Genomic DNA, 144,179 nt, shown 5'->3' on the forward strand with positions numbered 1-144,179 from the left:
GGCATAGTAGGTCCCCTAAACTACTTGCACATATTCATTGCTTGAAGTGGGATGTAGGATAAGGTTTTAATGTTGTATCCTTTTCTTGAAGTAGGACAAAGGATGCGGTTTTAATGTAGAAGTTTTATAACTTTGCTCATCATGAACAAGGCAAATAGCACCTAAGAAGAAATGCTTACCGTGAGTCAAAGGGATAGAATGAAGACTTGGTTTTTGTGTAGAATCTTGTAGTAATATGCAACTATACTTTCAGTATGAAAGAAGCCCTAGAATTAAGAAATAAATCTTGTCTCTAGAGGGAAATAAAAATATCTCTTTGGTTAACAATAAGGGAGTACAAGTAGTTGTCTCAGTAATGTCTTACATAGTAATGTTGGAAACTCAAGTTAAATTGGAGTGGACTCATCATGGTCGTAGGTTGCTATTTATGGTCCTTCTCTACTCACTTTACTAAAATACAAGGGATAAGTACTTTAAAAGAGAGTTAAATCTTAAATAAAACTATATTTTTTTTTCAATAAAATAGATAAGAATTTGATAAATATCTACATGTTTGACATATGTTAAAAAACTCATCAATAATTTATTGATAAAAAAGTTGTTCAAATTTATAGCTATGCAAATTGTAACATATGATGGTAAGGAGGCAAATTTACATGTGATGGGTGCTAGGTATTTAGTGCCTTCATTTTGTAATTGTATTTTTTCCTTTTCTTTTTTGTACCTTGAAATGCTACACTTCAGTATTTTCAGTTGTCAAAAATATGGGTGTTGTTGTAATGTAGGCTTAGTATGGATCTCTTTTTTGCTCTCTCTCTTTTTGTAATAAAAAGATACTTGAAGGCATGTTTTTGTACTTAAGAGATAGGGACTATGTATGGGACTTATTTGTAATGAATATTTGACTTGTCACAATGGACTATAGTTAAGGTTTTCACACTGTTTTGCTGAAAAACAATGGCACATTTTTTTGGTTACAAAAGTTGAGGATATGCTTATGGGTTAGCGTGGCTTGTGTATTTAATTTTTTTTGTAAGTAGGTTGCATTAATTGATATGTGGGATGTCTTTGGTAGGGAGATTGCAAGATGTACATTTTGATATGGAGTATAGCAATGTAGTATGAAGCACGTTGTTGTGGTGGTGATACGTTGGTGAATTATAGTGAAAGGATGATGCATGTTGGTTGTTATGTTGATGTTTATTCTGTGTTTGAGGACATATTTTGCATTTTTATATATAGGTTGGTGCATTAGTATGGTTTTGTGGTTTTTCTTGTGACTCAAGTTCAATTTAGATCAATTTACGTCATTGATACCAAATGACAGCTCCTTGGGGTGCCCACCTTCAAGTTCTCATAGGCATTTAGGGATTTCAAGGGACTTGGGATACTTTGTGGCTCGAAAATTCTTCCCTCAGAGAAAAATAATATTCTCCTCAATCAAATTTGGCTTCAAGTGTTATCCAAAATCTACTTTTGACAATTTGCATAAACCTTCCTTGGCCCAAATTCATAGGATTTACTCCCAAGAGCATATGAGTGTTTTTCACTATTATTCAAGGTCTCTAAATATCAACTTGAGCTAAAAAATTATAGGTTGAATTTTATGTGGGATGCATGCCTTCGGTGATATGATCCTTATTTATGCCTCTTGTAGGAACTTTAAATCACTATGAGCTTGGATTTAGGCTAGAAAGTAGAGGATTGCAACTCAAGTTTACAATAAGATTCCTTGAGCCAAAAATAGGTGGGTAGTTGATGTGCGTCCGTATGGTTTTGTGGCTTTTCTTGTGACAAGTTCAATTAAGGTCAATTTCGGTCATCGACACCCAACGAGAGCTCCCTAGGGTACCCACCTTCAAGTTCTCATATGAATTTAAGGACTTCAAGGGCCTTGAGTCCTTTGTCACCCTTATTAGAAAAAATGAATATTCTCGTCAATCAAACTAAGCTTCAAGTGGTATCCAAAATCTACTTTTTATCATTTCCACAAACATTCCTTGGCCCAAAATCATTGGATCTACTCCCAAGGGCATATGGATGTTTTTCCCCTATTATTCAAGCACAACTTGAACTAATGTTTATAGTTTGGATACTATATCGGATGCATGACTTTGTGTGTTATGATCCTTATTTATGCCTCTTGTAGGAAGTTTATAGCATTATGAGCTTGTTTGGTGGGATAGATGAAGCTTCAGGCTAGCATATAGAGGATTGCAACTCAAGTTTATTGGTAACACTCTTGATCCCAAAATAGGTGGGTACTTGGTTTTCTTTCTCCACACAATTGAGAGTGCATAACTGCCTAGCCCACATGGGATGCTCTTCCACACACACCATGCATGTGGGAGGATGCATTTATTGGGAGAGACCCCCTCTCTTGGCTATAAAAGGAGGGGGCTATTCCTTGATGGAACACGCTCATTCTTGTAAAGCCACCTAGCTAGTACTTTGATTTCCCCCCCCATCTTTCCAATAAAGCATGACTCTCTTCCCTTGATGTCTCTATCTCTACATTCCACCTCCCATCAGGTACATGCTCCTCTTCCCCCTCTTCCTTCCCCTTGTGCCGTAGTCCCCCTCTTCATTCCCACCCCTCTTAATCTTTTTCCCCACCTATGTTAACGTTTTTTCCCTCACCTTCCCTTTTCCTCTATGGCCCTTGAGCGTCGCCATGCCTAGCGTCTAGCCTCATGCATTGAATTCTTTCCTAGTTAATAACACATACACACACTTCCCATAAATACACACTCTTAAGCCCACACAAATTGCCCAAGGTTCCGGCCCCCCCACACACACACACACTCATACACTTCCATACTTCCCCCTTCTCCAACATATTTTTCTCTTTGATTTAGTCATATATATTTCCCCCCCACACATACACATTTACACACTCCCCCTTCGAGTCCCTTTCTCATGTTTACACACACACCCCGATTCCCTTTTCTCCTCTAGCAATCTTCATAACTAACCCTTACTATGCTGCTTGATGCCCCTTTTTTCATTACCTTATAAACCCCCTTGCCCTAGCCTTCTAACAATTTAGAACTTAACATTGTTTCCCCACAACTCTTAACACTCTCCAGGTGACTTCAACCCCCTCTATTCTTTGACGACGCCTTGCACTCTAGAACTACTTTACCTTGCTTTCTCTCTCACCTTCCTCAAACATTCTGTAGCTTTTTCAGGCTTTCAAAGCTTCTCCCGTGTTGCTTTTATGCTGAGTTCTCCCCTCTTGCCAGTGATTGTCTCCTCTCATAAACCCTGGCTCTCTTTACGTAGATTGGCTCTTGTAGTGCTTGCCTCGGAGCTGTGTTTGTGGCTTTGTTCAACATAAAATGATACTTGTTGGGAAACTAAATTACTTCCCTTGCTGCTACATTGTCGCTCTACTACCATGTGTCCTTCCCTCATCAATGTCTTAGCATTTTATTAGTGCATTTTTTGCTTTTATATTTCATGTATATTTACACAGGTCTTATATTTTATTTCAAATTGGTTCTTTCTTTAGGTTTTTTAAATTAAAAAAACTTTTTCCTTTACTTAAATTACTAATTTTCTATAGGATGTTTGACAATATGTATGCATTTATTTATTACCTTATAATGATGAAAATGTACCTATATTGATATATATCTCTCTATATATAAACAATTATATATAGAAATTCTTTTATATGTTTCTATCTTTTATTTTTTTCAAAAGTCTTGTCTAGATGAAAATCTTTGCTATGTTTCTAACTTTTAATTTGAAAAGTCTTTTGACTAGCATACCGGTTTTGGATTAAAGTATTTTAGTGCTTTTGTTGTATTATAATTTATTTTTTCCTGATCATTTAATTTTTTCTTATTCTAGGTTTCTCTTTTTCTTGCCTTTATTTTAGGTTCTCTCAACCCTTTTTATGCTCTCTTACCCTCTCTTTTTTTAAAACATAGGACTATTTATTGGCTTGATTTTTTATATAAAAGCTTTATCTAACCCTCTTTTTGGTTTCCTTATTACTTCTTCGAAGTTCATTCAAATTTTGATGAGAGTTATGATCAGTTAATTAGTTTCTTTTGTCATGTAAGTTTGGTAATGTATATGTAAATTGACTTTACCTAACACATTTATCCCCCTCACATCCATTGGGTTTTAGACTTAGTCGTTTAGTTCTTTTTCCTCTTTGGTGTATCACCCTATTTTGTTGAGATGGTCTAACCTAAGGGTGTGGATTAACCCCCATTTGATTGTTTTCTTGCATGGTATTTTCAAAAATGTACTTCTGAATCTAGATAGTTGTCTATGTTCCTAGGTAAAGCAATAACACGCTAGGGAATACATGCATTACCTTTCTACAAAATTGAGACTATGATGTTCTAACACCTAGTTTTTCTTGGATGGTGGCCGGTCTGACCTCAGAGCTTGGACTACTGGATGGATTCGACTTTTTTGTACTAATTCTAGTCAACAAACTCATTATAAAGAAAATTTCTTTTGGGAGCTCACCTATTTTCTTTTTTATAAAAGTTTTGTAAATTGTAATATTGTCAAAAGGCACCTCAATTTAGTTGTATTTATTTATATTTTCCAACCAAGGCTTTTTTATCCAAATGATTGAATTAATTATATGGTTCATTTATTGATGGGATTATTAAATCTAAACACACACACTAATCTCCAACTAGGGCTAGTACCATAAAATTAATTCATTTTCATTGGATGATTTTAAGCATGTTAATTCTTCGTCTTTAGAAAAATTATTTTGCCATTCCTCCTTTTTTCCCTTTTTTCAATACAAATTTTGTATTGCAATATTATACTTCAATTTAGTTTTATTTATTTATTTATATTTTTCCAAACCAATGCTTTTTTATCCAATTGGTGGAATTAATTGTATGGCTCAATTATTGATGGGACTATTAAATCTAAACACACACATTGATTTCCCAATTAGCCTTTGGTCGGGCTATTGCCATACAATTAATTCACATTGATTGGATAACTCTTTATTATGTATAATTCGTAGTCATGTTATCATTGGATAATTTTTGGCTTGAGATAAATAATTTTCAAGAGGTAATGTTTTAATTTCATTTAATTTGAGTACTAATTATTACTTTTTATGTGCAAAAACATGGGGTACCACCCTACCGTGGAATTGGGATACACTTATACATGTGACATCACTTTTTGACACTTATCGTATTGATCCATTTTTTCTCTACACAATACTTTGTCTACTACCACATGTCCTTCCCTCGTCATGTCTTAGCATTTTATTAGTGCATTTTTTGCTTTTATATTTCATGTATATTTACAGAGGTCTTATATTTTATTTCAAATTTGTTCTTTCTTTAGGTTTTTTTAATTAAACAAACTTTTTCCTTTACTTAAATCACTAATTTTCTTTAGGATGTTTGACAATATGTATGTATTTATTTATTACCTTATAATGATGAAAATGTGCCTATATTGATATATATCTCTCTATATATAAACAATTATATATAGAAATTATTTTATATGTTTCTAGCTTTTATTTTTTTAAAAGTCTTGTCTAGATGAAAATCTTTGCTATGTTTCTAACTTTTAATTTGAAAAGTCTTTTGACTAGCATACCGGTTTTGGATTAAAGTATTTTAGTGCTTTTGTTGTATTATAATTTATTTTTTCCTGATCGTTTAATTTTTTATTATTTTAGGTTTCTCCTTTATTTTAGGTTCTCTCTAGCCCTTTTTATGCTCTCTTACCCTCTCTTTTTTTAAAACATAGGACCATTTATTGGCTTGATTTTTTAAATAAAAGCTTTATCTAGCCCCTTTTTTGGTTTCCTTATTACTTCTTTGGAGTTCATTCAAATTTTGATGAGATTAATTATCAATTAATTAGTTTCTTTTGTCATGTAAGTTTGGTAATGTATATGTAAAAAGACTTTACCTAGCACATTTATCTCCCTCACATCCATTGGGTTTTAGACTTAGTTGTTTAGTTCTTTTTCCTCTTTGGTTTATCACCCTATTTTGTTGAGATGGTCTAACCTAAGGGTGTGGATTACCCCCCATTTGATTGTTTTCTTGTAATGGTGGGGACTACCCTCCTTATTGTCTCACACACTTTAGTCAACATATGGCATGGTATTTTCAAAAAATTTCTTATGAATCTAGATGGTTGTCTATGTTCTTAGGTAAAGCAATAACACGCCGAGGAATACATGCATTACCTGTCTACCTAATTGAGACTATGATGTTCTAACACCTATTTTTTCTTGGATGGTAGCAGGTAAGTAGACCCTGACCTCGAAGCTTGGACTACCGGGCAGATTCGACTTTTTTTTACTAATTCTAGTCAGCAGACTCATTATAAAGAAAAATTCTTTTGCTAGCTCTCCTATTTTCTTTTTTATAAAAGTTTTGGATTGCAATATTGTCAAAAGGTACTTCAATTTAGTTGTATTTATTTATAGGGCTTTTTTATCCAAATGATTGAATTGATTGTATGGTTCATTTATTGATGGGATTATTAAATCTAAACACACACACTGAGCTCCCAACTAGCCTTTGGTCGGGCTCGTACCATATACTTAATTCATTTTCATTGGATAATTTTAAGCATGTTAGTTCTTCGTCTTTAGAAAAATTATATTGCCATTCCTGCTATTTTCCTTTTTTAAATAAAAGTTTGTATTGCAATATTGTACTTCAATTTAGTTTTATTTATTTTGTTATATTTTTCCAAATCAATGCTTTTTTATCCAATTGGTGGAATTAATTATATGCCTTATTTATTGATGGAACTATTAAATCTAAACACACACACACATTGGTGGACATAACAGACTCTAAAATTACAAAATATTCCATCCCATGTCTCTTGATCTTGAGTAGCTGGTGCAACAAGATGCAACTGTATGTGCCGTTGACATGAATCCACCTATAGAAATAGAAGATCCTAGCATAGAAGTAGTAGCTCCACCTATAGAGGTAGTGATAATGGAAGGAGAAGATGGACAAAGCTTAGTACCACTCACTACAGAGGTAGTGATAGTAGTGACAATGGAAGGAGAAGCTTGTGGCCAAATCTCAACACCAATTACTACAACCCACACTGCTTTAGCTACAAGCACATGGTGCATCATATATGACCACGATGGGAAGTTGGTCGCATCAATCTTATCCTCTAATGCAAGCATGCCAAAAACTTGGATTTTTACCATTCTAACACCAGAGAGATGTAACTACACACAAAGTCTCCTCTCCAATCACTAACCGCAAAATTGATTATATGAAGTGTCCAACAAAACTTCAAATACAAACTACCCAATCTCTAAGGGGATAGAAATTATGAAAATGTAATCTTTGATAATTCAATCATAACCTCGAACTATGCAACCAAAACTTCACTACTGCTATCATAGCAATCATGTTAAATTTGATGCACTCAGAGTAGCTTTAGAGCAAAAATTCAATGTGGAGACATTGTTTATAACAGGGCATAATCCCTAGGATGAGTGGCCAAAGTATGGGATTGCAAGCCACACAATTGCTTCTCTTTTTTTTTTGTTGAGGCTAGGAAACTTCCCTTGTGGAGGGATATGAGCAATTGCCCACAATATGTTGTTTTAAACTATAGATAACAATTACAAATAAGCTTGAAGGAAACAACACTATGGCGAGTGGTAAAAATCTAACACGAGCTATTCCCAAGAGTGGTGACTTGTTTTTAGGACGTGGGGAAGCAATCAAGAAGATACAACTATAGAAAAACCAAGAAAAATACCCCGAATTCAAAACACAATGTTGTAGTAAGACAAATTAATGGCTAGAAGTGCAACCAAACTATCCCATGATTGAAATTGATTTAGTACAACATGGTAAGGGTCGTAGCAGTAGGGCCCTTGTAGAAGGAGATTTGTGAGAGTTTGATGATTTTTTTTTCCTCCAAGAGGTGGACAAAGTCTTTTTCATTAGGGGAGAATTGGGGTCTCCAAAGGGCCCCCAATTAGTGTTTCCTAATTTCAAGAGATTAGTGAGGTATTCGAGGTGTACATTCAAAAGGAGGGGTATTGCAATTCACATTTTGGAAAAAATTTAACAAGATTACAATAACAAGAGGGGTCCAAAACCATCCCTGAAGAGGCAGGGATATTGACCTCTAATCTCATAGTCTCTTCTGACTAAATCTTCTGATGATCACATAGGTGCAGATGCAACCCTCTCGAGGTATGCCCTCGGGCCCCCTTCCGCCCATCTACTCTTGATGCTGCAAGCGCGTGGGTGGGGTTGAGACCAATTGTCAAGGGAGTAGCATTACTTGAGGGTCGCAAGAACCAACTTATGGGATCTCCATAAGCTTTTTGGAGGGACCGCTTCGAGCCACAAATTAACAAGGAGGAGAGTTGGTTGGATACTTAGAGAAGTTGCCAACTTTCTCATAGATGTTGCAGGAGCTCTCAATAACAACTCAGTGAAGGGAGACATTGCAATCAATCTCTTGGTTGATTGTAGTAACTCAATGTAGGGCTGTTCCAAAGAGCGAGCTACCATAAAAGAGGTTTTGACAAAAATGCACGGTTTCAATATAAATGACGAGGTGGAATGCAACCCATTGAGGAAATAAAGACATGTTGTTGATGCATCTTTTTGAGCTTGACCCATATGACCACAATTTTGATTGATAGATTTGTAGTATCTTTGGACTGTACATATAGTTTATTGAAGTTCCTATAAAATGTATCTTCAACTTGATTGTAACAATTTGCAAGAGTTTGTCTTTTCTATTTGCGTCCTTCAACTTGCACAAGCAACTCACTTTGTGCACTCCGCAACCAGCTAACAATTCAAGCTACTAATCTTGTTCAATTTAATCAATCATGCTCAATCCACAATTAAAATAGTTGGATAAATTCTCACATGCTGTAATTTGATAAGTATGTTATGATTAAATGTTTCAACACCATGTCCCTCATCGGTTATTGGCATGGTTATTAGATCTTTACTCGTTCTCGCTCACCATGGTATCCTCAATTGCAACGGTCAATGCAAGCTACATACTAGTCACAAGACCAAAATGTAGCAAGACCCATTAGAGACAGATTGGGTTTGAGTTGAGAGGCCTTAGGTTCTGATGGTTTCACAGATGATCCACAGTAAGCCTTCAGTTCCACATTAATAAGTCCTAGCTGAGTTCAGCATCCCCAGCTCGGCTCGATGCAACATTTCAAGCTATCACGTATCTCTACCACATTAGACACTATGGGTTTTGCACCACAAGGCGACGTAGGCTTCCTTCATTGGCTTTATGCTCCTCCATGGCATTGGCGGCAAAGGGTAATCAGAGGTGTTGGTATGCACGATGGTTTGAGAGCCTAGGGCTCCACATAGTCAGGTTACCCCCTTCCAGTAGAGCATTGAGGTCCCCTCCATCCTGCTCACATATCACGAGGCAAACTAGGTCATCCGAGAGGATCTCTTCCAGTGACACATTCAAGACTTGATTGTGACCTCTGGTAAGCCATGCCCCTAGTTGCACAAATCATCATGAAAACTAGTCCCGTGAAGAAGTGTAGGATTGCATGATCTCCACCAGCTCCCTTAGTGTGTGTAATACTGCTTGTGAGGTGTGTGTGTGTGTGTGTGTGTAAGAGAGAGAGAGAGAGAGAGAGAGAGAGAGAGAGAGGGAGAGAGGGAGGGAGGCGGGGAGGGAGGGAGGGAGATTTTATTAAAAGTCTTAGGAAAACCAAAGGGTCTATGAGACTAAAAGAATCTGATACAATGGACTAAGGGGTGGGGCCTTTAAGTGGGCATCGACATCCATGATGAATACAAAAAAACTCCTTAATCATAATGATGTCAATACATAGAGAGAATTGTTTTGAGCCCATGGAGAGGATGGGGGAGGGGAGGGGCTCGCAGCACTGTGGTGATCATCTAGAAATTGGTGGAGATGTCAAAAGTAAGAGGGGGTTGACGATGTGCGAGGCTACTATGGCGGCCTAAAACGTATGATGGAGCGCTGGTGGCTATCAACGTGTGTGGCCTATTGTGGTCTACTGTCTATGGTCATGCAACAAACTAGGGCCAGTGTCACTCTTGTAGGTCATGTCTTTGGTTTGATAAGCGTGGAGGGAAGGTCCCTTAGTGTGATCTGGGCCTCAGCCCTCTAGCGAATCTGATGTGTCTCTGGCTCGGGTCCTCACAGCTGCCCTTTTTGTGGGTCCTATTGATCGATGCTATCTGATGGGAAAAACTCAATGATCATGCTCTGAGTGGAGTCTAACTATGTATCTTGATCTCGCCGACATGTCTTGAGCAACCACTCTCTGTGTCGGACAACATCATGGATGAAGGCCGGTAAACATCTTTGATTTGGGTCGAACAGGAGATTGGATAGGGGTTCGAAATCATCCCTGAAGAGGCAGTGATAGTGACCTCTGATCTCATAGTACATAGGGCATCTAAAAGCATAGTCCTCCTTTGACTCGATCTCCAAGTGATCACATAGGGTGCATATGCAATCCTCTCTAGGTATACCCTCCACCCAACCACTCTCAATATAGAGTCGCTCTGATGAGGCATGGAACTTTTCAATAGATATCCCTAAGGAGTGGGCGTGTTGGATCCGTGTGTATCCTGGTGGATCAATGAGGCCCTCTGCTGAAATCTTTAGGCAGTGGTCTCTGTATGTTCTAGGAGAGTCCTCTAAATTAAAATTGATATTACATTGGGACTTGGGAGGCTCAAATGGTTAAGTGGGTACTCGTGTTAAGCATAAAAAAGAAGAAGAATAAGAAGAAATAAAAAGAGGAGGGAGAGTTAAAGTTAGATAATGAAAGCCATGGTTAGTAAATGAAAGAGAGAAAAAATCTTTCAGGATTGCCAGAAACTCATCCAAACACCTTTTGATTAGATAAAATTCACCCTGCAATTAGAGCTGTTGGTGTAGGACTATTGCTCGAGGGTTGTACTACTAAGAAACCCTATGTATCACATGCGTTCTCGGCGGGTGCACTATTAAGAAACTGTATATATCACATGCGTTCAAGGGGTATTTAAGAAAATTGGCTATTCCTCATCTTCCTCCCACCATGTAGTATAATCAAAAGATCCCTATTTCTCTTACCATCATTGCTATGTGCCATGGCTGGAAAAAAAATATCTAGGCTACAAATTTATCACAGCAACTAGTATTTGCTATCCTAACCCAAACAAAACCACGGGCTCACCCTCTTGAAGAAGATGGTGATATCCTGACAATGGAACCACTGAAACACGCCTTCGAAAAATCCAAAGGGTAGTGAACAGTTAGGAACCAGCAAGTACCTAGATTCCAACATTTAGAACTTTCCACATCAGAGCAAAATAGCTTAGAACACAACACCCAAGAGCTAGATTGCACTCATCTTGCACCAACACCCAAGAGCTAGATTGCACTCATCTTGCACCAGATTGGACCTAAAATAAGCGTTTGGTATTTCTTTATCTTTTATTCAGAAGGCATCCAAATACAAGAAAAGCACTGTCGTGCATCAACCCAAAAATAGCCAACTGAATAATCCTTTCACAGGCACATCTGTCCTACTAGTGTTCTGCTATGCAGTCACAGAAAGGCATCCCAATCCAGTGCAATATCCCATGGCATCCCTTCTTTTGTTTTGACTGAGGGTTCTAACTTGGCACCTCTGATACCCGTCAAGGGAGTCCTGGCAAGACAGAGGCTAGAAAAACAACCAACCTTGCCTCTTCTCTTGGCAAACAGAAAGGTTAGCTGCAACAAAGCAATAGGATCTGAAGGTTTAGAGGCAGTAGGAAAACTTCCAAGAAGCAATCAACTAGTCTAAAGGCTTAGGAAACCCTGGAATAGCAGCAAGCATGAAAACGAATCTCCCTAGAGCATTATCTGGCACTTTGGCAAGTGAAAGAAAATAAAAGCAACCATGGAAGCCTACTGGAGAAAATTCACCAAGTCAAGGGGCCTTGGATGGCTCATGGCAAGAGTAAATCTGATGGATGTCCTGCTAGAAGACCTCAGAGTAGCCAAAATGTTACAAATCTTAAAATCCACTAGCCAGGTGAGCTCATGGCAGATTCCAAATTAGTAAAACAACCCTGGCAGGGCTGTTTTGCTAATCAATGAATCATCCCCTAGAGTATGCAAACTGCGAATCAGCTAATCAGCCCCTAGAGTGTGTAAATCAGTGTAACAACTAGCCTAGTGCCTAAAGTAGCCCTAAAAAAGTGCGTAGAAGTGAAATGCCTATCCTAGAAGGCTCCCTGGAAAAGTGTAAATCAGCAAAGATAGCTCTTGGGAAAGCTCTGGTAGGTTGCAATTTGATAAAACAACTCTTGGGAAGGGTGCTTTACAAGTTGGGACTTCTCAGGGCTCTGGCTACTGGCAAATTAACAAAACATGATCTTGGAAGGTGTGTGGACAGCTGGGAAGCAGGAAAAATGGTATTTTGAACTAAGATGGAGTTGAAATAGCCCCGGCTTATTAGGCCCCAATCCACTTGAGCCAAGAATAGCTAAAATTTTATTGCCCTACAAGTCACTAGATTTTTACCCCTCTCTAGCCCTCAGATCCTGTACCTTGGCCCATGGAATTAATTGCATTGAAACGTCCTTTGTAATTTTAATAAGTTTGAGGCTAGGTCAGTCATTGTAAATTCCTAAAAATTAGAAATTCATGTCCTATGATAGGCTCAGTTAAGAAATGTCGAATGTTACATAAACCAAGATATTGGTTGTGTTATGCATGTGTGGTCATTGAAACTTGGTCCTCACATAAGCTTGGTGGATTGTAGGGAACGTTTTAAGGTTGCATTTAGAATTTTGTGCTACTCAGTACCACATTCCAGCCATTTTTAAAAATGTGTAAGTAGGTGGTAAGCTTTGAGTCATTTTGTATCTAGGGCTCTTTGGGCATGGTGGTCTTGACCCTTTGTAGGAAAGCTCCTTTATCTAGTTCTTCAAGCTGCTTATTGTTTAATTAGGTAGAGCATGACGTTGGAGTGTAGCGAGCTAATGAATTTTCATTTTATGGCATGAGAGTGTGGCTCCTTGTTTTTTTTCCCTAAAAGAATACTTTGTTTCCTTATTCTAAAACAAGAGACATTACTTTTCAATATCGAATAGCAAACGATTGTAAGATAATACAATTGATTATAAAGTAATCTTTAACCCAAAAGTTATTGCCAAGGATACTTATACACCTACAAAGATCAAGGAATGATCTTTGCTTGAAATTTCATAATAGATAGATTGTGGTTGTTTCATGCTATTATGATGCCATTTGGAGATTATGCAAGGAAAGGGACATAAGAAAACACAAAATATGTCCCTCAAGAAGATATGACCTATTAAAGATGCATGGATAGAAAATAATATGATTATAAGTGGAGGCTAATGTAAGTCTAGAATCTCACAAAAAAACATGGTATCGGAGGACTCTTCACCACACGAATAACCCTTACTGCAAAAATAGTGAGCTTTTGGAGGACTATCACAATGGGCTCTCATAGTACGAGATTTCCCCTTTTATGTATGGTCCGCCTTGTTTTTCCAAATTTTGTAAATGAAAATTTCTAAAAAACTGAAACTTGACCGACCTTGAATGAATGTGGCCTCTAGTTAGGAATTCATTTGCATGTACTTGCATTCATTTTGATGCATTCAATCGTTTAGGCAGTCAGGTTTTGGGCTTGTAGTCCACTTGGCAGACAATATTTACAGTCAATTGTGCAGTTGGCAATATGGTTTAAAAATGCATAAGATGTTTTTGGGCTTTATCCCATGAGGACAAGATAGATGCTAGCAAGTAATCATGGAGTTTTATGCTTTGGGGTTTATCCCATGAGTTCAAGCTAGATGCTGACAAGTTTTCATCATAGAGTTTTATGGTTTGGAATTTGTTGGCTCCAAATATTTGTGGGTATATGTTAATTGGGATGAACCTAATATGGAACCACGGTCCCCATCTTATAGATATTGCACCTATCACTTCAATCAACTATGCTCAACAAGCTGCAAAACTTGTTATTACCAAAATTAAGATTAGAAAATATGGGAGATGCATGTGATGCCCATACCATTTCTTTGATCTCTTTGTTTATCAATTTTTCTATCAATAGGTCAACCATTCCTCACAAGTTTGTCTTTGATCGCTTTGTCTATCAAGAGATCCACCATTCCTCACATCTAGTCATGTAAGACTTCACAATGTGTATGGGATGTTCGTACCAAACAAAGAATGAGGCCAAAGTTGAATACCTCAAGAAGGAACTTGTGAAATTGAAGACTCGTGAAGGTGATATTACGGCCAATCATCTTATAGAGATCTAGAATATTTGAGAAAAGTTTCTTGATATTGATGAGGGTATTCTTGAAAAGGAACTTGTATCATCATAGCTACTTTTAAAATTCTACCTGACTTTCCATGCTTCTATCTGACGAAGGTTGAAGCAATCAAGAATTGGCCACTCCTCTGGAACATTCAGGAAGTATGGAGCTTTCTTGGTATTTTAGGAGGTTATTCGTTATTTTGCTGAGATTGCTTCACCTCTGCACACTTTGCAAAATAAATGAGCATCTTTTTGCTAGACTTCCAAAGAAATTGCAGCTTTTGAAGACCTGAAAGAAAAGTTGTGTTCTGACCATGTCCTACTTGCCAGATTTGAGAAAGCCCTTTGCTATCCAGTGTGATGCATGTGGGAATAGCATTGGAGGAGTTCTTATGCAGGATGGCAAGGTCGTTGCTTTATGAGAGAAGGGTGTTACAACCTATGGGGATGAATTTCAAGATTTATGAAAAGAATGTAATTCATACCCTCTCACAATGGAAGCACTACTTGTTGGGTGCTGATTTTTACATTCAAACAGATCATGCTTCCCTGAGGTATTTTCTCACACAGAGAAAAATATTTGAGAAGCACATGCATTGGGCCAATGTTATGTCTATGTTTCATATTCAGATTGTGCATGTCCCTGGAAACAAGAATGTGGTTGTAGATGCACTCTCCAAAAGGCCTGATGCTGTATCAAAGAAACCACAGGTTTCTGCAGTCTCTATTGTCTATCATGATGAATTTAATGCCATGAAAGAACAATATGCTATATATGATGACTTTGCATGGATATATGATCAGTTGTTTGAGGGACAAAGAAATGATCATTATGCTCTTCGAGATAGTTTTTCGGTTGCTACATGGCCGTTTGTGTGTCACAAAGTAGATGAGGGCCAAGGTGATGGTTGAAAGTCATATTCTGCCTTATGTAGACACAAAGGAATAGACGCAACTATGAAGCATGTTGAGCACTTCTTTTATTGGCCAGCTTTGTGACATGATGTTGAAGCATATGTTAGGATATGCATCACATGTCACAAAGTGAAGTATGATAGGAAAACAGCCCCTCGACTGCTATGGCCATTCCCCATTCCGGATAGACCGTGGCAAAGTATTGCTATGGACTTCATTTTCGATCTTCCTTGTACACTATCAGGTTATGATGGTATCTGGACCATTATTTGCAAGTTTAGTAAATAGGCTAATTTTATTCCAGTGAGGAAGAAAATTAGAGTAGACCAGATAGCAAGGATTTTCATGCTTCATGTTTTCAAATACCATGGAATGCCACAGTCTATCATCAGTGATAGGGACTCGCAGATGACAAGTTTATTCTGGAGAGGTTTGTTTGAAAACAAGGGGACCATGCTGAATTTCTAATCCTCATTTCATCCATCGTTTGATTGGCAGTCCAAGGACGTGAATTGCATTGCCCTCAATCTCTTGAAGTGCTATGTTTCAGAGCACAAGGCAAAATGGGAGCAATTTTTTCCACTAGTTGAGTTTGCCTATAATAACACAAGGCATACTTCTACCGGAAAGGCTCCGTTCGAAATCATAGAAGGATACATGAAGGCTCCACCTATTCTGCACGCCAAAGATAAAATCTTTGAAGCAAATAAATTTGTGGAAAACATGGATAAGGCTTACAAGAAAATCAAGATCACTCTCCAGAGATCTCAGGCCAAGCAAAAGAGAACCACCGACTGTCATCATCGTGAGCTAAAATTCAAAGAAGATGTTTGGGTTCTCTTACGCTTTTAGAAAGCACGGTTTTAGAACACGTTTTGCTGTAGACCAATGTTGCATTGAGGGAGCATCCAGATATTGACCTAGAAAATTGGCAGTAAAAAGAATATCTGGTCGAGTGTTCAACCTGACAAAACTGTAGGCAACCAACAAGATTCGCATAGGGTTGATGTGAAACCTCAACATCATGAGTTGATCGAGTATTCTTTATAATGCTCACAAGACAAGGAGTGGTCATAGAGTGAGCATTCGTCAAGCCAAACTTTTGAGCTGCATCTTGAATGAATTTTGTTTGGCGAAGTAATAGAATTCCCTTGTGACGAAATTGCTGAACTTGAATACCATGACATGAATGAACGTCACCAAGATCAACCATATCAAATGCTGAGGATAAGATTTTCTTGACATGTTGCAGGAAATCGAGATTGTTGGAAACAAGTATGGTGTCATCCACGTAAAGAGCAAGGATGACAAAAAGAGCACCATCAGGTTTGGCATATAAGTTGGGGTAAGAGAAACAAGAGTTGAAACCTTGAGATGTTAAAAACTGATCAATTTTCATGTACCAAGAACGGGAAGCTTGTTTTAGACCATAAAGAGCATGATGAAGGCGATAAACAAGATGGTCTTGATCGAGAAGTATGAACCCTTCTAGTTGGTCCATATAAATCTCCTCTTTAAGATCTCCATTAAGAAAAGCAGTTTTCACATCCATTTGATGAATCTCCAAATCAAGATGACTACAAGTGACATCATCGGTCACATATCTCCCACTCTAGTCTTTTCTACCTCCGATCAAAGAGTGAGATAAGTGATTTATTTTGCGTTATATTTCATACACTTAGTATCTTCCACCATCCATTTCTTACCATACACTTGAATCACACTTTTTCATCCGTTTAATTTCTCATACACTTAGTATCCTTATTTTTCTATGCTCCACTTTATTTGTATTTATTGCATTATCATGGCACATTAGCCACAACCACCCATGCTTCAAGAGCAATTAGATGCACTTCAAGCACAATTGGCCAATGAGCGTGAGCATAGGGAGAGATTGGAAAAGAAAATCAATGGTAAGAAAAGGAAGAGGCATTCATCTGATGATGAGTCATTCAACAATGATTTTGATGATGACCCTATTATCAGGACAGTCAAAGCCACATTGAGAGCACATAATTCAAGAAAGGAGAGTAAGACAAGTAGAAAAGCTTTCTCATTTCAAAATTTTGATGGAAAGAAAGAAGCACGCACTATCTTGTCTTGGATCTCAGTCAGCTAGATAATTATTTTTTAGGGGAGAAATTCTCTGAAAAAGATAAGATTAAATGTGCTGCAAATCATTTAGTGGAGAGTGCTGCACTTTGGTGGAACATCACTAAGCACAATAAAAGATAACCAAAATCTTGGAAGTCATTTCAAAAGCTCATCAAGAGAGATTTCCTTCCCTCACATTTCAAAGCAAATGCCAGACAACAGTGGCATACTTTCAAGCAATTCGATAAGTCAACGATCTCCACATACATTGATAGGTTTTGGCAGATGTTGATCCAGTTACAGTCCTTAGAGAAAGTTAATGAGCAAGATCAACGCAGGAAGTCTGTGGCAAGTCTAAAATCTAAGTTGAGAGCCGAGATTAACATGTTTCATCCCCGCTCACTGAACTCTGTGATTTCTCTTGCAAATGAATTGTAAGAGGAAGAATGGGATCCCAAAGGAAGGGAAAGATTTGGAACAACATGTACCCTTCTATAAGAAAAAGATATTTGATAAAAAGCCCTTCTTTAAATAGTTTTCTTCCACAGAAGATAAATTCTTCTTCGAAGCTAAACGGTGGAAATTTTCCGAAGAAAGAAATAAGGTGTTTTAGGTGCAACAAGGTGGGACACATAGTCACTGAATGTCTCAAAAGAAAGAAGACCTCGACGGCGAAAGTGTACATGATTGACGACGAAGCAGCCAAGCAAGAGGGAGGTAAGTATAATTGTCATGCTCTTCTAAAAATGAAAGGTTTCATTAATGGAAAAGAGGTTGTTATTCTACATGACGATGGTAGTACACATGATTTCATTTCGGAAAGAGCTTTAGCAAAGCTAAACCTAGAGTCTTTCCCATCCAACTATAAGGTCAAAGCTACTTTACCAAGACAAAGTACAATTGCACTAAAGAAGTCAAGAGTCTTGAAATTTCAATCAAACCCTACAAGGATAGATGAAACTTTCTAGTGGCACCCTTACAGGGAGTGGACATCATCTTAGGAATGCCATGGAGGCATCAATATAATCCTAAGATAGATTACGATTCACACCAGATGTGGATTGAGGAGGACAGATAAGAAATATGTTTGAAAAGCTCAATGAAACCTGAGATCAGGTCCTTTACTCAACCACACACAAGCCAGGAGAGCAATTAGGAAACGTGAGAAGACATATCTAATTTTGGTGAATACAGTAATGGCTACTCAGTCAAACACTAAGCCTACCCACCAAAAGTTTCTTTCTCAAATTTTTGATTGTTTCTTAGAGGATTTACCACCTAGACTACTATGTTCTCGACCTAAAGATCATAGGATCGAAATCCTACCGAGCAATACTCCACCTTGCAAAGCTCCGTATAGAGTCAACTAGCTAGAGCAAAAGGAAATTCAAAAGCAAGTGGAGGAGCTGATAGAGAGAGGATTGATAAGACCCAGCAGTTCTCCTTATGGAGCACCTGTCTTATTATTCAAAACGAAAAATGGAACCTATAGAATGTGTATAGACTATCGTGCACTAAATAGAATCATAGTGAAGAACAAATATCCAATCCCTAGGATTGATGATCTTTCGGACAAATTGAAAGGGGCCAAGGTCTTCAGTAAGATAGATCTCAATATTGGCTATCACCAAGTTCGTATGGTAGAAGAGGATATATACAAGACTGCATTTAGAACTCAAACGGGACATTATGAGTTCCTAGTTATGCCTTTTGGGCTAACTAATGCTCTAGCTACTTTTAGTAGAATGATGAACCCAATCTTTCTTAAACACCAAGATTGTATGGTAGTATTTTTTGATGATATTCTGGTGTTTAGCAAAGACAATAAGGAGCATAAGGAACATCCAAAGCTCGTCTCTTCACTCTTGAAAGAAAATCAATTGTACATAAATCTTGAAAAGAGTAGTTTCTTTCAAGATCAGATAGAGTATATGGGTTACATTGTATCCGCCGATGGGATTCGATTGGATCCACAGAAGATTGAATGCATAGTCACATGGCCTAAAACCCGAGATATACACGAATTAAGATCATTCTTGGGATTGTGTGGCTTTTACAGAAAGTTTGTCAAGAATTTCACATACATTGCACATCCATTGACAGACCTTCTTAGAAAAGCTAAGCATTTCTTATGGACCGAGCGTCAAGATAAATCTTTTACAGCTTTGAAAGAAGCTCTCACACAAGCTCCTGTGTTGCAACTACTTGATTTCTCTAGACCATTCTTTGTAGTTGTAATCGCTGCTAGTGGATATGGAATTGGAGCCGTACTTATGCAAGATGGACATCCAATAGCATATGAGAGCCAAAAATTAAAACCAGCGGAATGCAATTATAGCACATATGATAAAGAATTAACCACTGTTGTGCATGCCTTACGAATGTGGAAACATTATTTGATGGGAGCTGAGTTTCTTATCAAAACCGATCAGCAAAGTATCAAGCATTTGTTGACTCAGCCCCACTAATATCCGCCGATAGGCACATCAAGTGGTCATAATTTATACAGAGTTTTCAGCCCATGATTCAATATCAACTTAAAGAAGAAAATGTAGTTGTTGATGCTCTTAGCAGAAAGCCAAGTATTAATCACATCACTGCTGTAGAGACCCAGCCTTTGCAAAGGTATGAAGAATTCTTATCAAGAGGATCCAGACTTTTTCGATATATGGAACAAATTAGAGAATAATAATTGAAATCCTATGTTGGACTATTCATGCAATGATGGATACCTCTTTTATCAAAAGAAATTATGCATCACTCAACCCTTTAGACAAATTGTAATGGAGGAAATGCACCAACCACCATATATGGGACATAGGGGAGTGACTGCCACTTACAAGTGATAGCGAGGGAATTTCATTGGCCTACTATAAGAAAAGATGTGGCTAAGTTTGTAGCCAAATGCATCACTTGCCATAAGATCAAGAGTTACAGAGGAAAGTTTCCTATGCAACCTTGGGAACAAATATCTATGGATTTCATAACAGGTTTTTGTACTATAGTGAATCAAAATGATATGATTTGGACGATAGTAGATCGCTTTAGTAAGAAAGCTTATTTCATCCCATGCAAGAAGACTTTAATAGCTCAGCAACAAGCTGCACATTTATTCATCAAGCATATCTTTGTTCATCATGGCTTGCCAAAGATTATAGTGTCTGATCGAGATTCGAAGTTTTACAGTAATTTTTGGACTGCATTATTTTATAATCTAGGCACTAAGTTAGATTTCTCATCAGCTTTTCATCCAGAATCGAATGGACAAACTGAAGTTACAAATAGTACTATTCTAGATATGATAAGAGCTTATGAAGTCAACCAAAGACTTGGGACAAATATCTTCATCTCTTACAGTTTGCTTATAATAATACTCCTCATTATGCAATTGGAAGAGCACCCTTTGAGATTATCTATGGGAAGGTTTTACCTATTCCTATCACACGATTGACCCATAGAGTCGAGGCAGCATATGCACTTACCCATGACTATCAAAATATTCTCAAAGAGGTTCGAGAAGCCATTGCAATCGCACAAGAGAAGTACACAAAACAAGCTAATAAGAAATGGAAACACATGCTTTTTAAAGAAGGTGATTATGTACTTCTTCGGATTGAGAAAATAAGATTGAAGAGTGTTGAGAAATGGCTAGTAATCAAGATGTCCCCTCGTTTTTATGGACCTTTCAAGGTGATTCAAAAAATCAATGATCTAGCTTATAGCCTGAATTACCTGATAATTGGAAAATACATAATGCTTTTCATATCAGCCTCTTAAAGCCCTTCAAAGGACCTTTACCTATTCATCCTGTTTATGAAGAGGTTCCATTGATTGTTGATGAAGAAGAAATTCTAGAACCTGAACGCATTATTGATCATCAACACACCTCGACCCAAAAAGGAAATGTCTATACTAAAATACTTGCTCAAATTTAAGAATCATCCGAGAGATGATGCTCAGTGGATGCCTAAGTGGTTCTTTCGAACATTTTCAGACCTCATTAGTTCCTATAATCAAACACGCAACTAAGGTCAGTTGCAATCCAAGCAAGAGAGATGTTATGGAAATTATATTTCTGGTATATCTTGCTTTGGACATTATTATTTTAGTCAAGTGTGACTATGGCAAAGTACTCCATACGAGCGCATCGGACGCGGCGGGGGCCTTAGCGTGAGCCACTCATCTAAGGGGGGGGAGATTGTATCCAGTCTGCTGTCGTTTCGTGGTGTGATTGTGCTCTTCTTCTCCAATTGATTAAGTGGTGAATTTGTGCTGACGATAATTACCTTTAAGGTTTCACTTGAGTTTCAAGCACATATCTGAACAGCCACCTGCAATATTGTCAGAGTCTACCAGGTACTTGTAATATTGGCAGAGTCGATCACTCAGTATTTTCATTTTTAAAATTTTTGTACTTGTTTTGAACTAGCAAATGAGGATGTTTGCTATGTTTCAAGAGGGAGGTCTGTCACGCAGACGTGAATTTCTAATTTTTTACAGTGACTAACCTTGCCTCAAACTAATTAAAATTATAAAGGACACTTCACTACAATTAATTCCATGGGCCAAGGCAAAGGATCTGAGGGTTAGAGAGGGATAAAAGCCCATTGACTTGCAAGGCAAGCAAAGGCAGCTATTCTTGGCCCAAGTGGATTGGGGGCTAAGCTAGGGTTGGTTTAATTCCATCTCAGTTCAAAACCTCATTTTGCATGCTCCCCAGCTATCCACACACCTTCCAGGAGTCTGTTTCGTTGCTTTGCCAACTCTGACAAGTCCCAACTTGCAAAAGCACTCTTCCCCAAGAGCTCTTTTATCAAATCGCAATCTAGTAAAGCCTTCCCAGGAGCTGTATGCTGATTCACACTTTTCCAGGAAGCCTTCTAGTTCACTTCTAAGCACTTTTTCAAGGCTGATTCAAGCACCAAGCTAGTCGTTTTATTGATTTGCACACTCCAGAGGCTGATTAGCTGGTTTGTAGTTTGCAAGAGCCTACCAAGAGTGTTTTTCTTATTCACAATCTGCCAAGAGCTCACATGGCCAGTCGCTTTTCAAATTTGCATCCTTATGGACTACTCTAAGGTCTTCCAACATGATGTCCATTAGATTTGCACTTGCCAAGAGCCATCTAGGGCCCCTTGACTTGACGAATTTTCTCCAATAGGCTTCCAAGGTTGCTTTTGTTGTGTTTCACTTGCCAAAGTGGCAAACAACTGCTCCAAGGAGATTCGTTTTCATGCTTACTATTGTTCCAAGGTTTTCTGAGCCTTCAAATGAGTTGATTGCTTACCGAAAGTTTTCCTACTACCTCTGAACCTTTAGATCCTATTGCTTTGTTGCAACTAGCCTTTTTGTTAGCCAGAAACAACCAGTTGGTTGTTTTTCTAGCCTCTGTCTTGCCAAGACTCCCTTGACAAGTAACAAAGATGCCAAGACAAACTTGGTTGATTTCTCTCTTGCCAGGACTCCCTTGATGGTTATCAAAGCTGCCAGGTTAGAACCCTCAATCAAAATTAAAAAATGGAGTGTCGTAGGATATTGCAATGGACTGGGATGCCTTTCTGTGATTACATAGCAAGACGGAAGTCCTTATGAACGGATAATTCACTTGGCTGTTTTTAGGTTGACAAACGATAGTGCTTTCTTGTATTTGGATGCCATCTGAATAAAAGATGAAGAAATACCAAAAGAAGCACTAAATTTAGGGCTAATCTGCTGTTTGGTGCAGGACGAGGGCAACCTAGCTCTTAGGTGTTATGTTCTAAGTTGTTTTGCTCTACTGTGGAAAGTTGTAAATGGATGGAAACTAGGTATTTGCTGGTTATTAACTGTTTACTGTCCTTTGGATTTTTCAAAGGCCGATTTCAAACTCCACATTATATGTGCCAACCTACAACTAATATATTACTTTATGTTAACCTTTGACATTTCTTTTTAAGCCCACATCTTCTCTACCCTACATGTAATCCTTGCTCTAAGAGTTGAACTAGTGCGTGCGTGCGTGCATGCATGTGTGTGTGTGTGTGTGTGTGTGTGTGTGTGTGTGGATTGGAGGCGGAATGCAAGAAAGAAGGGAGCTAGGGAGGCTTAATGGCGAGACAGAGGTGTGTGTGTGTGTGTGTGAGAGAGAGAGAGAGAGAGAGAGATTCATAACCACCTTGCAATAGCCTCAATTGAGGTTGGAATGTAGCAAGAAAGCAACCATACAAGTCCCGCAGTCCTTGCATCATCTCCATGGCCCTTTGCTCAAATTCCTCCTCATTTCGTTCCAAACAGTATATTTGATGTAACAAGGCGTGCCTTACTTGTTCGAGACACCAATCTGGAAAACCTACTCAATGAACCATGACCATGTAGATAGAGAACCAAGACCCACGTGGGGGGAACTATGGAAGATGTCACATATGCCCTAGCATACAAGTTGCGCTATAATATACCTCAATTACCAAGTAAAGGGGCCTCATCAAAGCAAAGACATCTTTTGGAATGTCTTATGAGCTTTATGTTAACACACAAGTAATGCTGATCTTAGGAAAAGGCTTCATTCCCATCTGCACAAGTTGTCAGTTGTCCCAAATATTGCAGCTATTTGAGAAAGGCTTCATTCCCTTAAAAATGTGTTTTTTCTTCCACATACCTCAAATATCTAGTAGAAGGAACCTCATTGGGGTGAGGACTGCCTTTGCAACGCTTTACATTGGTAAATGTACACACAAGTATTGCTAGTTTTTGGAAATGGGTGCAATTTGGGTTCTTAAGCTTATTTCCATTTCCTATGATTGACTTCAAACAGTAGGAATTTTAGAGGACCTACAATTGTGCTAAGGCTAATCTCTCTCTCTCTCTCTCTCTCTCTCTCTCTCTCTCTGTGCTCTCTGTTAATACTGTCACAATATTGTCATGCAATTGATGATTTCCCTTGGTTGATACTGTTCAAGACGAAGATATGGTGAGCATATTTCCTTGAAAAAACTGCAAGAGCACCTGAGTAATGTAAAATCATCTTCCCACCATGTCTTTGCAAAACATTCAATTTTCATGTAATGTATCATCATACATTCTTTGGCTCAGGTGGCTTACGACATTTCTGATAACAAGTGCCAATTCTTTAGGTCTATTTAAATTTATAAAAGCTACATCTTTCAGGATACCTTGTACAAAGCCTCTGATCAGATCTTCATAACCAGTCCCATTGAGATATTGTTCTTTATCTGTGCCAGTGTAACCTTGTTCACATTCAAAATCAGGTAAAGCCCAACCCAACGTACCCACTGTCTCATGTTTCATGTCCCTTACACATTCACTGCTGATTTCTGCCAGAAATTTTACAAATTCGGAGTGTGGATGCAAATCATCCCAACAGTTCATTAGGTATTTCACTTCTCCCATGTCCCTTAGTTTGTATTCTTCACAATTCCCACTTCCTTCTTTGTCTAGAACAATTGAGCTTTGCTTAAACAGATCTGCATATTCCATGTCTTCCACCACAGTGGCCATCGAACCCAGGTTGAAGAGCAACTGCCGAAGCATATTCTTTAAAACAGCTTCCATCTCTGAAGACTCTAAAAAAGATTTGGCTTTCCATAATCCCCAGGGGTCTCTCTTGTCAACACTGTGCCTGAGAAATGAGAAGAAGAAACCTGTCATTCTGGTAATAAAAGCTAAGAAATCATGTAGGTTCATTCCTGCAAGAAGAAAACATATCATTAAAAAAAGCATAACACAGCCTCTCTCTCTCTCTCTCTCTCTCTCTCTCTCTCTCTGTGCGTGTGCGCACGCACGTGTGTGTGTTGAGGAGGGGGGGGCTTCGCATTAACACATACATTTGTTGCACGCACACAATGCACATGCATTACACACACGTTTTTTAAGTGGCATGCATTACAGATCAACTCAGGTCTAGACTCATGAGAGCAACCATGGATCGAGATCACAGATTTCTTCGTTACAGCAGATGATGTGACTGAGAGACAGCCAGAGTGAGACCTTGACTTTCAGGCATGCCAGGTCACCTGGAGACGAGATACAAGCCCTACGAGCACATATCTCATCCGCAGTACCTTCATTGCAGCATCTCAATGGCAGGCTGGCTTGCATCATCCACGAGTATACCCCACAGGAAGAGGAGACAAAGATGCCAGTCACAAATCTCGAACATGTTCCACAGACGTAGGACTCTTGATGGCCCTAGTCAGGTCCACACGAAGCTTCGACTATTCATGAACATGATGAGAGCTCCTCTGACACTCAAAGCTCCATCCTGTCCATGTTGATGCAATCTTGCTTTTTTTTTTAAAAATTATTACAATAACTTAATTTTATCTCATCTCAATAGTAGGTTCCTCAGTGTGTGCTAGACACCTCCCAATTCCCCCCATTTGGAAAGAAGATATTCAGATTTCGTCCCTTGTCTCGAGGCTATAGGTGATTATGGGATCCAGAATGACTCGGAGTAAGCACTGAGTCTACCATCAGAACGTGAAGACAGAGTTCACCACTCTAGATTGATGACATCTTCCAAACAGCCACTTATATTCACACGGTGTTGGCCTTACCTAGATGGAGACTACCGAGGTTGGCACTAGAGTCACCTATACGACTAGCCGAGAGAGGGATTAGCATGGCCCCTTGATCCCTTGGTCCCAAGTGATGAGATCAACTGTATCATACTGTTGGACCTGCTCCTAGACTTCGAGGTGCAAAGGGGGGGGGGGGACACTTCCCCACCAAGATCCAATTCTACCATGGCACTTCTCGAGAGTATCGAGGGATGGAGTGATTTTATCAGACACATGTGTTTGGAGGACAAGCGAGTCTCGCACACCCTGCCATCGGACAGACACAAGTCTTGTATCATCAGTTGAGGATCAAGGCAAGGAGAGCCACAGATACGTCTAGAGAGCAACAGATCTGCATGTTATGCACGTTGGCGATAGCGGAGATAGAGGAGCATTTCCTATGTACTTGCCTAGTTACTATGAGATCCAAGGACAATCTGTCTGCATTGGCCTCTATTTGATGGAGATGCGACCACATAGAGAGCCCTATTGTGTCAAGTCAGACAACAGGAGGGGATAGTGCCACAAAAGGCAGATATAGATCGATCTCATCGACACGTCACAAATTCTATGCATCCGAGTTTGCCACTAGACATAGCAAGTACAGGAGAAGATAGCTGATATGAGGGCAGCATGAGCCAGTGGGAAGAGTTGACGAAGAGCGACGGGGCCAAAAATACAAGGACCACACACGATGCAGTGGGGTAGACAATGGAGGTACAGCCCATCACAGTCCTACACGAAGGGGACCGCACGAGGGTAGAGGCGTCACTCTTAATATGGCTCACCAAATACAGAGATCACAGAGACCGCATCCCCCGCCAATAGCAAGAGACGTCCCGACAGACGCAGATACGAGATATCTTTGCAGCTCACAGGAGAGCTACATGGCTCCTAGCTATGCCTTTTGCCTTTGAGATTGAGTACTAGCTTTTGAGTTTTGAGTTTAGTTTGAGCCCTCTGCTTCAGCCCACAGTGGCTTGTATAAGTTACCCTTGGATTATACTTTTGTCTCATAGGCCCGCAAGGCCTTCCAAAAACGGTAATACATCTCTCTCTCTCTCTCTCTCTCTCTCTCTCTCTCTTTGTTTGGATGTATTGACTCTCAATCTCCGCATATCAAGTTGGTCCTCCATGGACATTGATAAAGCAAATGCAACTACACATTTGAATGCCCAAAGTGCTACTGTGATTTCCTAACTAGACATGATGTAAAAAAGAAAGTACAAAGATGTAGGTATGCAAAAGGTGTGACACAAAGTGACACGCTCAATGGGGCTGATGCCCTCACACCCGATCAAATAATGCCAAATGGGAGACAAGGGAAGGAAAAACATGGTCTTCTAGCCTATGCAACAAGAACGTACAAATGCAAATATACCTTCTTGAGATGATTACGTGTATACAAAGACCAAACGTGCAGAGAGGATTATAAAATCTTAGAGAAGAAAATCTAGAAATAACACTGGACACATATCTGCAAAACTCCTTGGAGTTGTTAGTAAACAGAGTATTTATTAACTCCTTGTTATGGCGAACAAAAGCTTGCTTCTTCCAACTGACCAGGCGTGTCGTCTCTACCTCACTCAAAGGAGATCCTTAGTCTCAATTCTGAGTTAACAGCATAAAGCCTTATACTCATCATCGTACCACCGAGCCAAGGGACGGCAAGTAAGGGGAGCAGGTGGTGTGCGAAAGTGTGCAAGGTGGCTTTATGAAGGGAGCGGGTGCTCAAAGCGGCTCAATCTTCTAGGGGCAGGATGTCCTTGAGATCTGTGAGTACAATGGAAAGGTGTGCGGAGTACTGAAGGTAGAGGCTATGATCAAAGTGGTGTCGTAGTGTGCCTTGTGTGACAGAGAATAGATATACTAAAGAGAAGATAGGTGTTGTCCGCTCCTGGTGGTGATGGCGAGATAGGGAAGTCAGTGATATGTGGGGAGAAAGCAAGGGATGCCATGAGGTAGTCAACTATGCAACAAACACCCCCCCCCCCCCCCAAAAAAAAAAAAAAAAGCATGTGGAAATCCACCCGACAAAGGCCATTGGTTCAGACATTATAAATGACAAGGTCATGTATCCTACCTATGTCCAAGAAAGCATGCCCATGGGATGTGATCAGGGCTCGCCTGTCTGCAGATACTCAGGATACCCCTGCCTCATCTAGATCAATATCTAGCAATAAAATAGAGTCATCTTTATATATCTGTGTCTAGATTATTGTTATGATTGCTTAGAAATCTGAAGAGCTTTCATTTGAATTCCCAACAAATGAAGCATGGGATCAGTTTAAATCAGTAAGGATTCTGTTATAGTGACCGATCAATATCTAGCAATAAAATAGAGTAATCTTTACATGTATCTGTGTCTAGATTATTGTTATGATTGCTTAGAAATCTGAAGAGCTTTCATTTAAATTCCCAACAAATGAAGCATGCGATCAGTTTAAATCAGTAAGGATTCTGTTATAGTGACCTGGGTGGCCTGTATTCCAGGCTATCCCTTACTTATGAAAACACCCATGATCTGCACATTCTGTTCCCTTCCATGAGAGAGCTAAGTTAGACGATCATGCCTACTATGTATCGTAAAGGATGCGGTGCATGTATCATAACTTCTGTCATTTATGTAGGCCAAGGAGAGTTCTTAAAATTCAATTATAGCCAATATAATGGCAGTTATCTACTGGTCATTAGGCCTATAGACTGCCTGCCAAAGCCCCTCAATAGACAGCTCTGATGTAATTAAATTCTGATAAAAAACTGTCACCTTGACCTAGAAAGCAAAGAGGAAGCTTTGTATTCCATTTTATTCAGAGATTCTGAAGCAACACCAAATGCTCACGCTTCTATCTACTACAAACTTCACACATAGAATTAGCAGCAGGCATTCAGTTTCAATTTATCAGTTAAGCTAATCTCTTTGAATGTCTATCACAGTGGAAACTGATACTTATTGCATCCATATGATGCTTGCTGAAGTTGCCTTTGCTTTCTTTGATAGTTCAAAATCACACACACAAACCTGAGTTTGCTGCTAGATTTCTCTCACAAAGTTCTTCAAAGTTGTCGGAAATGGATCGGATATCTTCTATGGATTCCTTAGTTTCTTTGTAGTCATCGAGAAGCAGTTGCCACTGCAAAAGGAATACGATCCACATGAAGGCACGAAAAACATCAGCCCTAAATCCCCTACATAAACGCAGATGCATACACAATTATTTGTTCATCCACACCAAATAAGCACACCACAAAGCAGATGCCTTCTTCTATAGAAAGACCTTGGAGACATTAAAATCGATATTATCATGTGCCTTCAAAGGGTTTGAAAACAAACTGAAACATAGAGGAGCAGGCACAAACCACCCACTGAAGGTTGCAACCATTGAACCAATTATGATTGATAGAGATCGTATCCTCCTGTCAGAGGGAAATTCATTAGAGGTGTCCATGGATCTTCAACCAAGTAAAAGAGCAGAAATGTCCGCAGCTTCTACCATTAAGTTCCATTTCCCATTCCTGACTGGAAAAATAAATTTTGATAAAGACAACCTCGTTGATGTATTTCTCTTATTCACTCAAGGAGCAAAATAGAACTACATGATAGACACCAGAGATAGGTCTTACAAGGTTTGTCACTTGGTGATACCATCCACTCGGTACAAAGAGGATCTGTCCCCTATCTTGTATGCACTCATGCCAGCCTGCCTGAAATTGGCACATTCTGTCATTGAGAACTGTTTTTCACGTGTCTCAAACTGTCAATTTCAAATGCAATCTTATAAGAGATCACATCAATGCAATCGTATACATTTCCAATTTTCCTTGAGTATAAAGCACTCCAAATATTTTTTTTAAATTGAAACACAAAGTGCCAGCAGGAACTGAATACAGCTTAATAACAAAGATTCTCAGTCATTTAGTAGATGGGGAACCTTGTGAAAATTAGGAAATTCTTTCAATGATATCTCTCCATATATATCATACACTGTGCTTCTCCCGTTCCTGTAGATTAATGCAATGACAGTTAAATTAATTAAAGGGTAGTTAGATGTAGAACATGAACCATTATTATAATATCACCTTCAAGGCAATAACAGGAGATAGTAGAGTCAAGCTACTCAGTTGCAGACCAAATTGCAAACATTTAGAAGTCAATACAAATCACTGAATCTGTAAAGAGCAAAGGACAAAAATCTGAACCTGCCTGTCATAGATAAGGCAAGTTTCTGAAGGAGGCAAAAGATGCCAAAGTTTCCTCCCACAAATATTACCCGACCAGCTATATGACCTGAATACGTCTGCATGCAATGGTGTCCATGTTCCTACAATGATATTAACAATTTTATATTTAAGAAGACAATAGTCCCCTACACAAAAGCAAATATTTGTAAACAGCTATTTTATATCTTTTCTTACGATTAATCATCACAAGATGCCAAGTCGTCAACCTCATAGTATTCAGACTATATACCCCACTGGTCAAATTGAATGTGGGACTTGATACATTGCAATCTAAGCTGTGCGTCTGAGTGATTTGACTGTAATAAGAATCTAACGGACCGTAGAGGTCCACCAAGTGAAAAGGGAGGGCATAAGGCCCTATCAAGAACACCAGGGCATGTTACTTCTATGGTACTGCAAAAGCAAATGTAGAATGTTGAAGAAACAGGTAAACATCCTACAATTGTTTTTATTTTATGTTGTACTAGTCCTAGGTACAGATGCCCATTTAGAGGCTCCCCTCATTCAGCTCATTGTATATGGTTTTTCACTCTCACAGACCCTTCAGTCTTTTGAAGACTTCAATGCAGATGCCCGCTTAGAGCTCCACCCATTCAACTCATTGTATGTATGTACACGCACGCACGCGCACTGTAAACTACTCAGTGCTTTCTATCAATTCAAACAACGGATTTTGCAGGACATTTGAATGAAATGATTGCAAGTTGCCAAACACATATACTTGAACTTAAGAGATTGCAATTAAGCTGGAATTAAGACTTATACAGCTTAAACACAAAGTGATATCATTGGAAATTGCAATATGATTGAGGGGCCAAGACGGGGCCCACCCTTATCCAGGCTCACTTTATTCTTGAAAATGGAGATACAAGACCAAGGTGCAATGCACCATCCAAACTGATGAACTCAGTGAAAGCCTAGGATCTAGATACAAGACTCAAGAGCATATGTACAAGGTAGACAATAGAAAGGAGGACTTCCAAGCTCAGGTTTCAACTCTTGGCTTGCCCAATCCACAAGGAAGAAGCCTGCAACAATCACCACTTACATCCAACATTAGAGGCAAGCACTAGTTTCTAGAAAGATAGTAGAAACAACATGAAATAGTGCTGTAAATGAGATAAACTTGACAATACAGACTCCCTTCGTGACTTGACCCTTTTGCAGATGAAGTCCTTGATGCCTCTGAAGCTCCCTTGGGTGAGGAGAGTGTGGAAATGGGACTGGAATGAGAACAGCTCAGAAAAAACAGCCTGTAGGCTAGAGAGAGAGAGCTTTTATGAAGAGATAGCTATAGAGAGAGAGTGCCAATGCTGTCCCCAAGGGAGGGGATGTAAGAGAGGAGCTGCTGCTGTTCCAGAGGTGCAGAGAAAGGCAGATTTATGCAAGGGGAAGGGGCTGGAGCAGTAGAGAGAGAAATTTTGCAGTAGAGAGAGAAAGACTGCAGCAGGAGAGAGAAAGGGGCTGTGGCTGCTCCAAGCTAGGAGAAGGAGAGAGGATGCTGCTGCTGTTCCAAAAGAGCTGAGAGGGGGCAGATTTTTGGAGAGGAGGGGCAGGAGCTGTAGAGAGAGAGTATGCTGCTGTAGAGAGAGAAAGTGCTGTTGAGGTGAGAGAATGGCCTGGGGAGAAGCTGGCTGCACCCAAGGAGCTGGAGAGGTTCTGCTGCATCAACCAAAAAGAGGGAGAAGATTTTCTTCATGTAGGTAATGAAGGGGAGAGGCCTTCTTTTATAGGCTCAGCCCCCCCCCCCCCCCCGCCCCAGAGTGGAAGGTGGACACTCGTCCCAGATTTTTGGTGGGCTGCAGTCCCAAAGAGGACAACCCACAACCTGCCCCAAATCTACCAGATTTGGGGCCAGACACTTGGCCTGCATGCCCTGCCATGCATGCTGCCACATGTGTGGGACAGGTGGACTGACCTGCCAGCTTAGATTCCATGTGGCAGTCTGCCACGTGCCACTCCCAAAAACCCTAAAATTTCAAAGTTGTCAAAATTCAATTTTGATCGCACTCACAGGTTCCTAACAGCTTGGACTATCTACTAACGTACTCTAAGGTCATAATTGAGCCATACTAAGCTCATTTGTTTGTCGTCTTATCTTGTATCTCCATTACTCTTGGCATGCTGCCAAGCCCACACCCAAAGCAAGTGGATACATGTTGTTGAAGAAATATTACCCTCTAGGCCCCCATGGGCTGCCTCCTAGCCCCCGCGTGATCACTCTAGGCCCCCGTGGGCTGCCTGCTAGCCTCCATGTGGGCCCCCTGCTGCTGCGCAGCTGGTAGCAGGCCGGCGGGCCACCAGAAGTTGCTACGCCACACCCACCATCGGCTGCGCCACCCCTGCCACCTGTTGCGCCACCCCTGCCATCTGCTACGCCACCCCCGCCATCTATCGCACCACCCCAATGCAAGCCACAAAGACCCACACATGCCGCACAGGCTACTAGCCCCCCGTACCTAGTGTCCTAGCTCGGGTGGGCTGTGTTGCCATCTCAGGGCTGCTCCAGGCCGGCCAACAGGTCAAGGGGCTGCCACCAATCCCTGCCTAGCCAGAACGAGGGCTCTGACCAGGACAAGGGAGCTGTTCACAGCCCTCATGCCTCAACTCCAGCCCTATACCTCTGCTCCAACCGACTCCTGACCTGCGAAAAAATCAAGAAAGATTTGCTATGGGCAGCCCTTAGGTGGTGGGCAGTCCAACCAAGAAGGGCCTGCAAAAAAGAGCAGAAATTTCAGTAAAATCAGAGGAAAAAAAGAGGCCATGGAAAGCTCACCCGATCAGAAAACCAAAGGGGACAAAGACAGGAAATACAACATAATTTGGACCAAAGGGCAGAAAGTAGAGGATGGGAATGTCAAAGCATGTCTATCCACTATCAAAGAGGTATGTAAGCTACGAGATGCTGAAATTGAATGCTTACAAAAGAAATTGGAAGAATACAAGAAGGATGAGTTTTCAAACATACGTGCTCAAATGAATGACGACATGAAGGGATGGCAAGAAGAAATGCATGCAAAATGGGCAAAACAAATTGGGAAAATGCAGATGGATATGATGCGAGATATGGACGTGAAAAACAGTCTTCTTACATCCAAGATAGAGAGCTTGGAAGCTCATGCGATTAGTCTTCAAGACGAGACTGTAAAATTGAAGGCAAATACACGAGGAGATGAAGGGGAGCTTCAGCCATCCCTACACGAGGAGTTGAACATAATTAGGGAACAAATGAAGCAGCTCAAAGGGGCAAAGGGGACTTCAGAAGAAGGATGCAAGATCATAGATCAACTGAAATCTGAGAATGAAAAACTCAGAAAAGACTTGGGATTCTTGCAAGACACTATGAAGGGTAAACATGCTGAATTCACCCAGAAAATCAAGAAAGGAGAGGCTGCAATCTTGGAATGGAGCGATGTGGTCAAGAAAGGTATTGCTGTCCCCAAGAAAGAGTTCATTTCAGATGCTCTAGAGGAGGATAAAAGGAGAAACAGTAAAGCCCTAAATGTCTTAGCCCGAGGCCTCACAGTAGGAGATACTCCTATCGCAGATGCAAATGCTTTGTTCACCAAGATGGGTGTGAACCTAACATGTGAGACAGCTTGGAGAGTTGGCAAGCCCGATGCACCCACAAGGCCACTTGTGATGAAGCTCCGAAGAGCCATGGATAGGAAGACCCTCATGAGCACAAGGATGACCTTGAAAGGAACCCAGATCTACCTAGACGATGACCTCACCCTCCTACAGCAAGAACACCGGAGGGAAGGTATGGTACACGTCATGGCAGCGAGAGAAGCAGGGAAATGGGATGCATACAGAGATGATAGGGTGATCATCCGAGAGAGACGAGATGAGGATCGGGGGGAGAAGGAAGAAAAGGAAGAGAAAGAAGAGGGTGAATTATGACGGCCAAAGGGACACAAAGTGGACTGAGAATTGCAGTGTGGAATTGCAATGGCACAGTCTGGTCTGATCCAGGTGGTTTCTCGGAGACATACACTGACAGAGACATGGTCTTCTATACTGAGACACATGAGAGCCCCGAGAGAGGACTGCCCACTGTGATAGGATATACATGGGAGTCATCTCATAGGAAGGAGACGAGAAGAGACACTGGTGTGCGAGGTTCGGGGGGAGTGGCTATCCTCTTTAGATCACACATGAGACCTCTCATATCAGTGGCACTAAGAGAGAAGCATGCGCGACACATGTGGATACGAGTCCAGCTACCAGACACACGACCAATTCTCATAGCAGTGTGTTACTCCCCCCCAGATACTTCAGCCTATGCACGTGAGGTCACCACAGAAGGGCACAGCCTGTATGAGTCGATTCAAGATGATATCACTGAATTCTCCAGGTAGGGGGACATCCTCCTTCTTGGTGACTTCAATGCACACACAAGGAATAGGCAGGTGGGCCTACTGGACTTTACATCGGATTCCCTCATAGTACCAGAACTAGATGCAACTAAGCTCGGGATAGTGAGACACTTTGCAGATGCACCACAAGTGAAAGAGTATGGACGAGATCTACTTGAGCTAGGGGCTGTTCATGATTTGATCATTTACATTGGTCTACAGAGACGGCCATCATCCGGTGGTCTTGCAAGTAGTAGGGCTGGAAGTCCCTTCGCCAGGTTGCTCACATAGATGGGGTCCAAGGCACAATCAAAGTGAACTTGTACATGAGTGGGAGACCCTCCTTGTGACTGGCATAGTGGTAGAGATACAAAAGGCTAAGTACGAGTGATCAGCACTGAGTGGGGGAGGGGGCACAATAAAGTCGTATATCCGTGAGGTAAAGGCCAAGGGACCCAATAGGTAGTCCACTGTGCTTGTCCCTCCGCCATGTGGGAAACAAGTGGATGTTGTAGACCTTGCCCACGCCTCAAACACCCTTGCCACAGTAGTCATGGACGCACCCATCAGGTCTTTCCCCACGACTCCATCTGCACGTGCCTCACTAGGAAAGATGCCACAGAATCCTTGGTATGATGATGAGTGCAGAGAGATGAGAGCTCACCTCACACGTGAGCGAGCCCTTGGCCACTTGACATAACCCGAGGCACATCGAATCTCACGCGACGACTAACACATCGTTGTAAGCGGCGGGCCTTCCTCACCCACAGAATGGATGATGTGATCAGTTCATTTCGAGGGGGGGATCGCACCATTGGTAGGGGGCTTCTATCGGAGGGGAAGTCACCTATACCCATCACAGACCCAAGTGTTTGGCACACTTATGCATGCTCTCTCTATGATGTCCCGATGTAGGCACCACCTAATATGTCCACTATGCCCAGGCCCACCACTTGCCACTTGTTCACTGCACAGAATGTGCGGGCTGCACTCAGCCAGCTTCATAACCAGAGAGCACAGAATCATGAGAGGCTACGGACTGAGCATTTCGATCATGGACAGGAGGCTCCGGTACTAGCACAGATGTTCAACCACACCATATGTCACGGCTTCCCACCCTCATGGAGCACCACCACCGTAGTATTGATACACAAGGCAAGTGACCCCATGGATACTGGGAACTATCGCACTCTCATGATTGGCCACACGACGCTAGCCAAGATCTATGGATCAATACTGGAGAGGGAGATCAGCAGCCATACAGAGGCACATGGGAAGCGTGCTCTAGGGCAGGTAGGTTTCCGGAGACAGCACTCCACTCTAGACCACATCTTCACCCTGAGGACTATCATTGAGAAGGCAAGGTCGAGACGCCAGAAAGTCTACGCTTGTTTTGTAGACTTTTGGAAGGCCTTCGACACTGTCCCGCGATCCCACATGATCAGGAGACTACAGGATATGCCGATTCCAGAGGTTCTAATCTGGGGAGTGGTAAGCCTATACGAGTCCGTCAAAGGAGAGTTTGTCCCCCATGAGGCCTATCAGACTGGGTTGAGAGCACAATCAGAGTAAAGCAAGGATGCCCTCTCTCACCGACTCTCTTCGGGCTCTACATTGATGAGATTACATCTTTCATAGACCGTCTAGGAGGCGAGGGAGCACCACTAGTAGACTTGATGATACAGATTCTACTATATGCAGATGACATAGTCCTCCTGTCATCTTCGGCAGAGGGACTACATAGACATCTAGATGCCCTAGAGGTGTTCTACAGAGAGAGAGATCTGATAGTTAACCTTGGGAAGACCAAGGTCATGATCTTCAACACCTCTTACACAGTGCTTCACCGACATAGCTTTACATACCAGAGTCAGCCAGTGGAGATTGTGCAATCCTACACATACTTGGGTGGTTTTCACAGGATGATGACCCATGCCAAAGCGCGAATCACACGAGGGCATGGTGCTTTGGCCCGACTAGAGCGATAGTGCTTCCAGGCGCACTTCCATGATCCACTGACGAAGTGTTGGCTTTTCGACACTCTAGTGAGGCCGATTGCCATGTATGTAGCACCTTTTTGGGGGTGTGATATTTCAGTAGCAAAATGGAGGAGATTTGAGCGGCTACATGTGATTATGGGCTCTAGGATGATTCGGAGTAAGCCCTCAGTCCCCCATCAGATAGTACATGCCATGACCCCTCTCCAAGTTCATGCCATTTTTCAGACAGTGAATTTCCTCCATAGAAATTGGGACCAACCTCATGAGAGACTTCCAAGGCTGGCACTAGAGTCCTCCATACGACTGGCAGAGAGTGGTGTAGGTACAACATGGTTTGCATGCATCACCGCATGGTTTGCCAATCATCATAGCATTCAGATGGATCAGCATTCATGGTTTGCCAGTCACAGCATTCAAATGGACCAGTTGATCCCACGGGATGAGATTAACCGCATCATACGGTTAGATCTCCTCTAGCTCCACACATCTTGCACTTGGGGGGGGAAACAGGAGTTCCCCACCAAGACTCAGCTCTACTATGACCACTTTCTAAGAGTATCGGAGGATGGGCTCATCATTAGACCTCAGTATCGTGAGGACATAGAAGTCTCACGCACTAAGGATTGCCATTGGACAGCAGATGCGGGTCTCATCCCATTAGCTGAGGATCGAGACAAGGAGAGCTACACGCATACCCAGAGAGCAGCGGACTTGCACGTTGTGCACAATGGGGGCGGTCGAGATAGAGGAGCACTTTCTCTGTGTCTGCCCAGCCTACTATGAGATCTGAGGGCGCTACCACTGCCTTTTTCAAGAGGGGTACGGCTTTGGCCCACTCTCACGACTGGTCCACTTCCAGGACCAGGTCTGTATTGGGCTCTACTTGATGGAGATGTGACGACACAGGGAGACACTACTACGACATCAGAGAGCAACAGGATGGGACCACCACACCACAGGGTACTAAGGTAGACCAAGCGCAGAGACAAGTCACGGAATTCTATGCATTTGACTTAACCCCGAGGCACTCTGGGATAGAGGAAGAGGAGCTAGCCAACATAACAGATATATGGATCGGTGGAGAGAACCGACACAACACTGCTAGGCGAGGGACACAGAGACCGTACATGGCACGACAGGCTACTAGAGCACACACGATCGAGATTCAAACTATTTCAGCTCTCCTTAGGGGAGACCGACCCAAGCAAGGCGTCACCCTTGACATAGCCCATCGGATCTAGAAATCGAGGAGACCACGCCCTCCACCACCACAAGAGACATCCCGATAAATGCAGATACGTGAGCTCTTTGCATCTCATCAGAGAGCCACCATGGAGCTTGGATACGTGGAGCCGGTTCATGCACTTGGGACTCTAGCTCTGAGCACTTGATATTTTCATGCCACCCTCATGCTATTTTGCTATTTTGTACTAGTATAGCATTTTAGTACTCAGCAAGGGCCTTAGTGAGCCCTTTGCCCCGGCCCACGGTGGTCTGTATGAGTTACTTGATTCCGTACTTTGTCCCATAGGCCCGCGAGGCCTCCTGCCAGACGTTAATATTTTCTTTTTTCTCTCATAGATGTGAGGAGCTTCCCCACTTATAACAAAGGTAAATATCATCAACAATCAAATTATTTGACACTTTTAAATCAAACGCTCATATTGTATCTAGATTCCAGCTCTACACTATAGATAATGAAAGCCTGCAATTGAGCAGAAAACCCCTCTTTTTGATACCTTTAGGCCCCATGTAAACAAAACGATAGTCTGAGCAGCAACCATCTTTCTCTGCTTCACTTTCATCAGCTAAATGTAGCTTGTAGCACTCCAAATAGAAGTTTAACCAATCATCCCTAAAAAACTCGGGGGTAGTATATGAACAATATTCAGGGTAGTCCTGCAAAATTAAGGCATATTGTATGTTTATCATTATTGAATGTGGCTTCTTGTCTTTTGTCTTTTCTTTGTTGCCTCCTCTTGTCTTTCTTCCCTCTTGGCTTTTTCTTTATCTTCCAACCTTTTTGTTTTGATATACTACCGTATTGCTACTTCTTACATCACCATTTTACTCTCTAAGTGAGCTTTGAATAGTTCAATTGGGGTCTTCTACTAGATTGATGTTACTTACTTAGGTCTTAGAACTATGGGATTCTTCAAAACTTTAGGGCAAAGTCCATTGGCAAACACATTGTACATAGCCAAGCAGCATTGGATATTGATGTCACGTGCATGGACGAGTTTCATTTCCTTTTTAGACATTAATATCAATCATATTTATTAATTTGTAGGTACTATCAATCTAATACCAAATAAGAAGAACAAACTTGACAACCAAAAGATGCATTTGACACTCCACATAAGCACAATATTGCAATATTGCTTTATTTTCATGCAACACTAGATGTGCTCTCCCATGTGCTACACCTCCAACCTTGGTAGTGATCTTTTTCAAAACAAAGGGAAAGGCACATTCCCCTATGATGTGCTCTCCCTTGTGTTACACCTCCAACACTGTCACCCGGTATTCCTTCACACTTTAAACTAATATAAGCTAAACAGTTGTCATCAACAGTCTCAAACAAAGTAACAACAAAAAACGATAAATGCAAGATCTTCATAGGAAAAGCTTGTGCATGTAAAGCATACCATATGCAACATAAGCATATCATAGCCTGTTAATTATCCTAGGCTGCATATCATAGACTATTGACACCTGTTCTGATTTCAAGAAGCTAGCACTGATCATAAATCTCATTGCTTAGGACATACAAACTCTATCAAGAGTCCTTGAAATTGTCAAAGTTAAACTTGTGGAAAACAAAGCTTAGCCTTATACTATATCTAAATTGAGGTTGTGTCATCGACGTTATGGCATAAGAAAAGTGTGTTACTGCATGGAAAAAGGATGCATATTATAAATGGATGGGCAGACTCATGCAATGTCGGTTCCACATTTACATGTACATACTCAAGGTTGGGATCCTTCAAATCCTCCGCCACGTGCTGCCAAGGTTGCCTTGAAAATTCAGATAGAATGCCCTTTTCATGCTCACAGCATGACCCTTGTGGGAGGTGGAGGTTGGAATTGTTACATGGCAATTGGCAAGGTTCAAGGTAAAGGCTATTTTCTCTTGGTTCACTAGCCGTAAAAGGTAGAGATTAACTAGGTCTTGTTATTTGTGAAGAGGGGAATATGTTTACATCAGGTTAGAAATTTGTCTGAAATTCAGCTTTCAAATCCTCTGGGTAATTAGAGCAGGCATGATATGAACGGGTCATGAAAATCAATCCACCAGATGTGGGAATTCTAACTGATAAGCAAGATTTCCAATCCTTCTCACCATTTTGAAGGACCATAATACTTGAGAGCAAGTGAATGTTGTTATTGCACTTGAGTGCAATATATCTAGCCTTGTGTAACCTCAAGTATACCCAAAAACCTTCCTGAGACTCCACTGTCCTTCTCTTTTTATCTGCATATTCTTTCATTCTAGCTTGTGCCTGGGCCATATGATCCTTAGCCAGCTGTAGGATAGCTTCCATTCTTTCCAGTTCGTCCCTCCTAACACTTTGGTTGGCAATAAGCTGATTCCAAAATGTGGAACACAGTCTAACATTCCAGACGTAAACCACCTCAAAATGTAAATGCCAATAGAGGTATGCTTAGTCGAATTGTTGCAAAACTCAGCAATGCACAACCATCTGCTGTCCGAAGTCTTCTGGTTCTTAAAAAAAAAACGTCTGAGACTGTCATGGGCATCCACAGCCAATGGCATGGCTGGCCAGCCACCCAGGCAGCCACACAAGAAGCCCTGTTGACAGATTTGCCATGCAGACAGCAATTACAAGCTGCCACATCAGCACAAGTTAGCCTAAAGGTTGTATGTGAGGCAATTAACTTGTAGTCTGTGCTGTATTCCAAATGTGATGTGCAATTAAACTTAATCAGTTCTGTTCGCATACACCATCTTGATAAGAATTGCTTCAAAAGTCTTATACGTGAGTACAACAACTGCAGCTGCACTATACATCATCGTAAACTTACTAGAATGCAAACACTTTGTTCAAAAAATGAGTGCCTTGGTCACTCACAAACTCGATGGGACATCCAATCAATAAATAATACTATCAAATAACCAGGCCAAGCTCAGAGCTAGGTTGTCTCAGGGTGCCTTCCCTTCGACCCCTTAGTACGATGATCTATTGCTAACAATAATATGTTTGTTTCGAGCTGATTGGGTAACCTTCCTGATTGACCATGACATCGAGTCCACCTCTTTGGAAAGCCTCCAACGTCAACTAGTTGCAACAACATATGATTAAGCAAAAGATATCTACTCTGTGGCAGGCACTGTATTGCTTGCAGTATTTAGGGGCATCTTGGAGCAAACTTATCCATCATAGGCTTTCTTGCATCACTTTCTAAGTTGTCAACTCAGTTCCAAAATGGCTTCTGGCCACACATTGGTGGGCTTCTTTCAAAACCAGGTTCTCTTAGGCCAAATATCCATTCCACAAGATGCCAACAACTCCTTGGTGATATGTTTGATCTGCAATAAAAGCGTAAGCCAAACTCTGAGTGCTCTCTATCTCCACTTGTCTCGGAATATTTTCTCAAGAAAAGGAATCAATTAACTCGTTTGATACTCCTAACTTGATTGTAACATTGGCAGGTAAGATCAGCAACCAGCTCCCCTGACCTAATGATCCACATAGAAGAGAGAAGGATTTTCGAGCAAATAATGCCCTACTTTTTATGCCTTGTACACCATACGAAGTGGGTGCTCCTATAGTTGCACTAGGGTAGCACAAGCTCTAGCAAGCATAGAAAATTGGAAAATCCACCTTCCCTTCCAGTTGGATTAAGGTTGCTCCTATGGCAAATCTACATACATCAACATGAACATGGAAAATCAAATCCCATCTCAACTACCTCAAGATAAGAGACCGTACCACTTATCCTTCAATTCTTAGAAACCTTGGTCTCTATTACATGCACCCCTACACTTGGGTGCAAGGTGACAATTGGATTCATCGACAAAGTGCAAATAATTCCTATTATAGGATATTTTGTCATATGATGTGACCCCATTGTGAGCACTTGTCCAAGGACAGTCAGGCACGAGCTACATAGGTCAATCTCTCAGTGTTAGGTCAAGTCAGAAGTCAAGTCCTTTGTGAAGAACCAGACTTCTCGCGAATGCAAATGTGTGCAATGCATGCAGAATTTGAATGCCAATTGGCCCTCCAATGGGGAACAGCGCCCTCGTGAGAGTACTTGTTTCAGTTTCGACCTACATGCAAGGTGTGTGCAAGATGGCAGATGAATGCAAATGTCCTATTATAGGATATTTTGTTGTATGCTGTGAACCCATTGTGAGCCCTTGTCCAGGGACAGTCAAGCACGAGCTACATAGGTCAGTCTCTCAGTGTTAGGTCAAGTCAGAAGTCAAGTCCTTTGTGAAGAGCTAGACTTCTCGCGAATGCAAATGTGTGCAATGCATGTAGAATTTGAATGCCAATTGGCCCTCCAATGGGGAAGAGCGCCCTCGTGAAAACGATGGAAGAGGATACAATCGTGCAGACGGAAGCCAGGGAGCTGAAGTATACAAGAGACGGAAAAACTCACTGAAAGCAATGGTAATTGATTGATTGTCGATGGGCCTCTTATGTAAGAGGGCTTCAATACATTGCAAGAAGTGCAAGAAGGGCGAGTCTGTTAGGACTCACCCATTTGCTAGCTAAGGGAAGTGGCAGCTAACTAATGGGATCTACGAGGATCTCAATTGATACAACAATCCCTCCCTCAATTGAGAGTCGATGGAGTAGCTGTGAGACCAATGCCAGTACGCAGGAATTCAAAATGTGGTTTGGCGAGTGGTTTGGTAAATAAATCCGCGAGCATGTTCTCTGTGGGGCAGTACTGTAGGTGCAGGGCTCCAAATTGGATGAGGTCGCGTATATAGGTCCACATGCTTGCTGCGTTTGTGGTGGCAGCCGTTCTTGGTGAGGGAGATGCAGCCTTGGTTGTCGTTGTAGAGAATACTAGAACTGAATTGACTACGGAGCTCCTTGGACAGTGTTTGGAGCCAAACATGTTCTTTTGCAACGTGACAAACAGAGATATACTCTGCTTCTGTGGAAGAAAGAGCGATGGATTTCTGTTTAGTGCAAGACCAAGAGATTTGTAAGAAATCCTAGATTTACTATATATAGAAATGTGCTAAGGAACAAAAAGGAGACTGAGATAGCAGAGAACAAGGAATAATTGTATTGCTTGAATGTCTGTAGGGTGGATGTAGTGTGTCATCCATACAATTGGGCCTCTCTTATATAGAGAGTGAAGAGTCACACATGAAAAGGTGTGTACTCCAAAGGGTATGTGCATGAAGAGGTGTGTACCCCTTGTGAAGGGTGTGACCCTTGATGAGAGGGTACATTACAATAGGAATGTCTCTTGTGAAGGGTTGTGCCTTATAGGAAGTGTCCCGTCGAAAGGGCAAGGGTTGTGCCTCTTAGGAAGTGTCCTGTCGAAAGGGCATACCCTTCCACAAGTGTCCATTCATCAAACCATCCATAAGTCTAGAAATAGAGAAAGGAATACGTCACAGATCGTGACATCCCCTCCCTCTCAAAATAAGACCCTGGTGGAGATAATGAACTGATGTAGAAAACATCACGGTAAATTTTGAAAATACTGCTGTAAAATGTCAGGGTACTGCTGTAAGTCTTCATCAGATTGCCAAGTAGCGTCGGAGTCGTCCAGATCTCGAGTGTTCATGACTGGCTGAGTAAAGATATACTTTAAAGAGTGATGATCTGTCTTGACCACAGAGTCGGCTCCCATGAGATAATGTTTCTAAGAGCGATAAGCATGTACAACGGCAAGAAACTCCTTATCATAAACCGGACAAGCGTCGGTCATGACCTCAAACGGAAGGTTTGGGTCAGCAATAGCCATAACTGGTGTGGTAGTGAGTGCTTGCTTGAGTTGTTGGAACTTTTTGAACCAGGTCGGAGATGCTGTCCTGAAGCTGAGATATTTGAAGTTGCAATAGAGATTCACTTTGGGTGTTGCCTTCAGGGGTCTTTTTGGGACTTGATTCTTTAATCTCGGGAGAGGCTTCACGCGAGCGGTGCGACATGTCGGAAATCCCTGTGAGAGAGGCGCGAACTTGCGCTCTAGTTTGTACCATCCCTGAAAGAGGATTCGGGCTGCTCCCTGAGATTGCTCATATTGGAGGGGGCAGGCGAGGCAGGATGGAACCACCCGTGGAAATCTGGTAAGGGAGGTCCTGTCGGAGGTAACACTGGAGATTCTGAAAAAGGTGTTACTGCTCGTGATAAGACAGGGGTAGGTAGCAGAGTCCACGGATCTGAAAAAGGGTAAGGAGCTGCTGTCGGAAGAGGAGGATATCCAGGAGAGGGAGTGCCTTCAGGATGTAAATACTGACTGGGAGTAGGTACACCCTGTAGAGGAGGATATCGGGGAGCTGAAGGAGGTGGAGAGTACCCTAGGGATGCCGAAGGTGAAGGGTAGAACTCTCTCCAAAAATGAACAGCAAACTCCTGAGGAATATCGTGTTCCGGATATCTTCGTGTCTCGTGGAACACAACCTGTACTGTGCTGAGGAAATAATGTAATTGAGGTGCCTCACGCAGAAGGTAGAGGATGTGATCCAAGTCACTCGGAGGGCACGTGACACAGAAGACCCAAGATGCAAAGGCTCCAAAATGGGCTGGCTGTGCAATTTGAACACGATATTGTGTAGTAGCAGGTGCCTGAGGTGTCCTTGAATGGCCGGGTGAATTACTAGGGGTTTCCATGCTTTAATATGGATTCTTTCATTTGCTGTAATTTGTTAAAAGAATCCTGAAAAAGCAAATTGGAAAGATTCCACCTGGCAATACTTTAATCTGCCAAATGATTGCGGAGAAGAAGGCTGCAAATCGTTGTCCGGAGGTCCATGTTGCAGTGTTTTGTGAGGAGTGCTCGAGGCTGGTCTGGTCCGGGCTGTCAACGGGCTTTCTTCATTGCGAGAAAAGGCAACTGGTGCTGAATTGGCAGGGTAAATATGGCGAAACAAGGAGAGGCAGCAGCCTGTCAGGAAATCGGGTAGCCAGGGCTGCAATGGCAAGGCCAGGGCTGCAAATAGCGAGGGGGGGGGCTGTCAGGAAACAGGGACTGGCAGCGCCGGGAACCGGGACTTGGCAGTACAGGCTGATGACAGCGGTGCTGATCGTACGGCTGTACGGTACAGGCTGTACGGAAGTACCGTACAGACTGTACGGTCGAAATGGCGCAGGCTGGTGGCGAGTAAAGGCGCAGGGCTGCGGATGGTACGGCGCAGGGCTGGTGCAGGGGGTGCGCAGGAAGATCCGGACTGTGCAGGGCTGGCTTACGCAGGAAAGTACGGAACGATGGCGCAGGCTGATGCCGAGTGCGTCAGGCTGTACGGACAGCGCATGGATTTACTCGAAATCCGTACGAATTGTACGGAAAGGCGTCGAATGCTTGCGCAGGCTGCGAGAAAATTCGTACGGCCATTGTTTGGTATCCGTATTGGCTGGAAAGGTACGCCCTTTCGTTGGGCTGCCTAAGGGCTATTTGCCCCAAATTAATTTGGGGGTTAAGTTAACCCTAGGGAAGTTAGGGTAACCTAGGGTTAGGGGATGGGTTAAATTTTTATCCCTTTTTACCCCTCTAGGTTCCCTTTTGTAGGTACTTGGGCCTAGGAGGTGTGCCTATTCGAAGGGGTGTGACCCTTGGAATAGGTGCACCTGTTCATGAGGGGATATGTCCCTATTGTCAAAAGGGATGCGACCCTGCATGAATAGGTATGTCCCTTTGCCCACGATGGGGTATGTCCCATGAGTGAGGAGTCGAGACTCGTCACCAAAAGGTGTGTCCCATGGTGGAAAAGGCGCGTCCCTTGGTTTTGGGACAACCCAAGCACCTTAAAGGGCACGATTTTGGTCGTGTCCATTCACATCAACTTGTGATGTGAGGGGGATGGAGAGGCCAGGATGACTTTAGGCGTTTAAAAATTTTACGCTCATCCTCTCCATCTCTTCCATGCACTATGTGCACGGATATCCTTCTAGCGGTAAAAGTGTATCAGATCAGCGCTAGAAGGTGGAGGGCATTTCCTACAGGCAGGAGCGAATTTTGCTCTGATACCACTGTAAGAAATCCTAGATTTACTATATATAGAAATGTGCTAAGGAACAGAAAGGAGACTGAGATAGCAGAGAACAAGGAATAATTGTATTGCTTGAATGTCTGTAGGGTGGATGTAGTGTGTCATCCATACAATTGGGCCTCTCTTATATAGAGAGTGAAGAGTCACACATGAAAAGGTGTGTACTCCAAAGGGTATGTGCATGAAGAGGTGTGTACCCCTTGTGAAGGGTGTGACCCTTGATGAGAGGGTACATTACAATAGGAATGTCTCTTGTGAAGGGTTGTGCCTTATAGGAAGTGTCCCGTCGAAAGGGCAAGGGTTGTGCCTCTTAGGAAGTGTCCTGTCGAAAGGGCATACCCTTCCACAAGTGTCCATTCATCAAACCATCCACAAGTCTAGAAATAGAGAAAGGAATACGTCACAGATCGTGACAAGATTGGACCCCCTGCAAGGAGATATACGAACCCACTAGTTGAGCGTCGATCATCCAAGTCCTCGGCCCAATCAAAGTCCGCATATCCGAAGAGATGTGGAGTTTGGTGCAAGTATGTGATGCCGAAGGATGAAGTTCCTTTGAGGTACCTGAGTACGTGCTTAGCAGCAACCCAATGTTCGAGGCTGGGGTTGATCATGAATTGTGCAAGCTTGGTGACGGCAGTGGAGATGTCAGGTCGTGTACATACCATGGGGTACATTAGGGAGCCGACTAAGCTTCTGTAAGGTGGTGCCCATGTTGTGACGTTCGTCAGCATTGGAAGGAGACAGCGCGGTGGAGAGGTGTACATTAGGATCCATTGGTGTGCTGAGGGGGACGCAATCACTCATGTTGTACTTGCGTAACATCTAATGAATGTACCGTTGCTGATGGAGCCAGGTTTTGCCACATTGTCGATCACGATGAACTTCAATGCCCAAGCAATAATGGAGGTCACCAGAATCCGTCATGGAGAATTCATTTTGCAGATCCTGTTTGAATGTCTCAAGGCGTTGCAGATCACTGCAAAGAACGATGAGGTCATCGACATAGAGTGCAACAGCGAGGAAGAATGCAGAGGCAGTCCAAAAATAAAGGCTGGGATCACTGTAGCAGCACTGGAAGCCCCGTTGAAGGAAATAGGAATCGATTTTGAGTTACCAAGACCGCGATGCTTGCTTGAGGCCATACAGGGCTTTGCGAAGTTTGCAGACTATGCCAGCGGGATGGGCGTAACTAGGGGTGGTTGAAGATAAATGTCTTCATCAAGATCACCATGGAGGAAAGCCGTTTGGACGTCAAGCTGGTGGATGTGGAGGTGATGGATGGTACCCCAAGCAAGGAGAAGTCAGATAGAGGAGATTCGAACAACGGGAGCGAACGTGTCGATGTAATCGATGCCTTGCTATTGAGTAGAGCCACGGGCAACGAGTCGTGCTTTGAAACGGGAGATTGTTCCGTCAGGGTGATATTTGATTTTAAAGACCCATTTGCAACTAATGGGTGTGCGACCGGGCAGTAAGGGGATGTCATGTGCACGGATTGGTATCTGACATGTATTGGGTACACAAGACTAGCTCAAGTAGCCTGGGGAGGCTTAGAGCTAGGCAGGCTTGATTCTCAGGTTGAGTAGCAAGGGTACGAACTAGTTAGAGGTCTTTGCTATTTTTGGCTTTCCAGCCCAAATTTGGATGCAGCTTTCCCCAGCCTATTTCGCGCCCAAGCCAGTCCCTCGAGACTGTCATTTGCTGCGCACCTCCATCCTCACTCCAGCCATCAATACCCACTCCCTACTCTCATCCTGAAGGTTGCCCGCGGCCTGCCATCCCGTCCTTGCTCTCTGCTTTTATTCTGAAACTCGCTCCTACTTCTTTCCTGCAGCAACGCCTACAACTAACGAACTGCTCCCAAGCTCTTCCCCTTACTGACGACCTTTCTCATGGCCTCTCTTCCACTCCACCTTGCTACTTGCGAATTCACCCTTTCTCTCTGTCTTTCCTTCCTTCTTTCCCCATCTAACCGTCACCCTTAACCATGATAAACATGAATTTCGAAATTAGGGCATACCTGAGGAAAAAAATCGTCCAATATTCTTGGAACATAAGTTCCTACCTCAGGAGTTGGCTCTGATACAAACTGACGCGTCTCCAGCACTCCTGAAACCTCTGATCTGCAAGCAAACACAAGAACACACCAACGTGAGGAAACTGAGCAAGCTGCTCACGACCCAACCATGACATCTACAAGATGTGATCCCGAATCAAGAGATGTTCCCTCCGAGCCACGAGCTGAGCTACTGGCACGAACTCCCAACCAGATCCTAACCAGCCTGGTGTCCCATACCACCAGGTGGTGCTGTGAAGCCTGGGATCTACTGTTGGGCCTTGGGCTACGCTTTGATGCAAGCGCGCGTCCGCGACTCAATCCAAGATGACCTAGCACCTGGGAACGAAACTTGCTCCCATCGGCTCCCTGAGAACTGAACCTCTGGGCCCCTTATATAGACTCGGGCCCCCAAGCGCCAAAAATAGCGAAGACCTCTAACTAGTTCGTACCCTTGCCACTCAACCCGAGAATCAAGCCTGCCTAGCTCTAAGCCTCCCCAGGCTACCTAAGCTAGTCTTGTGTACCCAGTACACGTCGGATACCAATCCGTGCACATGACAGGGGACCACATCCCATGTGTGGTTCCGTTGGATGGAAAGGAGTTCTGCGCCCAGAGCAACTTCCCATTGTGCCCAGTGAGTTGAGGCTTGGGCCTCACGGAGGCTGGTTGGTTCAATCGTGTCTGGGGAACCAGCAAGGTAGGCAGTGTCATCGAACCGGATCGGTGGATTGCAGGTGCGTATTGATCGACGAACCAGGGGGGGGCAAGGCATCGAGTGGGGAGGAAGAGCAAAAAAGAGATGCGGGGGGTAAGTCGAGGTAAACGTGTAGGGGGAGATCGGAGGAGACGCTGATTTTGCCAAATGTTGGAGGTGTGGGTAGTGCACGTGGAGGTGACATCGGCATGGGTGCTTTTCCAGGGCATTGGTGGAACTCAAGGTCAGAAGGGGGCGCATCTGTGGGGGTAGGAGGAAGTGTAGAGGAGGTAGGTGTAGAGTCGGGTGTCAGAGAGACAAGTGGCGGAGAGGGGGCAGTAATAGGATAGTGCACATAATTGGGGGTAGAAGATTCAGGGAGGGGATCTGTGGGTGACGCTGTGGAAGGGGGTGTGTCGTGTTCTAAGAATAGAACATTGCGAGAGAATTGAATTTTGTGGTTGGTTGGGTGGTAGATCTTGTAGCTGCGGCCATTAGACGCGTAGCCAACGAAAATGCCTTCTTGGCCACAGGGGTCTAGTTTGCCTCGTTGCTCCTTCGGCACGTGTACAAAGACTTTACACCCGAAGACACGGAGGTGATGTGGCTTGCGACCATGCATCAACTCATAGGGGGTCGTTAAGTCAATGGGAGTGGTCGGGATTCTGTTGATGACGAGGTAGACTGCTGTGGAGGCCGCCTCGGCCCAAAGAAAGAGGGGGACTCGTTCGGGATGGAGCATGGATCGTGTCATGTCAAGGATGATGCGATTCTTGCATTTAGAGAAGGCGGGATTCCGCTCAGGGGTGTGGGTGATGGTGAACTCTCTTTTGATCCCGGCGATGTGGCAAAATTCAGTGAATGCGGTGCTTCGATATTCACCGCCATTGTCTGAGCGTAGTCGTTTGATGCGGTGCCCGGTTTGATTCTCAAGCAGTGATTTAAATTCTTTGAATTTTGCAAGGACTTCACTTTTGTGTGTGAGGAAGAAAACGATGACAAAACGTGTGTAATCATCGATGAACGTTACAAAGTACCTGGACCTACCGAGAGAGTTGAGCTGCATGGGGCCGCATACATCACTGTGGATTAGTTCGAGGATGTCATTGGCACGATGGATGGGATGACGAGGGAATGGTTCCTTGTGTTGCTTCCCATAGATGCACCCTTCACAAAATGTGAGGTCAAGACTGCGTTCGTATTCGAAACCTTCGACCAATTGATGTTTGGCCATGCACTCAAGTTTGGTTGTGTTTGTGTGTTCGAATCTTCTGTGCCAAAGAGAATTGTGTCGCGCTGGGACGACTGCTGCAAGGGCGGTGATGGGAGAAGGATAAGCCATTGTGGCATCGAGTTGGTACAAGCCTCCCCGACAGATCCATTGTGGAAAAACAGCACCATTGTGGAGCAGAAGGCAGTGCCCTCCCTTGAACTGAACTTCCAGCCGTCGGTTGTCAAGGACCCCAACAGAGAGTAGGTTCTTGACGAGTTGGGGAACATGGAGAACGACTATGTGTTCTCCAGTATGGAGGGAGATATGGACCAAGCCATTGCCGATCGCATCAATGGAGCCATTGTCTCCAATCACAACTGTCTTCGCCCGTGGGAGAGTGGTGTACGAGGAGAATGCGTGAATGTCGAAGGAAGCTCATATGGCAGCTAGCACCTGAATCGAGATACCAGTACTGATCAATGGTGTGAGCTTCTTCTGGTATCCTCTTGGATGCCAATGCATACTGTGTTTGAGTTGTCAGATGCCTCGAGTACTTCTGCCTAAAGCAAAACGACGAGGGCTTTGGGTGGATTGAGGTCCATGTGTGAGTCTGGGCCAGATGCGCACGCATCTGGTCTCGCATGAGCATGTCCTCAGTTCTCTTGGGACATTCTTTGGCATAATGCCCGCGATCATCGCAATAAGAGCAGATGGGTTCAGGCTTAGTACCTTTATCGCGGGAGATGCATATGAGATTGTGCATGCTGTTGCCGAACCTACTAGGTTGTTGCAGTTTCTTGTTGATGATCGGAGGGCCCCCGATTAAAGCATGCTCTTCGACTGGATACGCACTTTTCCTTCGTGCTTCTTCTTGAAGCGATCGATTGTTGACATTGGAAATGGTGAGGGAGCCTCCTTTGCCTTCGATAGTCATGATGAGCGAGTCGTAGGAGCTAGGCATACTGCCTAAAATGGTGAATGCCAGTTGATTGACAGGGACTGGCGTTCCAGCCGCTTCTAGTTGCCGACCCAAGCCTTTGATCTTTTCCAGATGGGGGGCGACTGCTTCTCCTTCCTTGAGTTTGAGAGAGCTCAAGGTTCGTTGGAGCGTGAGGATACTTCCTACGTTTCTCACTTCGTAGGTTTCTTTGAGCATCGTCCAAGCATCTTGCGCAGTGTCACATTCTTGGACTTGGCTGACGGGTATGTCTCCCAAAGTCAAGCATATGATCAATTTGACTTGTCGTTCTCTTGCTAGGAAATTTGCTCGATCTTCGACACGAACGGTGTTAATGCGGATGGTCGTTGCTGGAGCAAGTGGAGGAGTCACTACAGGGGTGGATGATCCATTGGCCTCTCAAGTGGGCAGTGGGATGGGCGTCGGAATGTTGGAGTGGCTCCCGATTTCTTCTGGGGAAGGTTCTTTTTCTTCACCTGTGACAATACGCCACAAGTTCTTTTCTTCGAGCACCATGCGGATCTTCCACTTCCATAAACCATAGTTGGTGGAGCCTTCCAAACGTTCGAGTACACGGGAGTTGAGGAGTGCAATCGGGTCAAACGCCATTATGGATGGGTCGGGTGGAGATAGAGGGATCCTAGCGAAGAGAGCTAAGGAGTTGTGCTGAACAGAGAGTCAGGTTGTGTGCGCAGAGGTCTTTAGCAGCAGAGACGAATGTGTGGGCCCATAACCATTGTGGAAACGATGGAAGAGGACATAATCGTGCAGACAGAAGCCAGGGAGCTTAAGTATGCAAGAGACGAAAAAACTCAATGAAAGCAATTGTCACGGGGGCGTGAAATTCTAAGTACTTTAATGTACTACAAGACCGTGACAACTTTGGTTTTAAAAGTCCAAGCGTGCGCTTAATAATGTGTAATTAAACGCGGCATGGTGCCTAGCACATAAGCGTAATTAATCCCTAGGCCCAAAGGCATTCCAAGGAATTAAAAGAGTGGTTGTTGGGAAATGATGATGTGGCATTTTTAATGGGCCCCCTAGAGGGCCATGTACCTTCAGTGGCCCCCCTAGAGTTCCAGGTGGCTCTAGTGCCTTCTACATGCTCCTTTGCCATTCCTGGACCTTCCTGGGCCTTCTAAACTTCACATGTGTGGTTTTCTCTCTCATCTCCTCCCTTTGTTGAGATTTTGGACTGGTTTTTCAGCCTCCTTCAGCTGAATTCCGTTTTTCTTCATAACTCCTCACCCGTTTGGATTCCTCGACTTCCGTTTGGCCCGATGGCTTCCCCTCTGCCTCCCCTTTGTAGTGATATGCTTTTCCCTCCGTGCGTTTGGTAGAACGGGCAAAGCTGAGCACTTCTTTTGCTGGTCGAATTTGCAAAAGTGGCTTTTTCTGGACCTTTTTTCTTCTACCGCCTCCTGGGCCTCTCCTCTTGCAAAGCTACAGCTTTCTGTTGAATTTCGAGTGGTCCGACGTGCTGGTTGACTGGTTTTTCTCAGTTTTGGAGGACTTTCCGGCGATGAAACTTCTCCAAAACCTTCTCAATGCATTCCTCTCTGAAGCACGCTTGCTTGTCATACAAACTTTGCAAGAATCTTGATGATTACACCAAGAGGTTTTGGGATGTTTTGCTGCCATTGAGCTCTTACAGGCATGTTTCTTTGAAAGAGCAAATAGAGAGATACTGTTGTGGATTGCCTAGTGAGCTACGTGATTATTGCATCAAAACCAAGGTGGGTTCTATGACTCAATTAATTGAGAATGCAAGGACAGCATATGCATGGATGCAGGAGAAGAATTTGGGCTTTATGGACAGCAAGAAAGAAGACAACAAACGGGCTGCCAAACACCAGGATAAGGACATCAAATCTGAAAATAAAAATTATGGCAAACGACCATTTCAAAAGGGAGGAAAAGCCCAATTCAAAGCTGGTCAAAGGCGTGGACAGCCTAATAAACAGCCCCGTACCAAGTTATCTGATGAAGAGAAAAAGTCACTCATGGAGCAAAACAAATGTTTTATATGCAAAGGAGAGGGACACCGCTCTTATGATTTCCCATTCAAGAAAAGAGACAGGTCAGATGATGATAAGAATGGTGATAAACAAGCTGATCGGAAGGGCAAAAAGCCGAAACCTTCTGCAGGACTTCTTCCAGATGTGATTGGGAGTTTGCCACATGCACATGATGAAGAGGAAATGACAAAGACTAAGATGTGCAGAGCATGGGGAAAAATCAGAAATCAGAATTGTTTGTTTTTCTTTGATTCTGGGGCAAAGGCAAATTTCATAACTCCTGATATGGCAGGAAGGCTTAGCATCGAGCCTGGGGAAATGGGGCCATCCGGCATGTGTGATATGGCCAACCCTGAACTCAACACACCTGTCACTCCTATCATTGGCAAGTTGAGGATGCATATCCAGGGATATCAGGATGCAGAGGACTTCTACATTATGCCTTTGCCAGAGTGTGATGCTTTGCTTGGGATGCCTTGGATGTACAGGGTGGGGGCTGATGTGCAGATGAGAAACAAGAAGATTTCTTTAACTCATAGAGGCAAAAATCATGTACTTGATGTAAAGTTGAAAGGGGAGTCCATCCCTATAGTTTTAGCTTCTTGTATTTCCAATGTAATAAAGCGTCATATTTCAGCATACTTGATTTTTGTCAAAGAGGACAGCCAACCAGTTCAGGAAGGCTCTACTCTTTCTGCTTTAAATAGAGAAAGGGCTGATTTTATTTCAGATTTTCAGGATTGTTTCTCACATGAACTTCCTCAAGAATTACCTCCCAAGAGGCCCGAGGATCATCAAATTGATATAATTCCAGGAAGCTCACCGCCTAATATACCTCCCTATCGTGTCAATAAGGCACAACAGGAAGAGATAATGTCACAAGTGAAGGAACTCTTGGAAAAGGAATTAATACAGCCAAGTAATTCTCCTTACTGTTCCCCTGTGTTGCTTGTGCAAAAGAAGGATGGCAGTTGGAGAATGTGTATTGATTATAGGGCTTTGAATAAAGTCACAATTAAGAACCGTTTTCCAATTCCACGCATTGATGATATATTGGATCGGTTGGAAGGTTCCTCAACGTTCAATCGTATTGACCTTAAAAGTGGATACCATCAGATAAGATACGGCCTGAAGATGTCTACAAGACTCCCTTCCACATTTCATTTGGCTTATATGAGTTCCTTGTGATGCCTTTTGGTTTGACTAATGCACCTGCCACTTTCAATAAAATGATGGACAGAATTTTTAGAGCACACAGAAAGTTTGTGGGCACTTTCTTCGATGACATCATTGTGTTCTCTAAAAATGAGCAGGAGCACAGGAAACACCTCACTATTGTGTTTCAAGAGTTAAAAAGACACAAGCTATTAATAAACACCAAGAAAAGTGAGTTCTTTATGCATGAGATTCATTTTCTCGGTCATATAGTGTCAAAGGATGGAGTCAAAATGGATCCTGCAAAAGTTGAGGCCATAAGGAGTTGGCCAATTTTGAAAAATCTGCATGAAGTCAGAAGCTTTCTTGGGTTGTGTTCATACTATCGGAGGTTTATAAAGTACTTTGCAGAAATTGCTTCTCCCTTGCATGCTTTACAAAAGAAAGCTGTACTGTTTCGGTGGGGACCAAAGGAAAATGCAGCTTTTGAAGAGCTGAAGCAAAAATTGTGTTCTGAACCCGTTATTATCTTGCCAGATCTTGCAAAACCCTTCACTGTAACTTGTGATGCATGTGGGAACAGCATAGGAGGCACTTTGATGCAGGATGGCAGAGTGGTTGCATATGAGAGTAGAGTTCTCAAAGATGCTGAATTATACTGGCAAACATACGAGAAGGAAATGTTAGCAGTGATACATGCTTTGACCACATGGAAACATTACCTTCTTGGAGCTGATTTTTATGTGCAAACTGATCATCAGTCACTTAGATATTTTCTCACGCAGAGAAAATTATCTAAAAAGCACATGAGATGGGCTAACTTCCTCTCAATGTTTCATTTTCAAATTGTACATGTGCCGGGTAACAAAAATGTCGTGGCTGATGCACTTTCCAAGAAACCACAGCCTGAAGCAGTCTCCAAGAAACCCAGTGTTTCAGCAGTGAGCATTGCTTACAACAATGTGTTAGATGTGATGAAAGATCAATATGTTAATGATGCTGATTTTTCAACTATTTATGAACAGCTTTCTGATGGTCAAAGGCATGATCACTATATGTTCTCTGTGTCACTGATCAGATGCGACAGAAAGTCATAATGGAAAGTCATGCTCCTCCATATGCAGGACATAGGAGTGGAGCAATACTTTTATTGGCCATTTTTTAGGAAAGATGTGGAAGAATATGTGAGAACATGCATGGTTTGTCAGAAAGTAAAGTTTGACAGGCAGAAGGCACCTGGGTTGTTACACCCTTTGCCAATTCCGGATAGACCATGGCAAAGCATAGCTATGGATTTTGTGTTTGATCTTCCACGTACTCCTACTGGACATGATGGATTGTGGACAATAATTTGCAGGTTTAGCAAACAAGCCCACTTTGTGCCAGTAAGCAAGAAAATTACAGCAAATCAAATGGCCAAATTGTTTTTGCAGCATGTCTTCAAGTATCATGGGATGCCTGAATCCATAATCAGTGATAGAGATCTGAGGATGACCAGCCTCTTTTGGAGAGGACTGTTTGAAAATATGGGCACTACCCTGAATTTTTCGTCATCTTTTCACCCTCAGTCTGATGGACAATCGGAGCAGGAAAACTCTACCATCTTGGATATGTTTAAATGCTATGTCTCAGACCACAAAAGCAAATGGGAGCATTATTTGCCTTTGCTGGAATATGCTTACAATAATACGGTGCACACATCCACAGGTAAAGCACCTTTTGAAATAGTGGAAGGTGCTAGGAAGATACCTCCCATTTTGCATCCAAAAGAGAAAATCTTCGAAGCTGATCGTTTTGTGGAAAGCCTTGAAGAGGCTTACAAGAAGATCAAATATGCCTTGCAAAGAAGTCAAGACAAGCAGAAAAGAGCCGCAGATAAGCACCGCAGGGAATTGGTATTCACAGAAGGTGATTGGGTTTTGCTGCGTTTTCAGAAGGCAAAGCTGAAAAATAAGAAAGGCAAGGAAAGGTTGTACACAAAGCTGAACATGCGTTACTATGGTCCTTTCCAGGTTTCTGAAAAGATAAACGAGGTAGCTTACAGGCTGAAGTTGCCTCCGCATTGGAAGATACATAATGCCTTTCATGTGAGCTTATTAAAGCAATATCATGGAGATATTCCCGAGGATGTACCTGATGAGGTGCAGCTTGAAGTGGAAGAACAGGATGAACTTCTAGTCCCAGAGCAGATTCTGGCACACACAGATAGAAAGCTCAAGGGTAAAGTTATCTGTCGCTACTTGGTAAAATTTCAAAATTACCCATCACTTGATGCGAAATGGATGGAGGAAGGTGAACTGGCAGATTCACCTAGGATATTGCAGCTTTACCTTGATGCTTTCCAATTAGAGCCGACTGCAGTCTGGGCTCCTACAGGTAGTTCAACAGAGCGAGCGTCTGGAGCATTACCTGATGTTCGAGAGGGGGGTAGCACCTCCACTCCCTCAGTACAGACGGGCTCACTATGATTTCATGAGGTCGCTTGATGACACTGTATGTTTCATCCGAGATATTGAGCTGACAGTGTTTCTGCTGTGAGACTTCATGATATTGATGCATCTTGACTATTGATCGCCGAGGATCACATAGATTTTGAGCAATATATATGGATGGATGCATGCCTCTCCTAGCCATATTTTCACTGTCTCTGTATACTATAGCTGCGGCTTTCTTGTATACTCTTTTATGCTATATTTCATGCTCGCTCCTGTGTTTTGGGACAGCAAACTGTGGTTTGCTGTTTCAAGAGAGGAGTATGTCACGGGGGCGTGAAATTCTAAGTACTTTAATGTACTACAAGACCGTGACAACTTTGGTTTTAAAAGTCCAAGCGTGCGCTTAATAATGTGTAATTAAATGCAGCATGGTGCCTAGCACATAAGCGTAATTAATCCCTAGGCCCAAATGCATTTCAAGGAATTAAAAGAGTGGTTGTTGGAAAATGATGATGTGGCATTTTTAATGGGCCCCCTAGAGGGCCATGTACCTTCAATGGCCCCCCTAGAGTTCCAGGTGGCTCTAGTGCCTTCTACATGCTCCTTTGCCATTCCTGGACCTTCCTGGGCCTTCTAAACTTCACATGTGTGGTTTTCTCTCTCATCTCCTCCCTTTGTTGAGATTTTGGACTGGTTTTTCAGCCTCCTTCAGCTGAATTCCGTTTTTTTTCATAACTCCTCACCCGTTTGGATTCCTCGACTTCCGTTTGGCCCGATGGCTTCCCCTCTGCCTCCCCTTTGTAGTGATATGCTTTTCCCTCCGTGCGTTTGGTAGAACGGGCAAAGCTGAGCACTTCTTTTGCTGGTCGAATTTGCAAAAGTGGCTTTTTCTGGACCTTTTTTCTTCTACCGCCTCCTAGGCCTCTCCTCTTGCAAAGCTACAGCTTTCTATTGAATTTCGAGTGGTCCGACGCGCTGGTTGACTGGTTTTTCTCAGTTTTGGAGGACTTTCCGGCGATGAAACTTCTCCAAAACCTTCTCAATGCATTCCTCTCTGAAGCACGCTTCTTTTGAGCCCAAGAACTCCCACTTCCTCGCGACAAAAGTGCTTCTTTTCGCATTTTTCAGTGGAATTCTTGCTGGTCGGCTCTTGTAAATGCTCTTTCTTCATGCCTTTGCACTCCTCTTTGGCTGAGCATGCAATTGGGCATTGGCTACTATGTCCTCTTGGCGATTGAGGACTTGGTTCGAGTTTTCAGGGCTTGGTGAGTTGTGATTTTGCTACTGCAATTTCTTTTTGCCATAAGCTATTGGTTGGCCTCGTGTGCCGCCTCTTTCTTGGCTCACAGGTGCCCAGGCAGTGCTACATGAGTCATTCCTTGGTTGGGTACTTTGCTGATTTTATTTTGGAGCTTTGAAAAGCTTTGTGAATGCCATCTGGAAACCACTCAAAGAGAGTGCAGCTGGGGTGCAGTGTGATTGCATCTGGACAGCCAATGGAATTGCACTCAGAAAAGAGAATGCCTTTGGGTTGAGCCTACGGGTTAAGTGCACTTATGTGATGGTGTTATATGCTTGAAAGCCTTGCGAAGGCTTAGTGAATTGGGGCTGCGTGCTCAGTTGCAGGAAAGGTCTCCCAGATGCAACTTGTAATCATTTCACTGTGAAATATAAAGAAATACCGAAAGGGGCGCCACGGTGTTTGGGGCCAATCGGGTGCACTTGTCTATGTCTGTTGAGCAGGGGCATTCTAGCCTCCATCACTTTTTCAGTGGTTTTGTTTGTGAACAAATGGGTAAATGCCAAATGGTGATCATGCAATGGTTAATGGTTGTGATATATGCTTTGTGAGCTGTAAATAAGTGCTAAAGTGATTAAAGGTTTAGTTCCACTGCCCTCTGAGTGATTAGAGGCCGGTTTCAGCAATGGTAATTGATTGATTGTCGATGGGCCTCTTATGTAAGAGGGCTTCAATACATTGCAAGAAGTGCAAGAAGGGCGAGTCTGTTAGGACTCGCCCGTTTGCCAGCCGTTTGCCAGCTAAGGGAAGTGGTAGCTAACCAATGGGATCTACGAGGATCTCAATTGATACAACACGACCTACATGCAAGGTGTGTGCGAGATGCTGTGACCCCATTGTGAGACCTTGTCCAGGGACAGTCAGGCACGAGCTACATAGGTCAATCTCTCACTGTTAGGTCAAGTTAGAAGTCAAGTCCTTTGTGAAGAACCAGACTTCTCGCGAATGCAAATGTGTGCAATGCATGCAGAATTTAAATGCCAATTGGCCCTCCAAAGGGGAAGAGCACCCTCATGAGAGTACTTGTTTCTGTTTCGACCTACATGCAAGGTGTGTGCAAGATGGCGGATGAATGCAAGTTAAATGAAGAATGCTACGTGAGATTCACAATGAAAGGGTGATACCCTTTAATTAATGTTCCTTGAGATCACTCAAGTTCCATCTTCCCATTTACACCTACCCTTAGCCTATGACCCATGCATCTACCATTCAATGCACCTTAATGCACCCTTCCCTTCCTATTGCCCCTAGGACCTAGACATGTGTGTGCACATTTTTATTAATAGAATAAGTGTCACATGTCCAAATTCGATGCCGTCTGAAGCAGTGGCTCCAACTCGACTAGTCCTGTCTACTAAGATGATCCACCACCATAACAAATCAGTTGGTGTCCATCATAAATACATATACATGTTACACCATCAGCGTATAACATATAATAATGTTTTAATGTCTACTAATCACCGACTAGTGATTTCTCTTGTCATGACATCCTTGTTCACTGGTACCCACTAAAGAACAAAAGGTTAGTGTTTCCATCTTAGGGTTTTAGCTAGGTCTTGGTCTCAACCTAGAACCTCATTAATCTCATCTGTAACCCCCAAAGGGCTATAATACCTAGGAGATAACTTTGCATAGACTTTTTCTTTGCCTTAAGCTTGCAGAGCCTGGCTCTTTTCGAGCTTTAAAAGTATCCAATCACCTCGCTTGAGATCTAGCTGTCTCCTGCGCTTATCTACAGCCTTCTTATGCTTTCCTTGAGACCTTTCTATTGCTGTCCGAACCTGGCTGAAAGTTGTCTGAAGGTCTTTGACATACTGATGAGCTGCAAATATCTCGTCTTTGGTCCTCAAGATAGGTGGCAAAATCACCTTTCCGTAAATGACCTCAAATGGGGTTTTCCCTGTAGAGCTATGCACAGTATTATTATATGCAAACTCCACCAATAAAAGACACTTTTCCCAATCTGAGTTTTAAAAAGCAAACTCCACCAGTAAAAGGCATTTCAAAATATCTAACACTATTGAATTCGCTTGACCATCTGTCTGGGGATGAAAAGAAGAAGAAAAATGTAGATTCATCCCCATATTATCAAATAAGTCTCTCTAGCATAGGTTGGTCATTCTGGCGTCTTGGTCACTAACAATGGACTTTGGCATTCCATGATGCTTAACGACCTGTGTCATAAAACCCTTCGCCATATAATCTGCCTTTATAGTTTTGCGAACTTGAATGAAATGAGGATGTTATCTATCAACGATAGTCCAAATCCCATCATTTCAAGATTTTGATCTTGGCAAATCAAAAATGAAGTCCATTGCAATACTGTCCCATGGTGCCTGAGGACGGGAAGAGGCATAAGTAAGCTAGGTGCCTTCCGCCTGTCATATTTGACCTTTTGACAAGTGAGGCATTATGTAACAAATGGTGTATATCTTTTCACATAGCTGGCCAATAAAAATACCTCTCTAAAGCCTAAGTGATAGCTGCAATTCCTCTATGCCCAGCATATGGAGATGCATGGCATTCCTCCAGAATATTTTGCCTGATATTTCATGAGATGCATAAACAATCATCCTTCATTAAATACCCATCTTTGTAGGCTATCTAGACCTCCTTGCAAACTACAAGGCGGCTTTCTCTCTACCCTAGTTCGAGTTTCAGCAGAAGGGGATGTCACGGGCATCCACAGCCCGTGGCCATACTGGACTGCCACGTAGGCAGCAGCCCGCGCAGCAACTGTCGCGGCAGCAATTGCGGCAAAGGCACCACATCAGCAGCCAGCCGGCTGCCACGTGGACTGGTCGGGGCCACGTCAGCCCAGTCGGTGGGCAGCAGTACGGTCGGCCATTCTGGTCGATCTATTTTGAGACCCAAGGGGGCCTATAAAAAGAAGCCCTTTGGCCTTCATGTATCATCCACTCCTCAGGCCTTCAAGCCTTCAGAGCAGCAAGAGTCAAGCCTCCCCGCAGCAGACCAGCAGGGTAGCCTCAGCCTCTTCAGGGATCTAGTGAGGATCCACCTCCTCTAGGTAGTCTAGTCTTCTAGTTTTGCAGTGAGGGTTTCAGTCCCTTCATATAGTCGTATTCAGCCCTTTGGGCATTCATTATTCCACTGCATTCTCTCCCTCTAATTCTCACTCACATCCACATCTCATTTGTGTATTGAGTGCATCATCTTGCAGTTGCAGTTAGTATTGAGCAGGAGAGAGAGTGAGGATAGTCTATCTCCCGCTACATATTGCTGCTCCACTTCATGACTTGATCAAGAAAAATGCAGCTTTCAAATGGTTTATTTTGCAGAAGAAAACATTCACTACACTCAAAGAGAAGCTGATTATAGAGTCAATTCTGATAGTTCCTAATTGGTATCTCAGCCTTTTGATGTAGATTGTGATGCTTGTGGAGAGAGTGTTGGAGCTGCATTGCATCAAAATGGTCATGTAGTGGATTATGAAAGCCGGGGACTATGGGATGCCGCGAGATACTTGGGAATCGCAACCTTTTGATGTAGATTGTGATGCTTGTGGAGAGTGTGTTGGGGTTGTTGCACTGCATCTGAATGGTCATGTAGTGGCTTACGAAAGCTGGAGACTGGGATGCCGAGGGATACTTGGGAATCTGTGAATAAGAATTGCTAGTTGTGATTCATGCCATTAATACATGGAAACACTATCTCTTGGGTGCAGATTTTACTGTAAAGACCGATCACCAAAGTCTGAGATAGTTTTTGACTCAGACTAAGCACTTCAAGAAGGATATTAAGTGGGAAAATATGCTGTCAATGTATCATTCTCAGATTGTCCATACTTCGAGAGCACAAAATAGAGTGGCTGATGCTTTGTGTCGAAGACCCTAGGTTAATAACGTGACAATTGCTTATCATAGGGATCTCAAAGACATCAGGGAGCACTATGCCACTGATACAGACTTTGGTGAAATATTCTAGCAAATGCAAACGGGGCAGTCTTGTTGTCGATTTCTTGTTCCCCTTTTGAACCGATGAAGTAAAATCTGCTTTGGTTAGACGATCTCGGTCTCATCTACAACTTGAGGCTACTCCACATCTGGTACTGTGGTGAGTGCCGGACCCTTATATAATTTGAGCCAAGACACATGAAATACTGGGTGCATGGCATAGTTACTAGGGAACGTGCACGCCAATGGAACGCCAACCCCCTAGGGAACGAGAACGCCAAAATTCTAGGGGACGGAAACAGCAAGGGAACGCCACATCACCATACTCAATAAAAAGCATCTGTACAACGGCTTTTGGATGAAATTTGGAGTCGGGATGTCAAGACATAAACAAAATCCTGATGATAGATGAATCGGGATTCCAAATTTGGAGTGAGGACATAAACAAGATCCTAATGATAGACAAGACTTAGGTTGGGGAATGGCATAGGGAACATTCCCTAGACGTTCCATAGGTGTTCTCCAGTGTTTCGTAGCCGTTACAGAAGTTTGACGTTCCATAGGCGTTCCATAACCATTTCTGAAGGGAACGCCGTTCCAGCGTTCCACAGCTACGGAACGGGGTTCCCTGGTAACTATGGTGCATGGTCCATGTCGAAGGTAGCTGCAACTTCATGGCTACATCGTTCACCACCTTGATGATTGGAAAGGGTCCAAAACTTCGATGAGAAATCTTCGGACATTTCCTTCCAATTTGCTTGAGACGTTTCTTCATGATCCGCAGATAAACCCACTACCCTTCCTTGTAGCTTACATCACCCTTGTGCTTGTTGGTTTGCGTTCAGTAGGTCTCCTGGGCTTTGGCAATGCGGTCTTTTACGGACTCCATGATCTGCTCATAGGTCTATGTGATGCAATCGGCTTCGTATACCTTCTCCGATGTCCTAGTGAGAAGGGATTTGAACTTCTTGCCGAAAGCTGCCTCATAGGGAGTCCGACCCACGCTGGAAGAATGGGTATCATTGAGGATCCCTTGAACGAGGGGTAAGTATTGTTCCCAACGGGACTGAGCATCCGCAACATAGCATTTCTGAATATCAAAAGCTAACTTATTGTTAGACTTCTGTCTAGCCATCGGTCTGCGGATGAAAACTGCTGGAGAAATTGAGCTTGGTACCAAAGTTGTCGAACAAGGCTCTCCAAAACTGACTGGTAAACTTGGAATCCTTGTCGGACACAATTATACGGGGCATGCCATATTCAGCAACTGAGCAATTCCCAATTTACGGGGCAATCAAATAGCTCACAGGCCAGCCAAAAGGCCAGCTCTCTCAGCCAAACAAATGGCCAGAAAGTCCAGCTGGTCTGGCCGACCAGATCTGGCCGACCAGTTGGCCGACCAGCTGGCAGGCCCACCGACCAGCTGGCAGGCCCAACCGACCAGCTGGCCGACCAGCTGGCAGGCCCACCGACCAGCTGGCCGACCAGCTAGGTCTGGCCTATAAGAGGCCTCTGCCCTCACTCTTCCTGCACAGGACAGGACCTGCAGCTGCTCCTCATCTCCTCCATCTTTTGCTGCAGGCCCGTCTGCTCCATCTACCTCTCCTCTCCACTTCTGCCTCCTCTGCTGCCTCCTCTTCTGCCTTTCCTTCATGCCTCCTGGCTGCTCCATCCTCTCCTCCAGATCTGTCACAACTTCTGCTCCTCTGCTCAGATCTGCTTCTCTACTTCAGCTCAGCTCCTTCTACTCCAGATCTGTCCCATCCTGCTCCAGATCTGTCCCCTTCTGCTCCTCTTCTCCAGATCAGATCCTCCTACTCCAGATCTGTCCCATCCTGCTCCAGATCTGCCCCCTTCTGCTCCTCTTCTCCAGATCAGCTCCTTCTACTCCAGATCTGTCCCATCCTACTCCAGATCTGTCCCCTTCTGCTCCTCTGCTACAGAACAGCTCCTTCTGCCCCAGATCAGCTCCTTTTCTTCATCATATTGCTATTCCAGATAGCCTGAAGGTTCCTTCCTCAGAGCATGCTGGTTTCAGCCATTTCCTAAGGCAGCTCCAGCTCCCATCATCCTCGTCATCATTGAGCTACATGGAGGACTGCGTTACGCTCCCTCTGCTGCTATCTTTTCTACTGTCTCTCTACATGGAATCATCTTTCTGATTCACCTCAGCCACGGTCCTTCAGACACGACAGCTTGAGGTTCTTGTATTCAGTTTTTCATATTACCGACAGGCACTATGTTTTCTGAGTTCCGTTCTTCAATTGTATCTGAGTATTGTCTATTTTCTGATCGCTCCACTGCAAACCCTATGGTTTCTCTATCGTTTCTCTATATGGTATCAGAGCCATGGTGATCTAAAGACCCCAGATCTCAGGTGATCTAAAGATCCTGCTTCTTCATGGAGGCCATAGGTACAGGGAGCATCACTCCTATGAACATATCAGTTTCCTCTTCATTCCGCTGCGCACTAAGGGAGAGAACTCCATCTTCTACTCCCATTCCTCCCTCCCTTTCTTACCTCCATCTTCTACTACCATCCCTCCCTCCTTTTCTAGGTTTCTGGCTTGACACTTCCCATTCCTTCGAAAGAGGGGGTCATGACACTTCACCTCTACCTCCATCAGCATCGACTTCCAGGATCTACAAGTTCTCCCTAAGCGGGACCCTTTCTGTTCACATGTGTCTAGATGTCTGTTGTTTCGAATCTTCTACCTGCATGGAGGCGGGGATCGACTCCTCTCTCCCGAGGTCCAAGATCGGACACACACTGGCTCACTGTTCAGCTCCGATCTCTTTGGATTATCAGTATTGCTACGACAAATTTGTTCTTTCCCTTTGCACTTTCCTCCACCTTTTCGGCGGTGAGAGGGGGTGGCTTATTCTCTCAAGCTTCACAGTGTTCTTATTTCTATCTGGTATCATACGTGTAACTACGACACTTGAGGAAGTGAACAATTCCCTTGCAACGGCACTCCTCTTGTGATCTTCTATTGGGCATTTCACAGGAATAGCCAGCACCACCATCGACATCCCTACACGAAGCTCCAAGCACACAATGTTTGCCCCTCAAAATTGGCAATTGAGAGGGGGTATTCAGCAACTGAGCAATTCCCAATTTACGGGGCAATCAAATAGCTCACAGGCCAGCCAAAAGGCCAGCTCTCTCAGCCAAACAAATGGCCAGAAAGTCCAGCTGGTCTGGCCGACCAGATCTGGCCGACCAGTTGGCCGACCAGCTGGCAGGCCCACCGACCAGCTGGCAGGCCCAACCGACCAGCTGGCCGACCAGCTGGCAGGCCCACCGACCAGCTGGCCGACCAGCTAGGTCTGGCCTATAAGAGGCCTCTGCCCTCACTCTTCCTGCACAGGACAAGACCTGCAGCTGCTCCTCATCTCCTCCATCTTTTGCTGCAGGCCCGCCTGCTCCATCTACCTCTCCTCTCCACTTCTGCCTCCTCTGCTGCCTCCTCTTCTGCCTTTCCTTCATGCCTCCTGGCTGCTCCATCCTCTCCTCCAGATCTGTCACAACTTCTGCTCCTCTGCTCAGATCTGCTTCTCTACTTCAGCTCAGCTCCTTCTACTCCAGATCTGTCCCATCCTGCTCCAGATCTGTCCCCTTCTGCTCCTCTTCTCCAGATCAGATCCTCCTACTCCAGATCTGTCCCATCCTGCTCCAGATCTGTCCCCTTCTGCTCCTCTTCTCCAGATCAGCTCCTTCTACTCCAGATCTGTCCCATCCTACTCCAGATCTGTCCCCTTCTGCTCCTCTGCTACAGAACAGCTCCTTCTGCCCCAGATCAGCTCCTTTTCTTCATCATATTGCTATTCCAGATAGCCTGAAGGTTCCTTCCTCAGAGCATGCTGGTTTCAGCCATTTCCTAGGGCAGCTCCAGCTCCCATCATCCTCGTCATCATTGAGCTACATGGAGGACTGCGTTACGCTCCCTCTGCTGCTATCTTTTCTACTGTCTCTCTACATGGAATCATCTTTCTGATTCACCTCAGCCACGGTCCTTCAGACACGACGGCTTGAGGTTCTTGTATTCAGTTTTTCATATTACCGACAGGCACTATGTTTTCTGAGTTCCGTTCTTCAATTGTATCTGAGTATTGTCTATTTTCTGATCGCTCCACTGCAAACCCTATGGTTTCTCTATCGTTTCTCTATATGGTATCAGAGCCATGGTGATCTAAAGACCCCAGATCTCAGGTGATCTAAAGATCCTGCTTCTTCATGGAGGCCATAGGTACAGGGAGCATCACTCCTATGAACATATCAGTTTCCTCTTCATTCCGCTGCGCACTAAGGGAGAGAACTCCATCTTCTACTCCCATTCCTCCCTCCCTTTCTTACCTCCATCTTCTACTACCATCCCTCCCTCCTTTTCTAGGTTTCTGGCTTGACACTTCCCATTCCTTCGAAAGAGGGGGTCATGACACTTCACCTCTACCTCCATCAGCATCGACTTCCAGGATCTACAAGTTCTCCCTAAGCGGGACCCTTTCTGTTCACATGTGTCTAGATGTCTGTTGTTTCGAATCTTCTACCTGCATGGAGGCGGGGATCGACTCCTCTCTCCCGAGGTCCAAGATCGGACACACACTGGCTCACTGTTCAGCTCCGATCTCTTTGGATTATCAGTACTGCTACGACAAATTTGTTCTTTCCCTTTGCACTTTCCTCCACCTTTTCGGCGGTGAGAGGGGGTGGCTTATTCTCTCAAGCTTCACAGTGTTCTTATTTCTATCTGGTATCATACGTGTAACTACGACACTTGAGGAAGTGAACAATTCCCTTGCAACGGCACTCCTCTTGTGATCTTCTATTGGGCATTTCACAGGAATAGCCAGCACCACCATCGACATCCCTACACGAAGCTCCAAGCACACAATGTTTGCCCCTCAAAATTGGCAATTGAGAGGGGGTATTCAGCAACTGAGCAATTCCCAATTTACGGGGCAATCAAATAGCTCACAGGCCAGCCAAAAGGCCAGCTCTCTCAGCCAAACAAATGGCCAGAAAGTCCAGCTGGTCTGGCCGACCAGATCTGGCCGACCAGCTGGCAGGCCCACCGACCAGCTGGCCGACCAGCTGGCAGGCCCACCGACCAGCTGGCCGACCAGCTAGGTCTGGCCTATAAGAGGCCTCTGCCCTCACTCTTCCTGCACAGGACAGGACCTGCAGCTGCTCCTCATCTCCTCCATCTTTTGCTGCAGGCCCGCCTGCTCCATCTACCTCTCCTCTCCACTTCTGCCTCCTCTGCTACCTCCTCTTCTGCCTTTCCTTCATGCCTCCTGGCTGCTCCATCCTCTCCTCCAGATCTGTCACAACTTCTGCTCCTCTGCTCAGATCTGCTTCTCTACTTCAGCTCAGCTCCTTCTACTCCAGATCTGTCCCATCCTGCTCCAGATCTGTCCCCTTCTGCTCCTCTTCTCCAGATCAGATCCTCCTACTCCAGATCTGTCCCATCCTGCTCCAGATCTGTCCCCTTCTGCTCCTCTTCTCCAGATCAGCTCCTTCTACTCCAGATCTGTCCCATCCTACTCCAGATCTGTCCCCTTCTGCTCCTCTGCTACAGAACAGCTCCTTCTGCCCCAGATCAGCTCCTTTTCTTCATCATATTGCTATTCCAGATAGCCTGAAGGTTCCTTCCTCAGAGCATGCTGGTTTCAGCCATTTCCTAGGGCAGCTCCAGCTCCCATCATCCTCGTCATCATTGAGCTACATGGAGGACTGCGTTACGCTCCCTCTGCTGCTATCTTTTCTACTGTCTCTCTACATGGAATCATCTTTCTGATTCACCTCAGCCACGGTCCTTCAGACACGACGGCTTGAGGTTCTTGTATTCAGTTTTTCATATTACCGACAGGCACTATGTTTTCTGAGTTCCGTTCTTCAATTGTATCTGAGTATTGTCTATTTTCTGATCGCTCCACTGCAAACCCTATGGTTTCTCTATCGTTTCTCTATATGGTATCAGAGCCATGGTGATCTAAAGACCCCAGATCTCAGGTGATCTAAAGATCCTGCTTCTTCATGGAGGCCATAGGTACAGGGAGCATCACTCCTATGAACATATCAGTTTCCTCTTCATTCCGCTGCGCACTAAGGGAGAGAACTCCATCTTCTACTCCCATTCCTCCCTCCCTTTCTTACCTCCATCTTCTACTACCATCCCTCCCTCCTTTTCTAGGTTTCTGGCTTGACACTTCCCATTCCTTCGAAAGAGGGGGTCATGACACTTCACCTCTACCTCCATCAGCATCGACTTCCAGGATCTACAAGTTCTCCCTAAGCAGGACCCTTTCTGTTCACATGTGTCTAGATGTCTGTTGTTTCGAATCTTCTACCTGCATGGAGGCGGGGATCGACTCCTCTCTCCCGAGGTCCAAGATCGGACACACACTGGCTCACTGTTCAGCTCCGATCTCTTTGGATTATCAGTACTGCTACGACAAATTTGTTCTTTCCCTTTGCACTTTCCTCCACCTTTTCGGCGGTGAGAGGGGGTGGCTTATTCTCTCAAGCTTCACAGTGTTCTTATTTCTATCTGGTATCATACGTGTAACTACGACACTTGAGGAAGTGAACAATTCCCTTGCAACGGCACTCCTCTTGTGATCTTCTATTGGGCATTTCACAGGAATAGCCAGCACCACCATCGACATCCCTACACGAAGCTCCAAGCACACAATGTTTGCCCCTCAAAATTGGCAATTGAGAGGGGGTATTCAGCAACTGAGCAATTCCCAATTTACGGGGCAATCAAATAGCTCACAGGCCAGCCAAAAGGCCAGCTCTCTCAACCAAACAAATGGCCAGAAAGTCCAGCTGGTCTGGCCGACCAGATCTGGCCGACCAGTTGGCCGACCAGCTGGCAGGCCCACCGACCAGCTGGCAGGCCCAACCGACCAGCTGGCCGACCAGCTGGCAGGCCCACCGACCAGCTGGCCGACCAGCTAGGTCTGGCCTATAAGAGGCCTCTGCCCTCACTCTTCCTGCACAGGACAGGACCTGCAGCTGCTCCTCATCTCCTCCATCTTTTGCTGCAGGCCCGCCTGCTCCATCTACCTCTCCTCTCCACTTCTGCCTCCTCTGCTGCCTCCTCTTCTGCCTTTCCTTCATGCCTCCTGGCTGCTCCATCCTCTCCTCCAGATCTGTCACAACTTCTGCTCCTCTGCTCAGATCTGCTTCTCTACTTCAGCTCAGCTCCTTCTACTCCAGATCTGTCCCATCCTGCTCCAGATCTGTCCCCTTCTGCTCCTCTTCTCCAGATCAGATCCTCCTACTCCAGATCTGTCCCATCCTGCTCCAGATCTGCCCCCTTCTGCTCCTCTTCTCCAGATCAGCTCCTTCTACTCCAGATCTGTCCCATCCTACTCCAGATCTGTCCCATCCTACTCCAGATCTGTCCCCTTCTGCTCCTCTGCTACAGAACAGCTCCTTCTGCCCCAGATCAGCTCCTTTTCTTCATCATATTGCTATTCCAGATAGCCTGAAGGTTCCTTCCTCAGAGCATGCTGGTTTCAGCCATTTCCTAGGGCAGCTCCAGCTCCCATCATCCTCGTCATCATTGAGCTACATGGAGGACTGCGTTACGCTCCCTCTGCTGCTATCTTTTCTACTGTCTCTCTACATGGAATCATCTTTCTGATTCACCTCAGCCACGGTCCTTCAGACACGACGGCTTGAGGTTCTTGTATTCAGTTTTTCATATTACCGACAGGCACTATGTTTTCTGAGTTCCGTTCTTCAATTGTATCTGAGTATTGTCTATTTTCTGATCGCTCCACTGCAAACCCTATGGTTTCTCTATCGTTTCTCTATATGCCACACATCGGATACCACCATCGGAGAAATAAACGAGCTGTGTCCTATGCATCGATGGTACCTTTGCATGGAATGAGCATGACAAACTTGCTAAACCTGTCCACGATGGTCAGGCACATGTTGTTCCTGGTACCAATAGCCGGTGGAAGGTCTGTAACAAAATCCATATTGATCTGCTCAAAGGGTTGGTTCGGAATCTCAAGGGGTTGGAGTAATCCAGGTAGCTTCCCATGAGATACCTTCACTTGTTGGCACACTTGGCAATGAGACACATACTGATGCACATCACTGCGCAAATGAGGCCAAAAAAACTTGCACTCTATCTTCTCGAGAGTGCCTGAGACGCCTCTGTGTCCGCCTGTTGGAGAATCGTGCATATCATGGAGTATGGTAGGACGGTATGAGGGCAACACACAAAGTCAGCCTTTGAAGAGTAACCACCCGTCATGTATAGCATAGTCGCCTGGGTGTTCGTCAAGCATGACTTTGTACCAAAGTGTCTTGAAATCTGCATTTGTATGGTACTGGTTGCGCATTTCTTCAATAGAAGACTCATGGACTATGGAAATAGAGGTGACCATTCCCCCTCGTCGACTAAGAGCATCTGCCACCACATTCTCTGAGCCGGGCTGATACTCGATCATGCCGCCAAACTGTTGAAAAGTCTGGCTCCATCTGGTTTGTCGATAGGACCACTGAGTGGCATGCATGCTCTGAAGCCATCGCAAGGCTTGATAATCTGTGCGAACTGTGAAATCCTGACCATAGAGAAAGTGTTTCCATGTTTTGAGGGCATGGATGACTGCACATAACTCCTTGTCATAGACTGAGTATCTGGTCTCTGCTGCAAGCAACTTGCATCCCTCGAATGCGACGGGCTTACCGTTCTGCTCTAGAACAGCTCCAATGGCATAGTCACTGGCATCCGTCCGTACATCAAAGGGTTGATCCCATTGTGCCAATGCTGACCATAGAGAAAGTGTTTCCATGTTTTGAGGGCATGGATGACTGCACATAACTCCTTGTCATAGACTGAGTATCTAGTCTCTGCTGGAAGCAACTTGCGTCGCTCGAATGCGACGGGGTGACCGTTCTGCTCTAGAACAGCTCCAATGGCATAGTCACTGGCATCCGTCCGTACATCAAAGGGTTGATCCCATTGTGCCAATGCTAGGCACGGTGCTGTAGTAACTGCCTCCTTCAGTTGGGCGAAGGCTGAAAGAGCTGCTGGAGTAAAGGTGATAGGCTTTCTCCTAGCTTTTAGTCCTTGTAAAAGATCGGTGATGGGTACTGCAATTTTTGCCAAATCCTTGATATGCTTCCGGTAGGCTTGGCAAATGCCCATAAACATCCGAATCTCTTGTGCTGTGGTAGGCACCTCCCACTCCATAATATCCTTCACCTTGGCTGGATCCAGGCGAACACCTGTTTGAGTGATGATGTAGCCCAAGTAATGTACCTCTTCCAAGAAAAAACTGCCTTTCTTGGCGTTGATGTATGACTTGTTGTCCTTCAGAAGTTGAAGAACCTGTTGAACATGTTTCACATGCTGTGCTGGATCCTTCGAGAAAATCAAAATGTCATCGAGAAATACAAAAACACTCTTACCAATCAATGGTTTGAAGATTCGAAGCATCATACGATTGAAGGATGCCGGTGCCCCTCTGAGTCCAAAGGGCATCACCACATACTCATGCTAGGCTTTTTCTGTGCAGAAAGCCGTCTTCTGAATGTCCGGCTCATGAATCTGGATCTGATGGTATCCACTCTTCAGATCAATTTTTGTGAACATCTTGGCTCCGTTCAGACACTCTAAGATGTAATCGATCCGTGGCATGGGAAACCTGCTTTTGATGGTCAGCTTGTTCAGTGCGCGGTAATCCACACACATTCGAGCTGAATTGTCCTTCTTGACGAAGAGGATCGGAGCTGCATACAGTGAGTTACTAGGGCGGATGAAGCCACTAAGTAACAACTGCTCTAACTGCTGCTCAAGCTCCTCCTCCATTGTCTTGCTAAGACGGTAAGGATACTTGCGGGGAGGTGATGATCCAGACAACAGCTCGATGGTCCTCTGGCCGACTGGATGGTAAGGCTAGAGGCAAGCTCGATGTGAGAAAAATGTCTTGGTACTGCTGAAGCAAAGCTTCCTACTCAGGGGTCCGACTCGGAACTTTCGTATTGGTCGCGTTGACATAGACGATGTATGCTTCTCCTCCCTTCCGAATTGCGCGTGCTATCTGGATTGCGGAAATCAAAGGGCGAGGCAAAGTGTCCTTGAGACAAGCGATGAACTTGCCCCCGTGGTACGAATTTTGAGGTCCAAACCCTGGTTCTGATAGTCTAGGCAAACTTCAAACTAGTGCCACCATCGAGCTCCCAAGATGACGTCCGCTGCTTGAGTTGGTGCGACCCGGAAATTACGGGTGTCGGCCCATCCTCCTATCTTTAGAGTGGCCCCTGAGGCCACCTGGTTGCTCTCCGCATGTTGTCCTATGAATGCCCCATTGAGGGCAATGGTAACTGACGGGGTGAGAGTCAACCGGGCTCGCTGAGCAGCTTTGGTAGCAATGATGTCCTCCGAGCTCCCTGAATCTGCAAGGATGAGGACTTTCTGACCGCCGATTTGTCCGTACTGAAACATGGAGGGAAATTGGTGAGATTCCCCCTTCTACTGATCTTCTTCAATCTCCTCTATAACCACTGAGGTTGTCTTGGCCGGAGAAGGGCCACTGGACATGGATCCGTTGGCATGGTGCTTTTTGAAATGCGTGCAATCTTGCTTTTTGTGCCCCTGTTCATGGCAAAAGAAGCAGCGGTTCTCTTTGGCATAGGTCGTTCTTTCCTCCATCTATGGCGGAGGAGTCCGGGGGCTTCTTACTATTGAGCGGCTTGGGTCCTTGACCCTTGTGCATGAGCTCAAAATTCTGAACAAGCTCATATGCACACTCATAATCATGTGGCTTGAAACTTCTGACATACCACTGGATGTCTGCACGCAACCCATGGAGAAATTTGCTCAGCTTCAGACTGTCCTCCAACTGCAACTCTATAAACACCTGAGTGAACTTATTGGCATAATGATTCACCGTCTTGATGTCTCCCTGGCGTGGCTCGAAGAACTGACTCCGAAGCTTGTCCAAGAACTGCGGTGGCAGGAACCCTGATCGAAGATCTTTCACGAATTCCGTCCAACAGTAGAGAGATGTCTCCTCGTCTGCATCATAGTGGTCCTTCTGCCACTTGAGCCACCAAGTGACCGCCTCACCTGTGAGGTGCATGGATGCTAGGATGCACCGCTCGTTGTCCTTCGTAGGCATCACTAAAAAATAACTTTCGAACTGATTGAGCCATGAAGTCAACACTAAGGGTTCCTGCTTACCATCGTACCGTGTGAAGTTGAGCTTCCCTGGAAAAGAAGGCTTGGCTGGAGGTGGAAGTCTCTCCTTTTCTCCCCCCTATGGTCGAAGTAGAGAAATGAGAAGCTGCCGATCCCGTTCTTCTCTTCTCGAGCAATACGTTCTCGGAGCTCCTTGGCCTCCTGAGCCTCGCAGTCCCAGAGTTCCCTGGCTTCCCGAGCTTCCCGATTGCGTTCTTCTTTTGCTTCGCGAGCCTCTCGATCGCGTTCGTCTTTTGCTTCCTGAGCTGCCCTTTCGGCTTCCCGAGCTTCCCGATCGCGTTCTTCTTTTGCTTCCCGATCTCTCGATCGCGTTCTTCCTTGGCCTCCCGAGCTAGCCTTTCACACTCTCTGGCGGCCTGCTCACGATCTTCCCGCATCTCCTGAAGCTAGGCCATGCGGGCGAAGAGAGTCTTGGACTGGTGTTGCTGCATCTGCATCATAGCCTGCAACATGGCTGTCATGGCAGACATGGAAGTGTTTGCAAGATTCTGTGGTGGTGGAGGCACTGAACCCTCCCCTCCTGTGTTGGACTGCTCACTGGTGCTCATGGTGTCCTTACCGGATCTTGTCTGGACCATAAATGATGGGGCTGTCCCTGACTGAATTGATCCCCCCAACTTCTGGAAACGAATTGTCCCCTCATGCCGCAAGGTGTAAAGACCAGCGGGTGAAGACGAGAGCCGGCCCGATACGTGATGAAGTAAGGGAGGGAGCGGCTAATGGAGTATGGTACTACCACTAGTTCTTGGTAGGGTCAAAATTCCCCCTTTAAAAAAGTCGAATTTTACAGAATAACCCTCTGTCTCAGGAAAGAATCTGAAGCTCTGATGCCAATGTAGCAGGAGATGAATTATCCTCACTCTCTCTCCTGCTCAATACTAACTGCACTGCAAGATGATGCACTCAATACACAAAGTGAGCTGTGGATGTGAGTGAGAGAATCAGAGGGAGAGAATGTAGTGGACCTCCGAAGAGGAAATAGATACAACTGAATAATGAATGCCCAAAGAGCTTAATACAACTGTATGGAGGGACTGAAACCCTCACTGCAAAACTAGAAGACTAGACTACCTAGAGGAGGTGAATCCTCACTAGATCCCTGAAGAGGCTGAGGCTACCCTGCTGGTCTACTGCGGGGAGGCCTGACTCTTGCTACTCTGAAGGCTTGAAGGCCTGAGGAGTGGATGATAAATGAAGGCCAAAAGGCTGCTTTTAATAGGCCCCCTTGGGTCTCAAAATAGACCGACCGAAATGGCTGACCATACTGCTGCCCACCGATTGGGCTGACGTGGCCCCGACCAGTCCACGTGGCAGCCGGCTGGCTGCTGGCGTGGTGCCTTTGCCGCGATTGCTGCTGCGACGGTTGCTGTGCGGGCTGCTGCTGTGCTGGCTGCCTGCGTGGCAGTCCAGTATGGCCACGGGCTGTGGATGCCCGTGACACAATATCAACAGAATGCCTGATAAATCTTTTGTAATATAAAGAAAGGCCTAGGAAACTACAGACTTCATGCACAGTTTTCAGCTCTGGCCATTCCTGGATGGTTCGATCTTCGTCGTATCCATCCGTATTCCATTCTTGGAAATTATGTGCCCCAAGTATTGCATCTCTTCTAGTAAAAATTCACTTTTCTTGCTATTTGCATAGAGCTGATGATTACATAGCTCTTGGAAAACAATAGCAAGATGCTCCTTATGCTCTTCTTCGGACTTTGAGAAGATGATTATGTCATCGAAGAAGTTACCTGTGAACTGTCTATAAGGTCGGAAGATACCATCCAAAATTCAATTAAAGATAGCCAGGGCATTCGTTGACCCAAAAGGCATCACCATATACTCATACAACCCAAATCTAGTGCGAAACATCCATGTGCACATGACGAAACAAAACTATGAGGGTGATGTCAGGACTTACAGTTCACCAAGGTTGACTACTATGAGCTAGAAATCCAGAAATATGTTGAAAAGCTCTTTATCCATCAAGTTGCAGACATAAGCCAGCAAGACAAGTCCCGAGATTCATCCATTAAGATTGCATTCCTAACGCAGTGTGCTGCTGAGGTTTTTGGGCCACAAATTTTGGCATATTATCATCAGGGCATTATGCCTCCTTATACCGCATGCAGTTATTTCAGCTTATCAACAATGAAGTTACTTGCCTTGTATGGAGAGCTTAAGCAGAGACAGCTTTGCAAAAGAACCAACTGAGCTTGAAGGGAGCCACTTGGAAAGGAATGATTGCAAAGAGAATGTATGACTAGGCCTTGTCATTCCAATTTTGATGTTCACGTTCCATGCAACTTGCTGGTGTTGTGTGGGAAAAGGGCCAGAAGCATGCAGCCAATGAATGGTATTTCTATTACAGATTTGGTTGCAGCATATCTTGAATATCAACACATGCAAGCTCATGCCTCTATTTCAACAAAGAAGGGGTACTCATTGGAGGGCTTGATTGGATCATGATTAGTTGTATTTGAGGATTATAGCAAAGATGCATGCATACGCAAGACTGCGGGTCAGCACATGCACATCGTGTTGCACAAGGCTGATAGCTTTTGGGGAGATGTGCATGTTTGTACTGTCTTCTTATTACAACACGGCAGACCCTTTTCAGCCTAAAGCAAATTGAGGTCAAACAGGATCTGGCATTCGCCTGTTTTTATCCAATGCCCCCTCCTTGTTGTACCAAAACAGGTTCAAACAATGTGTTTGATTATTCTGTTGTTAGGGGGTTGGACTTTGGTGTATTTGGCGGCAAGGAACGACTGTGGGACCATGCTTATATGACTCCTAGCAGACCTCATTTGTCTCTCTCAGGTCATTTCGCTGTTTGGAGGCTTGATGCACCATGTTTCAGCAAAGACGTTATCTTTGGAAGACATCCGAAAGACATGTCTGCAAGCATCCAAGTAAGAGAGCCCTATGTTGTCTCATGTGTGAGAACTCCAGATCCTTGGAATGTTAGGGGATTAGAGAAACTTATGGAGCTGTTTGAGTCCAAATACAGCAGCTATAGAAAAGTGGACAGCAAAGCACAATGGGGTGTGCAGAACAAAATCCATGGGGACATCCAGAACATATGTGATTGTGGAGCTTTGTGATGATGAACATGCAAGGATAGATCACCACCCACATGACGGCGGAGGCACCACAACACCCAAGGCAAAGGGATATTTCACATTTCCTTTTGACCCTGGAGCATGCATGATGGCGTATGTCCTTTTTACAGCCAGGGGCCTTGGTGCCTAACCATCACTTGCAATTTTGAGGACAATGTTATTTTTTAGGAAGGGTGGATTGTAATGAAAATTGGGCCAAGTTAGTGAGGGTTAGGTGGCTAGGGGATGTTGAGGCCTAGAAGGGGCAAAAAGGAGATATCGTGGAGGGGGGGACTATATAAGCCCATCTCCACACCTTTTGTAGGGATTTTTTGATGTGACCTCTAATGCTATCTACTCTCCTCCTCCTTCCTGCTACTTGCTGGGTCCCTCCTCCCCCTTCCTCCCTCTCCCTTCTGATCTTCTATCCCCCTTCTCTAATCTGCCCCTACCCCCTTTTCTACACTGTACAAGTGATGCCATGTAGACGCCTCCCTGCTGTCCTGTAGCAGCCCTTCTGCCCATTTTGGGGCCTGTATCAAGGCCGGAGCAGGAAGACGCCTGCTTGCTGGCCACATTGCAGACTGTCTGCGGCCCGTGTGCCAGTCATGCTCAATTCCTCTACCTGTGCACATGTGGCACAGCCTGCACCTAACATCCTGTAGATGTCGAGCCCCATTGCTCTCCTATTTGGGGTTTCACAGGTGGGGCATTGACCCTAAACTTCCAACACTTACAGGCCACGAATCGAGTATGATAGGAATTTGGCGTGACTAAACTTGGGTGCTACACCCCTCAATTCCATCATCCATGTAATCACAAGCAAAGACATCTCGATACTCTGTCAACAGATCATAAACTTGTGCAAAGACTCAGAAGTTAAGATGTGACTAACTAGGACTTTAAGAGGCTCTCCTCAATAAACAGATTTAACTCAACTTGCACGCTCTCCTTGTCTATGCTCAGTATAGTTTACGGGAACATAACCTACTGTTTCGCTATTTTCTCAATCTTTCATCTTCTTTGAGATTGACTACTACCTAGAATAAATCAATTTTTCCTATTGAATTGTACTCATCTCCATTAGTTGGGTTTCCATACCTTGAGGGAATTGGCCTTTAATCTCCAATTCCCCCGACCTGTGATTTCTTGACAACTGTCGAGGATCATCTTCCAACTTGACTTGGAATGGAGACGGGGGGCAGCTTCAGTTGCTCCAGCCATTGTGTCTTCCTCAAATCCTCCAATATGATATTAGGACCAAATCCTCTATCAATGATGGCGCCTTTCATAGTTGTGATCTTTATTTTGACCAAGATCACCGTCACCGCCTCATCTATACAGATTTCTTGTGGCAAGGCTATCCGCCATCTCGTTGCCCTCCTGCAATTGTTCTTTTAAATGCTTCTACAGTTTGGAGCTATCTATATTGATTGCCCTACACTGAAGGTGATCTTTAGTTCTTTGAGCTGCTCCCATGCTACTTGGCTTGGGCATTGCTTTATTTTTGAAAATTTGAGGTCTTCCTCCCTCGCACTACGAGATAATGTAATGGACTAGGCAATTCTACATCATTTCGGTGTCCTCTTGCTACCCATACAAGGCACACCTACATCATTCTCTATCGATGATTCAAAATTTTGAGTTTCAAATTCCACGAGTCCCGGATCCAACTAGCTTAACATTGAGTTGATTACAGCCTCATGATGCCATTGGCTAAACTCAAGGTCATTTGGAGTCAGCATAGGGCTTTCCCTTGTCCATTCCACAGTAGAGTCTTTCGGCCATTTCCAGACAATCTTTCCCTCATTTTCGACATTAGATTTCACGTCACGTCGTTTACCATTACTGCATATTGACTGCACATGTTCTTGCAAAAGTTTGCATTTGGACCTCACATGTAATATATCCACCCAACATATTTTCTCTGTTTAGGGACGTTCGTTGTGCTTAATGACAGCTCTGTGGACAGATTTCAGAGTTATGTATCGCCCTACCCCACCGTCTCTTCATAGGTAGCATCCCCATGAAGAGGTGCATCCCCCTTCCATGTCAGCTTGCTATATGTACTTTTGGGATGAGCTCTGAGAGGCGGTCAGGTTGACTAGGGCCTCATGGTCTTACAATTGAGTTTTTGGGACATGCTGAAGGACGATGGTCAGCTACGCATGTAATAAAATGAGTCTTACTAAGTATGTGAGTTATCAAGGATCCAAGTGCCATCTGAGGTCCCATCACATCATACGAGTCTTGGCCAAAGCTGTGGATAAGGGATGCCAACCTTAAAGGTTAGGAAGGGTACTGTCAAAATCTTCCATGGCAGGCAAAATGGAGCGGGGTCGCATGACATTTTACTTCAACTGTAGCCCTGGCTAGCCGCGCTTGGGAGTTCGACCCCCCCTTGGAATTTCTAGCTAATGAAAAAGAATATAGCTCTACTCTTTAACACTGTGGAAGCCTGGGCAGTATGTCCCTTTTAAAGAGACTGTTATCTTTTGTACATCCTAGTGTTCTCATAAATCTAGGGGAAAAAAGTTATTAATATCTAGGCGACTGTATATATTACTGATCAAAACACAAGCACCTTATTTTCTCTGCCGCTAAAGAGCATGAACAGAAATTTATGCACTACCTTGACAAAATGCCAATCCTTTAGGTACAGCAAAGAGAGCGAGCTGCCTTCTTGTGGATTTGCGTTAATCTGGTGCCAGTAAGCAATAAACTCCGAGACAGTCATGTCCAGTCTCTTCTGATCGGTAAAATCTCTCGTGCCGCATTCCGCAACCTGCTCAAGGCAGCTACTGAGAGATAACGTTAACGAAAACAAAGGGAAGCAATCGAAGGCCAGCGGCTTGAAAAATCGCAGGCAACCTGTACGTTTGAGCTGCCGAAGTGACTGGATATAAAACCCAAGTTGGGGGTACCGCTCTCCGTAATCCACTGGGTGGACGCTCGCCAATTGTGCATGAGGCCGGTGATTAGCACAGGGAGGTTGGGCCTCATGAATTTATCTCTAAATTCAGAGTAAGGTGTGAGGGAGCCATCGATCAAAGGAACTTGAGCAACTACCCTCACCGCGGAGCTGCAATTCTCTTGAGCCATCTTCCAAATTCAAACGAGTTTCTGATCATAGCATTAGGATTCAAATTTCACATTTTCACGCCCCCATCATCTTATATAGGGGAACGAATGGCAGGAGGACATTCTCGGGAGGACATTCTCAATACGAACATTCTGGGTAGGAAAGTGCCCGGAATCAGGTCAGGTCATAGGCCGGAGTCCTGTCCGGGATCAGGCAATAGATGAGGTGGCTGCGAGCCGGATTCCACGCACTTTCTTACCTGCAAAGGTATTAGGCTTGCCACGTGTACCGTCCAAGCGCTTCATCGATCGGCTCCTGCACAACGATTATTGTGGATCGCGCGATCTCATCGGTCTTCCAACAGTGCGCATTTTTGGATCGTTCGATTATCTAAGTCGAAATGTAGTGCCTATTTTTGGCCTGCCGTCGGAGGCCTTAGTGAAGGTTCGTCCCCTTTCAAAAGTAAAATTAATATCTAGCATTTTTCAAATGTGTTTTTCTTTCAAATTCTTTGATTGGTTGGTGTGTTGACTTTAGAGCATCTCTTTCAAATTTGGGTTTGCTTTTTTGGAAGTGCATTCATTCCCTCTCTCTCCTCGTCCACGTTTTTGTTAAAATTTGGACATGCATTCATTGAACATTCCCTCTCTCTCCTCTTCCATTTCTCTCCATCTCTCACATTGGGCAAGATTCACCTCTCTCTCTCTCTCTCTCTCTCTCTCTCTCTCTCTCTCTCTCTCTCTCTCCTCCTCCTCTGTCTCTTCATTTTCTCTCTCTCTTGGCAGGCCACATGAATAAAATTCATCTTGTTAAAAGGTTGGATGCTGTGCAATCCAAGAAGAAATGGGAATCCAAGGTAGGCTTGGAGTATATGAGTCTTAGGGCGACCCAATGGAACCTTTAAAATAATGAGGACTTAGGTGATTGGCACTCCAATTGATTAGGGGCACATGGTTGACCGAGGAGATGTGTAATAACATGTGCAAAGGCTTCTAAACAAGTGATCGGCCAGCATACGTGATCAAGATGGCTCCCTTTGCACGTAATCAACGTGGAGTTTTGACACAATCGCTTGGAACAACCTGTGATGAGACGTTTCTAGAGGGTTTCTACAAATACTGAGAAGAGGTAGTTTAGAGCTTCCTTTTGTTGTCCATGTGCCTATGTAGAAGAACACAATGGCTTTGATTAGAGTTGTGCTGAGTAGCTGCTCATAGCGTCTATAGAGAGTCTTTTGAGCTAGGTCCTTGTAGCCAACAAACATGATAGGGGTGTGGCAAAATTGTGCTACAAATCCATGTAATATTGCATCTTGAAAGCATCACCTTTCCATACTTGAGTGAGAGAGAACTATGAATGCTTCGGGTCTTTTATCAAATGCTATGAGTTGCGAGCCATGGAAACTTGACTTGAGCTGGCATTGTCCATATTTCGGGTGGTTGTTTGCTATGTTTACCTCTATCATTTCATTTGACATTGTATGTGATGCACTTGATTAGAATCATACCTGGTGTGAGTATTACAAGCATCTAAATCTCACATTTGGTATCAAAGCCAGGTTCTTGAGGTCTTGTGTAACTCTATTGAGTGACAACTTAGATTCTTGTAGTGGTCTGTGAGTTCACAAAAGGGTGGTTATAATTCTTGGTGTTGAGAGGGTCCTTGTGAGGTCACGAGAAGTTCTTGCAAAAGCAATTGAGAGTCTGGTAGAATAGTTGAAGCCATACATCTACATCTTTGTGAAAAGGACATGGAGATGGATATCTGGAGAGTTCAATGGCCAAAACTTTGCTTCCTGGTAGTTTCAACTCACCTTTATTTTATGCAAAAGGGTCATGGGGTGTTGTTTTGGGCTCAGAAATGAAATCCAACAGTAGTGAAGTTGACAAAAATTTTATTGTGGAAGCAAATGAAAAGGCCATGAGCATGCTAGGGAGAGCGCTGGATCCAAAATATTCCCTCCATGTGGATGTGGATGAAGAATATTTCAAAAAATTGGATAGTTCTAGTCATTCTTTGGTACTAAAATGAAGAATTCTAAAGCTCTTCTGAAGCACGAACTATTCAATTTTTGTAGAAGTGATTCAAAAAATCTTGACTTGCTTACATTGAATGCAAGCAGTTATGAAATAGTTGGCAACTCTTGGTTCCAACGTTTATGAAGAGGATGCAAAAACAATCTTGCTTCTAGATTTGTCTAGATTTGGTACAAATTCTATTCTTGAGTGTAAAGAGCCATGATTTTCTTGATTTAGTTGCATTATTTTTTAGCGATAAAGAAGAATGGAGGCGGATCTGCGAACTTGCATATACAACCAATGAAAAAAAAGAGGTTTGAAAGGTGACAATAAAATCAAGCAAGGATACAATTGCCATGGTAAGATTGTGGCACCTAGAGAAGTATTGCTACAAATGAAAATGGGATGAGAAGAACAAAGAAGCACCACATGTCATGGAAGATTCAGCTTCAGATGACAAAGTCGTGTTTTCTATAGCTAATGAAGTCGATGAAGACTAGATGTTTTAGGAATTGTAATGTTTTAGGGATTGTATTGTACCTTTTTTGGATCTAGAGAGTGATCACTTTGGTTGATGGTTTTAGTAAGCACGTATTTTCATATCACCTTTGGTCCAATTGTTTCTTCTTGTTGGCAGGGGTTGGCAAATGGTCTTTTGAATTCTTCTACTTGTGCTTCGAAGCCCCATTATGTTTAGAGGGTTGGCAAACCTCTTTTGGGGGGCCTTAATAGAACCTTTGGAATAAGGACTTAGGTGATTAGCACTTTAATTGGTCAGTGGCACATGATTGCCCAAGGAGACGTGGAACAACACATGTAAAGGATTTTGAAAATATGATTGGGTCATCATTTGTGATCGAGGCGGCTCCCTTTGCATTTAATCAAAGTGGAGTTTTGAGACTATTGCTTGGACCAACTTGTGATGAGATGTTTCTACAAATATGAGAAAGGGCCGCGGTTTAGAGCTTCCTTTTGTTGGCCAAGTGCCTATGTAAAAGAACATAGCAGCTTTGATGAGAGCCATGTTAATCTCATCCATCTCCTAGAATAATATGGGCTAAGTAGTTGCTCATTCTGGCTTTGTTTGGAGTTTTTTTCTTGAATTGGTCACCTCCACTCAATATCAATTCGTAGACTTGTAAATTGGGTATTTTGGAACACTAGATGTGTAAGTGCCACACTTAAATGGCATAATAAGCCTCCAAATTTGCCAAAGTTGTAAGTTGTGAACTATTCCATTTCCTTCACTGTTTCATCTTCTATCCCTCTCAACCTTTCTCCCTGGCACTCTTCCTGCAACTTCTATCCCCTCTCATAATGAATCCCCCTGGACACACCAACCTCCAAAACGTGTCTGCACAATTTGAAAGCTCTTCACATATAGGAAGTCATCGTGGATGGTGGATCAAGAGTCAACATCATTACTGAGACTTTAGTAAAGAAGATAAAGCTCAAGAGCTTGAAGCGATCTCCTTTTCAAGTGTGCATGGCAACCCAAATGCCCATGGATCCCCAAGGTATGCTATTGAATGTGGTTGCTACAGTCAAAGGTGTCTACTACATAGGGAGTCTCATAGTCACCACCATGGACAAGAACACCTATTCCCTTGTTATTGGGTAGCCATGGCTCAAAAGTGCAAAACTTCTTCATAATTGGGGATCAGAAGTCATGACAATCAAGACTAGGGACACCAAGGTACAAATCTTAATGAGTCCCAGCAAGATCCCGAGGAGTTGCGACTTGGAAGTGGAAGATCAATTCCATAAGATGTAGAATCTAGACTCATGGAAATGCACATCTTTCCCACAGGAGAAATCAACATCTTCCAATTGGTGATAGATCTCAAATAAAGGCTACAACATGACATGCTCAAAGAATAAAAACACCTCTACTCTACCCCAATCACCTTTTGGAAGTTGTTATAGAGAATGAGAACTGGATGAGCCCAAGATGATGACCAATTGACTCGATGCATAGAACAAGGTTCTTGAACTAACATGGGAACTCAATCTAGAATGGTTAAGGTAATTCGAAATGTTACCATGATCCAACTATCAAAGATTAAAGATTATTCACAAGATACAAAGTTGTGTTTGACACCAGCTTGTACATATTGCACCCAAGCTCTACTAGTACAAGATTCCCCTAGTGTCATATGTAAAGCTCATATGCCAATAGAGGTATAAAATGAGCCCCAGCTATGCCAAGCAAGTGAGGTAGACACATTGACTAGAGCATGGTCCATCTATGCAATTGATAGGGGTGATTGCTTGTTTCTAATCGTGGTGGTGCCTAAGAAGAGTTGGAGACTCAAGGTGTGTGTTGATTATAGGAAGCTTAATACTCAAATCACTCTGGACCCACTCCCAATCCCTTTCATTAATAGTGTTCTAGACCAAGAAGCAAGCCACAAGATGTACTCATGGATGGACGAGTATAGTGGCTACAACCAAATTTCCTGGGCACTAAAATATAAACAAAATATGGACTCATTAGCAAGTGGGGCACGTATATGTGCAAGGTCATGCCATTTTTCTTATAAATGGACCATGAACTTTCTTTCTAGAGGTTCATGGTAGAAATATTCCGGGAGTATTGCATCAAGTTCCTCACAATTTACTTAGATAACTTAGATAATTTTTGTGTGTTATTCAAATAAACCATTTTAGAATCTCCTATAAATGCCTCCCTGCAATACTCTCTTTCGAGTATTATGGTAATTCAATTGATTTAAAAGAGTTTCCCTTAGCTTTAGCAATCCCATATTTGAAGTATTTAGAAGCTCTCATATAACAATGTTTACCATATTCCTTGGATGAGTATTGAAAACCTCATACTTGAAGCCATTATAATCGATCATAAATTAATCTATAATACATTATCAAATATGGGAAATCAAGGGAGGGATTTTCAAAATATTCCCAATTCTCCAAACCTAAGTACTTTTAAAGAAATGTGGTCCCTACTGAACTCCTTCCTTCCAGAGTATGAATTAGGAGAAAGTTGTAACTCTCATATACATCTTGATATTTCCAATTTATCTCTTCCATACCTATTAAAATTATAATTTTAAGACTATCATTGCATAGATCATGAAATTTTGAACATTTTCCCTTTTTACAGCTCCTCAATCCGAGCTAAGGAGCAAAAGTTATGCCCCCTTCTTTGTAGGCTCTCCAAGGGTATTCGCTGATGGAATAGGGTTGGGGCAAAGCTCTTCAAACCATATTCCTTTGGTAGAATACACGTAGAGGGTCTATTAAAAAAGCATTATATATTTCTCTTATCTCATCCTGAGGAACTGTAAAGTGGATGTTTGCTCAAAATTTCATGATCCAACCAATGGTGAAAGGGGAAAAAAGGAGATCTGAAAGTCATAAAATAAGTCACCACTTGAACATTATATATGTATATTATATAAAGGTATATTTATATCTATCTCTATTCATCAATATTTCATATTTACCTACATATTCCTTGAAATAATTTGGAATTTTGTGCTCCCTAAAAATGACTTGGGCCGATATATTTTGACTCCTCCCACCTTTTGTCTGCTCATCGCTCAAGGGCTTTCGCTCGAAAAATGGAAACCCCCAAAATCAAGCAAGCAAAGAAAGAATCTATTTCCCAAAAAATAATTGCTTGAAATAGAAAGTATTCAAAAAGGAGGGGTTATGTGTCACATTTCTTCAAATTGAGGAGTCCAAAGTTAAGGACTATTTTAACGTGACCCCATTTGGGTTTGGCAATTACTCGGGGGGGTCATTCATAAACATGTAACGTAGCATTTTAGTGTATTGAGGGGTTATTTTTTAATGGGGGTACTTACATGCAATTTATGTGCATGAGGGGATTTATAAAAAAGCAACTTAAGGTAATTTATATATGTATATTTATGAAGGGGTGTCACAATTTTAAGATTGAAAACGTAAACATATAGAGGGGTTCAACCAATTACATGAGAAAATGTAGAAATGCAAGAATAGGGGTGATTTTTAACACATGCTTTATGGATTTATGAAGAGTGAACCCCTAAGCGCAATTAAAAGGTAGAGGATGTTCAAATTTGTTTTTTTTTTGGCCAAAATAGACAGTGTCTTATCGATCCCTATTATGGGAATCCTTGCTTTAAATTTGCAGCAACAAATCGACTAAAAATGCAAAATTTTAGATTCTGATGCACGTAATTTTTTTAGATGGTGCAAAAAGGCATAATATTCATCTACATTGTGCCTTGTCATTTGATTCGATATGTAACATTATGCCATTTGGATTTGACAATCAAAAAATGCAAGGATGTCAAAAACTCATCTTTTGGGTCAAACAACCAAATTTTGACAACTTGCAAAGATATAGGGATGTGAAAATGCCATCTTTTGGGCAATTTTCACATCCCTATATCTTTTGATTTACAAGTCCACCAAACTGGGTCACATTACATATCAAATAAAATGGCAAGGCATGATTTAGATGATTATTATGCCTTTTTGCACCATCTAGTAAAATATTATGCACCAAAATATGAAATTGTGTTCAATTTGTTGCACTAGTTGGACTAAAGGGATGTAAGATTGAATCATTGGGAAGGGATGTTTTTGCAGTAACAAAGAAGCATGGGTTTTGTTCCAAGAGTGAATAGAGTTAATAAATCTAAGCATTTACATATGCATGGAATGTAGACTAATCCATTCAAGGATTCCTTGGAATGCCCCACTTTTATTGAAGGTTGCATTGATGATCTCAATTACTATGGTGGAAAGAGAGAAGTTTAGGGTTTGTCTTTGAGACTAATGATGACTTGGCAATGAAACATATAAGCTCTCTTATGGGGGATGTGAAATTAATGTTAGTGGCTTAAAGCTATATGCATATTTAACCTTTTACCATTGAGGAAACATATGCACATTTGAATCAATTATATTTTTTTGATATTCAAATAGGGGATTTATAAATATTTTATTGTTTTGTATCGCTCACTTTTTTTGGCTCACTCGCTTTTTGTCGCTTGCTTTTGGTAATCCTGTCCTTGAACCTGGCCAGATGCATCTTTTGCCATCCAAAAAAGAGTGCAGAACCAAGCCATCCAAGATTGAGGCCGTAGAGCAAGTTCCATAACCAAAGACCCTAACATAGTTATGCTTGTTCACTAGCCTCATCAAGATAGTTGTGCCACTCTATGAGCTGACCAGAAAGGATGTATATTTTTAATGGAATGAGGAGCTATTGGAAGAGCTCCATGCATTGAAGCAACGAGCAACTACAACACCCATTCTATGACAACCAAGGTGGGATGTCATTTTCCATGTACATGACACATCATATGCAATCGGTATCATTTTGGCACAGTCAAATGATAGCATAGACTACCTGGTAAACTATCTTTGCTACCTCATGACCCCCCCCAAGTGCAATTATATGCCACCAAGTGGGAAGCCCTGATCATGGTCTATAATGCTCAAAAATTTAAGCACTATTTTCATGATAACTTGTTTGTTTTCTATGTTGATCACTAAGCATTGCTTTCTTTAATGAACAAAATAGTCATCCAAGGGAGGCTAGTATGGTGGATGCCTACAAGAGTTCAACTTTAAAATAATCCACAAGCTTGGGAAGTCACATGTTGGAGTAGATTGCCTCTCAAGACTACCCCAATAAACAAGATCAAGGGGGGGGGGGTTTCCTAACACTTTCGAAAGTATTACCGGAGGCCTAGGGCCAATGGTGTGAGAAGCAAGTAAGACATGCCATAGGTGTCACTGATGGTACGTAGGCGAGTGCTAGTCAATGGTGTCAACTATGTGCAAGCCGTACAAGTTCTGAAGTGATGTGAGCAAGAAGAAGACCAAAGCAGAACAACATCAAAAAGACAACCCTCGACATGAACGGAAAAGAACTTCAACCACATGACACAGGGTCCATTGTACCAGGTGAAGGGAGAGGAGGAGAGGAGAACACAACGGAAAGAGATCTTAGAGAAGCGAGCAGAGATGGGGAGTAGCATAGTTCATTAGAAAGCAAGATGACTGATACACTAGGAGAAGATACGCACGAGGCGAGCTCTTGACTCTAGCCTCTCACTCCTTCACTCACGCCTCCCGCCCTTGCCAAAATGTCCCCCTTTTTCCCCGTTTCCCCCTCTTCACCTTCTCCTCCTCTGCTCCCCCTGCTGCCAATCTCCTTTCCTTCTTCCTATTGGATGTCTTCTTGCATCCTTAGCCATTCCACCGTTTGTGGGTCGCTTCGCCCTTGATGGCTTCTGCAACACTCCAGCCTATTTTGGGTCAATGAATCTCGTGCTCCATGTGTTCTCCTATCTATTCCATGTGCTCCTGACATTAGTTGGTTGCGAGGGTTGGTGCACCACCTATACCTCTTAACTGTTGGACTGCTTCCCATGTGCACCAACGAGTACCGCCTGTGCACCTGTGCACTCTACTGGACTGCTTCCCATGTGCACCAATAGGTGTACCCATTGCACCATTGCGCTAGTACTTCCCTCTACTTCCCTCTGATCAACTTTGACCATGGTTTGTCGAGGTTGAGGTTTGGTACTCTTCAGTCATGTATTGCTCTCGTCATATCCAAGTCATGTCCAGGTCCTCTACAAGTCATGTACTATCAAGTCATGTCCAAGTCAAGTCATGTCCATGTCCAGTCATGTCCAAGTCATGTCAAGTCATCTCCAAGTCATGTCAAGTCATGTCCAAGTCAAGTCATGTCCATGTCAAGTCATGTCCAAGTCATGTCAAGTCATGTCAAGTCATGTCCAAGTCATATACTATGTTCCAGAGTGACCAAGATGTGCACATGTGAACACGATGCGACTAGGTATGACCAAGGTCTAACAACTTGGCATGTTGCTGAGGTGACCATGATGTGACCCAAGTGTGACTCTTGGTGGGAGTCTCGGAGACTTAGAGTACAACAGATCCCCCGCCACTATCGTTCACCGTCTTGGTGAATGAGTGAGGGTCTGCGTGAGAGAAAGTTAAGTATAAATTGAAAATAAGAAAGTGACCTTGTGGCTGACATCCCAAAATTGAAAGGAAAGGGCTCATGGCCTTACAACTGTAATATTGAAATAAAACTGGCTCATGGCCATACAATTCAAAAATTCCTTTATTTACATGAGAACTGCAGAATCCAAATGTACAGAGCTTGCAAAAAGAAATGCCAAAATGAAAGATCCAGGAGCTACTGCTTGCTGGATGAGGGTCAAGGAGGGGGAGGGGGAGGGTGTGGTGGGTGTGCTAATGTTCTGGGGGTGGTCTTTGCCTCTTCCTCCACTGTGTCCATGAGGTTGCAGATGTCCTCATATTTGGATTTATATATGTGGTAGCCAGACCTATAATGATCACATTGAGATTTGAGAGTAGCATTTTCAGTTTGCAGCCCATGGAAGTCGTGTTGCAACTTGGAATGTGAAACTTGGAGATGGTCCTTCTCCTTGAGAATCTCCTTCATGTGACTCTGCACCACCTCCACCTATTGATCCACAGCTCTGCTAGTGAGCTGTATCTGTCATGTAGGGCTGCAAGCTCCCTCTGGATCTCAGCCTATTGGGCTGAATGATTGTCCTCCAAAACTTTCTTGTTGGCTGTCCACTCTACCTCCTTCGCTGCAAGACACTACTGAAACTCGTCCTGTTGAGTTTTCCACACAGCCTCCCTTGCCAGCCTCCCTTACCTGTAGAGTTGCTCCCCACTCTGCTTCTTTCACCTATAATGTTGTATCCCATTCTTTATGCATGCTGGCTACCTGCTTCTCATGTTCCAAGTGGAGGTGTTGCTTCTGTGACAGAAGCTTGCAAACCTGACCCATAGTATTAAAGAGGGAGGCACCCATCTGAATGAAGCTGTCATCTATAATGCACTGAGCCATATGAAGGGATCTTTTAGCCCATGCATACCTGTCTCGATAGGTCATTCGGTTAGCCATGTCAATGAGTTTGCCATATTCCTCAAAGGCTACTTTCATCCCTTCCTGCTCTGGGTCCTCGAGAGCTACCATCGGAGCCAGTGTGTGGATGTCTAGGTAGCAACTTGGAGCTTGAGATGCTTTCTTGTTGAAAGCAATTGTCTCTTGCAAGGGAAGTGTGAAAATTTGGTCCAGGTCCTCCTCCTCCATGCAAACAGGAGACCGCTTTAATGCATATAGAAGCCGTTTGTGTTCCTGGCTCTGTTCCTCTATCTGAGCCTCATAAGTGAATAGATCTCCTGAGGAGGATGCGAAGTAGATATCCAACATATCATTCTGAGGCAGTGGAGGACAATTAGCTTGAAAAGGTATCTTACCCCCAGCAAAAATAACCTTGCCAGGTCGAGTTTCCAGTGGGTCTTGTTCAGCATCCTCCTTTCCAATGGGTCTTGTTCAGCATCCTCCATACTCGGATCAGGGGTCAGTCGTCGAGACACCCGAGGTGGTGTCTTTGCATCATCAGTGGCTCCCAAAGTAAGATTCAAGTTCAATAACCTATGTCGCTTTGATGCCTCTCCACCATGAGATCATAAGGCAGAGGTCCCTGCTGCCATAACTACTGTCGATGGACCCCGAGCTGTGGGGCCAATGTATGTACCTGTGCACCCTATTGACCCTGCTGACCTTGATGAGATGATTGGAGGGGGGATGGTCATGACTGCGGGGGAGGTAAGTGGTAATGTCATGCCATGGTGGGTGAGACCTGAGGAGGGCAGAGGAGTGACTAGAAGAACATCATCAGGGAAATCGAAATCCGCCTCAAAGGGGATGGATGGAGAGGCAACTCCTGCATGAGCAACAGATGACAAAGCTCCAAAGGCTAGCCCAAGAAGGGATGGCTCAGAAACATGTGCTGCAGATGTGGGTGGAGCAAGAGTGGGTGTGGAGACAGGAGAGGAAGAGGGGACAAAGACTGATGTAGCAGAGGCTGAGGATGCTGGGGTTGCACTAAGAGCTAGTGAAGCTAATCTCAAGTGGGGAACCATAGGGGCAGAAGATGGATGGTGAGGAGAAGATGAAGTATGTGAAGGTGGAGGAAAAAGTACAGGTGTTGTAGCCCACCACTGGTGCAACAGGTAGGTGAGGTGAGCTCCACAAGTACATGTGTGTGTGCCTCTGTGTGTGCGATTTCGAACAGTGGCCCGGAATGTTGAATAGAAGAGGGATGCAAAATCATACTGAGTGATGGTGAAGAGAGCATTCAGAGCAGGACGAATACCGTGAAAGGAATGAAAGGAGGTGTGGTGAATTGTTGGAAGGAGGCTGAATAGGGAGAGCAGGGAACCCCATGTACTGTGAGACCAAATTGGGTGTGAGAAGTTGCTTGGAGCCCATGAACTCAAAAGTGTCGGTGATGGAGTCATAAGATCTGATGAATTTTGTACATAGTTCCACATCCACAGGAGGGAAGATGACCTTGTCGAACTCAGTTAGATAGAGGGTTTGGATCTCTGAAGATGTCAACATCGAGGATAGTTTGAGGTTTGGATCCAAAAGAGGTTTAAACATTACTTGAATGTGGGAGAGAGGAGGGGTGGTTATCGAAGGGCTCTGTATCTTTGTTGGCCCACCCGACCCTTCTGAATGTGGTCTCCATGCAGAGGGGTTGTAATCTAAGCCTCCATAGTCAGAAGAAGAGGCACTGGAGCTCTGAGAGTAGGAAAGAAACTCCTACTCTTGTCTTGATTGCGGTGGCTCTCCATCCGAGATGATAGTGATGTCCGGGCCAAGATGGAGATGCAAGGTTGAATTCATCATTGATGAAGTCAACACTGATGATGAAGTCAGCCCTGCTGATGAAGTCGGTCTTGTTGATGAAGTTGGCCTTGCTGATGAGGTTAGCCCTGCTGATGAACTCGGCCTTGTTGATGAAGTCGGCCCTGCTATAGAGGCTGTAGGCATGGATGAGGTCATGTGCACTGCAGAGGCTACCTGGGATGTCATGGCGGTATAGAAAGGGGTGAAGAGCTTATCTCTGGGCGAACGTGGTTTATACTTGCACTTCTTCTCGAGCATGAAGAAGGGGATTTTGCTAGAGGAACAAAGCAAGAAGGAGGGGAGCTGGTGGTGAAGCACGTGGGAAGGGAGGAGGGGAGTTGATGGTGAAGTAAGAAGAGAAGATGGCAGGGTCCAAGAAGAGAAGCTGGCAAGGCAGGTGATAACGAGGAGGGGAGCTGATGATGATTTCCAAGAAGTGTAACTGGCGAGGTAGGTGATAACAAGGAGGGGAGCTGATGGCGAGGTCCAAGAAGTGTAACTGGCGAGGTAGGTGATAACGAGGAGGGGAGTTGATGGCGAGGTCCAAGAAGTGTAACTGGCGAGGCAGGTGATAACAAGGAGGGGAGCTGATGGCGAGGTCCAAGAAGTGTAACTGGCGAGGCAGGTGATAACAAGGAGGGGAGCTGGTGGTGAGGTCAAAGAAGTGTAACTGGTGAGGCAGGTGGTAACGAGGAGGGGAGCTGATGGCGAAGCAAGAAAGAAAGCTACTATTGAGCTGTTGGTGAGGAGGGGAGCTGATGACGAGGTCCAAGAAGAGAAGCTAGCGAGGTGATAGTGAGGAGGGGAGCTGATGACGAGGTCTACTAAGGAGGGGATTGGCAACCAGGGTGACTGCAAGGAGATGGAGTCAAGGAGAACGCAAGAGCAGGGAGATGGAGCTAGAAAAGATGGAACACAATAGAGAGGTGGCACAAAGTGGAAGAGGAGAGGTGGCATAGCAGGTTGGAGATGTTGCAAGGGTGGCGCAAGGAGTGGAGATGGCCTAGGGAGTACCTGGGAGTAGGAACGTGGAGATGGCGCAACAGTACTGAGGAGTAGGAAAGTGGAGATGGCGCAGGGAGTGGAGGTGGGCAAGAAGCTGGAAGCTGGTGCAATTCGTTGGAAGAGAGGCTGCCAGGAGGTGGAGATGCAATCCAAGGCAAGATGGTGGAGCGGGGTAGTCGGGAGAGCTATGTGCAAACAAGAGGGGCTGCTAAGATGGAGTTGCAATCCAAGGCAAGGGCTACCAGGAGGAGAAGATGAATTCCAAGGCAAGATGATGGAGCGGGGTTGCCGGGAGAGATGCATGCAAGTGAGAGGGGCTGCTATCGCTAATGGAGGGTGATGGAGGGAGCTACTACAGGAGAATTCGTTGATGGAGGGGGGGCTACTATCGTTGATGAAGGGAGTTGTGGAGAAGTCACTGCCACCAAAAGGGACAATTTGTTGCGTATGGTTTCATTGGAGGGGGACAGCCAGGAAGACAAAACCAAAGAGAGAAAAATTTAGGAAGGTAAGCCAAAAATAGCATGAGTGGGCTGTAAGATGCGATGGATGAGCTGATCCTAAGGATCTACGCTGAGTTTAGCCAAGTGTTAAATATAACATTGGTGGGAATTGGGAGGTGAGAGGAAAAGAGGGGTTGGCATGAGCTAATCCCAAGGACCTACGCTGAATTTGGCTGCTAAATATAGCCCTGGTGGGAGGTGGGAGGTGAGAGAAAAAGAGGTGTGGATAAGTGGTAATATTTGAGTGGATAAGGTGGAAAATTTTAAATTTGAATATTATACCACTTGAGAGATGGAAGGATGACTATTCTAGAAGGGTCCCATGGTGGACAGGATCAAAGGAGTGACAGAGGTGGACAAGGGTGACACAATAAGGAATAACCGAGGGTGGGCGAACTTAGTATGAACAAGGGGTGACATTGGTGTGAACAGGGGTGACAGAGAGGTGAATATGGGGTGACACAAAGGTGAACATGGGAGGGGTGACATAGGAGTGAACATAGGGGAACTAGGGGTGAACTAGGAGTGAACATGGGTGACAAAGAGGTGAACATGGGAAGGTGACATAGGAGTGAACAGGGGTGACCTAGGAGTGAACAGGGGTGACCTAGAAGTGAACATGGGTGACAGAGAGGTGAACATGGGAAGGTGCTATAGGAGTGAACATAGGTGAACTAGAAGTGAAAAGGGGTGACCTAGAGGTGAGCATGGGTGACAGTGAGGTGAACATGGGTGACACAAAGGTGAACATGGGTGATAGAGAGGTGAACATGGGGAGGTGACCTAGGAGTGAATAGGGGTGACCTAGGAGTGAACAGGGGTGACCTAAAGGTGAACATGGGTGACAGAGAGGTGAACATGGGTGACGGAGAGTTGAACATGGGGCGGTGACATAGGAGTGAACGGGGGTGACATGGAAGTAAATAGGGTTGACCTAGAGGTGAACAAGGGTGACCTAGAGGTGAACATGGGTGATAGAGAGGTGAACATGGGTAGGTGACATAGGATTGAACAGGGGTGACCTAGGAGTGAACAAGGGTGACCTAGAGGTAAACAGGGGTGACCTAGAGGTGAACATGGGTGACAGAGAGGTGCACATGGGTGACAGAGAGGTGAACATGGGGAGGTGAACAGGGGTGACCTAGAGGTGAACATGGGTGACAGAGGTGAACATGAGGAGGTGACATAGGAGTGAACAGGGGTGGTGGACTAGGAGGTGACCTAGAGGTGAACATGGGTGACATAGAGGTGAACATGGGGAAAGGGTGAACTAGAAGTGAACAGGGGTGACCTAGAGGTGAACAAGGGTGATAGAGAGGTGAACATCGGGAGGTGACATAGGAGTGAATAGGGGTGAACTAGGAGTGAACAGGGGTGACCTAGAGGTGAACATGGGTGACAGAGACGTGAACATGGGGAGGTGACATAGGAGTGAATAGGGGTGACCTAGGAGTGAACATGGGTGACAGAGAGGTGAACATGGGGAGGTGACATAGGAGTGAATAGGGGTGACCTAGAGGTGAACATGGGTGACAAAGAGGTGAACATGCAGAAAGGGTGAACTAGGAGTGAATACGGGTGACATAGAGGTGAACATCGGTGACAGAGAGGTGAACATGGGGAGGTGACATAGGAGTGAACAGGGGTGAACTAGGAGTGAACATGGGTGACCTAGAGGTGAACATGGGTGACAGAGAGGTGAACATGGGGAGGTGACATAGAAGTGAACATGGGTGACCTAGGAGTGAACATGGGTGACAGAGAGGTGAATATGGGGAGGTGACATAGGAATGAACAAGGGTGAGCTAGAGGTGAACATGGGTGACAGAGAGGTGAACATAGGAAGGTGACATACGAGTGAACATAGGTGACCTAGGAGTGAACAGGGGTGACCTAGAGGTGAACATGGGTGACAGAGAGGTTGTTGAGAGTTGTGGTGCCATGAGCACTTATAGAGCAAAGGTATGAGCAAAGGGAAAGCTGCCACATGGCATGGAGGACATATCCCACATGTGAGCAAGCAAATGGATGTAAGTACCCTCACCTATAAAAGGGAGGTTCATTTGAAGTAATATCAATCAAGCACTTTGCACTATCTCAAGATTCTCTTTATGAGTCCAAGCTAATCTATCTTGGAACCTAATTGACTTGAGATACATGTCATGAGCACTCTCTTCTGTGAAGATAGTGGGAGAGAGGGAAGGAGTCTCACTTGCGGCTTTCTCACATGCACAATGGGGGAATACACACAAAGGTGGAGGCTGAAAACAGTTTTTCTCTTCTTAGTTGTGAAAGCCAAAAGAACTCTAGTACAAAGAAAATAGAAGAACCCTATATGTGGGTCTCAAACCAAACTCAACTAACTAAGGTGGCATACTAACTGAGCCACAAACTAGAGTAGATAAGGATAGCTGTCATCCAGCTATTATTCGTGGGCGGTGTACCAACCGCATCTCCAGCTAACAAGTCGGTGACATAAATACACAACGGTCACCCTGGCATATCGCGAGTGGAGCTCGATATCTCAACACTCTCCCTCGAGCTCAATCCCAATTCCTACACAAGCAGGTCTCTGAACTTGCGCAGCTTCTCTGCGCCCAATGCTTTCGTGAATATGTCAGCTACCTGATCCTCTGTGCTGACATAAACTAGATCAATAACACCTAGTAAAACCTTCTCCCGCACATAGTGATAATGCACCTCAATGTGCTTTGTTCTAGCATGAAAGACTGGGTTCTTTGCCAAATGTATACTGCTCATGTTGTCACAATAAATGACAACCGGCCCATCTATGCATATCATAAAGTAGCTTATGCAACCAAGCTACCTCACATGCAGCCAACATGCAGCCATTGCTGCACCCCTGTACTTAGCCTCTGTGCTCGACAAGGCAACTGTAGGCTGTTTCTTGCTGCTCCAAGTGATTGTAGCACTCCCAAAAGAGAACACATATCCACTGGTAGATTGTCTATCAGAAATACTACCAGCCCAATCAGCATCAGTGTATCCATGCAACTGTATCTGAACCCCAGCCTCATAAAATAGTCCATACTGCAATGTGGACTTCACATACCTGAGCATGCGTCTAGCCGCATCCAAATGCGGTTTCCTTGGAGCCTGCATAAACTGACTTACCAACCCAACAACATAGCTCAAATCTGGCCTGGTAATAGTCATGTAAATCAAACTTCCTACTATGCGTCTATACATAGTAGGTTCTTCCAGAAGCTCACCTGCATCTGCGCTCAGCTTCACATTCTGCTCCAAAGGAACTGAAATAGGCTTACAGCCTGTCATCCCATATTTGGACAGCATGTCCAATCCATACTGCCTCTGCAAGAGCTGTATCCCACTTGGTGATCTAATCACCTCAATGCCCAAGAAATAACGCAGCTCTCCCAAATCCTTCATCTCAAACTTCTGCCTCAATAGCATTTTCACATGAAGGATATCTTCATCACTATCACCTGTGATGATCAAATCATCAACATAAATGACCAGCAGCATAATCCCTTTCTCTGTTTTTCTCACATAGAGTGAGAAATCTGCCTTGGAAATCTGAAAGCCAATAGTGACAAGATACTGTCCTATCTTGTCAGACCATGCTCTAGGTGCTTGCTTCAAGCCATACAAGGCTTTCTTCAACCTGCAAACAAACTCAAGATGAGTAGCATGAACATAACCTGCTGGCTGCTCCATAAAGACCTCTTCTTGCAAATCACCATGCAAGAAGGCATTCATGTAAAGACCATCCCTTTGATTCAGCCATAGCAATGGCTACTCTTACGGTTGCCATCCTTGCAACCGGGCTGAAAGTTTCTTCATAATCAATGCCATATGTCTGTGCATACCCCTTGACAACTAATCTTGCCTTGTGTCTATTCACAGAACCATCTGCATTGTGCTTGATCTTATAAACCCACTTACAGCCAATTGCATTCTTGTCTTTAGGCAAAGGCCCCAATTCCCATCTAGCATTTGCATCCAAGGCATCCATTTCTTCATCCATGGCTTTCTCCCATTTTTCATTTCCCATGGCTTGCTCAAAAGAAGTGGGTTCTGGTTCCTGTATCACTTTGACCATATAGGCATAGTGAATGGCTGTAAATTCATCATATTTCAGCCTATCCATAGGATACCTAACCCTGGTAGACCTGCGCAAAATAGGCTCACTTCCAGGTGCTCTAAAAACATCCCTGGTCTTCCTTACTCCAGGTGTAACAACAGAGGGAATACCCAACTCATCATCAATGCTCTGTTCAGAGCCACTGGATTCACCATCCACACAAGAGTGACCTGCATTCACATCAAACATGGGCTGATCTACCTTCTCTTTTCCTTTTCATGATACCTGCATACCACTCTCTGCATTGCTTTGAGGAGATTCTCCTGATCTCAATCTGCCTGTCCATGGCGAAGTATGTGAACCACTGCTAGAGGACACTCCAGGTCCACTAATATTTTGTGATTGCTGTTGCGAATTCTGTGCAGCATTACCATTTTGTGCATCTACATCAATCATCACATTTACTGGTTTATACCAGCTGCTCATCTCATCAAAAACAACATCTCTGCTCACTGTGAACTTGCGTGTAGAAGGGTTATAGCATCTATACCCTTTTTGCTGCAGAGAATAACCAATAAAGACGCACTTCTCAGCTTTTGGATCCAACTTGGACCTCAACTCATCTGGCACATGGACATAGGCAATGCAACAAAAAATTTTCAAATGAGAAATATCTGGTTTCCTACTAGTATACATCTCCTCTGGCGTCTTGCCATGTATTGCTGCAGTGGGAGTCCTGTTCATTATATAAACTGCTGTAGCAACTGCTTCAGCCCAATAATAATCTGGTAGATATTTTTCATTTAGCATAGCCCGAGATACCTCTCCAATATGCCTGTTTTTCCTTTCTGCAATTCCATTTTGCTATGGGGTATGACTACATGAATATTGCTGCTTTATACCATGCTCCTGCAAGAACCTTGCAAACTCATTTGAGAGGTACTCTCCCCCTCCATCTGACCTTAGGCATTTTATTTGCAGGCCTGTTTCTTTTTCAACCATAGCTTTGAAAGCTTTGAAGTGCCCAAACAGTTCACTTTTCTTTTTCATAAAATACACCCACAGTTTTCTGCTGAAGTCATCAATAAATGTGACAAAATAGTGACAGCCTCCAATAGATGCAGCTTTAGTAGTCCACACATCAGAGTGGATTAATTCCAATGGCTTTTTACTCTCTTCAACATGCCTAGGAAAAGGTTTCCTTGCCTGTTTCCCAAATTGACAGGCTTCACAAACCTTGTGCATTTTTGCAACCTTGAATTTAGGCAATCCTGCAATAATATTTTGGGCTTGCATTGATTTAAGTCGCTGTATATTAACATGACCAATGCGTTTGTGCTAGATATCAATATCTGCAACTACACCGGTCCCATGTGCAAACATTGCTGCACTCAATTCAGGCATGTCCGCATCCAACGTAAACATCCTGCCCTTCTTCTTTCCTTTTGCTATCAAGCGACCGTTATTTTTCATATCCTCAACAAAGCATCCATGAGGATTAAATCTGACCTACAAGCCCTGCTCAACCATTTGACCAACAGAAACTAGGTTCTTGGTGATGTTCGGGACATGAAATACATTGGACAGGTATTTCTTTTTCCCATCCTGCATAGACCAAGGAATTTTACCAATCTGCACAATAGGATGTGCAATATCATCACCAGTCTCCACAAATCCTGGCTTTTCCATTTTCCTTGCATCTTGCATCCATTCTGCATGACTGTCATGTGGTTTGATGCACCTGAGTCAACATACCACACATCATTTCGTTCTTCTGCACTTGTCACAGAATTGGTCATATGCTGCACCATAAATAGATGCTCATTTCTGTCATCACCCTGCCTACTAGAAGATGCATAATTGCCTTGCTGCAATTTTCCATTCATAATGTCATTCTGCTTTTTATAGCAGTCCTTAGCCATATGACCCATTTTGCCACAGTAGTAGCATTCAACATTGCTGTTTGCATTTTGGCCTCTCTGTCATCCACCATGGCCTCTTTGGCTCCCCCTGCCTCTAGAGTTACCACGTCCTCCTGCATAGGACTGGTTTTCTTGCGTTTGCTGCATATTCTGATTTCTACCATGGCCTGCAGATCGGCCTCCTCTACCTCTGCCTCTACCTCTGCCAGCATTTGAGTAGAAGACAGTTTCTTTTGAAGTTCCTGCTGAAGAAGATGCACCACCATTTCTCTGCTCTTCAGAAATTAGAAGAGCAATCAACTCCTCAAAATCAGGAAATTTTTCACGGATGGCAATGGATGTCCGGAACTGTGCATAATCCTTTCCTAGACCATTCAAGGTCACAGAAACCAAATCGTCATCATCCACTGGCGACCCAATGGAAGCAAGTGCATCTGCAATTATCTTCACCTTCATGTGGTAGTCATTGATGCTCATGTTTTCTCTCTACACATTGTGCAACTCCTGTTTGAGTTGCATTTTCCTGGCTTGCGTATTTGTGCTGTACATTTTTGCCAAAGTATCCCATGCCTCCTTTGGCGTACTTGCATCCTGAATATGCACAATCATGGAGTCCGAAATACTGATAGACAACCAGTACATAACTTTCCTGGCTCTCTCATGCCATCCTTTAAATGCCTGCATTTCCTGTTGAGTGGGAACATTAGGAAGAATAGGTTCTTCTTCATTTCCTGTAATGAACTTCCACTAGCCTTTTCCCATCAAGAAATTCGTCATTCTAAACTTTCATGCCTGGAAGTTGTTCTTGTCAAGCTTTTCAGTGACAATCTATGAAAGAGAATCAGATGCCATTACAAAACACTGCAAAATATTCTGTCACTGCAAAGAACACAGTTTTTGCCTCACACGGGCAGATCTGCAAAACTGAAGAAAGTGGTATTTCACCACACAGTCACTTCCTAGTGACGATTTTGCATGAACAGGCAACAAGCATGAATCTGCAACTCCCAATATCTCTGCACATAGGCATATGATGCAATTTCTGCGGCAACTTTTCACCGACTAGCCGTGCGCAGTAGTCGCACAGCCAAAACAGGGCCTTTGTCTGAGTGCCTGCGAAGAACTTCCGTCTTCAAAACGGGCCCCGAAATGGCCTCGAATCAGAAAAACTGCGCTCTCGCCACACCGCGAAGGGCGTCTCAATCTGACACAGTGCACTCTTGCACTTTTGGCTGTGCTACCTGTAGAGATTTGCTCCCAAACTCGAAATAGGAAAGCAACACTAGTCCTCTTACCAGGACACCACGAACTTGGCTTGCTTTCTTGAGCTCCTTACCACGAACAAGGCTCTGATACCATGTGAAGATAGTGGGAGAGAGGGAAGGAGTCTCACTTGTAGGTTTCTCACATGCACAATGGGGGAATACACACAAAGGTGGAGGCTGAAAACAGTTTTTCTCTTCTTAGTTGTGAAAGCCAAAAGAACTCTAGTACAAAGAAAATAGAAGAACCCTATATGTGGGTCTCAAACCAAACTCAACTAACTAAGGTGGCATACTAACTGAGCCACAAACTAGAGTAGATAAGGATAGCTGTCATCCAGCTATTATTCGTGGGCGGTGTACCAACCGCATCTCCAGCTTAACAAGTCGGTGAAATAAATACACAACGGTCACCCTGGCATATCGCGAGTGGAGCTCGATATCTCAACATCTTCATCATGTCTCCACATAGGTTCCATCCACCTTAGAGCGCTCCATAGATCCTAAGGCACACATGTTTTGTCAGAGGTGAGCATGGGGAGGTGACCTAGGAGTGAACAAGGGTGACCTAGGAGTGAACATGGGTGATAGAGAGGTGAACATGGGGAGGTGACATAGGATTGAATGTAGGTGACCTAGGAGTGAACATGGGTGATGGAGAGGTGAACATGGGGAGGTGACATTGGAGTGAACAGGGATGACCTAGAGGTGAACATGGGTGACAGAGAGGTGAACATGGGGAAAGGGTGAGAACTAGGAGTGAACAAGGGTGACCTAGAGGTGAACATGGGTGACAGAGAGGTGAACATGGGGAAAGGGTGAACTAGGAGTGAATAGGGGTGACGTAGAGGTGAACATGGGTGACAGAGACGTGAACATGGGAAGGTGACATAGAAGTGAACAAGGGTGAACTAGGAGTGAACAGGGGTATGAACATGGGTGACATAGAGGTGAACATGGGGAGGTGACATAGGAGTGAACAAGGGTGACCTAGGAGTGAACAGGGGTGACAGAGAGGTGAACATGGGGAGGTGACATAGAAGTGAACAGGGGTGACCTAGAGGTGAACATGGGTGACAGAGAGGTGAACGTGGGAAGGTGACATAGGAGTGAACATAGGTGACCTAGGAGTGAACAGGGGTGACCTAGAGGTGAACATGGGTGACAAAGAGGTGAACATGGGTGACCTAGAGGTGAACATGGGTGACAGAGAGGTCAACATGGGGAGGTGACATAGGATTGAACATAGGTGACCTAGGAGTGAACACGGGTGACCTAGAGGTGAACATGGGTGACAGAGAGGTGAACATGGGGAGGTGACATAGGAGTGAACAAGGGTGACCTAGAGGTGAACATGGGTTATAGAGAGGTGAACATGGGGAAAGGGTGAACTAGGAGTGAACATGGGTGACAGAGAGGTGAACATGGGGAGGTGACATAGGAGTGAACATGCGTGACCTAGAGGTGAACATGGGTAACAGAGAGGTGAACATGGGAAGGCTACATAGGAGTGAACATAGGTGACCTAGGAGTGAACAAGGGTGACCTAGAGGTGAACATGGGTGACAAAGAGGTGAACATGGGGAGGTGACCTAGGAGTGTGACCTAGGAGTGAACAGGGGTGACCTAGAGGTGAACATGGGTGACACAAAGGTGAACGTGGGGAGGTGACATAGGATTGAACATAGGTGACCTAGGAGTGAACATGGGTGACCTAGAGGTGAACATGGGTGACAAAGAGGTGAACATGGGAAGGTGACCTAGGAGTGAACAGGGGTGACCTAGGAGTACACGGGTGACCTAGAGGTGAACATGGGTGACAGAAAGGTGAACATGGGGAGGTGACATAGGAGTGAACAGGGGTGACCTAGAGGTAAACATGGGTTATGGAGAGGTGAACATGGGGAAAGGGTGAACTAGGAGTGAACATGGATGACAGAGAGGTGAACATGGGGAGGTGACATAGGAGTGAACATGGGTGACCTAGAGGTGAACATGGGTAACAGAGAGGTGAACATGGGAAGGCTACATAGGAGTGAACATAGGTGACCTAGGAGTGAACAAGGGTGACCTAGAGGTGAACATGGGTGACAAAGAGGTGAACATGGGGAGGTGACCTAGGAGTGAACAGGGGTGACCTAGAGGTGAACATGGGTGACACAGAGGTGAACATGGGGAGGTGACATAGGATTGAACATAGGTGACCTAGGAGTGAACATGCGTGACCTAGAGGTGAACATGGGTGACAGAGAGGTGAACATGGGGAGGTGACCTAGAAGTGAACAGGGGTGACCTAGGAGTGAACGGGGGTGACCTAGAGGTGAACATGGGTGACAGAGAGGTGAACGTGGGGAGGTGACATAGGATTGAACATAGGTGACCTAGGAGTGAACATGGGTGACCTAGAGGTGAACATGGGTGACAGAGAGGTGAACATGGGAAGGTGACATAGGAGTAAACATAGGTGTGAACAGGGGTGACCTAGAGGTGAACATGGGTGATAGAGAGGTGAACATGGGGAGGTGACCTAGGAGTGAACATGGGTGACCTAGGAGTGAACAGGGGTGACCTAGAGGTGAACATGGGTGACAAAGAGGTGAACATGAGGAGGTGACATAGGAGTGAACAAGGGTGAACTAGGAGTGAACAGGGGTGACCTAGAGGTGAACATGGGTGATAGAGAGGTGAACATGGGGAGGTGACATAGGAGTGAACAGGGGTGAACTAGGAGTGAACAGGGGTGACCTAGAGGTGAACATGGGTGATAAAGAGGTGAACATGGGGAGGTGACATAGGAGTGAACAGGGGTGACCTAGGAGTGAACATGGGTGATAGAGAGGTGAACATGGGGAGGTGACCTAGGAGTGATGACCTAGGAGTGAACAAGGGTGACCTAGGAGTGAACATGGGTGACAGAGAGGTGAACATGGGGAGGTGACATAGGAGTGAATAGGGGTGACCTAGAGGTGAACACGGGTGACAAAGAGGTGAACATGGGAAGGTGACATAGGAGGTGACCTAGGAGTGAACAGGGGTGACCTAGAGGTGAACATGGGTGATAGAGAGGTGAACATGGGGAGGTGACCTAAGAGTGAATAGGGGTGACCTAGGAGTGAATAGGGGTGACCTAGAGGTGAACATGGGTGATAGAGAGGTGAACATGGGGAGGCAACATAGGAGTGAACAGGGGTGACCTAGAGGTGTACATGGGTGACAAAGAGGTGAACATTGGGAGGTGACATAGGAGTGAACAGGGGTGACCTAGGAGTGAACAGGGGTGACCTAGAGGTGAACATGGGTGACAGAGAGGTGAACATGGAGTGAACTGGAGGTGAACATGGGTGAATAGAGGGTGAACCTAGGTGACAGAGGGGTGAAGAGGGATTAAGGACAAGTGTGTGCCATTGATCTCCCACCAAAACAACACAACTTGGAAGAGAGTAGAACCTTGACAGGGTTAGGAAAAGAAATACATTGTTTTTTATTTATTTTTAATGAATAAAAATTCTAACAATAGGAATGGATATCCTTATCTAAAGAGAGAGAGTCAATGAGGATGATACTTCTTTACCCGTGAGCCATTACGGGTGCTGATAACTTTTTGCCCTCCAAGGTGGCCAAATAGACCCCTCCACTGGGAATAATCCTTGTGATAAAGAAGGGCCCTGTCGAGCCACTGACAAATTTGGGTTTATGCTTCAGAAAGTTACTAGAATATAACAAGACCAAGTTGCCAACTTGGAATTCCCTCTTCTTGAGATTTTTGTCATGCCATGCTTTTTGCCTTCTTTGCCAGACTTCCTGAGCAAGGATTGCTTCACAACGATGTTCATCTAAAGCTTCAAGATCCCATAATCTTTCAAGTGTGCATGCCTCCAAGTTATCATCCATCTCTGCCATGACCCTAATGGTCTTCATGTGGAACTCATAGGGCATAACCGCCTCGGTAAACTAGCTAGAATGGTGAATATCCAGTGCTAGCCTTGTATGCTGTTCTATAAGCAAAAAGAGCAGCTGGTAGTAGAATATTCCAATCTGCCAAGGAATGAAGGCATAACTGAGCCACAATATGAGACATGGTCTGCCGATTGGAGCTCTTGGCCAAACCATTGGCTTGAGGGTAGTATGAACTAGAGGTCTTGTGAACAATTTGCAGTTGGGTGATGAGGTCAGTAATGACATCATTGAGAAAGTGGGTACCTCTATCACTCATCAATTCCATAGGACATCCAAACCTAGAAATGATTTGATCATACAAGAATGAGGCCACAACTTGAGCAGTGTAGGTCTTCGCGCCTTAGCCTCCACCCATTTAGTGCCATAATTAGTAGCAATAAGAGCATACTTCTTCCCTCTTTGAGTTGCAGGAGAGATGGGTCCAATAAAATCCAATCCCCATCTATAGAAGGGTGGTATAGGGCTGGATGGATGAAGGGGAAGGTAGTCCCATTAGGTAGGCTTTGGCCCCCCTCTTTGACATGAGTCACAGTGGCGCACATAAGCATAGCAGTCTTGGAATAGCTTTGGCCACCACAACCTAGAGCGCATTATCTTTCTAGCAGTGGCCTCTGGTGCCATATGACCTCCCCCAATTCCTAAGTGAGCCTTCTGAAGGATGGCTTGTGTTTCATGAGGGAGCACACACCTCCTTAAAATGTGGTCCTTCCCCAACTTTTACAGTTGACCCATGATCAGTTTGAAAGGAGCAGCCTGAACAATCTTCCTCTGCTTTTGTGCTGGAGTTAATCCTTTGGGGAACTCACCTGTAGACAACAAGTGTACAATGTTTGTATACCATGGGGGAAAGTAGTCCACACCAAATAGGCAGTCATCTTTTGGTACTGTGACACCGACACGAAAGAGGCCCACATCTGGAAGGTCATCATCAACTCCTATGGCTACTTCACCTAAAGAGATCCTTGACAAGTGGTCTGCTGGTTGATGCAATCGGCCTGCTCTCACTATGATGTCAAAGTCAAACTGTTGAAATAGAAGAATCCACTTGCTCAGTCTCCCCCCAAGTGTTGGTTTGTTCAGTAAGTATTTGAGAGCTTGATGATTAGTAATGATGACAAACTTACTGCCCAAGAGATAGTGCCAATACTTTGTCATGGCATAGACCATGCCCAAGCCCTCGTGTTTAGTGGTGCTATATTTTCTTTTTGCTCCTTTGTGTTGTCTGCTTGCGAAGTACATAGGTAGGTCGAGTTTGTGCTCTTCATCTGGTTGGGCCAATATCGCCCCGATCGCTAGCCCACTTGCATCTACATGCACATGAAAAATGACATCCCATTGAGGTCGCCGCAAGATGGGTGCCTTTACTAGACAATCCTTGAGGTTATCAAACACCAATTGTTGAGGTGCCGACCAGTTGAAGGACTACTCCTGGCAAAGGAGTTCCATCAACGCCACAGCTATGTCAGCATAGAACCTAATGAATCTTCTATAATAACCCACATGTCCCAAAAAAGACTTGACTTCTCTGGGTGTGCAAGGAATAGGCAAGGTCAATATCACTTCCACCTTTACTGGGTCTGTGGTCATTCCCTCAGTCGATGAGATGATGTGGCCAAGGAGAACCCCTCACAAGACGAGGAAGAAACATTTGTCTAGATTCAAGCACAACCTAGCTTCTCTGCACTTATCAAAAACCCACCTCAACTTACTCATGTGATTAGTTTGAATAGCAGGTTCGAGGTGAGAAGCATTCTTACCATTGAACACAGAGAAGTCATCCAAGAATACCTCAAGAAACTTTCCGATGTTCTCCTAGAAGAGTTTGGTGACAAGATGTTGAAACGTGGCTGGGTGCATTGCATAGACCAAAAGGCATCATTCGGTAAGCATAAGCTCCCCATTGGGTGACGAAGCACTCTACAATGCCACTAAGCCATTCGGAGTAGTCAATAGGGTAGATCAACCTTGCTTGCTCCATCTTTTGAATGTCAGCATGGACAGCCTTGCCATTGTAAGGATTCATGTGATATGGTCCCCTGATCACTGGGTCTACTTCTAGATATAGATCGATGCGATGTTCCATGAACTTACTGGGAACTCCCTTTAAATCCTTATATGACCAGGCAAAGACATCGATATACTCTTGAAAAAAATCAGACAATGCAGCAAGGAGATAGTCATGTTCCCAAACCCAACTGGCTACCTTAAGATGTCAGGGTTGGGTCCTCTGTCCCAATGTTAAGATACCTCCAATCCCTGGCATGGTCAACCTGAGGGATGCTTCCTGATGTGGAGTTGTTTGGTTCTTCTACTCCCACTGCTGGGTGCACAGGAGTATCATCCAGAGAAAAATCCCCCACTACTTCTTCCATCCAAGAGCTCAGAAAGGACGGTTGGGTGTCTTCTGGAAATGGTTGAGATGTAAGGGCAGCACTTGGGCCCACTCTCTTTTTCCCTTTTTGTGCTTGCTTGAGCATTCCTCTGTATGGTAGTCCAACCATCTCGTACGTAGTTTTAGGAAGCTCCTGTGGTGTTAGTTAGCTTCTGACATGTATAAATCGAGTAGAACAAGGTCAGCAACATATTCTTCTCCCTGTATGCTATGGGCTTGACTCGCAGGTCTAAAGTTCTAGATTCCAGTGTGAATGTGGACGGTTCCTTCAAGTTGTCTAGTCTCTTGACCCCTCCTAGGTTGGTCAGGATGCACAATAGATTCAATAACCCTTCCAAGAGTCATTGGTGGAAAAGGCAGTACTGGTGTGGATGGAAAGGGAGATGAAACCATCATGGCAGGTAAAGGTATGGCCGAAGTAAAAGTACCCCCAAGTGGGATAGATGTGGAAGAAGGATTAGCTAGGAGCCTAGAGCTATGCATAACAGATGAGGTAGCAGCTTGTCCAGATGAGGCAAGAGCAGATGGAGCATATGGAGTCACCACTCTGGCAGAAGAGGTGGTTGATGAAGACATCGTTACAAGAGGAGGAGAGGGGCTGCCTTGACCTTGATGAGTCCCTAAGGAGCCCTTGTCCTTTGTAACCTCTTCTTTCAATGTTCTCCGCTTTGCACTTCTTCTTCTCCAGAGTCCAGATCTTGACCACCAGGGTTCCTGTTGATCCAAGTCAATGAGAGTGTCGATGAAGTTACTTGCTTTGGCTACTGCTCCAATGGGCTCACTTTGTGCTCGAGTTGAGGACTTCACAAACTTACATTGCATGTAATGCTTCTTGTACCACCACGTTTGGGGTCTGTCGAAAGTCTTTTCTCCACTCTCCTCCAGTACCTCCTAGTTCTCTCGCTAGCTCCTTCAAATGTTTCAAAACTACTCGGCATAAAAAACCTCTCTAGGACCCTAGATCACCACTTCACTTGTGCTACTCATCACCAGCAGTGTCCCACCGTGATCGCCATAAACTGTCTGAGGGGGGGGTTCCTAACACTTTCGGAAGTATTACCAAAGGCCTAGGGCCACTGGTGCGAGAAGCAAGTAAGACATGCCATAGGTGTCACTAATGGTATGCACACGAGTGCTACTCGATGGTGTCAACTATGTGCAAGCGGTACAAGTGCTGAAGTGATGTAAGAAGAAGAACAAAGCAGAACGACATCATAAAAGCCAACCCTCGACATGAATGGAAAAGAACTTTAACCACATGACACAGGGTCCATTGTACCAAGTGAAGGGAGAGGAGGGGAGGAGAACACAACGGGAAGAGATCTTAGAGAAGCGAGCAGAGATGGGGAGTAGCATAGTTCATTAGAAAGCAAGATGATTGATACACTAGGAGAAGATACACACGAGGTGAGCTCTTGACTCTAGCCTCTCACTCCTTTACTCACACCTCCCGCCCCTACCAAAATGTCCCCCCTTTTCCCCATTTCCCCCTCTTCACCTTCTCCTCCTTTGCTCCCCCCTGCTGCCAATCTCCTTTCCTTCTTCCTGTTGGATGTCTTCTTGCATCCTTAGCCATTCCACCGTTTGTGGGCTGCTTTGCCCTTGATGGCTTTCGCAACACTCCACCCTATTCTGGGTCAGTGAATCTCATGCTCCATGTGTTCTCCTATCTATTCCATGCACTGCTGACGCTAGTTGGTTGCGAGGGTTGGTGCACCACCTATACCTCTTAACTGTTGGACTGCTTCCCATGTGCACCAACGAGTACCGCCTGTGCACCTGTGCACTCTACTGGACTGCTTCCCATGTTCAACAACAGGTGTACCCCGTGCACCATTGATCTAGCTAGACTAATTCCCATGTGCACCAATAGGTGTACCTCGTGCACCATTGCACCAGTACTTCCCTCTGATCAACTTTGACCATGGTGGGTCGAGGTTGAGGTTTGGTACTCTTCAGTCATGTATTGCTCCCATCATATCCAAGTCATGTTCAGGTCCTCTACAAGTCATGTACTGTCAAGTCATGTCCATGTCATATCAAGTCATGTCCAAGTCAAGTCATGTCCAAGTCATGTCCAAGTCATGTCAAGTCTTGTCCAAGTCAAGTCATGTCAAGTCATGTCCAAGTCAAGTCATGTCATGTCCAACTCATATACTATGTTCAGACTGACCAAGATGTGAACACATGTGAACACGATGCGTCTAGGTATGACCAAGGTCTAACAACTTGGCATGTTGCTGAGGTGACCATGATGTGACCCAGGTGTGAATCTTGGTGAGAGTCCCAGAGACTTAGAGTACAACAGGGGTCAACATTGAGCTACCAAATGCTCAATTGTTTGTAGTTGACATCCTCTAGACCTAGTACGAGGACATGCTTTAGTATAAGGCAACCTTTCCCTAGAATTTGCCCCAACACATGCATAGGCAGCTTGCATTGATGGCTTGGAGGTAAATCTTGAGTGCAGGACAACTCTATCACCAAGAAGTAAATGAGGTCCTACAAGACAATGGGTCCTTTCACATGAATGAGTAGTCATGCTCATTGAGGTGCACAGGGCTTGCTAGAGGCCACTTTAATGGGGAGATCATGGCAAGGAAAGTCCTTTAAGTGGGCTTGTGGTGGAGCCCCCTATTTAGAGATTCCCATATGTGGGGGTTAAAGGTCACTGTGCCTTTACCCCGATTATGTACAATACTCAAACACATATATATATGAATGAAAAAGAAGATTAGGGTATTCTACACCCACCAAAACTTGTGTGGCTCTGATACCAGTTGAGAGTGCTCTCAATAGAAACAAGAACGGAAGAGGGAGAGAGAGAGACAGAGAGCCACACAAGTTTTGGTGGGTGCAGAACACCCTAATCTTCTTTTTCATTCATTTATATATGTGTTTGAGTATTGTACATAATCAGGGTAAAGGCACAGTGACCTTTAACTCCCACAACCTCCCACTTAAAGGACAATGTGCCTTTAAGGGAGAACAACCAATGAGCATACTATCTAATGCCCATCAATACACAACATTACTCAAACCGCTGACTAGGTAGACTCTTCGTCAGCATATCTACATGGTTATCATCTGTATGAACCTTGACAAGCTCTATGCGCTTGTCCTCAAGTACCTCCCTGATGAAATGGTACCTGACCTCAATGTGTTTGGTCTTTGCATCCATGCTAGCTGAATAGCACTCATGGAATCACTATGCAATGTCGATACACTTGTATGAATCCCCAAATCTCCCACTAGCCGATCAAGCCACATAGCCTCCTTACAACCCTCTGTGGTTGCAACATACTCAGCCTCTGTGGTAGACAAAGCAATGCACTTCTGTGCACGAGACATCCACGACACTGCACCACCTGCAAAGATGAACACATAACCAGAAGTGGATCTCCTACTATCCACATGCCTTGCATAGTCTAAATCTATGTACCCAAGTACACACATGTCTCCTCTACCAAAGCAAATGCACATCTCCTTGGTACCCTTCATGTACCTCATGATGCACTTAATGTGGGGGTTAAAGGTCACTGTGCCTTTACCCCAATTATGTGTACAATACTCAAAACACATATATAAATGAATGAAAAAGAAGATTAGGGTGGTTCTGCACCCACCAAAACTTGTGGCTCTCTGTCTCTCTCTCTCTCTCTCTCTTCTTCTTCTGTTCTTGCTTCCGTTGAGAGCACTCTCAACTGGTATCAGAGCCCGGATGATCTAGCTGAGCGTGCGTGAATGCTTGAAGCTCAGTAGCTCTGTGGGAGGAAGGAGAAGCTCTGTGGGAAGCTTTGTGCATGACTTTACTTGCATCCAAGTGTGCAGAGACCTTGGAGGAACCTTTGGAAAAGTCACTTTGGCTTTGCGAAGTGGTTTTGAGAGCCTGTTAAGTATTTTCAAAGAAAAAGTCGTTTTTTGAGCTGTTCCCTATTCCGTTCGATGATAGAGACTCCGTATTGACTTGTAGAGGCAACTATTGCTTGCTTTTGGTGTCCACTTCACTTCAGGAGCTTGGAAACACCTTCATTCTTGAATCTGGGATCATTTCATTGGATTTATGACTCATTGTGTCAGTTTCTACGTTTTTTGCCCGGGTGTTAGAACTCAAGTTTGGAGCAACCATTTGCAGATCTGTCAGTTCCGGTGGACTCAGGAGGTCCTAAAACTTCTATGTTGCTCAGCATTCGCACTCCAGTGGAGTTTACAAACAGCTCTGTTTCCAAAAACGTTTTTCAGTCTGTGTGTTGGACCCAGTGATTGAGACTATGGTTTCCAAAACCATCTGTCCCATTGCGTTCCGACGCCCAAAAACCCCTACCTACCAGTTCTTGCGTGATTCGGTGGAGGATTTTCAGAGTTATAGATATCTGTGTATTCGATTTCATCTCTCTGTTATGCATTTTTCATTCTAAGGTTTTGAAACCTTAGATTTATGCCACATGGTAGTGGATAAGTGTTGACTCCCATTTCTCACTCATCGGTTAGGATTTTGGAGTTTTGGCAGAAGAGAGATATTTGCAGATTTTCTTGATGATTCCGATTATGCAATGGCACCCATGTTTTGAGGCATCTCAAGTTCTATTTTCAGTAGCGGTCATTACCGTGGGACTATGATTTCTTGAGCATACCTTATGCAGATCACTCTGGTTGCAGAGTTTGAGTAGTGTGCGCTCATTTGTGGTATGCATCGGGTTGCAATGGATCATTTATAGGCCATTTGGATGCATTGCGGTCTTTATTGGATGCGCTGATAGGCCCAAATTGCCTTGTGGGATGCTATTTTTTATGGACGCTTTGCACATGGATGCTATTTTATGCTGAGGGACAGCTTTGAGACATTGCAGGTGATGCAGTGATAGTGCTATGCTCTCTTGGATGAGATATTATTGATGCATATGCCAGTGGACGGTGTTTATGCTTGAGTCATTTGGCACTTATTGGCATTTTTTTTTGGGCGAGATTTGCTCATATGGATGCATAGTATATGCACATGAGTCAGATGCATCTTTTGATGCTTTGAGCTTTGAGTTTTGGTGATATTTCACTCTATTGTGGCATACACATTTGGGTGCACCTAGTATTTGGTGTGATTCTCTCTTGCAGGCACTAGCATTTGGGATTTTGCTTCATTTGCATCATGGCATCCTCTTCCATGTCTGAAAAGGAGTTTTTCAGCATTAAAAAGTTTGATGGGACAAACTTTTCTTTGTGGAAAGAACAAATAAGGGATGTGCTTATTCAAAAGAAGCAGATTAAACCCTTGGCAGGGATTGAAGCTAAGCCTGCAAATATGTCTGAGGATGATTGTAATGAGTTGGATGCATTAGCAAAGTCTACTATTAGACTTCATCTTGCAGAGTCAGTTTATTTCACAGTAGTAAATGAGCAGACTACGGAAGATTTGTGGAAGAAACTGTGTGCCACTTATGAGAAGGAACCTACCTCTAATAAAGTTTACCTCATGAAGAGGTTGTTTGAGCTGCAGATGAAGGAAGGGGTCTCCATTGCTTCTCACTTGAATGAATTCAATATTATTTTCAGCCAGAGCTTCAGGCTCAGAAAATGAATTTTGATGTGGAGACTAAGGCAATATTTCTCTTATGTTCATTGCCATCCTCATGGGATACCTTCCGTACAGCTGTCAGTAACTCTGCACCTGGTGGAGTACTAAAATTTGATGATGGTGTGGGTAGCTTGTTGGCCGAGGAGATTAGACGGAAGTCTATGGATGGCAACAAGCAGGATGCAGCCTTAAATGTGCAAAGGGGCAGATCACAGTTCAAGGGGAAGTCCCAAGAAAGAGGGAAGTCTCGTAGCAAATCCAGGGCACGAAACATTGAGTGTTACCATTGTGGCAAGAAGGGCCATATGAAAAAGGATTGCTACAAGCTGAAAAGAGAGCAAAAGGATAAGAAAAAGAATGCAAATTGGGGTGCAAATCAAAAGGAAGAGAGTCCAAGGGAGGACAAAGAAAAAGTGAAGATCGAGGAGATCAATGCAGTCACACATGATAGTGACAATGACATTCTCTTCATGTCTAGTTTATCTGCAGAGTTGCTTACCACTTCAGATGATGCATATTCCCAGGATTGGATTTTGGATTCTGGTGCTTCATGCCATGTTACTCCCCATAGGGAATGGTTCTCCACTTATGACAGTGGAAAGATAGGTTGTGTGCATCTTGGAAATGACTATGCATGTGACATAGTGGGAGCACGTGACATAAAGTTTTGTTTTACAAATGGGTCTGCATTTGTTTTGAAACATGTGAGACATGTGCCTAAGCTGACCAAGAGTCTTATTTCAGTGGGTCAGCTAGATGATGCTGGTTTTCACACCACTTTTGTCTTTCAGAGTTGGAAATTCAGAAGGGCTCTATGCTTTTGGCCAGGGGTGCCAAGTGTGGGACTTTATATCCCTTACATGTATCAAGGGTATTTGATCATGTTGTTGCAATAACCGAGTAGCCAAGTACTTCTTTGTGGCATTGCAGGTTGGGGCACATGAGCCAGAATGGAATGAAACTCTTATGCCGTTTGGGTTATGTACCGCATTTGAGTTTCTCTGATTTTGAATTTTGTGAGCATTGTCTCTATGGGAAGCAGACTAAATCAGCCCATAAAAGAAGGGGAAAGAAAGAGTTTGAAATGCTTAATTTGGTGCATTCAGATGTATGTGGTCCCATGCCTACACGGTTGCCTACACGGTCATTAGGCGGGGCTGAATACTATGTGACATTCATTGATGATGCAACTAGGAAAGTGTGGGCTTATACTATAGCTCGAAAGAGTGATGTGTTCCAGGTATTTCAAAAATGGCTGGCCTTGGTTGAGAATCAGTCAGGTAGAACACTTAAATGCCTACGGACTGACAATGGTGGAGAGTATCTCTCTCATGACTTTCAGCATTTCTGTGATACACGTGGGATTAAGAGGGAGCTCACATCCCCTCGTACTCCAGAGCGAAATCCAATTGCAGAAAAGATGAACTGTACCATTCAAGAAAGGTTGCAATGCATGCTTTCCAATGCAAGTCTTTCTGGTGGTTTTTGGGCTGAGGCAATGAAGACTGCAGTGCATGTGATCAATAGATCACCTAGTAAGAGTTTGGATGGTGGTATTCCTGAAGAGGCATGGAGTGGCAAGAAGCCCTCTTACTCTCATTTGTGTATATTTGGGTGTGAGGCATATGCACATGTGCCAAAAGAGCTTCGAAAGAAGCTAGATCCTAAGTCTAGGAAATGCATCTTTATGGGTTATGGTGAAAGTGGAGAGATGGGCTCCATTGCCTCCATATGTGAAACTGAGTCATACAGATAGTCCCAAATCAGATGAGGAGAGGGCCATGATGGCCAATGTTCCTTATGCATCAGTAGTTGGGAGTCTTATGTATGCTATGATAGCTACTAGACCAGACATTGCATTTGCAGTGGGAGTTGTTAGCCGGTATATGGCTAATCCAAGAAAGAAGCATTGGGAGGCAGTTAAGTGCCTCATGAGGTACATGAAGGGTACCAAGGAGATGTGCATCTGCTTTGGTAAAGGAGACGTGTGTGTACTTGGGTACATAGATTCAGACTATGCAGGGCATGTGGATAGTAGGAGATCCACTTCTGGTTATGTGTTCACCTTTGCAGGTGGTGCAGCATCGTGGATGTCTCGCACACAGAAGTGCATTGCTTTGTCTACCACAGAGGCTGAGTATGTTGCAGCCACAGAGGGTTGCAAGGAGGCTATATGGCTTGATCGGCTAGTGGGAGATTTGGGGATTCATACAGGTGTACTGACATTGCATAGTGATTCCATGAGTGCTATTCAGCTAGCACGAAATCTGGTCTTTCATGCAAAGACCAAACACATTGAGGTCAGGTACCATTTCATCAGGGAGGTACTTGAGGACAAGCGCATAGAGCTTGTCAAGGTTCATATAGATGATAACCCTGCAGATATGCTGATGAAGAGTCTACCTAGTCATCAGCGGTTTGAGTATTGTCGTGTATTGATGGGTATTGGATAGTATGCTCACTGGTTGTTCTCCCTTAAAGGCACATTGTCCTTTAAGTGGGAGGTTGTGGGGTTAAAGGTCACTGTGCCTTTACCCCGGTTATGTACAATACTCAAAACACATATATAAATGAATGAAAAAGAAGATTAGGGTGGTTCTGCACCCACCAAAACTTGTGGCTCTCTGTCTCTCTCTCTCTCTCTCTCCTTCTTCCGTTCTTGCTTCCATTCAGAGCACTCTCACTTAACTACCTCCCAATGCCTCTTTCCTGGATTAGCCATATACCGGCTAACAACTCCCACTGCAAATGCAATGTCTGGTCTAGTAGCTATCATAGCATACATAAGACTCCCAACTGCTGATGCATAAGGAACCTTGGCCATCATGGCCCTTTCCTCATCTGATTTGGGACTATCTGTATGACTCAGTTTCACATATGGAGGCAATGGAGTACTCACTGGTTGTTCTCCCTTAAAGGCACATTGTCCTTTAAGTGGGAGGTTGTGGAGGTTAAAGGTCACTGTGTCTTTACCCCGATTATGTACAATACTCAAACACATATATAAATGAATGAAAAAGAAGATTAGGGTGTTCTGCACCCACCAAAACTTGTGTGGCTCTCTGTCTCTCTCTCTCCCTCTTCCATTCTTGCTTCCATTGAGAGCACTCTCACCATACTCATTTCATTGGATGAGATGTATTCCAAAAGGTTTCTTAGACCACATCACATGCCACTCAATCTAAGTGCATTTTGGGAAGAATTCCAACAGCTCAAAGAGCTCAACAAACTCTAAGCTCGAGCAATATGGTCCAATAGGTGATCCAATAGCACAAAAGTTTGGCATGATAGGCATATTGTACATAAGGATCTCAAAAAGCATATGCTTGTTCTACTTTATAATGCCAAGCTTGGTCCACTTAAGCCAAATCTCAAGCTAGGATGGAACAGACTTGTCTACATAACCGAGGTCTTCACCAACAACACTATCCATTTGGCTGAGTTACAAGGGTGTTTAATTCCCGAGCTATTCAATGGTAGAGATTCAAGCCTTACCACACTGCCACCCTTCACATCTCCCCGTTATGGCATGCTCATGGTCATGACCCAGTGAGTTGTGAAAATGCTTAGAGCTTGTTGCTCTTAAGCATTTACTAGCTCATGGGAGTCTAGTCGATCGGAGGGGGAGGGATGTGAGTTGTGCAAAGTCTTAGAGCTTGTTGCCCTTAAGCATTGACTAACTCATGGGAGTTCAATCAAAGAGAGTCAAATGGATGGGGAGGAATGACACAAGGGAGCTACTTTTGTAGCATCTTCTTGATAGTCATGGGTTGTTTAGGGGTAGTCCACAAAGAAGACATGGTGAAAGGGGATTTGGGAAATGGAGCTGTGTATTCCTGATAAGGCGAAAAAGTTTGTAAGGGAGTGATGGTGGGAAGTTGGAGAGAGTGAAGGCAATGGCTATTGAATAACGGTAGGAGTTTTCATGAAAATTTGGCACTTGTTAACTAGAGTGCTATCATTTTGCATGGTGCATGGAGGGTGCATGGAGGGCCCCAATTTTGAATGGCTGATTGTCATGTGCATGATTGTGCCAAATGGATCCATTATTTAGAATGATCAACTCATGTGAGGGCATCAAATCAAGTTTTCCTCCATTGAGGCAACATCCATTGTCAACACATTTGATGATGGTGATCACACCCTCCTGATTAACGGCTCCATAGTACTAGTTTGTAAGGATCTGATTACCTAGGTATTCCATCCCACTCCAATTCTCAATGCCAAGCATTATGACAGCTACTTCCAAGAGGGGATCTACAATGCCTTCGGAAGGCTAGTTGTCCAGGGAAAGACATTGAGATTGCAGATGCATTAGCTTGATGTTCTACAATGGTGACCCAAATCATTCAAGATCACCCACCGATAGCTGAATAAACTCTCTTGCCAATACCCCAACTGGATCTTCTCTTACCCACCGATAGCACAACAAACTCTCTTGCCAATACCCCAACTTGATCTTCTCTTAACCACACTTGACAAACTATGTTTTCTACAAAGCCAAGATTTAGAAGTACTTCACATTCAACAGTAGTTATAGTCAAAGAAGCCTCCACAATTCTTTCTTTAGTAATTGAGGGTATTCTCTATTACCATAAGCCACCTTTCAAGCCCATGAATTTTGATGCTATTCTCAATCAGAATTTGATATCTGCACCAATTCCATGATGGTACATTCGATAGTCATCTTGGCTTTCAGTGATGTTAATCTCTAGACCTTGATAGACTATGTGTCCCTCCTTCATGTTCACCTCCTGTACCAACTTGGTGAAGTTGGTGAGAGCATCCAAATTGGGATTTTGAAGAGCGACTGAGGAGCTCCCATATGTCATGATTTTAAGGTCAGCGGAGGAGAGGCTCTCACATTGTGCTCAGAGGGGGAGAAAAGATTGTGTGAGAAGCTCTCAGACTGTGCAAAGGGGGAGGCATTGTGATGCTCCATGAGCTGGATTTGAGCTAGCAGGGTAACAACTCTAGCTACTTTGGCTAGTGTCACGTTGGATGAAGCTGATAGAGATGCCACCCTTATGCACCTTGGTGTTATAGTTGACCACTACAGCTAGCCTCTTTTCCATGGTTTGCAGCTTACTCAAGGTCCTTACAAAGCTCAAGGCTAAATTCTTCTAGCTAAAATGAGACGAGATGTTCATCTCTATTTGTAATCATGTTCCGTGTGTCAATCCTTTAAGACACCAATGCTCAAGCCGACAGGGATCTACAATAAATCTCTATCACACGACCATTTGAATTGGTTGCCTATGATATTATTTTCCCTTTTCCTCCTTCAGCATCAGACAACAAGTACATAATTGTACTAATTGATTACCTCACACGGTGGACAATTGTGCATCCCCTCAAAACAATCTTCATAACAGACATAGAAAATTTTCTCATTCATCATTTGATATTGCCTCACGGCTTCCCAAAGCACTTATTGTCAAATCAAGACAATTTTTTGTTACAAAGCTGAGATTCAGATCTACAACTTTACAGAAGAGGTCAAAATTAAATTGGGCGATCTATTAAGTTGAAAACTCAAAATACATAGAGGAAGCAAGGCAGCATATCCGAGAAGCTCTGAGATTGAGAGTGAGAGTGAGATTCATCTTCCATCTATTGTTGTATCATATTGAATGAGAGTGAGATTCATTGCAACACCTTAATTTGAGTGAGAGTGAGAAATTTGATGTGAGTGAGAATAGCTCGAGGGTGGTCGGGCTGTTCGAGCACCGTACATGGAGTATTGTGTCTCCATAATTGATTGTAAGCGATTTTTATTCAATACAAAGTCTCTTTCTACCGTACTTTAGTTTTCTACTTCCCTATATAAATTCAATCTTGATTTCAAAGTTCCAGACTGTCATAAGAACTTTAAATCAAAAGTCATGTAGATTGTAGAAAAAATGCTCAAAATCACAAGCGATTTATAAGTCCAAATCACTTCGACTGTAATGGCTTGATAGAAAGGCTCAAAAAAACAATAGTAAAGCTAACGCTAAAAATGTACAAGGATCCAAAGAATTCCAATTGGGATATCTCACTCCCCTTTCTGGTAGCGGCTTATAACATGGCAATACAAGACTCTACACAGTTAAGTCCCTTTGAGGCTCTTTACGAGAAACCCTTGAAGTTTCTAGCTAAAGTTGGTGTCATTAACCTGATCATAGTATGACAGAAAGAGGATAATTAATGGGTGCACTATCTAGATGATGCTCTATCATTCCTCAAGTAAAATTCAGCTTAACATTTGAAGAAGGCACAACAACTTCATTACAACAAAGGACACATGCTAGTTTAGCTCTATTCAGCTAGTTTGGTGATGGCTCACTACCTCGTGAGGAGAAAAGGTCTTGTATAGTTTCTTCCACCATGGCCCATCCCCTCCAAAGTGATAAAATAGTTGAGCCAATCAGCTCTGCCCTACAAAGATGCATCCTCGATAGCTGCAAGACCAATACAATAGCCCATATTAGTTGATCAAGCCGTTCCATGCTAGAGCAACCCAAATTTTAAGGGGGGAAAGATGTGATGTGGCCACTAGCTCAAATGAGCCCGTTGGTAGTTCAGAAGCATCGGTTGTGCATTGACAAGTTCTTGGGCTGCATCATTGCCATTGATGGTCATTGCTATAATCTATTATAGGTAGCTTTTCAATGCAATGAGTCGGTCGTTGTAGGTCATCTCTCTTTCTTGCTCTCTATTGTGTAGTTGTCTTTGTGTGGTATCTGTATGATGTGTGTGTGTGTGTGTGCACGCGTGCATGTGTGCATGCACGTGTGTGCCCTATCCACTACCGTTCCCTTAATGCTCAAGCCCACATTCCCAACTTTTCCTTATAAAAACATATCAAAAGCATTCTCCAAGAACTAAGTGTTTGATGCCTGTACCCCACCAAGCAGCAAGAGTTAACAGTTAGAAGCATTTCACCTCCATACAATAATTATCCATGGACCCTTCTCCACCAACACATACCATTTAGTTTTTTGTAACCAAGAATTACAAATGTATAACAAAAGGACTCCCATATTTTATTTCAACAATCAGCTCGAAAGGCCCTTCTCTTTTGTTATACTCGACAAAACCAAACAAGCAAGTGAGGTGTAGAATGAAAATGTAACAAGATTCAAAGATTTCCCATTATTGATTTAAAATGGTACAAGACCCAGGGTTTGTTGTCCTTTCGTTTTTTGCAGTGTGCCCATATTTGGATTATAGGTCAAGTAATGGGTCCTTGGCCAAGGGATTATCATGGCACGCCCTATATCTTTCTTCTGGGCTTACCATGACCCTATGTTACAAAGCCCCATGCCTTTTGGCTAGTTGACCCTACCCAAAATCTTCATATCCTGTATTATGCAATAAATCCAACAAAAACGGATAAAGCCTAGTGGGTCAACATTTGATTAGACCTATGCTATCGCCAAAAATTTTCCTGACGTCATGATGTCGCACTAGTGTAATAATGAGATGCAATCTATTTATTATGAACACCGTAGAGCTCAATACACGGTAGCTTTGCACTACATTATGCATCTCTACATTGCATCATGCAGCACAGACCACGTATCATCATGCATCCTTTTGCAGTAGCTTTGCACCTGTCATGAGGCAATGCGCCCATGTAGATCATGAAAATTGAAGGTTCAGTTGGAGAGACCACTGCATTGGTTCTTGGCATTATAATGAGATGCAATCTAAACACTTTTGTAGATGAAGTGATAACTATTATGTAGAAATGAGAACTAAATGGAATATTCTTTTTAATACCGTTAAAATTGCCATTTTAAACTCATTTTTAAAAAACTGGCTTCCTATCATACATCCCAACAAAAAAAACACTGGAAAAATGGAATTCTTGACTTGAATCTATTTGCATGAATACATAAAATTGAGCACATTCTCCATTAAACTAATGTACACACAAGGAAGAAATTAACATGATTGCAATTTATCATATCAAAATAAAAGAAGAAGCTACCCATCATACTCTCCGCATATTTTTCTCTTCATCAAGAGCATATTTTGTAATTCCTAGATAATGCCAACATGTATTGCATCCTCATCTATTTGTGAAAGTTTAAATTTGATCTCCATCCTATGATAAAGGCATCTATCGGTCATTAGGAAAGTTGATGCTATTATGACTCATAGCTCATAACAGAAGTTGATGATGTTATCAAGTTATGTCATAAGTTGGAGCAAAATAGCAATGAGCCATAATATGATTTGAAAATGGGCAATTAGAGCTATATTTATGCTAGGATTATTGCTTGGTACTTGTATGGTATATGTGTTGGTTGGATGGAAATTTTGTAGTAGATAATGACCCCCTTACCTTGCACCCAATTTAGGAGTGCATTCAACTTTAAATTAGAACAAAGTTCCAAGACACCATTGTAGAGCCACTTGTGCTCTAAATTTTGAGCCAAAAGCTCCCAAAATGGAGTCCTGATTCAAAAGTTATCATTGCTTTACTATTTCTATATTAGTTATGACAAAATTCGATGATGTTATCGAATTTTGTCATAACATATGACAAAATTCGATGATATCATCGATTTTTGTCATAACTTATGACAAAAATTAATGATATCATCAAGTTCTATCACACTCATTCCAAAATTTGATGATATCATCGACTTTCATCATAACATTCGCTACAAGTCGATGTTGTCATCGAATTTAGGGTTAACTTTATGACATGGCTCGATGATATCATCAAATTATGTCATAATTTGTGAATTTTAAAAGGGTTTATGGTACATTTTGGGCAAAAAGTGGACTATGAAACCACGTTAAAAATTAGTTTTTTTGCAAGTTTTTCTCTAATTGCCTCTCTTTTTTGCAAGTTTTTTCCTTGGTTGCCTCTCTTAGAGATTCATGTACGATCTTCCAAGCTTGATTTTTAATCTTAGCCACATAAAAATTGCCTATGATATTCAAGCCTCTCTTAGAGAGTCACTTATGATCTTCCAAGCTTCATTTTTTATCTTAGCCACATAAAAATTATAATTAATAATGATCCGGTGCATGCATTGTCATCAGAGCCTCAATCTCCCCTGGTTGGTGAATTTGTTGGGTTAGAGCATGAAGCTATTGAGGAAACTAGAATAGGTTCAACAATTGTACAAGAAGATATAATGCTACCACTGTTGATAAGATAGGCATAGATTGTGTTGATGTTTAGTTAGACATTTGGTTTTTCATATAAATTTTGATATATGGACATATTTTAAGATATTTAAATAATTTGGTTTTCTCATTGTCATATGGATTTCCCATTTGGTACATATTTCACATGTACTTCATTTGATTTCTTTGTTATAATATAAATAACAATATCTTTCATGTTCATTTGATTTGAATTAAATTTCTATACTATGTGATGTTCATCTTAAGGTGACTTTGTGGATGTAAAATATTTCTTGCAACCTTTAAAATAAAATTAATAATCTAGCATGTGTTTTGAAGATGATATTCATGTGTAGTCAAGTATGAAAGCTTAAGTATATGTATCTAGTTCATCTTAAAAGGTTGTGTTGCATAAATTTGTGCCCTTTTGTAGAATTGATTGTTTTTGGAGATGGACCAATGAGATTAAAAAAAGAAAAGAAAAATGGCCAATAGTCCTTGGATTTTGAACAGAACCTTTTTTTGAGAAGCTATGCAATGTTCTCAATTCATTTGCAATACTGCTTCTATCTTTCTGAACACCGTTGCCGTAGCGCAGTCTCTAGCTTGACCACCTGTCATTGCGCAACATTTTGTCAGTAGCTTTGCCACCTGTCACTAGGCAACGCGCCCATGCAGACCATGAAAATTCAAGGCTTGCTTGGACCACACTGGCTCTTAGCATAATAATGAGATGTAATCTATCTTTCTGAACACCACCGTCATAGCAGAGCTGACCACCTATCATCGTGCAACCTTTTGCCGCAGCTTTGCCACTTGTCACTGGGCAACACACCCATGTAGATCATGAAAATTCAAGGTTGGCTTGGAGAGACCACCACGCTGGTTCTTGGCATAATAATGAGACACAATCTATCATTTTGAACATCGTCATAGCATAGTCTCTAGCCTAACCACCTGTTATCACCTAGAATTCAAGGTTGATTCTTGGAGTTATGGCTCGCCATTACCTATTTTTACGTATTACAGGAGGAGATCTATGACGACCACCATGCTGGCAAATAGAAGGAGATCTATGACAAAGACCGCACCAGTTCTTGGAGTTATATATTTGTATACCAAGGAAAATGTATTTCCTCGTGCAACCCAGGAAAAGGCAATTGACAATATGGTCCTTGAGGGGTACTCTTTAGGGGCAAGGGCCATATTGACATGCCATATTTGTCTAGTGGCATCCTGGATACTGTATAATGCATGTCGATATGGCCCTTGCCCCTAGAGGGGAACCCTTAAGGACCATATCATCAATTGCACTTTTTGAAAGTTTAATTGTATTTTTCTAGATGTATCTCCATGCAACCACAACGGTGGGCTTTTGGAGCTAGTTTAGTGCTATTTTGGTCCTAAACCAAGGAAATGGTAGTCCTACTTTACTAGTATTTTAGTCCTTGTTTCTGTAAATCCTAAATGAGGGCGACTGGAGGCCTGGTGTTGTCATCTAGATAATCAACTATAATTCATTGAGTGAAAATTGAGTAAAAGAGATTACATCTACATCCAATAACAGGTTATATAAAAATTAACAAAAACTTATACTGAGAAAAAATTGAATAGAGGATCTTACACTTATAAAAGCTCAGCAATTGCTGAGAGCCTGAAAGGCCAAAAGATTACATCTAGTGACCGTAACTACTCAAATATAAAAGCTAACAACAGTGCATACTGAGAGCCTCAAATTGATAAAAGAGATTACATAAATGTAAAAGCTCAGCAATTGCTAAGAGCCTTAGAGACCAAAAGATTACATCCAGTGAGCCAAAAGATTGCTAAGAGCCTTAGAGGCCAAAAGATTACATCCAACCATTGCTGAGTGGTTATGAGCCTTGTTGAGCAAGAGAAAATTTGTACAACTTAGTATTACTGCCAGCCCAACTTGTTGCAATAAGTATTTTTAGGGAGCGAATGGAGGAGATGATGGAGAGGCTGAAGGCCATGCACATTTCCAGGGCTTAGATTACGGCCTTCCCAATAAGACGAGAGTACTCTACTATGAAATTCTTGAGGCCTTCATCGATGTCTAGGGAGAACCCATATAGCATAATGATATAGAGGCCCTCTATGACCATGTCATTCAAGGTTGTGACATACATATATGGGGGGAATCGACTGTGGGAATGCAGGGTGTCCACTAGAGCTAGCATTTCTAATCCAAGTGAGTGCAACATGATCACCTTATAGGAGAAGCAAATAACATTGGGATCACATTGCATCGACGAGGGGTTGTAGTAGTTACAATAATAGGAATGGTGAAAATGAGTGGGTGAGTAGTGGAGCAGATGAGCAAGGGAGTAGATGAGTGATGAGAGTTGGAGGACGGAGTGTGGAGCAAAGTAGAGTAGGGGTGGAAGAGAGATGGAGGAGGGTATGTGGAGCAAAGTACTAGAGCAGGGGTAGATGAGAGCAACATAGTAAAATGCCAAATGCCACAAATCTTATATATTATAAAGTTTGAGCCACCGTGGTGGCTGGAGGCAAGGAGGCCCGATGTTCCATCCATATTAATTGTAGGCCATTGTGATGGAATCTTAGGTGCCACCCCAAATGGGCAATGTCAATTAACTACAACATGGCTAGTAATCATGAAGCAGACACCTGGTGGTGGTAACTGGCAGGTGAGTGATTGCAGGCCACTATGGTGGTTCGTAATTAACTGCCAGCCTGGTGGAATCTTAGCCACAACATATGTGGTGGCTGATGAAAGCCACCACCATCAGGAAGTAGTTACCACAAAAGTAAATCATGAAGCCTAATCACCTCTAATCACTCATTACCATGCACTCTAGTACTCTACTGAGCATGCAAACCCAGCGACTGGTAATTTACTGCACTCACAATAATCATGCATGCAAGCCTTGTGGTGGTAACTGGTAGGTGAGTAATTGTGGACCATTGCGGTGGCTAATAATTAATTACCATCTCGATGGAATCTTAACTGCCACCACACATGTGGCTGGTAATCCTAGATGCCACCACTAATGAAAGATGGCAATAATTACCACAGACGTAAATCATGAAGCCTAATCACCTCTAATCACTCATTATCATGCAAGGTAATATTGTCGCCTTGAATTAATCAAAATTCGAGCCAACCACCGTAGTGGCTCTCAACTTGATAGTTCCTTGTAGTTGGACTACAAACTTAAGCCTTTGTTATTTCATTCCCTTCATTGTTTTGTCTCCTCTCCCTCTCGACCGTTTCTCTCTCCTTTGCACTCGGACTGCAAACTTAAGCCTCCACTATTCCATTTCTGTCACTGTTTTGTCTTCTATCCCTCTTGACCATTTCTTTGTCCCTTGCACTCTTCTTGTAACTTATATCCCCTCTCGTAATGGATCCCCTTGGACACACCGAGCTCTAAAACGTGCCTGCATAGTTTGAAACTCCTCACATGATCTTTCCTCCCCCCCTGCATAGTCCTGGAGCTCCTCGCACAATCTTTCCTTCCCTCTGCAGCACAGTGTGAGAGCCTCTCCTCCCCTGATCTTGAAATCATGACATCTAGGAGCTCCTCACTCACTCTTCAAAAGCCCTATTTAGATGCTCTCAACAACTTCACCAGGTTGGTATAGGAGGTGAACGTGAAGGAGGGACAAATAGTCTGTTAAGGTTAGAAGATTACCATCATTGCAAGCATGATTGAAAATGTGCTAGGCATTCCTCAGGCAATTTTGCAAGCACACTTCTTTGAGAAGCAATGGAAGAGACATGTTATTCTAGATGTATACCCCAATGCTCAAATTAGTAAAGATGGTGGAGTCAAACTTTCTAGCTTGCCAATAGATCTCCAAGATGTGTTGAAGAAGACAATGCACTTCTTTCTTGTAGATACGAGAGGAACCGTGAATTTTTGGCAGGTTCAAGCATCAGTAGAGCAATTGAAAGGACGTGGTGTCTCTTTCTCAAGGGCGATCTCCAAGAGTGTGATAACGTAGTGATAACCAACCTGAAGAATTGCATGGATGGCAAATCCAAATTGTCATTTCAATCCACTGGAGTTGCAATGCACCTGCTGACATCTACCCTCAAAGTGATTTTTAAGCAATACGATAAGAAGATGTCTCAGAAGGTGACTTTCTTACAAGAGAAAGCCACTGATGCAGCAAAGGTAGCGCACCTTGAGAAATTCTCAAGGAGGGTGCGGAAGCCAAGGTAGAGGAGGTAGAAACGAGGGCCTTGCAAGCATGAGAGCAAGCTAAGGCTGCTACAAAAATGGTTGAAATAAAAAGGCATAGAAGAGAAGAAGCAAAGAAGTGCATCAAGGAGCTCCGAGATAGGCTTGAAGAAGTTAGAAATTGATGGGGACATCGCGGACAAGGAGTTAGTAAATGATGCAAAAGAAGCTTGAAGATTAGAGAGCCAAAAAGGAGGCTCTTTACAAATGGATCTACAACATGCATAACACATTGAACATTGAAAAATTCCAGATGATGGAGGACTGAAAAGGGAGAATGTAGAAACCAGAGCGGTGATGCAAGAGCTACGAGAGAGCTTCAAGGCCAGGAAGGATGGGGCAAAGAGAAGTTGGGGTGTAGAAGACAATGAAGTAGCTGTGGAGTGAATTGCAGTAGCCACAGTGGGGGTTGTTATCTAGAAACACTAGTGGAAGTTCAAAGAGTAAGCTACAAGTCCCTGCAACAAGATTACAATAGGGTTCTGCATAAGCTTGCAGTGGCTTTCAAAAGTTTTGAAAAGCAGTCCGTCATCGTGAGAGATTTCCAAATAGAGTGGAAGTCTTACAAATGGCCCACCTTGATGTTTTTGAGCAATTTAAGCAGCTTTAAGAGATGTTGAGGGAATCAGATGAAGTAGTTGCACAGAGTGAGCAAAGAGTGGAGGAGATGAAGGAGAACATCCGCAGCCTTAGGATGAGGGAGGAAGCAATCAAGAAGCAACTTCATCATGTACAGAGCAAGACTGTTGTATTGATCGCCACAGTAGTTAAATCGAATGCCTATCTTGTTATGCAATAGGGTCTGAAATTCATGGTCTGCCATACCCTTTTCCCCACTACTATTTGCATTACTAACCTCTATTGATTGCTCTAACCAAGAATGCCTCCTGTGAGGTAAAGCTTAAGGGAACTTAACTCCCAACTAGGAAGGAACTTAGCTTGCAAATATTCATGGATCATATTGCCAGTCTTTTGATTGAACAAGAAGAACATTTGGATTGCTTGTTATAGAAGATTTAACTATTTTGTGTATGTAATCTATTGAATTATTAATTTTCTCCAGAGTTTACTTAGGCAATGTATCTATTTTAGGATAACACTTTGTAGTAATGCGATTCATTCTAGTATAATAGCACTGGTTGGTTGTTGCAACTTGGAGGTTGGTTGTGCACTAGGATATTAATTGCCACCAGTGCAGTGGTTTGCTTCTATTATTATGAGGATATTAACTTAACTCCCACGAGCATGGTGGTTTATTCCACACTAGGAATATAACTACCACTGGCATAGTGGGTTGCTTCTATTATTATTATTACAGGACAAGATGAATGGCATACAATTCATTTGTTTTGGAATTGTGGAATTGTGGATTAGTTATGGGATTTCATATTTCTCAATGTAAGTGCAGTTGTTAAGATCTATACATATATATATATATATATATATATATACACACACACACACACACACACACATATATATACATATATACACATATATATATACATATATACATACATATATATATATATATATATATACATGTATACATATACACATATACATATATACATATACAAATATACATATATACATATACAAATATACATATATACATATACAAATATACATATATACATATATATATATATATATATATACATGTATACATATACACATATACATGTATACATATACACATATACATGTATACATATACAAATATATATATATACATATAATAATATATGTATATGTATATATATGCAATATTATAATATTCCAAGTGACTGAAGTGATGTTTTCTCAGCTATGTGACTAGATAGTGTCCGTTGATAGGCCAAGGACCATACTGTGAGATGAAAGATTTCGATTAAATGGAGTTGAAGATTTGAAATAAAGTGGTTGGATAATGCTAACGAGAGAGGAAGAGATGTTGCTATGATGATGGTAGCAGTACGACAGGAGAATGCTCTAAGTCTGGAAAGTGTCAAGATAGGCCAAGGACCCCGTAATGTCGGATCGAATATCTACATATATATATATATATATATATGTATATGTATGTATAATCCAATCTAGATATCTATATATTGTAGAAAGATCGCTGAAATTTGGATGCTCTTCGATACAAACTGGTGAAGGAACATAGATGGAAAGCCACGGTAGCAATGGCATTTCTTCAACCTATTGTCCTACACTCTACTGAGCATGCAAGCGCGATGAATGGTAATTAACTGCACTCTATTGAGCATGCAAGCCCAATGACTGGTAGTTAACTGCACTTTACTAATCATGCAAGCCTGGTGGTGGTAACTAGTAGGTGAGTAATTATAGGTCCTCACATATATTCTTGTGACATCACCCCATGTATTTGTGATTCTATTTGTAACTTCCATGTATGGAAGTCATTCTTCACACATTATCTTTTGCTAGAGTTCCAACACGTTGATAGAGAAGACTACCCACCTCAACCAAATGATGAGAGGTGGACATGTCAGGTTGTATGAAAGAAGAATGAGAAGGCCGGGCTCAATGAAATCTCTCCCTATTTAAGTGCAGTGCAGACACAACTAAGAGCCCATTATGAAAGCTAGCCCTGAAACTTTGTACACCGATTCACCTACTACAAATTTATGGCATACCCAAAAGACTTTGGAATGCTCATGTTCTATCTAAGAACAATGTTGGATGACCTCCTTGTAGAACCAGACCCAAAAAAGAGGGAGTATAATAGCTACAAGGAGGACATGCTTTTAAATCAGCTATATGACTTGGAGTCAGCAAATATGGTGAATATTAATTTCCCTAGCTATCATTTTTCCTACTCCTTTAAGTTACTTGTGAAGCTCATGATGTAGGTTTCTTTTAGTAGGACACGATGGCAGCACGAAATTGTATGGAGCACCAATACAAGGATGAAGAGGACCCTTTGCAAAATGAGGAGTTACAATGGGCATACAAGTTGGCAGAGGCAAGCAACCAATTGGTGGTCCAAGTGTGTAATGAGGTCTGCAATAGCTCATCAAGCTAGCCTAAAGAGCTAGGAGATGCTTGATATAGAGAGGTTGATAAGATAGTCAGGAGTTTGGAATTTCCTTGAGCCGCAAAATGTCATTTGATTTTTGAAAAAGTAAAAATCTTGCAAGCATTTCTTGGACTTGTGGAGCATTGTTGTGAATTCTCCATGTTTATGACTAAAGCTACTGTTCATTTTAATGTATCTTTTGAATTTTGTCAAATCCTGGAGGAATTTCACCGTCGCATAGAAGGGAAAAGTGGTCGGGATGTTGTGAGGAGCCCAGAATGCCCTAAACCCACCACGGCATGAATTTGGGCATTTTGGGGCATTCTAGGCTCCTCGCCATGTCTCGGACACTTTTCCCTTCTGAAGTCCAGAATGCCCAAATTCACATTGTGGCAGGTTTAGGGCATTCTGGGCTCCTCGCGACATCTCAAAAACTTTTCCCATCTGTGCCACGATGAAATTCCTCCAAGATTTGACATAAATGATCTTTGGATACCCAAAATTGTTGAAAATCATACTAAATTGGCTAGAAATGCATTAAATTAACACAATTAAAAGGATGGAGAAAACACATCATCGACTTAAAAAAATACAGTGGAATAAATATTATGAATTCATGATGAGCAACGATGACTTAACAAATAAGAAAGACATGTAGTCATTAAAGTGATGTATCGATTGAAATATATGTTTATATTTACAAGAGGCCTCACAGGCTATCTTTCTTCTTGGTTAGTTTGAGTAGATTGAGAATAGGGGTCTTTGAATCCCCTAGTGGATCATTCGCAAGGAGGCAAACTTCTCCCTTGCATGCATTTGCTTACCTAAATCCTCATGAATCGCAGTGAACTTGCCTATAAATAATTCAACTGGTTCCCACTCCTCGAAGTCTGAAGGAAAAACATCTGCCATGAATAAGGGCTCTTAGAAACCAAACACGAAATTTCCAAATGGACTCATTACACTTACAGGTGAAAAAGGTACATAGATAGAAAGGCTCATAGTGTGATAATATCCTAGATTAATTGAATGATGGAGGAAGCCGCATATCTTTTGCCAGCCATCCTTTCTTCCCAAACTTGAACTTCAAGATGCACCCCTTCCACTCATGCAAGATATCACCTCTCTTGCTCTTGGGAAGCTTATGTGGACCTTTGGCCGATACTTTCATCACTATCTAGTAATTTAAGCTGTAGGTGCAAGGGATCCACTCATCCAATGCATTTCTGGTGTTGTGGAAGACACAAGAGGTCACAACATTGCATGGTCTTGTAGCCTTGCTCCTCACCATGCTTGCAGAGGTTGCAACAGGAAGAATGGGACTCCTACACAAGGCAATGCAGCTCCAATAGAGGCACAAAAGAGGGAGAAGGAAAGGGACAAAGCAGCACCAATAGAGGCACAAGAGAGGGAGAAGGAGAGGGACAGAGCAGATCTAATAGAGGCACAAAAGAGGGAGATGGAGAAGGACATAGCAGTACCAGCAGAGGCACATGAGAGAGAGAGGGGAGAGGGAGAGGGAGAGGGAGAGGGAGTGAGAGAGAGAGAGAGAGAGAGAGAGAGAGAGAGAGCTGCAACAAGTGGGCTAGAGCAGGAGGGAGTAGAGAAAGAGGGGGAAGAGGGCAAATGCAAGGGAGGGTAGCCTCACAATTCGAAAATGGAGGGAATGGTAGGCTGGACCAGAATAGTGGGGGGTAGAGTCCCTAGAAAGAGGGAGGGGAGAAGAAAAATCCACCACAAGTGGCCTACCGTATGATTGAAGGCAGATTTGGACTCATGTGGGGGAGGTGCACCCAGCAGGAGGGTCAAGGGGGGGGGTGGGTGGGATGGTTTGGGTGCTCCCTAGTGTAAAGGGAGCAACCAATAGGGGCTCTCTGCAGGCTTGCCCATGCTCCACCTCAACATACCATTGCCCCACACCTTCTAGCACTCTCATTGGTACACTTCAAATCCCTCTCTTATCCCTTGAAATTAGGAAAAACTAATGGGAGGCCCTTTTGAGACCCCATTTCTCCCCTAATTCCCTATGGGCAATACAAGCACCCTGTACCCCATATCTAATCCTAGAAGTGCTACGCATAGAGTTCGAATGGAGAGCATCATGCAAAGTCAATGGCTGATTAATGCCTCACTCCAAGATACCCCTCAGAGTCATCATGAGCATGAGCGCATGCGCGGCCAAGAGATGCATAGGCGACACATGCCAAGCACTCTTCTGACACCATTATAGTTTTCGTTACCTTTCGTTCTGGCATGCCTATCCTAAAGGAGGAAAACTAGATTCTCTAAGTCGTGATGGTCTTAGATACTTGAAAGGAACAACTGTATTTTTTATAATAGTTCACTTTGACATCTTAATATACCCCCCCCTTTTTTGGAAAGAAAACATGTAACAGTGCATTTTGGAATCATCCAATTGCTTGCATGAGAATGTTCTCTTAGAGGCTCCTTCTCAAGCATAACTTTCCACTTACACCCTTCTTCTCAAGCACAACATTTTCCCCTTATAATGTTTAGCTTCTTGTACTTTTCTATAATGTATTATCTTCTTTTGGAAAAAGAAACATATGACCCTTCAATTTGTACCTAGATGTTTCTTGCAAATATACAACAAGACATAACAATAGCTGACAGATATAACTCACTGATAACAAAAGTATTGTGCACTGTTGCTATCTTAAGGTTGCAAAAATAGCCCCAAATGACAACGAGCAATAGCTCCATATCAACACAAGTTGCTCTAGAATGAGCTCCAAATCAGCACGAGTTGCTTTAAAATTAATTAGGCATGTCCAACTTTTGTAGGAATGTTGAGGTTGTGCGTAGGTTTCTAGAGTAGCAACAACTCGTTAATTGCATCTCACTGGTTTTGGAAGTTCTCCATAGGAGAGAGCATTTCGTTTGGCGAAATACCTAGGCCATCTCATGATAGATGGATAATTTATGTTATTGAGCGGTAGCACCGCCTAAGGGGCTTATGTCATGGAGGGGAAAAAGGGGGAAATAATCATGGCTATTTTGGATGCTTTTACCTTGGAAGAGCCTAATTCTGATGTTTTTCCTATGATGCATCACATAATGATCCAAGGGAAAATGAGACATGCTATAAAGGAAATGTCACATCAATGGTTCTCAAGAGTGTGGGAAATAGCACCTTGAGGTCTAGAGTATGGAGTGCTATTTCCCATGGTCCCACCCTATTTCCCACCTATTTCCCTTCTATTTCCCATGGTGCATTTGCACAACATAATAGAAATAGCTATTTCTTATGTATTTCCCTTCCATGACATAAGGCCCTAAGTAGGATAGATCCTAGTATCCACTACTTCATTGAAGTCTGGGAGGAGTATGGCCATAGAGATGATTCGATAACTTAGCCTTTTTGCAGCACGGCTTGAACTACGCTTGCACGCTCTACTGTAGAAATGAGAGGAGGTGGATTTTTGCTATTAGGCTTAGCGAAGGTAGGGTGTCCACCAATTGCGATTCCTCTCTCTTGATTTCATTTGTTTCCTTCTACCTTCGAGCATGAATCGAAATATTTGCCTCTCCCAATTTGATTGCTTCATAGACTTTCCTTGCTCCTTGCAAATTCATCGCTGTCAACTTGTAATTTCCTTGCTCCCTTATGCATAAATCACCTCTAAATCGATACAATCTGTTGTTTTCTTCGTATTTTTTCCTCCTACTTTGAGAGAGAGAGAGAGAGAGAGAGAGAGAGAGAGAGAGAGAGAGCGAGAGAGAGAAAGAGAGAGAGAGAGAGAGAGAGAGAGAGAGAGAGAGAGAGAGAGAGAGAGAGAGAGAGAGAGAGAGAGAGAGAGGCATTGAGGCCATTGGGTTTGTCACGAACTTGATGTTTGAGAGTGAGTGGATAGTAAAGGAGAGCATCTTTTGAAAAAAAGGCCTTTATTAAAGTATTAACAAAAGTATGGGATTATTCAAATGTATGACAAATAGGTAAGCATTAACACTGTGCGCTCTTCTATTTAGGGTAAAGGGGCTAGTCTTGTGCACCCCTATCTTTCCCATAGAGTAAGGGGTTGCACCTATGGGTTTTTTTGACTTTTTTTAAATGTAAGGGCATTGCATGAATGGCAATAGAGAAAGGATATAATTTTTAAAAAAAATGAGAGAAATAAAGTAACTTGGTGGAAAACCTACGTACCAAATACTAAGGCACTGGCGGGCTAGTATGACTAATTTAACTTTAGCTTGACACTTAAGCATATTTTTCCATTTTTATACCTCTTTATTGGGTCTTTCCATGGAGAAAATAGGAGGGATGCTCACATTTTAAAGGCACCCGCCTCTTTACTAGCTCCTTTATCCTAGAGCCTCTTCATGTATGGCAATGGGTTTGCAATTCTTATAAGGCTAGTTGCAAGTCAAGGTGTTCACACAAGTGGTTCTTTTTTGAGTCAAGGAGCCCACAGCCTCTCTATAGATCCTGGTCTACAAGCAGGAGAAGGGTTGATACTTTAAAGAAAACTAGCAACAATAGTAACTAACTTGCAAATCATCTAAACATGCACTAAAAAGAAACCAAAACCTTGGATTTTTTTACCAACGAGGTTTCAAATCACCCTCAGACAAGTGAATAGGCCCTTATTGGTCCCCGCCCCCACCCTCCCCTTCCCTTTCAAACATTGTCCTCTTCCATATGCATTCATCTTCACTTGCTTTGCTTCCCTCGCATCTCCTCTCCTCCCATTTTAACTGTCTCCTCTCCCCTTGCAAGATTTGTAGTACCCCTCTTGTCTTCCCCTCCAAGGTCTCTAGTGGGGGTGCCATGTGTTGACACACTAGGCGTCTTTGCTTTGGGAAGTTCAAAATGTCAATACAGAATAGCATCATCCATGCTATCATAAAAGATTATAAATTGCTACATGGCATCATGTTAACCACAAAAATCCTATTTACATATCAAACAAATTAAATATAGTCTAACTACAAATAGTAGAGACCATCATTTCATTGTCATTCATGTTGACAATGAAAAATCTAATTAGCTATTAATCTAATCTGATACAAGTAATGGAGATGTACATATTGGAAGAGTGTGTCAAGTCGAGAATGCTATGTTTTTTATAGTCATGGAGTAAGGATTTGGGGTGGATTGTCTGCATAGGCAAGTGCTTACTGATAATTATATACATTCAATAGACCAACAAGTTGATTGGGAAAATCACTTGGACAAAAGGTTATCTCCCATATGAAACAAATTTTTATTTTCTATTAGGTCATTAAAAAAAACAATAGTTTAGCACTTAGCACTTATGGCTTCATGCTACTTTTGCAAAAGTAAAAGCCAATGATGCTTCACATCTATTAAGCTAGTTTTTATTTAGCGCATCCTTTACTGACCAACTTCTTATTTAGTGCATCGCATGTTGAGTCTTTGTGTAAGTACTTTGCTACTTAGCATTCATAGGACGTCCTTCAAGCAAAGATCTTTGTCAATATCTATACTCGGGTACCTCATAAAACTTGATTGCTTTTCAGTGAGATGATGATGGTTAATTCCAAGCTCACTAACCACTATGACATACATCTATGTGTTGGACTTTTTCTTTGCACAAACTAGTCCATCCTATCCCAAATGTTTTGTGTTTTTAACATGCTAACATGTTTTCTTTCAATGTTTCTTTTCTTTTTAGCTTTGATATCATTACTTCTTAGATGCATTACTTTGCATATGCAAAGGCACTTCTCACATGTTTCCCATATGCAAAGGTGCTTCTCACATGTTTCCTTGTTGTTTTCAAGGCACTCGTTTGTTTCCAAGTTGAGCTCATATGTTCTCTTTCATCATACTCAATTGTGTCTCCGGAGTATATGTAGGTTTGCACAGGTACTTTGTGACAAAACATGTGTGCCTCAGGATCTATGGAGCACTCTAAGGTGGATGGAACCTATGTGGAGACATGATGAAGAGAGTGCTCATGACATGTAGCTCAAGTCAATTAGGTTCCAAGATAGATTAGCTTGGACTCATAAAGAGAATCTTGAGATAGTGCAAAGTGCTTGATTGGTATTACTTCAAATGAACCTCCCTTTTATAGGTGAGGGTACCTACATCCATTTGCTTGCTCACATGTGGGATATCTCCTCCATGCCATGTGGCAACTTGCCCTTTACTCATACCTTTGCTCTACAAGTGCTCATGGCACCACAACTCTCAACACCTCCCCTTGGTGCCATGATTCTTTGGCTACTGCAAGGTGGTCAAATGTGAGTTACAAGATCAAATCCTCCCCTGGGTGCTTACATAGCTACTATCAGGTGGTCAAGTTTGATTTACAAAATATAGGCAAGGTTGGCAAGGTTTTTGTTTCTCAATACATTCCATTGATGTCACCTTTTGGCTCATGTCTTGATGACGATGCTGTGTATTTGACTTGCTAGTTCTTCAATCTGTAATCTTCTTCCTTGTGTAGCTTCATGCATGATGCTTTGTTCTTCCATGTGCCTTGATGCTTTATGTGTGGATGCCATGCTTCGTGCTATGGTCATCTCATGCACTTGTAATTTTGGCATGCTTTTTGCATTCATGCGTCACTTTTCCATTTGTTGCAAAGGTCTTACCAATTGATTACTTTCAATATTGGCAGTGTCTAATCGCATACAATGATTCTGACTTGACAGGCATGTAGAGCTTAAAAAGGTGATCACTTTATCTTTTTGGAGCATTCCTAATTCCTCCTGGATTGCAAGTTATGGCTTGTCGAAGTTTTTGTGAAGAAGAGGCCTTTGATGATGATGTGGCAGAGGGATTCACATGCTGCACTCACACTGTGCTTAGCAAGAGGTTGTGTGCTTAGAAGGCACTGCTGATTGTGCATGATGATGTGGCTTAACTAACCCTAACTCTAACTTAACCATGGCATATTGGGTTGATCTGCAAGGTTAGCTTGACCAACCTTATCCATTGGTTGACCCAAGGTCAAATACACCTAACCATGGTTAGTTTCTATCTTCCATGTGTCTTTTCTGAGACTTTGGAGAAGAGATGGCTCCGTCCGTCGATCTAATGGCATCACGTGAGGAGAGGCACTGGCGCTGAGGGATCCGAGAGCCGCCACTGTTGCAGGCTGTTGATGTTTTCGTTGATAGAGGCGCTACTCAGGCTGAGTCAATTATCAAGGTGTTGGAACTACTCATTCAGCTGAGGCTTTTGGAGCGCAGGCGTCACTGATAGAGGCTACTGCATCATTTGATGCGAGAGCTATTGGAAGAAGTCGATGGACATTGCTGGGGCTTGTAGAGACATAGGTTGTTTGTGAAGTTCGTAGAGGTAGGTTGCTACAGTCTGGGCAATGCTAAGTCGTTTGGAAGTAGCTTAGGAGCTCGCTCACATCAGAGGGCATTGGCGATGGAAGTCACGTGGGCGTTGGAGATCGCCTCAAGTCATTTGTGGACTGGTTGTTTGTGGAGGCGCCTTGAGATCTAGCCATCATTTGGTGAGGCTAATTGCTGGAGTCTGCGTTGGCTTCTGGTGTTGGATGGCTTGCTTGAGGCTAGATGCAGGATCTAACCTCTCAAGACATGTAGATGGTCCTTTCTCTTTTTCTCTCAATGAACTCTCCTTATATCCGAGCTTTGAAAGCTCTCTCACTCTTCTCTCAATAATGAAAACAATCAAAATCTGTCTCTCTCACATGGATGGAAATCTCACAGTGGCAAAAACTTTATCTCAAAGTCTCTCAAGGACGGAAATTTCTCAATCTAAAAACTAAAACTAATCTAGAAATGGGAGCAATCCTAGTGAGCTACTAGTGAGCTAAACTAGGAGAGCTAAACCTATGCTCTGATACCATGACAGAACATGTGTGCCTCAGGATCTATGGAGCACTCTAAGGTGGATGGAACCTATGCAGAGACATGATGAAGAGAGTGCTCATGACATGTAGCTCAAGTCAATTAGGTTCCAAGATAGATTAGCCTGGACTCATAAAGAGAATCTTGAGATAGTGCAAAGTGCTTGATTGATATTACTTCAAATGAACCTCCCTTTTATAGGTGAGGGTACTTACATCCATTTGCTTGCTCACATGTGGGATATCTCCTCCATGCCATGTGGCAGCTTGCCCTTTACTCATACCTTTGCTCTACAAGTGCTCATGGCACCACAACTCTCAACACTTTGATACAATTCAATGGGCGGAATTCACATTGCAGGATGAGTACATCTGCTTTCATTTTCCTACTCATATATATTTACGAGTGTATGCAAGGTCTTGCTAGACCAACGGTTTGTTTTTTCTTTGTCGATTAACTTATTGATGACTTATAGTGTGTAGTTACTTATTGGTTCATCTTATATCTTCAAGCAAGGCATACTTTTATTTTGCCCTTTTATTCCACCCTTTATGTGGGGAGGTATACGTATATGTCTTTCACGATGAACACATATGGATGACTTATTGAGTATTCATTTGGCTGTGGCACCTATGGATTGGATGTGGCAAGGTTCAACGCCTTTTAGATGATAATATTTATAAACATGTGCGTATGGCTAATTGATTGAGTACTCATTTGGAGTGGCATATGGCTAACTACTTGAGTACTCGTCTGGGCGTGGCATATGGATTATTACTAAGTTCTCATTTGGATGTGACACATATTTATCTAGCTTTCACGATGAAAACTTCTTGAGTACTTGTTTGGATAGACACATATGGATTATTTATAAGTACTCAATTGGATATGGCACATATGGATTACTATTGAGTACTCGTTTGGATGTGACCACCATTCTCGGATGCCCATTTTCTTGGTTACTTTCAGATTTTCTTTGTAATCTCGGATGATCGTCTTCCCGGTTGTTTGGTACTTCCGGATGTGAAGAGGTTGTTATTTCATTCTCGCTATGATTATGTAAGCTGTGTCACAAGCTTGCCTCTTTTCATACATGTGTGGATTATGCTCGTTGTATTTCCGGTTGTTCGGTACTTCCGAATGCGAAAAGGTTGTTATTTCATACCCGCTATGATTATGTAAGCTGTGTCTAATCCACACAAGCTTGCCTCTTGTGAATCGTGCGTGGCTTATGCTCAGTGTATTTCCAATCGTTTGGTACTTCCATTATGAGGTTGTTATTTCATCCTCGCTATGATTACGTAAGTTGTGTCTAATCCACACAAGCTTGCCTCTTGTCATACGTGTGTGGCTTATGCTCATTGTATTTCCGATCGTTCGATACTTTTGGCTACCCAGTTGTTCGCCCTGGCTTTGTGGACATGTCAAATCGCCCCTGCATACTCATCTTTGGAGTGGCCGAAGGAATTTCCTCATACATTCATCCTTGGTACAACAAAAAAGGATACTTGAATATTTGCTTTGTTTATATACACTACATGAAACGGGACATTTACTTGAATATTTGTTGTGTTTGTATACACTTCATGAAACTGATCATTTTAAGTGGATGAATTGTGCAAAACGTGAAGGCATGATTATAAAGGCTTAAGGAGGTTTGATGAGATTGAACTTGCAGATGACAAGCTCTCCTATTCAGATGGAGAGCTTAAACATCAAACTTGAAAGTTAACATTTCCAGGTAGAGTTTTCCATTTTCCACACATACTTTGCACTATATGAAGAGCTTAAACATCGAACTTGAAGATCTCAAGCCCTAATTATGCATCATCACTATGTCAAACAAGTTGACATTTCCAACTAGAGTTTTCCATTTTCCACAAATACTTTACACTGTATCATGCACCAAACATAGCACCTATACTTTGCACTATACTATGGACAAGTACTTGTCTTATGTCTTTGTACTACTATCCACATGCAATTTGCACTTTATCACCTAACATTACACTGGATCATTCAAACAGGGCTATGGCCATCCTTTGTATATATATTTTCATATAGAGATATATATAGTAACTCGAGTTTTTCCGTTGTACTCCGCAAGGGTTTTTTAATCCGTAACTAGAGGGCCTAGTTTGAGTGGGGGTGTTAGAGCTATATATAGCTTTTCTATAGCATTTAGATGGTATCACAATCGTGCTTACATTCTATTAAAATAAAATTGACAGACATTGACGTCATCAATTTTATTGATGGATATCATCCCAATTTGAAGTACTGCGACAATATTTAGATGATAAATATCTTTGTATATAAAATTCTTCCTCTCCTTATCATTTAAATTGTACATAGCCTCAAATTGGGAGAGTATGTTGCGCCAATGCTAAGCACGTCATACAACTCATGTGCCACATGTTAGAGTTAGCTCAAATGTCCACCTCTCATGTAACCCACCAATATTCTGTGTACCCAATGTTGTAAGGCCCCCATATGAGGAGAAGCCATGATGGGTATCGGATATTGGGAGGGATCCCCAGTTTAGACACTGGAAGGGGTCTTAGAGTAGACCAGATGGTTATGAGACGGCTTAGGAGCCAAGAGCAGATACCCGTCTACAAAAAGGGGGGGTTCGGGGGGGCGATAGCCCCCCCGATAGCAGGGGGTCCGGGGGGCGCAGGCCCCCGGTGGGGGTCTGGGGGCAAAGCCCCCAGCGGCAGGGTCCGGGGGCTGCCGGTCTGATGGTATGACCTATGCGTGATCCTTCATCTGCCCGCCGGCATGTTTTCTGAAGGGTTGGCTGGTCTTCCAGGCCGACTGTCTATTAGGCCGACTGCTTATTACAGGGCCGACCGTCAACCACTTACACTATATAAGTGGCCACCCCCTATCATCAGATCACCAGTTCTTCACGCTCATAGTCCTCCGTCCAGTATCTGTCTAGATCACCATCGAAGCTCTGTCTGTAGAGCGCACGGGTGGACAGCCAACCATCAGTTGTATCAGCAGTTTGGTACATCAGAATTTTTGTATTCTCTCCAGCTTTCCATCGTGTACTTGCGTTTTGTTGTTATCTTTCGCTGCGTACTATTTTCTTACACGGTATCAGAGCTCAGGCTATCTGAGTAACGACTTTATTGCAAGTTCAACGAGCTTTGTTAGCAAAGGCTACTAGGAGTGATGGCTGCACCAACCCCGTTGCGAATTCGTCCACCTGCCTTCAATGAAGGCAAGCTCGATGGGACGAATTATACTTTGTGGAAATTCAAGATCAGCGCGATCTTGGATTCATACGAGCTTCTGGATACAGTTCTGGGATCGGATCCAGAACCGGTTGGATCACCGAATCCAAACAACCCCAACGTCATAACCCCACCGAATGCAGATCTTCTTCGGGCATGGAAACGAAGGAACGCAGATGCACTCTGCGCTCTTGTTACCAGTTCAAGTGATTCTGTTTTGACTCTGATTCAGCATACAGACAAGGCAAGTGAGGCTTGGAACATACTGAAAGGTCAGTATGAAACGCGAAATCAGACCAGAATTCAAAATCTGGAGAATATGCTTGCTACAGAGAGGTGCTCTGATGGAGAATCAGCTGAGACATTCATCACACGGATCAAGAATCTACGTGATCAGATGGCGGCGGTTGGGATTACAAAGACCAGCGAAGAGTTGGCCAGAAGGTGCATTCGGATCCTTCCACAAAAGTACGATGCGTTGGTCACGACACTCAACACGCAGGTAAGAAATCCACCCCTCACTTTTGAAGAGTTCAGCGCGATGCTTCTAGAGGAGGAGATGCGAATGAAGACCCACGATGGCGGAAGTGATGCAGCATTCTCAACCACATCCAAAGGGAAGGGTGGAGAGAAGAAGAATGGTAAGAAGAAGAAGTTTTCAGGTAAGTGCCACTACTGCAACAAAAGCGGTCACATGATCAAGGATTGCAGAAAGAAGCAGCAGGACGAAAAGAATGGCACTACACAGTCTTCTTCGAAAGGCAAGGAATCTGCCAACACAGTTGAAACTGAGTTGGAGCTATGGGTTGCAATTGAAGAAATATGCTCCTCAACAGAAGTTTCAACAACGAATGATTCATGGCTCCTTGATAGTGGAGCGTCCCGTCACATGACCAGAAAGAAGGATTGGTATAGCTCTTTCAAGCCTCTACAAGAGCCCATGAACGTGACGGTCGGTAATAGTGCAAAATGCCCTGTGGAAGGTACAGGTACTATCTCTCTTTCCATTCAAGAGGGTGAAACTAAAGAGCTTTCTGATGTATTACTAGTTCCTCAGCTAAAGAAGAACTTGCTTTCGGTTGCTGCGATAACTGATCGCAACTTGGAGGTGCGTTTCAAGAGGACCGGAGCAGAAATCCTTAATGCAGCGGGCAAGGTGGTCGGCAAGGCAGTAAGGAAGAACAATCTCTACGAGCTGACGGCACTAACAGTCTCTTCAGGAGTGGGCATCAGTAAGGTATGGCATGAAAGATTTGGTCATCTTAGTTATCCTATTCTTTTGGAAATGCAGAAAACAGGGATGGTTGCACACTTGCCTGCACTCTCAAAGGTGCAGGAACCTTGTGAAGCTTGTATGATGGGCAAGCAACAAAGGAAGGCTTTTCCACATGAGAGCGGCTATCGGGCAAAGGCTCCTCTACAATTGGTTCATGCTGATCTCAGTGGGAAAGCTCCGACTCAAGCTTTGGGGGGATGTAACTACTATATGCTTATCGTCGATGACTACAGTAGATACATGTGGGTGTATTTTCTACGAGATAAGGCTGAAGCTCTTGGAAAATTCAAACAGTGGCAAAAGATGGTGGAAAACGAAAGCGGGCTGAAGGTAAAGAAGCTTCGCACGGATCGAGGAGGAGAGTTCCTGTCAAAAGAGTTCGACACATACTTGCACGAGAATGGCATTAAGCGCCAACTCACGACTGCACATTTTTGGGCTGAGGCAGTCAATACAGCAGTCTACATCCTCAATCGAAGCTTCACAAAGGCCTTGATGGGCAAAACACCTTTGGAGGCCTACTCAGGTAAAAAGCCTTCCGCTTCTCATTTCAGAACATTTGGATGTGAGTGCTTTGTTCATGTTCCAGATAGCACCAGAAAGAAATTAGATCCAAAGAGCAGAAAGTGTATCTTCATGGGCTATAGCCAGGAGTCAAAGGCGTACCGGCTATATGATCCAGAGGCAAAGAAGATCATGGTCAGTCGTGATGTGGTGTTTTGGGAATAGCCACATACAGTGGAGGAGGAGGTATGCCCTTCCACTTTATCATCAGCCGTAAAAGTAACTCACCTTGTGCCCGTATCTAAAGCAGAGTTGCAGAATGAGGAGGAGTACTTTGAGGAACAGACTCCACCAACACCACAACATGCCTTGGCTCCACAAGGTAAGCCACTTCCAAAGTGGGCAAGGCAGCTCTTTGATGAGAAGAATTCAGTTGGCGGAGTCATCTGCAGATGGACTTCGACGATCAAAGAGGATAGAGGAGCAGAAAAGGGCTTCTGAACACATAGTCAATATGGCCTTGATGGCTGAGATTATGAAAGTTCAACAGCCTACGAATTTGGATGAGGCAATGGACGATCCAAATTGGAAAGCTGCCATCATGCAAGAGGAGTATCAGACTTGGGACTTGGTTGATCGTCCAGTAAAAAGGAAGATCATTGGTACCAAATGGGTATGGAAGGCCAAGTACAAATCTGATGGATCTTTGGAAAAGTACAAGGCTAGGCTTGTTGCACAAGGATACTCTCAAGTTGAAGGCTTTGATTTTGAGGATTCCTTTGCTCCTATAGCAAGGATGACAACTATTCGGGTGGTACTTGCCTTGGCTGCTCATCAGCAGTGGCCGGTGTTTCAAATGGATGTGAAATCTGCGTTCTTGAATGGACATCTCAAGGAGGAGGTATATGTGTTCCAGCCACCAGGATTTGAGGTGCCCAATTCAGAGAACAAGGTTTGCAGACTAAAGAAGGCATTGTACGGGCTGAAATAGGCCCCAAGGGCATGGTACCAACGGATTGATAGCTTTCTCATATCTATTGGTTTCTCAAAAAGTGCTTCTGATGCTAACCTGTATGTTTGTAAGCAGGATGGCAAGTATGTGGTAATAGTCCTTTACGTGGATGACTTGATCATCACAGGAGATCATGAGAAGATGCTGCAACAGTTGAGGGAGTCGTTGAGTTTCGAGTTTGAGATGACAGATTTGGGGCTCATGCACTTTTGCCTCGGCATTGAGGTTTTGGCAAAAACCTGGCAGGATTTTCATCTCTCAGCAGAGATATGCTCGCGAGATCTTGAAGGCATTCGATATGACTGAGTGTAAGGACGTGGTCTCTCCCATGGAGGTGAATGGTAAGCTCTCAGTGGAGGATGCATCACCACTTGTCGACATCAAGGAGTATAGGAAACTTGTGGGGAGTCTCATTTTTCTGTGCAACACTAGACCTGATATCAGCTTTGCAGTTGGTGTACTTAGTAGGTTCTCAAATCAACCTCGAGAGAACCATTGGAAAGCAGGGATGCGTGTGCTAAAGTACGTGAAAGGTACACTGGAGTATGGCATTACCTACAGAGCAGGGAAGACCTTGGCGGGTTACTGTGACTCAGATTGGGCGGGAGATTGTGATTCTAGAAAGTCAGTTTCTGGATATTGTTTCTCACTTGGTTCAGGAGTGTTCTCTTGGATTAGCAAGAAGCAACCAACAGTGGCACTATCTTCGACGGAAGCTGAGTACAAGGCAGCATGCATTGCTGCTTGTGAAGCAGTTTGGCTAAGGAGGATCCTGCAAGACATAGGAGTTCCAATCGAAGATGCGACGGTTCTAAAATGCGACAATCAGAGTTGCATGGCCATCGCAAAGAATCCTATGTTCCATGCTCGTACAAAGCACATAGAGATCCAGTATCACTACGTACGAGAGCTCATCGAGGATGGAGTCATAGAGCTGGAGTATTGTCCCACAGAGGACAATTGCGCAGACATCTTCACGAAGGCTCTTGGGAGTGATTTATTATTGCGGCATCTACATCGACTCGGCATTGGTCCGAACACGTAGTTCATCTTCGGGTGAACATTGAGGGGGGGTGTTAGAGTTAGCTTAAATGTCCACCTCTCATGTAACCCACCAATATTCTGTGTACCCAATGTTGTAAGGCCCCCATATGAGGAGAAGCCATGATGGGTATCGGATATTGGGAGGGATCCCCAGTTTAGACATTGGAAGGGGTCTTAGAGTAGACCAGATGGTTATGAGACGGCTTAGGAGCCAAGAGCAGATACCCGTCTGCAAAAAAGGGGGGGTTCGGGGGGGCGATAGCCCCCCTGATAGCAGGGGGTTCGGGGGGCGCAGGCCCCCGGTGGGGGTCTGGGGGCAAAGCCCCCAACGGCAGGGTCCGGGGGCTGCCGGTAGCCCCAGGCCCGATGGTATGACCTATGCGCGATCCTTCATCTGCCCGCCGGCATGTTTTCTGAAGGGTCGGCTGGTCTTCCAGGCCGACTGTCTATTAGGCCGACTGCTTATTACAGGGCCGACCGTCAACCACTTACACTATATAAGTGGCCACCCCCTATCATCAGATCACCAGTTCTTCACGCTCATAGTCCTCCATCCAGTATCTGTCTAGATCACCATCGAAGCTCTGTCTGTAGAGCGCACGGGTGGACAGCCAACCATCAGTTGTATCAGCAGTTTGGTATATCAGAATTTTTGTATTCTCTCCAGCTTTCCATCGTGTAATTGCGTTTTGTTGTTATCTTCCGCTGCGTACTATTTTCTTACACCACAAGAGCGGTGCATGCCAGACATGCACTTCACCTTTAAAGTATTCACAAGACAGACAAGGTGAAGGCAATGAAGGGAGGGCATAGTATCCTGTGGCCCTGTCAAAACGATCTTGGCAGATTGGGCAACATGGCCCATCCACAATGTATTGTAATGTTGTAGGTATCGTGGATGGTTTGCATACAATGAGGCTAGCAAAAGCACGATTGATTGTCAAGACTATGCCCCATCTTTGATATGTTGCAAGGTGGCTTGTGCATCACGCGCTTGTTAAAAATATTTGCTTGCTATTATGTACATCTCTGCATATGCATTGTCGATATCAAGCCACTGGCCGGTTTGGGATAATAATGCATGCAATCTTTCATTGTATCTATTTATTTTGAACACCACAAAGCTCAACACACAGTATCTCCACACTACATTATGCATCTCTACACTGCCTCACATAGTGCAGTCTCTAGCCTAACCACTTATCAACGTGCAACCTTTTGCCGCTGTAGCTTTGCCACCTGTCACTGGGCAACGCACCCATGTAGATCATTAAAATTCAAGGTTGGCTTGGAGAGACCACCGCACTGGTTCTTGGTGTAATAATGAGACGTAATCTATCATTCTGAACGCTGCCGTAGTACAGCTGACCACATGTCATCGTGCAGCCTTTTGCCATAGCTTTGCCACTTGCCATTGGGCAATGTGACCATGCAGATCATAGGTTGGATTGGAGCATCTAGTGAAGTTTTTCTAGATGTATCATAATCAACTAGCTTTGAAAGAACCAAATCTCGTTGTACTAGAACATACTTTGTATCTTCTATTGCTGCATCTTATTAGCATATACTGTATGCTGATATGCATCTAAAAATTATTATATTCTGTAA

The 144,179-nt window shown here is 43.6% G+C and overlaps 1 protein-coding gene across 3 annotated transcripts; it reads right to left on the minus strand.

Annotated features, from left to right (window-relative positions):
• Window positions 1-24,303: 24,303 nt before the first annotated feature.
• On the minus strand, window positions 24,304-79,066 carry LOC147893691 (arginine-specific demethylase JMJ20-like). Of its 3 annotated transcripts, none has more exons than XM_087386006.1 (9): window positions 78,643-79,066; window positions 78,404-78,556; window positions 38,224-38,383; window positions 30,089-30,206; window positions 29,817-29,886; window positions 29,509-29,589; window positions 29,245-29,301; window positions 28,907-29,018; window positions 24,305-25,011 (listed from the first exon to the last, which is right to left on the minus strand). In XM_087386006.1, the coding sequence occupies exons 1-9, from the start codon at window positions 78,871-78,873 to the stop codon at window positions 24,356-24,358; spliced, it is 1,638 nt and encodes a 545-aa protein (XP_087242132.1). In that variant the 5' UTR covers window positions 78,874-79,066; the 3' UTR covers window positions 24,305-24,355. The 3 variants fall into 3 exon arrangements, with proteins under 3 accessions (XP_087242133.1, XP_087242132.1, XP_087242134.1); XM_087386008.1 differs by having other exon boundaries at window positions 24,739-24,944; XM_087386007.1 differs by lacking the exon at window positions 29,817-29,886 and having other exon boundaries at window positions 24,304-25,011; window positions 30,085-30,206.
• Window positions 79,067-144,179: the final 65,113 nt, after the last annotated feature.

This window comes from Dipteris shenzhenensis, chromosome 15 (assembly GCF_047967505.1).
Source record: "Dipteris shenzhenensis isolate YYH24624 ecotype China chromosome 15, Dip_SZ_1.0, whole genome shotgun sequence".
Lineage (NCBI taxonomy): Eukaryota > Viridiplantae > Streptophyta > Polypodiopsida > Gleicheniales > Dipteridaceae > Dipteris > Dipteris shenzhenensis.

What these genes read in the sequence shown, in the direction of transcription:
- LOC147893691 (XM_087386006.1), bottom strand. Translation starts at nt 78,873, where the DNA reads ATGGCTCAAGAGAATTGCAGCTCCGCGGTGAGGGTAGTTGCTCAAGTT. An exon ending in ACTTGCCTTATCTATGACAG is followed by an intron (nt 29,887 to 30,088) that starts GCAGGTTCAGAT and finishes ATTAATCTACAG; the next exon opens with GAACGGGAGAAGCACAGTGT. An exon ending in ATCACCAAGTGACAAACCTT is followed by an intron (nt 29,302 to 29,508) that starts GTAAGACCTATC and finishes TCCCTCTGACAG; the next exon opens with GAGGATACGATCTCTATCAA.